Source organism: Ciconia boyciana, chromosome 5 (assembly GCF_034638445.1).
Source record: "Ciconia boyciana chromosome 5, ASM3463844v1, whole genome shotgun sequence".
NCBI lineage: Eukaryota > Metazoa > Chordata > Aves > Ciconiiformes > Ciconiidae > Ciconia > Ciconia boyciana.
Genome location: NC_132938.1, coordinates 33,349,779 through 33,493,957, shown reverse-complemented (window position 1 = coordinate 33,493,957; position 144,179 = coordinate 33,349,779). Strand labels below are relative to the sequence as shown.

Below are 144,179 nucleotides of genomic sequence, written 5' to 3'. Positions count from 1 at the left end.
CTATATATATTTTATATTAGTCTTATCATAACATGCAATTGAGTTCTGAAGAAAAGAACTGTGGGAAATTACCTCCTACCTGAAAACAATAATGTAACTATCCAGTGTGAACAGAATGTGGCAAAACCATAGCAAGCATGTCCTTGTAGGCAGGGCTCTGAAAGGTACGAGCTGCCTTTTTCGGCTGGCTGCATTGTTATGAGTTGACAATTGAGAAAACGGCCTCTGCTGCACAGCCTGACACTGAGAACTAGAGAAAGAACTAGAGAATAGATCCTCAGTAAGGATCTATTCTGCTCATAATAGGCTTAGAAAAGATGGGGTCAGGCTGCATAGTATGAACACAGGCTTTTAGGTGACCTTTTTTTTTCTCTTTTCCTGTTACCTAAGTCTATTTCTTAATATTATGCCAACCTGTCACATCCCATGTTACTAATGATACACTGACTTCGGAGGAATTGTCGTATGGGAGCACATCCAGAATGAGTCCAGGCTACCCAGAGAGGAAAGGTTACAGACTCCTTCATCAGCTCAGCAGCTCAGGATTAGCCACCTGAACCATCTTTGCAAAGAGTGGGCAGAGTCTGAGATGGGAGCAGGATGATTATACGATAGTGGATTGCTTGAAAACCTTACTAAATTCAGAAGTGACTGTTCTATCGCAGCACTTGATTTTTATTTGCTAGTATAATGGAAGTTCAACAATGATGGTAAAATCTCAACTGTATAATACTGTTTGGGGGTTTGTCCTGGTTTCAGCTGGGATAAAGTTAATTTTCTTCCTAGTAGCTGGTATAGTGCTGTGTTTTGTATTTTAGTATGAGAATAATGCTGATAACACACTGATGTTTTAGTTGTTGCTAAGTAATATTTACACTGGTCAAGGACTTTTCAGCTTCCCATGCTCTGCCAGCGAGGAGGTGCACAAGAGGCTGGGAAGGGGCACAGCCGGGACAGTTGATCCAAACTTGCCAAAGGCCCATTCCATACCATATGATGTCATGCTCAGTATAGAACCTGGGGGGAGTTGGCTGGGGGGCAGCGATCGCTGCTCAGGGACTGGCTGGGCATTGGTTGGCAGGTGTTGAGTGGTTGCATCACTTGTTTTTTTCCCTGGGTTTTGTTCCTCTCTTGCTCTCTTTTTGTTTTCCTTCTCATTACAATTTTTATTATTATTTTTATTATTATCATCATTATCATCATTATCATTATTATTGTTCCAATTATTAAACTGTTCTTATCTCAACCCACGAGTTTTCCTACTTTTGCTCTTTTGATTCTCTCCCCCATCCCACCGGGAAGGGAGGGTGAGCGAGCAGCTGTGTGGTACTTAATTGCCGACTGGGGCTAAACCACAAGAGGGTTTACAAGAAGTATCCGACGTGTTAGGCGGGTGACATGAAGCTAAGTATACATCAAGCAAATCCACAGTCCAAGCTGCAGTCCAAATCAGTGTTCTGGGAAATAAACTAGGGCTAAACATATAAATGATTTTCACTGTTGTTGCATGAACACAAATGTTGGCAGATATTTTTCTGAGATGACCTGAAGTTAAATTCAAGCACACTGCAAATAACCCCAAATAATTTCTGATGAGAAAATATGTTACTTGACCAAATATGAAACTTTCTATTCTGTTTTCTGCCCCTGTGTTTCAATTAAATCAAAAGGAATTGTGGAATAGAATACCTCTTGAAAGAAGAAATTAAAACATTTTTATTTGAAAATGGTAGCATCAAGCATTTTGAGGTTTTCATTATCCCCCAACCATTTTTTTTCAGCCAAAAACTGCTCTCAAATTTTATAAATGGTTTAAGCTGTTCTTCTAAAGGGGCTTTTTTTTTTTGCAAGCTTTGGCCAGTTATGTCAGGAAGCTGTATATTGCACACATATTAAATGAAGAAGAATGTCTGTAGTCCTCCTGCTGAATGAGAGAAAATGAAGCATGGACTTACCCTACATGTAGCCACTTTCAGACCTGAAAGTCAAGTGGCTATGTGTCCTTCAGCTCCACCTAGCAATCTCACTGCAGGCACCTATGGTCACAGAGATAATGGTGCCAACTCACAATATTTTCTTAGAGCACTAATCCCTGCAGTCACCAGGATCTCAACTGAACCTTCACCAAGAAGATAAATTTCCAGACATAATAATTGTAAGTAAGAGCTTGGAAATGTGACTCAAATGAAGCATAAAATTTCAGAAATTAAAAGTGATTCCACAGTCCCAGGAGTATTATGCAGAAACACTGTGCTTTTGAGGGGAAACAACCCAGAATTTTAAATGTGTGAGTCCAGCAATATTGCAGAAGGCAGTGCAGGCAAGGATGGTTGAATGTTGTAGGAAATGTGGACCAGGAGGTGAAGGCAAAAAATGTGGAATGCTGTAGTGACTTATAGAAACAGGGGAGAATGAGACCCTACAGGCATAAGCATGATGTGTTCTGGGGTATTTGTATATTTTGAGGAGCTCCAGAGAAAGTTTTGCAGAAAATCAGAAGAGTTTCTTTGTCATTGTGTTAGCAGGTGTTGTAGACATAAACTCTGTGAGAAGCAATATACACCAAAAGTCAGATTTTAAGTACAAATGTTGAGACGTCATTGTTTGGGGATGTACGTATGAGAGACACATGTTGTTATATATGGGAGGTAAGCCAACGTGTCTCAAGCCAAGCAACCCATGCCTGTGTCAGCAAAGAAAGCATACTGCTTTGGGATTTTTGGTTTTGTTATTTGTAGATTTTAATCTTTTTAACTGAGACATAGCAACAGCCAAATGCAAAGTATTCTTCTGCATCTGATGGAAAGGGATGAAATATGAAAGGAATGCTGCAGACAGTGGTTTTGAGCACCAGTTTTCTCTTTTGTAATTAATCCCAAAATTATGGTAGCAGAAAATGCAAGTGCTCTGTTGTATTCTGTCAGAACTGAGGTCACCAGATACCAGTAACCAAATGCTAATACATAATACAACATATAAAAAGATAAATTTGCCTTTTTCAATGAAAAGATTTGGTCTAAAACATTTTAAGGACTTGTAAAATCCAGCCTATAACACATAATATTTTGGAGTTGGGGAAGTCTATTTTCTCTTGTATTATTCTTCCGTCTTATCTACACAAAACTTCCCATAGGCTTCAGTCAGAAAACTTGTCCTAGTGGAGAATTTTATGTGAATTGCAACTAGTTTTGATTATTTTTAGCTTTTGTATCATATACTGATTCTCATTTGAGATTTTTCATTAAAGTTCCTAGATGAAATCAATACAAATCAAATTATATCAAACAAGTTGTTCGTTTCTTGAAAATGTATGCATGGTGTTCAACTTAAATAAAAATGAAGTCTGGCAATTGAAAGCATTACCATTTTAATTAAAATGACTCTGTTAACAGATTGAAAGGTTGAACCTCGAAAGGTTAGATGCTGTTTGCAAACTACCAATCTCCAAGTCAGTAAAGTAAGAATGATAAGAATAAGAAATGAGAATAAAGTAAAAATAGAAATCTACTCATACTATTATATAGTAATATCATGACATTTTTCAAATAGACATCTATTCCTAGCTCCTAAATGACATTAAGTTCAGGGAATTTCAAGCCACTTTAGAGGAGTTTAAGTTTTTAGGTCTTTTTTTTTTTTTCCTTCTTTTTTTTTCTTTTTAATAAACTGCTACTATGTAATTACAGCTTTTGTATAAAAACGGCTTTTGTGCTTACTGGAAACCTGAGAGTGCGTTGAAGTCTTACACATTCCTCATCCTTATTATTCTGGCTTCGGAATATCCTGAACTGAAGCAGTCAAGGTCATGATCATGCATTTGATGACACAGAGCACTATATGTTTCTTTCATCAGATGATGGTTTTGGGGCTTTGTTTTATTTATTTTGTAGGGTAGCTGTTGTGAAAAAGGACCTGAGGTTTACAGTTCACTTTATGAGTAATCCATAAGCTGTGTGACTTCTGTTTACTAAAAGTTTGCCCTACATGTTGTGAAATCATAATTTCTGGATGTTTGTTAGTTTTGATTAGGTCCTAGCACACAGTTTACATATAAAAGAATTCTTTTCTCTTTCACCCTTCAGCAAAACAGACTTAGGCAAAACAGTTAGCAACAGAAATCAAACACTTGGGAATTTTTCCATAACCTCTATTCCTCCTACTGTACAGTGTTTTGATTCTACTGCAGTGATGTCAAAATGTATAGTTTTTAATTTTAGGATTGCTGCATGAATGTGCTGTACATCACATGGATCCAGTCCCTTATAGGTTTGCCTGTTTGATAGTGCATGATTTTTGAAAGCTTCATAATTATTTAGGAAAATGATTTCTATGGACTTTTGGTACAAAAACCATGGAGCTTAAAATCGGTAAAGCACAGGAAAAAAATTACTTCATAATATTACTTCATAACATTAAAATAACTAGCAGTGATGGGAAGAGTGAAATCCAACTAGAGCCCCTTATCTTCCCTTACAGCTTCAACTCAGAACAACTTTACATATCTTAAAGTTACAGAAAAGAGTGCCAGACAGGAACTGTGTGCCCAGGTCAGACTGTTCTGTCTGGGGGGGCTTTTGTGAAAAAAACTCATAACTCTTACAACTGACTTATTGCAGTTACTGCAATTCATTGTTATTGCAGTCAGATCTCAGTTGTTTTCTTGTATGGGTTGGCTTGTTTCTAAACATAAAACTTTTTGTTTTAAAAAACCCCCAAAAATATTTTTCCTTTAGGATATGAAGAGTGCAGTGGTAAAAGGACAACATTGTGGGAAAGAGTCACTTCTGATCTAATGAATACAAAGGAGACATTTCTACCTCAGGAGGAGAATATGTGGTCATTATCAGTCACATAAAATATTTTAACTGTCCTCTGGAGCTATGACTTCTGGGCTCTCATAAATCAGAGGAGATACTGGTGGTCAAACAGATTTATTTATATTCCCTGAGTCAAAAGAACTGTTTTTCCACAATCATTTTCACCCTGCACTCATCATCTAGTCCTATTTTAAAATAACACTAAAAGTTATTTTTCATTGCTGGCTGATTTCCAGCAAAGGGAAACTGGTACCTGACTTCTATGCAGTGAAAAATGAGAGCTTCCTAGTTTACCACTAACCTGATCTCCCATGAAATTCTACCATTTACCAATCAGCAGGACTTAGAAACCTAAATGCCTTTGAGTGTGGGTGAGTGTATACCTTTCGTATATGTGCACAAGCGCTAACACCAAGAGCACTCCAGGAGATCCAGAAATTTAAGGCTGCCCTGCTAGGAATAACCTCTCCTCCCACTCTTCAAAGAGCTCTTACATCTGAAAGATAGCTGAGCCCCTACTAGTGTTTTCTTTCTGTAATAACTTCTTGCTGAGCCTTAGCTTTTTCTTGTTGCTTTCTTCACATTTCAATGAGATGTCAGGCTTTTGGGGAACCTGGAGATCAAAATGAGTTTTATGCACATAGTGCTAGGGCAAACAAAGAGTCAAACTACGGATGGCACAGGAATAAAAATAAAAGAAAAAATCAATCCCAGTGCCACAAAAAGCCCAGTCCAGACAAATAAAAGAAAGGGAAATACCAGTCCACAAGAAAATAGTTACCATGCCAGGGAAACTGAATGTGGTAAAAGCATCTGATTCTGACTTGAACAGGACTGTCTTCAGCTCCAATCTCTTTTCAGCTCCTAAAAATAAAGGTTGAAATAATTCTTTATCAGGTATCAAGAAAGACCTCAAAGAATTTTTTTTTTTTACCTTTAAGGATAGCAGTATTGGCCAGAATTATGTCTTCTTCCTTTCCTGGGGATGATTGGTGGTGGTATTATAGTGAAAAGTACAAAATCCTAAACCAAATGTGTGCTAGTTTGGGAAAGCAGGATTCTATTTTGTCAAATTCTGTTAAAAAGCTGGCTAGTTTGTTTCATTACAAGTATTCATCAGATTATATAGTTGGTTAGGAAACTGGTACCAGAAATTAAATTCTAGCATTCAGTTCAACAGAGGGCTTCATCATTTACTGTGAAAGAAGATGGCTATTTCAAATGCACTGTGAATAAAGCCAGCTTCTAGGAGATGTAACAGAAGTTCTGTATGCAAAAGAGAATAAAGCATATTAAAAAAGTAAGCTGTCTTTGTAACTGAGCCAGCCACCCAGAATCTGCCTTTTCCTCCAGTGACCCAGCCAATATTGCTGCTCAAAGAGGTGTGGTGGTCAACCTTTCCTCTGTAAGTGCAGTTTGGTTTCTCCTGATTCACCAAGCACAGGCAACCTAAAAAGCACAAACAGGATTGTAAGGACATTGTAAGGACTGATGACATGTGTTCCCCTGCACGAAACTGATATCAGGTTATCAGGTGTGCAGGGTCTCTGAAGGACAAAGAAACCAAGCGTTGGTGTGTTACCTTGTAGTGGCATAGCCATACCATAGCCTCACAAAAAGAACTGCTGCACATCAGACATCTATTGAGTCTCAGACCCTGGGGATGCTACAGGCTGCTTGGTCACTCAATTACTATGTAGTCTGGAACTTCTGTAAGAGCATTAGACACGTCTTCATCACAGTTAACAATAATAATAAGTAAAATCTAAGGCTATTTACCTGTGTGTGTATGTTCTGCACTAGTCAAAAGTAAAATTCTAGGAAGGGCAGAACTGAAGGTATTCCTTGAACGATACCTGGAACTGGAGTTTTTAATCTGTCCAGAAGCTTTAGCCACCAGCTAACAATTTCTCTTGAGGTGTAAAATTTGTCACTTTTAAGCATCCCAAGAAAAATACTTCACAAAATCTAAAGAGGAGGCTAGACAGGCAAACTGCATTTTGAAATACAGATAGTTTTGCAATACCAAGTCACTTCTAACAACCAAGTAGATGCATTAGGTATTGACAAACTATGTTTAGGTAGTGGATGGAATTCAATGTTTAACCAATGGAGGTTAATCAATATGATCTCAGTTGAATCCTTCTCATACTAAAATAAGCAGGCGTTTTACAATTGGCTTCAGTGGTTGTAGAAACCAACCCTTTCCCAGCATAAATAAAAAGCAGTAAGATAGTAAGAACCTGGATTATCTGAACTAGGAGAAATAATTTGTAGTTACTGTGGTATGTAGTATTTTACTCTCAAGTTTAATGGGTTTTTTTAAGAAATTGTGACTTCTAATCCTGTCCACTTACAGATTAATAGTCATCCCTTTTAACAAACACATTGAATTTGTCAGCTTTACAATTTAAAGAGATAGTATTACGCAGTATATAACTCTTTGCATCTATATATATGCACATATTTTTATGTACGAATTATCTACACATATGCAACACAGCTGAAAAAAAACCTCTACATCTTTTGAAGCTTACTTGTATATTTTGAATCTTCATTTCTCAGCTGACAAGTGAAAAAACTTATAATATGCAATCTTATGAAAAATACTCTTCTAAAACTTAAATGGAGACTCTCTGTGGAGCCAGGCTAAATTTTATGAAGAATTTAGCTACAGGGCAAATGTTTCCTATTTTCAATTTTTACAAGCCATCCCTCTCCTAGGATGCTCCCTAATACACTCATTTATAATCCAAGTGATCTGTCCTACTGGATGGTTTTACCTAAGCTATGTTTCTCATACCTGTGAGGTCAGAGAAGCCAATCTCAACAGTATTAAAGCTTGTCTAGAATTTTGAGCGACTCTTCTCAAGTTCACTGCAGCATGTCAAAAGCTCAAAAGACTCTTTCCAGCTTCCGTGGGAGTTGGTGGCTATACATGTAACTCCCCTCCTTTTCCCCACCTCTCCAAAAATTGTAAATTTGTAATGCTCTTTAAGCTCATATTTGGCCTTAGAATAATATAATTCTGGAATTATTTCAAAACATACGGTTATTACACACTCTACATATCCTAAATAATTTAATAAATAGCCAGCATATCACAGGGTAAAAGAAATAGGATATATTGAAGTGCATGGAGGGAGTGGTCAGTTGTGTGAGGGCCTTCAAATCCATATCCAGAGAGCATTATGCACCTGCTAAAATTAAGTCAGAAGAACACAAGTCATCTTTCTCTGCTGTACATTACTCCACCATTCCAAACATTGCATTCATAAAAAAAAAATTCTCCACGTTGACAAAACTTTCATTAAAGCGTGGGTTCGCTCCAAAACAGGTTCTTGGTTTGTGCTAAAAAGACCCCCACATCAGGAAACTGCTGTGTTTTGTACTAATGTATTAATAGAAATACAGTTTTCTGAGGTATGTTAGAATTGCTGAGACAGGTTGTGGAGGTGGTAAGAATACCAGATGGGGCCTCAGGAAATCAAAGCAACACTCCTAATTTCATGAAATAATCCCTCTGTGACCTTTAGCAAGTTATTTAGGATACATTTTGCAAAAGCTCATAAGGAATTCAGGTACCAAAATCCCACTCATTTTTAGTGAGAATTAGTGTGCTAAATGTACCCGAGTCACTCGCAGATGTGGGACACGGTCTCTGAAATTGCTTAGGAAAATAAGTCACTAGGGAATTAGGATGGCAAATTTTTTAAAGAACCTATTTGTAGAATAGTGTTGAATGATACTAACCTGTTTCACAGAGGTACAAGGAGAGCTTGAATGTTACAGTGGTTAACAGCTTAGAAAGATATATGGATATACATGCACAAAATTCGTGTTTTCTATGTGACCTAGACACATACTCTGCCTGGCTTCTCTTGATCAGGGTTAGAAAGCTCACCCTGCACAGCTGGAAATGCAGGAAGGTGATAGATCCCATCACTTCTGAAAATTATGGCCAGGTCATTTAAGTTACTTGAGAGAGTGCTGACTTCTTGGAAAATTAGGACTATTAATGCTTTGTTTCAGGTGACCCAGAGGTATCAGTGAGGAAAGTGAACAGCCTTTGCTTTGCTTTGTTTTCTTCAGAGAGCTCATTGTCTGGAAAAAAGCTGATTTTATAATTCACTTGATTATCCCGCTGATAATGAGGACAGGAAAGCGCTGAAGATTTCTCACGTAGGACTGTTCCTTGTGATTAGCTTTTAATTCTCCTAACCTAAAAGCAGCTCTCTCAGAGTCTAAGAGAAATCATAGTGTTTAATCATATGGGACTGGGAAGGAGAACACAGCCCTCGCTGGGTGACAGGAAAGGGTAGCACAGAAACATTCAGAGGCTGGTGATAAAGTAGGAGTTATTTTATCTTGCTTTTTTGCTCCTCTGAAGGAGCATAGATAAGTTCACTGCTACAAGAAATAGGAAATGCCCTCAGGCACTGCAGATCTCAAGAGTGCATGTGTGTCTCTCTCTGTCTCTCTCTCATACCACCGAATAGAGTAGTTCTTTACAAACCCTGCCCCAGACAAATAACTGAACTCATCCCGTAAAGCCAGGAGAGAAGTGAAACTGAACTAGTTTCCAGGATTAACTGTTGAGGAGGACTTTCACACACTGGTCCAGCAGCTAGGTATCGGAAGACTGTATCGTGTGTTCCTAAAGGTAACAGCTGGTATTTCTGATTCACAATCTGGACGAAAAACCAGGCAGAATACATCATTTTTCTTTCCCTCTTCTTCCTCTCCTCTCCAAAACCCCTACAAGTACATGCTCAATATTTCTAAAAGAGGCAAGCATTTTTTGGTCTAAACCAATAATCTAGAAAAGTAGGTGGCCCTTTGGAAATGTTAATTAGAGAAAAATTCTTTATCCTTTTGATGGTGAGTCAGCAAATAGGAGTAAACAGAGGCTAGCGAGGAAATCAGAGGAAAGCTGAGGCTGTGATCTTGTGTTTATATTTTGTTTTGACAATCTGTTCCCCTGCACATTTGCCCTCCTTTCAGGCTTCCTTCACTTTCCGCAGCCCGGGTGGTGCTCCTGGCCACGGACTTGTGTGCCAGAGCTAAGGGCACTCTCTCCAGGTGGACCTGAGCAGGCTCACCAAGGCATGACCTCTGAGAAAGAGAAATACCTTTACTGAGGGCATCTGGCAGAGTTTAGGTGTGAGCTACACATCCAGCTGTTCAGCACTATCCATCTGGCAGGGTTTTAGGGCTTATCCTGAAGCTGATTTTTAGACACCTAGGGAAAATTAGTCTCGGCACCTGATGTGCCTGGAATTTCCAAGCATCTCCAGGGTTAAACAGAGGCTGGTTTTGAGGAGTTTGACTGTGTTCTTGTATACAATCCTTTTGGATCTAATTTTGTATATGTAATTTATGTTTTTATGGGAACACAGGTGCTATTTGAGGCTTTGAATTCACAAATTAAAGTGCACCACAAGAGACATATATCCATGTAAATTGAAACTAATGAAGAGGTTCCTACAAAGCCTAGCAAAGCCAAGCTATGCAGCTTCATAGATCTCTGGAATAAAGGCATTCTATAAAAGTGAGTTAAATGTATTAATGCAGTAGTATGCTACTGTATTAAGTTAATGTACTGCAGCATGAAATGAACTTTATCCCTTTAGAAAAACAATTATTATTTAATGTAATGCAATTTCCTATGTGTTAGTACTGCAGAAACAAGGAACCATAGCCAAAATACTATTATCATCTCAGCAAGATAGCTTTACACATTCCTCTTATTTACTTACTCTGGCTTTTTTTTTCAGCCTTGGACTTGCTGAATGTAAACAAACCAATATGAATTTCAGACAGTCATTTCCCTAAAATCATCTGAAAGAATAGTACATTGCCCAAAAAATATGTAGATATGATTGTAGTGAATGACATTTCTAATGGTTACTTACTCTAAGAAAACTGAAAATCATCTGCTTTATAGTGTTTCTAATTTGCATTAGAATCCATTTTAAGCCAATTTCCATTATTTCAAAAGTAACTGAACATGAGGGGTACTACACCATTTATTTGGGGGATAATTCATGAACTTCTGTGTCTCTAAAATGAATATTCACTTTACCTCATTTGCAAGATGATTTGGTTTAATAAAGAAACATGACTGAAATCTACAGTTTCATTTATATGCTGATCTATAAATATGCTTATTTCTTGTACTCAGCTAAATGTGATACATAAAAGGAACATGACTAGAAAGCCACAAATCATTATCTCTTGCTAGTGCTCTATCAGAAAAAAAGTTTTCCATTTGTGTGTTGTGGTTTAGTTTGTATCCAAGATAATAAGCTATGTGATCTGTTATGATGATTGGCCAGACAAAATAAAAGATGTGTTTTCTCTGAACTGGTAGCAGCGGTTGAGCTGCAGATGTCACAGAGAGATGGAATATTGAATAGTTTTCCCTCTTTGAACATTACCTTTCCTATTTGGCATATATCATCCATTAGAAGCAAGCTTAGCAGGCTGTAGTGCCTAACCAGATTATTCTTGTGACTTTTTGAAACACTAACTGATGTAACAGATTTTGCAGTTTACTACACTATGCCACAAAATTTACTTTACAGGTTCATGACTGTATATGATTAAATGTTATGTTTTAAAAGATTAAAAAGCAACCAAATAATTAAAACTTTGCCTTTAAATGATGAAGTAAATGTGGTTAGAGGCCAAGATGAGCTAAGTGTTTTATTCAAGGGACCATAGTACATTATTACCTTCACTGAATTAACTATCTATCTTAAAAATCTTCTCTACTACCATCTCTCAGCCGACCTCTTTTCTAATGTATTTATCTTCACAGTAGTACTGCAAAATAGGAAAGTATTATGTCCTTTTTAGAGTTGCAGAACTACAGGACATACTTCTTAAGCGTAGGCAGTTAGCAGAGGTGTCTAAGTCAGGAGCCTAGATAAGTCAGGACAGTCAGGAGCCCACGCAGTTTCTAGAATCAATGTATACCTTGCTCACAAAAAATTCAAGTTACTCTCTGACCATGTCTTTCTCTTGCATCTCACTGCAATGAGTGTTTCCAAAGACAGAATCTGAGCACATCTGGAGAAAAGCAAGGAGAAGAAGAGAAATGGGTTGTTTATTTTTGAAAAGTGTTGATTAAATTATCTTCAGCACATTTCTGTAGGGGTTTGAGGTTTTTTTTCATGCTCTTCCATGATATAGATTATCAACGAAAAAACAATAACATAAGAATATTTGTCTGCTGCTGATGTTATGAATGGTAAGCCTGATAGGTGGATATGTGCAATGTGGCTATTAGCCTGAGCTGCACGGAATTAAATAATAGAGGTCATTTAGAGAAACTTGCAGGAATTTTATGAAAGAAATGGGGTGGTCCATGAGAGGGCTGTGGGAGGGGACTCTTTCACTATGACAAGGGTAGTCTACTGAAGGGACACCGGTTCCTTTAACAGGGAAGTTGGGCCATTTAGGGCCCACTTAGCCTGCAGTCAGCTGCACACATTCAATTATAAGACCTACTGGGAAAGAAACTGGTGATTATAAAAATCAGCAAGTGGCTCAGTTCTGACTGAGAGCTGCAGGGGGAAGATAGGATCCTGCAACAGGCCTGAAGCAGAGGGATTAAAGAGAAGACAGTGGGGAGCATATGTTTCTTCAATTTCCTTACCTGTGGTAGGCAGGGGAACTGTTTTGTTTTGATGTTTGCCTAAGTTTCATGCTGGAGAATAAATTGTATCCTGAAAACGAACAGAGTCCCTCCTGCTTTGGGGAAGGCTAAGCAGGTCATCTTTAATGAAATCCTCCACTGACACTATGATTTACCTGATAATATTACTTTAATGCCTCAAGTACTTCCAAGAAATATAAGAGATGCTTTTTTTGTCATTGTTTTCCTCTTTTCTTTTTTTAACATATATGTGTTAGTCCTTGTAATATCCCTCTGGGCCACATCCTGTCCTGCAAACTATCCTTTCATGCCACCTGTAGCATAATGGACCTGTCAGACTCTCCATATTACAAGTGCTGTGGGTTCTGGAGTAGCACAAAGTTGCTTATCTGTGCATTGACATCTCCATTGTCCCCACAGGAGAGTGAGATTTTAACTTTCTCAAAGAGACCCCTGGGAATCTTGCGCATTTGTATGATATAAAAAGATGCTTACCTTTTTGCCCCTTCTCCACTCACTTTGAGTTGTGCAAAGAGCAGCTACTTCCTACAGGCTTTCAAATATATTGCTGCTCAATGATTTTAACGTGCTTTTTCCAACAGGAAGAAACTATCAAGGACATTTCCCAAACTATTTCATTTCCAAGGTATTACTCATCTTCACTTTATGTTTTTAATAACTTTATAAATTAGTTTAATTCTAGAGAGCAGCAAAACCTGCTGCTCAGGAAGCAATTAGCACTTATTAGCATGCAGAACCGGGTATTATTTTGCTTAGTGTACTGTGTGTTATAATAAACAATAACAATGTGACATTCAAATTCCTCAAGTATGTTGACAAAAACATATTTAGTCAATGGGTCTGACAGTAAAAAACACTTTTTTGAAGAGCAGGCTATCCTGCTTATCACTGTTCGTATTCGCAAACATGAAAAATTACCAGACATTTTGAAATATAGAACCAGATAGCAGATTAAAAAATATGCCTTAGGAGTTTCTGTCCCTAGTCCTCAGCTTTGGTCTTCACAACACATCTTCCTCTCTAAAAGTCCACGTGTCCTCTTCCTCTCGGATAACTAAGTAAATGTAGAAGTCACTGCATGTAAACTAGGTGCATCTTGTTTACCAAGCATTATCTGGGCAGTATCAATTGTTTTCTGTATTAGTCACTAGTAGGAAAGTAGCTGAGGTACTACATTAATTTTGGAAAGAAGGACACTTCTATCATCTCAGTTAAGTCTTGAACAACTATATTTTTAGGTAGGTCAAAAAAGTAAGGCAATACTACTTTCTGGACAGAGAGAAAAAATGGCAACATACAAACATACAAAATGATATTATGAAGACAGAAAGCTGTCACTCTTGTTATTCAAAACATAATAAACATGAAAATCGTAAGATCAAAAACTGCCAGTTAATCCTTTATTTTGTCAAGTGAAGAGGGGGAATCACTGACCAAACCTTTATAAACTCAGGGTCCACACTTTACTTGAGAAAAGTAAATTTTCTGTCTAAATTTTGGGCATGATTCCTACAAACATCTATGCCTGTAAACACATTGTCCCCACATTAGGAAGGACATGAGTAGACTGAAAGGCCTTGAGAGGCTAGGATGATCAAGACATCTAACCTCCTGTATAAGAATGGTCATGGAACTTCCCTAAATTAACTACTATATGTCTTTTTGGGAAAAAATAGTGCTTTATTTTAAAATTGCCAGTGATGGTGATTGTTGCTTTTGGGCCTATGTTTTGTTCTCTGTCATTTAGTGGAGAGTAACAATAATTAGCAACTATTGAGAAAATCTGGAGCTTTGAGGTAATTCCAAGAGGTGGCTCAACGTTTGAAGGATTACCTTTAGGGACTATTTATTCATCAATCTTCATGTTAAAATATAGGAAATAGTATGATGGGAAAAGGCAGGATAAAACCTTTAAAAAGAAAACCAGTGGAATGTTAATGCTTAAAAATATGCTTTAGTTTTGAGTAGCAAATTTCACTCTGTGAAGTTTGCCAACTATTTATCAGTTAAGTTTCCCCACTGTGAAGATGCACTGAGTTACATTTGGAATGTCTTTAGTCTGTTGTCTATGTAATGAAAAAGCAACATTGGTTTCACCCTCACATAAGCTAAAATGAATGAACAGAGGTTTCTTTACTTTTAAAAAATTTTCCTTCCTCTTAAATCAAGATCAGACCAAATATGCAAAAATCCAAACCCACCAGTTTCTTATAAAAGACCTAATGAAATACTAACTACAGAGAAGGTCTGTTAAACAAATACTGTAATTATTTTCTGTGCATATGAGTACTTACCATTTGTCTTATCTCATCAGCTGAAATTTCCTTAACCATCTGTCCACAGGAAAAGCATCTTTAAGATTTTTCAAGGTCATGGGTAAGCATTAAGTGCTGTTACAGTTCATGTTTCATCAGCTCTCTGTTTGAGACCACTGAACACATGATGCTCAAACCCAAATTTTCTTATTTCTGCACAAATACTGATTTTGCTTCTGCCTCCACTCTCAAATACATAAAGGCAGTGGCAATCTGAAGTCACTGGGCATTGGATTTAGCATCAAGCTACAGCCATATGAAAGCATAGCAGCTAGCTAGTCCAGTGCTGGGCCAAAACTAAGCAACGTCATATCTGAGATGGAAAAGTTGCAAGGAGAAGAGGAAAGCCCCATATTGCTGATAGAGTTGTCAGTAGAGCAAGAAAATACTCTACTGAGCCATGAAGAAAGAAGGCTTCTGGCAACTCTGTATGTCGAAGTGCAATGAGGAGAACAGATGCAGATGTGGAGACCGGCCGGCAATGCTGACACATGGTGCCAGAGGCTTTCTCCCCTGTAAGAGGGAGCACAGAAAGAGGTCAAACTGTACTGTAACCATCATAGCTTTGCAGTGGGTGGTTTGAATCTGCTCCACAAAATAAGAATAAGAGAGGTTTCTGTGCAGTTGTTGCAGTGCCTTTTGAACACAGAGGCTTGGAGGAAACAATGAAACACTCTTCTGTGCAAAACCCTGTGCGAAATCTCAACCTTAATTTGGAAAAGCCTGAGCAACTTCAGTATCTGTAGATTCCCCCAGATAAATATTTGCAGTATGTTTGCAGTCCTGTAAAAATCCTGTTTGTTTTAAAAGGTGAAAGAGAAGATTTAGGAAGTGAAAATCAACAGGGAAATATAAGGAATTGTTTTGGAGAATCTGAATGACTTTGAGTAATGCAGATTTTGACCCATTTTGCTCATTTAACCAAGAGTAACTCAATGTAATTTTAATTTTATAGCAAACAAGAAAAGGGGGAATTAAAAATACTAAAACTAAACCACTGCAAATTACATCAAACCAGTTAAGGGTTAAACAACATAATTATAAAACCAAAATAATAATGTCTTGTAAGCCAGTTGGCTGCAACATTGCTGGCTTATTATTCTAAGCAAACTATAGCCAGTCATCACTTCATAATCCTAAACAGAAACTTGAAGGTAGTGGGTTTCAATGTAATTTCAGATTGTATTTATTTTTTAACAGTCTTCAGATTATATACATTAATCCATTTTATCTTACATTTGCAATGGGCTAATTGCATGCACTTATTGCATCTCAGCAGTAAATCTGAGTAAAATACTCGCAAGGAGTATTTCACTAAGTGATGGTACGTCAGTCATTTGCAGTCCTGTAAATATGCTCTTAGGCATCTCAGTAATAGCTGGCTATTGTATGTTGTGCAAATGCCCAGTATGCATTCATTTCAGAAAGGAGTTTAAGTAAAAATAGTTCTCTCTGTAATGCTTGAAGGAAAGAAAGCAGCCTTCTTTAGTTGTCATTGTGCTCAGATCCAATTCATGATGAATGAAAACAGAGTGAAATGGGGTGATGAGGATCAACAGCGGCTTCTAAAGTTTATCATTTTGTACTAATGGATGTTTGGGGGTAAAAGAAATGCAGTTTATGGTTACCTAGCATCTCCTCCTTTCCCTCAAGTGTGATCCAATCCCTGGTCTTAAAAGCCAGTTTTGTGATGACTTTTAAACTAAAGAAAAACAGTTACTGCCCCTTCTAAGGGTTAATATTCTATTTTATTAACGTTTCTACACATCCTTTTGTAGTTTTAATATACAGGGAGAAAGAAATCAGATAGATAAGGCACAGCAATGGATAAAAGATTATCAGTGGTCAGGAGAATGGATAGAAAGCAGAAGGTACTCATATAGATGAGAGCCGTAGCCAGTTAGCTGAAACTGATAGTGAAAGATTAATCCAGCTAAGGAAATTAGTTTCTGGTCAGTAAAAAGTAATTGAAATGCTATGCATTAATGCCAGCAGTCTCAGTGGCAAAACTGAGGAATAAGAATTGTTGGTGCAGGACCTGAGAAATAATATTCTTCAGGTAACAGAAGCATATTAGAACAACAGCCGTAGCAGGAACACAGGTATGAAAAGATATGCATTGTTCAGGACAGACAGAAATAAAGACATAAGGTGATTGTATCTTAAGGATATGAAAAACTTCAGGAAATAAGAAGATATGAGATGCATAAAGCACAATCTTTTGGAGTCAAAATCACGTGGGGAAGCATGATAAAAGATGAATTACAGGTAGGATACTAGGAGGTTTTGGGTCAGATATGGATAAGGATAGAGATCTTCATGGAGCTTCTAGAGGGAGAAATATTACTAACTGTTATACATCTATGAGAATCTTCAGAGCTACTGGAGGTAGACTGACAAATAAATGAAGCAAATATTCATAGGATCAGTTAATCCTGGAGACAGTAGTTGAGAGATTTCTTCATCAAAAAGTTAGAGTACAAAAGAGGAAATGCTATTTTAAACTTAGTTTTGGTAAGTACTTAAGATACAGCTGTTGTTAAAAATAACTAAAGTTGGAAGATTGTAAATTAAATGGTAAATAAGTAAGAATAACTAAGGTGCTTGATTTTGAAATGGCAGACTTAGAGAAAAAAAAATGAAACAAGTTGGGGAAGATCAAGCAAACTGCTGAGGGACAGAAGTGTGACAGAAGCCAAGAATTTATTTCAGTTGAAGGTGCTATAAATACTCAGGACCTACATCTCAGAAAAAGACAGAGAAATCCTTGGAGAAAAAATGAGCACTTTGAGATAGATATTCGAACTATATATAGCATCTGAAAGGAGTGGCAAAAAGGAGGGATGAACAGCAAAGAAAAGTATGTCAAACTACAAGTCAGGAAGTATACGGAAGTATTAAAACAAAGAAAGCTTGCTCTTGGGAACAGAAGATGGAGGTGACTAAACAATGATGATAAGTGAGAGAAGAGCTAGTGCATGGTTCCCAAACTGAATTAATATTTAGCTTCAGTGTTCAAATTACAAAGAGACTACTGGCCATGAAAGGAAAACCAAAATAGGCATATGAATTAATATGGAGACAGAGTTTACCCCGCAAAATGTACACTAGTTGAGAAGACTGGGTAATCCTAGCCCACAAAAGTTAGTACAAGATACTGGGGGTCTTTTAGCATAGTTTCTTTTTTTTTTTTTTTAATCTTTTGTCTGATTCATGATTAGACTAGACTATTCATTTGAGGGTAGTCACAGCCATAGAGAACAGCAAAGGTAGAGAGAACTCATATTAACAAAGAGGGGGAAATGTCCTGGGGATCTCCCATCATGCATCCCTTCACAAGGATTATGAAAGGCTTTAAAAAAGGCTTCAAGAAGAGTAAAACGGAACCTGGTCACAAATGAAAAACTGAATAAAATGCAGCCTAGTTTTAACAAACGAAGATCATGCCACACTAATTTAATAATTTACTTTGATTTTTCCATAAGTAAACTCATTTGACTTATAGGAAATAACTGATGATGGTGAAGAGAGAATGGAGAAATTGGAAGATGGATGAAGAACTCACAAAACCTGTTAAACACAACAATGAGAGTTTATTGTCTAAAAGATTATTAGTGGAGTTTCTATGAGATAAATTTGGGACTCAATGTTTTTAAATATTTTCATTAAGGATCCTAGCAGAAAAATGACAGGGTATGGATGAAATCAACTGATATTACAAAATCAGTAAATGCACTCAGCATGAAGAAGGAAAAATCAATCTCAGAAAAAAAAAGGTGCCCTTGGTTAGAGTAAAGAAAAGAAATAGGATATATTCACCTTTACAAACGGCAAGTTCTGCACTTGGAGACAGAACATACTTCAGCTTATATAGGAATTCACTCTCTGAAAGCAACTGAAGACAAATAGGAACTTGTATTGATAGAGAGATGTCCAGTAGACTTAGACTAAAATTGTATGAGTATATAGATCCTGAAAAGATTTCATGTCAAATATGATGCTCACTTCCAGTTGCTCAAACTGTCAGAGATGCAAAAATTGGCTACTAGGGGAACAGAAAGCATATTAAAAAGAACCCTAGAAAAGTTGGGGCTCAGCACAAAAGTTGGAAGTAGATATAATTTTCTGTTAAATGCTTCAAATGCATTAGCTGGTGAACACTTGTCTTACCAAGAATGCCAAAAATCCACAGAAATTCTCAGATTGTGTCTTGAGGCTGAATCATAGTGCCTATCTCAATTCAAGCAAGATGCTTGAGTCCCTTTCATGTTATTAATGGCTACTTTGCCAGCTTTTTGCTGACTTCATTGCAAACCAGCTCCCTCCATACTTAGTCTGAAGCAGAGGGTCCTACTATGCATTTGGCATTGCTATCTGGAGATGAACAGCCCCCTACATACCTTTGAGAAAATGGCCCTAGCTGTTTAAGTGAAGATTCATTCACAAGGTCTGTATTTGACCTTGTTCAAAACTTGGTTGTTATTTTCTACAAGCACAACTTTGGATTAAACCCTACGTATAAACTAAGTTTAAAATATGAATAATTAATGTTCATTCTTATAAAGACAGCTCCTCTCACTGATACACAGAAGATAAGGAAATGAATTCATATTTGAAGCTATGCATGCCAGTCCTCATATAACCCTGAAGAACATTTTCTGCTGGGAGCACAAAGTGTATGTGGCTGTTGCATTCTCACTGCCAAACCCCCTGCTGCTTCCACTTAAGTAGAAAAGTTTTAGCAGTTGCTCTGTGCTATGAAATTTACATTGTTTTTGCTACACAAGCTTTTCCTAGTTGGCAACTGTCTGATTGCTGTATTTGAGGAGATAGTGGGACAGTCACCAGCTAGTGAAACAACCCAGTAGCTGAATATTCTCACTGTTTGCACAAGATAACTATGAACAACAATTCAGTGTTTTTAAATACAGCAGCAAATAAAGCAAGCTGCAAAACCTGACTGTATCTTCCATTTCTTGTCATATGTAATAGTATGAAACTAATATTAATTGCACCATTGTGAAAAGTATTCCATGGAAATTAAAGGATTTCCTGATGCTTGTCAGGATTTCCACCTTATCACCCTGCCTGAAGAGCAGAAGTAGTTGGGATGAAGCTGGAAATTTTCTGGCTGTTTCAAGTGGCTTGGGTTTCTTGTTTGAAATATTTTGTTTTATAAATCAATAACGGAAAGCCATGGGGACAGGGACTGAAACTCTGGCACTGGTGAGAACATTATTCATCTTCCTTGGCTGGTTGTTCAGCCCACTGGCATACTATCTTACATGGAAAGCGATAGCCATGCCTAACAGGAATGGATGATAACTCATCTAAAAGCTATATCTATTGAGTCTGTATTATTATATTGCAGGTAAAGGGACTTTTGCAATTGACTCAAATAAAATGAAGATTTGGCTCTGAGTGAGATTACTTATGAGTGGAATTAGGTAATTTTTGGTTTTAAAGTTATATCAGAGATATAGTAAATACATCTTTTATTATTAAAGGCTGAAACTCATCCATGTGTATAAAGCCAGCACAAAGCTTTTATACTACTGTCTATAGTTTAGAGATTCCACTGTTGGAAAATACCATCTTATAATAATTTTAAAAGGTAGGCAGGTTGTTATAACCTTAATATCTTTGCTTCAAAGAGGGAATCAGCTCCCCCCCAAAAAAGAAGTCTTATCAACTCTAAAAAAAGAAGCTAGTGAGAAGCTTACACTTATCTGTCAGTATGTGAAAGAAAATGTGATTTATTTTTCTGAACATGCACTCTTATACACACAACTGACATGCATGTATATCTGTTTATTTAATTGTGTTCCTTTTCATCACCCTTACTTAATCTATTGCATGTAGAAATAAAGGTTAGGAGAGACAAAAGACTTTCAGAAGCACAGACACTCCCCACAACATATAGTAGAAGAAACCCTATATGTGCTGGTGACTCATTCTTGCCCACACTTCTGAAAATGTCCACCTTAGATTTCAAGCTCTTCAGAACAGAAACTTTTCTTTCCTAGTGTGTTCAGAAAACATTTGACACCATTATATATACCATTATAAAAACATCCATCATATACAGTTATTCCATGAATGTTGATTATTTCCTTCTGGCTGACCTGAAAAATTCTTCTAACTCCTTACACTTGTACTTTGAGTATCTGTCATCTTACATCTATTCATTTATATCTGACAAAGCTAAATATGCTCTGCTCTTTTAATCTTTCCTTTAGCACCTTCTTGTAGCCTTTTATGTTCCTCTCTGTGCTCTCTTACGTGTGTCAACATTAGTGATCACAGAAAAAGGGAAGACTTCAAGACAATCTAATAGATAGCTCTAAATCAGGAACTGGTTTGACAAAGTAACACAAGCTAACCTGCTCAGCCTGGTACACTGTGCCCAGTGAGGCAAATGGCAGAAATCATCTTAAGAGACAGCTAGACATTTTTATGGTGAGAGAAAATTGAAGGAGACAGTGACATATAAGAGGGTAAGGGGTAAGATAAGCTTAAGAGGGACAGACTCTTTGGGATAAGTTGGCTTTCCTTGTATAAGTAATTCTTATGCTTCTATGACACCTCGTACTTCAGCAGCTGATAATGCTCTATTTTACACTTCGGTAAAAAGTTTGCTAATAAAATAAAATTTGATTTTTTTTTAAAAGCAGCACGGAGTTGCTTCAGGAGTTCCGGGCAGGTTGAATGTGACACATCTGAGATTTAATATTTGAAAAACTAGCTTTTCTAGCCAGAGATACTGCAGATTTAATGTGCTTGATAAATCACTGTCATTGTTACAATGGGACTGACATAGCAGGTATAGTAATAGAAGCCCAAAGGAAACACAACATGTTGAAGATGAATGATATCAAACAATACCGTTAATAGAAAACATCTTGGACAGAAATGCCCTGAGCTCCTATGGTTCTTTATCACAACATCTTTTAAAATGTTGCACTGCTTCAACAGTAATTTTGAAATTGATGTGTAAGTGTATGAATATGCTGTAAGAATTCAGAAATGTAAGTGTATCTGATATAACATATATGGCATACATTATTGAATGTAACTTTGTTTTATTTACTCAAACCTATCCCAAAGTAAAATATGTGAAAATAAAGTGGTAAAGGTTGGTTAGTTCCAAGCCCTGTACACATTGGGATATCTCCACTATATCCTTCAAGTGCTAGGCACTACAATGTAGAGTACAAGCAAAAAATAGCAAGAATATTATGATACAGACTACAGAATAAATTTTCTGAAGCAGTTTCTCAGTTAAGCAATGTGACTGCATTTGTACATGGACAAAGTTTAGCTACCAAAAAAAAGAGGTGGAATTTATGGGAGGTATTTGCATCACTTTGAACAACTAACTAAAGTGTTTCTCATTTGAAAATTAGATTCTAAAACTAACATCTTATAAAATTTGTCCAGACATTGTCATTGATGTTTATAGTATAATATGAGAAGCCATCTTGAATCTACAAGTTATAAGTAACAGTTGTCTCTGTTTAGTTGGCATTGTACAGCACTTTAACATGCCATACACAGAAAAGCAAGGATGTAGTCACTGACAAAGAAGTAAAAATATGCAATTAAAAGTCCATCTTGGGGAGCGTGGTCTGCATTTCATTATTTTTTCTAATATACTCATTTAATTTATTTTGGAAAAAAAGATCATCATTTTCATACTCAGCAAGTTTGCTTCAGGGTGTGGCTGGATGTGTTATATATGCCTGTCCATGATTATTTGGTTATCTTTAGGAGCTAGGAATTTTTTAGGATAGTCTCTCACTGCTATTTCTGTCCCTGGAGTACATTGACCTTATGACAAATATAAATATTAGCAATAAATTGGATGGCAATAGTGTAGGATTCCAGTAGCATTCATCACATTGGTCTACATTTACTAAAGTATTTTTAAGTTAAATACAGTGCAACTTGGTGAGTTTGTGAAAAATAGGGCTCTAAGTGAGTGCGGTGGGTTGACTATGTCCAGCAACTAAGCACCCACAGAGCCACTCACTCACTTGCTGCCCCCAGCACGATGGGGGAAAGAATTGGAAGAGCAAAAGCAAGAAAAACTCATGGGTCAAGATAAAGACAGTTTAATAAGTGAAGGAAAGACACAAAAAAACCAAACAGTGATGCAAAGGCAATCACTCACTCCTCCCACAAGCAGACTGATGCCCAGTCAGCCTCTGGGCAATGGCCACCTCGGAAAGACTGCCCCACCAATTTTTATTATGAGCATGATGTTACACAGCATGGAATATCCCTTTGGTCAGTTCAGGTCAGCTGTCCTGGCTGTGTCCCCTCCCAAGCTCTTGCTCACCCCCAGACTCCTTGCGGGGGGCAGAGCGAAAAACAGAGAAAGCCTTGACACTGTGCAAGCACTGTTCAGCAATAACTAAAACATCGGTATGCTAGGAACACCATTTTAGTCACAAATCCAAAACACAGCACTATACAGGATGCTATAAAGAAAGTTAACTCTATCCCAGACACACCAAGTCCAGTATGGACTAAAACTTAATTTTAGTTTTCCCCTGCCAGGGAATTATCTGTTACAGGGTATGATCCTGCTGTCATTTGAGTAATTGCAAGTAGACCCCAGACCACAGTAAAAGTACAACTAGATATTCTGTTGTCTCTTGGAAGATGTAGCTACAATATTCAAGTTGCACCTGAGTAAATGCCTTTGAAGTCAAATAAAATATGGAAGTTATTTAAACTGGAATAGTGAAATTTACAGAAAGTGGCTGGTGCAGTCCTTATGTGTCTCTGAAATCCAAATTCAAGTCCAGGGATTTGGGACTTTTTGTCAAGATAATACTTCATTTTGGCCAATATATTCAAAACTAGATACAATTTTTTATCCTCCATCACACCTAAACCTCTGCAATACTAATCAATATTGAAACAATAATATTTGAGACTGGTATATAGTCATTCACTAGAGTATTTCAATAAACAAGAATATAAACTGTACTACTTCCAAAGGGCAGTAGTCAACACCAGTGCTTAATGTACCTACCTGGACTGAAAACAATCCAGGTGAAAACAAAAAAACAAATGAAACCTCTAGCACTATTATTTTCCCTATGTCATTTTCCATTCATCTTCTCTTCAGCAAAATCTAGACTATCATGAACAACAAGACTATAAAGTGAACACTGTTTATCCACACTTAAAACATGCTATTTTTTTTCTTGTGCATGACTTTATGTAGACACCATTCATGTTCAGCATTTATTGCCAATTTCAGATGTGCAAGTGGAAGTACCTGAGTCCTTCCCATCCAATTTTTTGTCTGCCTCCTTTCCTTCCAGCAGCTCTCTGGAGACTCTGAAGGTCCTTGTCAGGAGTGAATAGTCAGATGTTGTAACTGTATTAGCTACAAAAACTGTGGTTTCTGGCACAACCTGTGTCAGCTGAGCCATATGGATTAAATTTACTACCCCAAATGGATAAAAGATAAAAAAAACTCACTGTACAATTTTACAACTTTGTGAAGTTTCTGTAACAGCAAGAAAATGAAAGTTGTAGTGTTTTCCTTTCTTTAAATGATTCAGAGTGGAGTGAAAATTGCAGATCAGCTTCCTCGTTGGTGTAACTTCAGTGGAGGTAATTTCTTTTGCAAGATTATGTCCTTCTGTGGCATTCTACCATCATCCCCACCCCCCATTTTCCCTAGATGTATTAAATAGCAATATATCCTTTCACAGCCTATATACCATTTCTAAACTTAAGACAACACTGAACAAAGTAAATTAATAAAGAATACATATTCCATTCAAAATGTCAAGCATCATATTCTCTGGAGACAGAAGCAGTGTGGGTTTGGATCTAGTTGTCAATAACATGTAGCAGCTTAAAAAATTGATCATATAATTTTGCTAAGAAACAGCTCTCTGAATATGTTAGATTTATGACCGCTGAAAAACATATGAGCAATAAATCCTGCATCGGCTGCATAACTGCAGTAAGTAATGCCAAACTGGGAAACAACTTTACCTAACGGAAATGTAAACAAAAAATTTAATTGATCCCAGAGGATCCCTTATGTCATTAAATATGCAGCAGAGTTCGTATGCAACAAACTTCCTCCCAAACTGATAATAAGATTGGATCCACAGCAGAATTGCGTGCCCCAGTGCTAGGTATATATGTAATCAATCTGTTTGCACTGTCACAACTGATGCATTGGATCACTCACTTTCAGTATTCATCACCACAAATAAATCAGACTTAACTGAAGTTCATAGTTGGTTGTATTGACACTCATGTATTGACATCATCACAGTCATCTACCATATTTTTATATGATTAAAATTTATAACAGAATTTGAACATCACACTCTTTGCAAGATGTTGTTACATTTTATGTATGCAGCTAGAATAATTGGCACTGTCAGCTGGCACTTGTCAGAAAGGCCATGCTCTTAGTAATAGCATTCTTCTATTTTGGGAAACTTTCTGATTTTTTTTTTTCTTAGTCCAAGAGATATTTGTAGAATAGAAGATTAGAAGGACCATAAAGATTCTGAACCATCAGTATAGTATAGCTTATATAATTCATTGTAGTATCATATTTTCCTTTTCTAGGATAACTGCCAATTAGGAGGAACAGTGATCCCCTGTGAAACTTGCTGATCATCTTCATTATGTTCCTCTTCAAACAGGTAATGATCTTATTTTAAGATTAGGACCTGTATTTACTCATATAGGCTGTAACCATAGGTAGAAACAGCCATACAGCAGAAATGCTGACAGCTTTTGTTATAGCATGATAAGAAAGGAAGTCAGACATTACTTGTACATCAGAGCATACTGGCTCTTTTAGTTTAAATGGGAATTGCATATTGGTAGTCACTATAAATACTGCTGTGATCTGGATAAACATAAAATGAATCATGCAGTGCTACACATGGCTGCATATTTGCTCCAGATTTTATCACAAAAAGTATTCTTACTAGTCCCTGTATGCTATACTCATGATCAAGATTAGTTTCTCAAAAGAAAATGTAAATAAAGGCAGGGCTAGAAATATGGGGCTTACTAGAAAATGAAGTGAGAAAGATTGGTGATATATAGTGGAAAATGGTATTTCTGATGATGCATGCTTCTTTTTTCTGCCCCTAGGTTCATCCTGGAGAAAGGGCCTCTTTCTGGTGTGCTCGCAGGAGCAGCACTAACCCTGATCCCTGGTGTGACTCCAGGTGGAGCAGACTGGCTCCAGAGCAGCACCTCTCCCACTTGCAAAGTCCTGATGATCTGCAGTGTCTTGGATCCATCCTAGTTCTCAGGCTGGGCTCACCCCAAGCCTGCATCCTTGTACCCACAGGGGCCTGAACTCAGGGGAAGCAGGGAGACAGGAGCACTTATTTCTGTCTAGATGTAGACTATTGCTTCTGTGGGAGGCAGTAATCCCCGATTACTTCACAACAGAGTGGAAGTCACAGAGTTTTGCAAAGGCAATACAGCCTTTATGAAATGTGGTTTCTCCTTGTCTCTTGTGAACCCTCCAGCTCAGTGAGAACCAGGATGCCTTGACTGTCAAGGTGGCAGGTTCTCACTGGTATAAAAGAAGATGCTTTATGCCCATGCTGGACTTGAACACTTTGAGAGCTGGAAGACATCTCAGAAGACATGCTATTTCTCAATTGAAGCAGATCACAAAAGGAAACAGGAAACAAGCTCTAGGTAGAATTTTTTTTGGACGTCTGAACAGATCAAAGAGCTACATCCCAAGCAGCCTATAGGATATGATGGCAAGGATAGGTCAGGAACTGTAGAGTGTTATAGCAATATTGGAAGCTTAGTTCAATCAAATAAGAATTAGCGACTTTTCCCTGCTTGAGTCACATGCTGGCTCAATAATTAGTGCACATTATCTTGAGAAGTGATGAAATGATTATTCATGAAAGTGATTATTCTTGAGATTATTCTTGAGAATAATCATCCATGATTCATTATTCTTGAGAATAATCATTCATGAGAAGTGATTATTCTTGAGATTATTCTTGAGAAGTGATGAAATGATTAGTGCACATTATCTTGAGAAGTTATAGAACAGCTTTCTCTGTACTTCTCTTTTCTTCCCCTTTTTCAGAAGGTAAATTACCCTCTGCTTTTGTCCAATCTGGCTCATTGTTTGATTTCTCACTCCTCTCAGAGCTAACGCAGAGAATATTCATGAACATTCCCATCTTGCCCATAGGCATTAGTGTGAGGGTCTCTGCTCACCTTCTGTTGACTCTCAACTACATTGCTTCTCCCTAATGCCATTTACCTATGCAGAAACTGGTATGTTATTAACTTTAAAGGCATTTTTCCCATTCTCTCTTCTTTTCCTATGACAGAAAGCTCAGCTTTCCCCATACGCTTGGTGATTTCACTGTCCCTGAAGGTGGGAAGTTCTTCCTACTGCACATCTCCACCTTGTTTACTTCTGTCCAGCTGACTCCCTCCATCTTGCCCCCTGTATTGTATCAAAATGACTAAATGTATAATGAAAATCATCAGAGCATTAGTATCTTTTATATTTGCCATACAAAACCTACATTTAGTCATGACAGCTGTCTTGGGCTGGAATGGCGTTAGAAATGAGGTTTGGAAGCTCTGACCTATGGACTATACAACTGCCGAAACATTGGCACTGGTTTGGTTTGCTCTCCATTGCAAGTCCTTTTGATACCTGAGATGTTGTTAAAATCATAGCCATCATCTCCTGGGTCTCTTCTGTCTTAGGTCAGCACATTTACTTTTCATATTAAAAAATTATATTTCGTCTTTGGGTTAACTTTGCAATGGCATATACAGCACAGTTTATAGCAAAGCATAAAATATTTCTGTTCTATTTGACATCTTCTATGTCTGTGTATACCCAGACTCCAGCTATTCCTATTTACTCTTAAGTAGCAGAAGCTACCTCTGACACTGAGAACCAGAACTCTAGATTGCTGAAATTCAAATGGAAGTCTTTATCAGAACTGTTGCCAACACATTTTACTAGACACAATTTCAAACTGAAAAGCATTGAGCAGATTTTAAATTGTTGGATTGCAGTTATTTTTAAATCCATAGTTTTTATTAAAGGAGAAACATAAGCAAGCTGTTGTATTCTTTGCTTTAATGCCATCTTCTGTGTCACCACTACAAAGCACCTTATACTGGTGAGAAAGGTATATTTTTAAGTGACCCAAACAAGTCAACCATCAGTAAGCATGAAAACATTCAATGCTGAATAATATTTCTTAAACCAATCCTCCTCTCTTTTATTGTATATATATTTTGTTTATGTTCTTGTACTAATATGGAAGTTTATAGAAACGTATTTCTGAGGAGGTAAAAGTATACAAAAAATTCTTACCTCTCCTTCCCTTAATAAATGAAATGCGAACTGTATTTCAGTGTGTGAGAGAGAACAAAGATCAACTGTCCCCTGAAGGCATTTGGTGAGATAAGAAATAACCTTAAGGCAAAATTGTGACTTTTGCAACTATTGCTGTTTTGGAGATGTAGGGTAACAAAGTCCATTCCTTCAGTTTTAGCTGCCAGAGGCATTCTGCCCACAGAGGACAGAGCTTATGTTTCACATTTCTTGCCTTTCATGGATAATGCTAGAACTAAGAAATCTTTAACATATTAAAGGAAATTTCATACAAATCCCTGCAGCCTCAAAATTTTAAACATTTTTAAGTAGGAAAGAAATATTATCTTAATCACTTAAATGTTGAGACATAAGGCTATTTCCAAACTTGTTACAGAAAGGAGGATGCACTGTCCTGAAATTCCACTATACACACTGGGTAATGGGGAAAATGAGGTGGACCCAGTAGTACCATGAGCTTTGTACATCTAAAACTCCCATTAAAAAAAGAGAAAGCCTGACCAATCTAATCTTTGAGAAAAATATTAAAAACTACTGTGTAACTAGAGAAGTACTTCAAGGTTAGATCCCACAGCACTTTCAAAGACAGTCCCTGCTGTAAGGCAGTTATGATCCTGGAACATGACCAAATCTAGCACTGAATACAGTGCACATGGAAATTAAAATAGCTGAGATAAAAATTTGGGTTATTCCTATAGCATTTATCTCAAAGACAAAGAGTTGAACCATTTGCAATATAGAAAAAAAATTGGGACTGAAATAAAAATATGAAAATTTATAAAGTATAAAAGTTTGTTCTTAATCTGCTAGCAAAAGCATTCAAATACTTTAGCACTTTCAGCTGAGCCCAAGGTCATGGGGGAATTAATAGATGAGGATTATTCCTGGGGTTAAAAACATGGAATAAAATCATGTCTGGAAGACAACATGAACCATTACAAACGCCCTAGAAAAACTGCCTATGGATTTCTGAGACTATGCCACGTGTTGTCGAATGTGAGGAGGCATTGCGTTCCTTCTCTGCGTCACTGTGAGCACAGTGCAGTGGGAAGAAGGCCCAGTGTTTTCAGAGAATGTGTAATAAAAGAGCGTAACTCTATCTACAGTGTTTATTAGTCACTTGCCATTGGTTTCCTGCTTGAGAATCACAACACTGTAGTTCAGGTGTAGCCTGCTAACAACATTTCTCTTTTACTCATTCTTCCAAGGCTTAAAATAATCCCAAATGAGCTGAAGTGGGTCAATACATTCCCAAATATTCACTGAAGCAGGAAATGTAATCTCATGGAATCCTGATTGTCTGCTCAAGAGACTCCTAAAAAAGGTGGATGCTGTGCATACTTGTTTAGGCTTAAAGACACCTAGACAAATGAAATTTGCTTGCATCTCACTCATCAGGATTTGATCTTTGTTTTTATTGCTGGTGTATAGATGTGACAGTAACAGGAAGACACGGATAACCTATTTCTGCAGACACAGATAACCACTAGAACTAATATTCCAATAGCATTAGATTCATATAACATTACAGCCAAGGCATGAAGTTCTAATATTAGTTAGTTAAGTCACAGTCTAATGAATTTAACATACAGCAAACATCTTTTCAGGAAAACCAAACAAATTTAAAGTCTTCAAAGAATACTAGTTACCTGGTTCTTCTAGATGAGAATACCAACTGTGCTGCACTCTAAATTACTAGGAGTATTTGTTTAGGCAATTTCAAATACTGAGTTTAAGTATTTGCTGGACAAGAGCAGTAGCCCAAATTTCACTCAAACTGTTGTCTGCTAGCTAAGCTGAACAGCTTTTTAGTTTACACTGAAAAAGAATGTCAGCCTAACGAGCAAGAAAGGATATTGTTCAGTTAGTGTCCCATGAGACATGTAATCAAGAAATATGAGTTCTCTGTACTCTTTTCAAAGGCGCCTAAATTTGCATCATAGTTGTGTGCATATTTCTCTGTATGTATACATGATGCAAGTGCTTTTTTGATGAGTTGCCAAATGGGAGCAAATTGACTCATATAATCCCAATAGAGTTATTCCTCAACCCAGGAACACCACTAGGGATTAAAGAAGAGAAGTCTGTGTATGTGAAACTCTTGAATACCTTCAAGTGATGAGAGGCTGTTCAGCTACAGCTACAGCAGTCTCCATTTCTGCAGAGTCTATCTGTCTCCCTGTCTAATGGGTCCCCTGGATTTAAACAGAGATTCCTGGTTAAGCATCCCTCAAACAAGTTACAAGAGCAAGCAAAACTGCTTCTGATCATATTCTAGTGTTACCTCATCTATCTTTTAGTTATGTTTTCCATCTAGAATTGGTTTTTACAAGTATCTCAAGAGTCTCTTCCCTTCCCTTCCCTTCCCTTCCCTTCCCTTCCCTTCCCTTCCCTTCCCTTCCCTTCCCTTCCCTTCCCTTCCCTTCCCTTCCCTTCCCTTCCCTTCCCTTCCCTTCCCTTCCCTTCCCTTCCCTTCCCTTCCCTTCTCTGAATTTTGGACAGCATTAAAACACTTTTAAATCTCCAAAGGACACACCAAAAAAAATCATGCGATGCATTTTGTTGAATCCAGGACACATCATAATCATGTCTTAGTTCCTGCTTTCAAAAAGAAAATCAAACCCATAATTGGATAAAGATTCTGACAGTGTCAAAATTTTGACAGTTGGGGCACTATTTTTTCTCTGTTTGGTAATGTGAAGTGCTGCTTTCTCTGCACAGTGGTAAATTTAAAATTATCTCATTTGCTACAGGCTGTTTGAACTTTCATTTCTCACCTTTCCTGTCAATCAGAGAATGCAGAAAGGGAAATAACTTCTTGGTGATTGGACACATGGCGCTTTAATCATCTGTCAGCCGCTGTAAATCAGCAGAAAGAACAGCCAAAGACTTAGTTCAAAAACTATAACCAAAGTGTCTAAAACCAGTCAGGTTTCTCTGATTGTTGGATTAAATTGAAAAAAAAAAAGATTAAAATTGAAATTAAAGTACAGTGGGCATCCAAAGATGTTAAATACCTAAGGGAGAAGTTATAATGAGCCTACACTTAAAAGAATATGTATAACCCAATGGTTAATTAGACTTTGGAGAACATAATGTGCTGAGGAGTTTGGTTAAATGGAGAATAACATAAATTAATTTCTCTGCCTAGGCTTTTTGAACGTAGATACAATCAGTCCCATAAGCTGGATTCTTGCACTGGATATTCTCTCTGAGGCCATCCAAGGCTGGCCATTTCCTTCCTCCTACCACCAGTCTAGCACCAGAATTAAGAAAAACAGGTTGACAGAGATTAAACTGAAATAGAGTTTGAGTTAGGTGAGGCTTACTGTGTACTCACTGCTGTTAACTCCGTAAATATCTCTCTCTCTAATTTAAAATGTGGTCAGGAGACTAGGTGAAGGCGTGGTCGCTCGCCATGTCAGCTCGCTGCTGACATTTCCTGGGTTTTGTCATCTTGCTCGTTCCATCCGGGCTGCAATGCTCAGCCCGTGCTAACGAGAACAGGGTGAGTCAGGGAGCAGTTTTTCTCTATGGCCAAGCTATTGACAGTGGTAGGTTATTTCATTTTGGCAGCTCCTTCCCCACTTCTCAAGGCCTTTTTCTTCTCTCGCTTATCCAACATTTACTTTTCTTTCAGGTTCTATAAACGTTCGCTCATATTATTGTTTACATCGATTTTTGCGCTAAGTGTTTACAAAGTCAGATTTGTTGCCCTTTTCAGCCTGTAAAACATCAGTTCTCATGGTTAAAGGAATTCAAATAGTTTTCCTAAAGGAGCTATAATTTTTTAAAGTTTTCTATTCATGACAGAAAATGAATTTCAAGTCAAAATGCAGTTTAATGAATACTGACAATGCAATTAAAACTTTTCCTCTGATGGGTAAATCCCAAGGAATTTGATGAGAAACAAATAAAGGTAGTTATGAATTGCAGCTCCTTTTCCTTTGCAGAATAAAAAGAATGCAAATTAAGAGGCAGAGATAGTCATGAGCAAAACATCCCACTACATCATCATCAGAGAAACTTATCTTCATTCTTCAAGTACATTCATATCTTTTCCCCCATTGCTTTAATGGTCCTCCATGGATCAGTGGAAATATTAGAACTGATTTCTCCTCTTGAGGCATTGAAAGAAGTAGTAATAAGAAATAATTCTGATAATATCAGTGATCGACAAACCTCCAAAATATATGGAAGTATAGTTAAGATAAGGCTCAGTGCTCTCCTGTGTTGAAGATCCCAAGGCCCCTTACAAGTGATGCATGCAGGCATTACTCTGTCTGTCAAACAAGAGCAAAGACTTTCGGGATACAGCAGTTGTTTAACAAGACAATGTAACGATGCTATGGGATGCAGACAAAGTAAGGCAGATGCAGTTAGACTGGTGAGAATATTTTTGTGCTTAGAAAATAAACATCTGCAAAGTTGATGTTTACTTTTAAAAGTTCAAAATAGTTCATTGCATTACCCTTCCCCTTCTCAAAAAGTGATTTGTAGTCTAACCAATCTGTTATTTTTAAATGTCTAGAAAAGTGGAAGGGTGAGATGTGTGGCAGAACGTAAGGGAGGCTCATCATATTTGTACTATTTCAGAGCAATCAGGGTAGAAAATTCCAAAAAACCCTGGAGCTTTATTGCAAACATCTAGTCAGAAATATTTTCAAATATTTCAAAATAGGCTCACATACCTCATGCACTGATTTCTGTGGTACTCTGAGGAAAAGGGAGGAACATTACAGCAGTTTCCCCAGTAGCTGCATGCACTTATACACTGCATGTCATCATTCCTGACTGGGTGAGACCACAATAGCAACAGGTAAAAATAAATGTGAAACAAAACATGAGGACATATTGTAGGGGGAAAAAAAAAAATCAATGATCAACGATATTTCATTACGTTACTTGGGAAACAACACTTACCAAGGCAAAGTAGAGAAGTTGTCGTACAATGATCAGAGGGGGAAAAGATCAGAAAGCAAAGACTCCTGGTAACGGATCTCCAACACACCAATCTCTACCAAACATTTGTGCAGCTTATTACTTTAAGAACATACTGATAAGATAAAAAATGCAGACACTATTAAACATACTATCAGCATAAACAGAGTTTTTTAGAATCAGATTTTAGAATCAGAACCTTTAAACTATTCAGGTTTCCCTGTGAATTGATCAGTATTTTTGTTCAAAAGTAACATACAGAATGGGAGAAGGAAGAACATTCCCTACAGTAATATGCATTGTATAAATGTATAGCTTAATTAACCAAAAAAGTTATCAACAAGCATTTAAGGAAACATTTAAAGACACATAAATAATCAAAATCTGTTTACAGCTAATGTCCTTGAAATATTTACACAATTGATAATTCTCTTTTACAGTCAAATTTTGCAACTATGAATATTGCCCCAAAAGATTTATGTTTAATTGCAAATGGTGGATAATTTTATCAATTGTAGTACTTTTTTACAGATTATTAGACACAGCTTAGAAACAGCGCCACTGAATTAAATAGATTTGGTACCATTCTAACATATATTGATTAGACTCCAGCAATTTGTTATATTTAATAGGAACATTTTTCAGTTTATTTGTTTTATTTTATTATTTTATTTTATTTTATTTCACTTACTTAATTTCATTTATTTTCATTTCACATTACTTTTTTATTCTATTCTATTTTATTCTATTCTATTCTATTCTATTCTATTCTATTCTATTCTATTCTATTCTTTCTGTTTTGCTTTATTTTATTTTATTGATTCAACTGATCAATAGTTCCTGGTAGGCTCAGATTTTGGCATCTATAAGCTCACATTTTCCTTGGTCATATCACATCTTACGAATTACATGGGCAAACCACAACTGTGACTTGCATATTTCTCTAGGATAGACACTTTGTTAATTTTCTTTTTTTTTCTTGATGTTCATAGAAAGAATTCAAATTTTTTTATTCCTTTAGACATCTTCCGGGCCCACCTTTCTCCAACCTACAGAATCAATGCAGTTTGTAGGATGCAATATAAGAAATGTTGCAAGCTTTTTAGTATTATTTAATTAAGGTGAAATGCTTGGAGTTTAGTAAATAAGCACTTAAAATAACCATAGAGAATTTACTGTGCTTTCTGATTCACTGGAGAGCAAGCTCCCGTGTTCTGGGCAGAGGCACTTGGAGCTGCCTCCAGAGGCAGGAAACCCTGCAGGTAAGGAAGGGGAGAGCTTGGGGAACACATGGTCACTCCTCCAGCAGTCCTCCAGCCAGAGGAGGAGTAGGAGCTGTGCCCACAGCGAGTGTGTTCCACGTACCCTGCGTGGGGCTGTGCTCCTTCCTGCCCTTCACCCCTCCACATCTCAGCTGCGCCAAGAGTGGTGGCTGCTCTTTGATCACTGAGATGGGTCCAGATAATGGTGTCTACACCTGGGGAGGACAGGAAGCATTGGTGGGAAAGGGGAGTGGGTACCAAATGGAGTGGCTATCCAGATTTGTGCTAGATCCCTGCAGGACTCAGCGAGGGCTTTTGCAGGAGATAGGTGATGTCCACCTGGGTGGCCCTGCAGAGAGCAATGTAACTGCAGGATGTCATCTCCTCGTTCAGCCCCCTCAGCAAGTGAACTTGCATTATTTTTATTTTATTTTAATTTTTTATTATTATTATTTTTTTATTTTTATTCCCACAAATTTTCCAGTCCTTCTTTCCAATTAGAAAAGGATGCAAAAGCTTAACGTTTGGAGTTGCAAGGACAGTAACATTCCTTAACATTGTTAGTATTTTTTGTTAATCCTTTTCTCTGTTACTGTAAAGGGAGAAGAAGGAAATGGATTCAGCCACAGTGCTCTTCAAGAGTGTAACTACATCTCTCACCCTGGCAGCTAGCACCAGTACAACATACTTCATGAACAGTTACTTTGATGGACTTTGATGACAGTTGACAAGAGCAGTAATGGCAGGCAGTAAGTCCATCAAATGGATTCACATTGAAAAAGCTGCAGACCTTGTCAGAGGGTGACCTATGTGTGATGGTATGACCATTAATTTTCTCTTTTGTGATTTTTTTTTCCTTTTCATTAGCAAAGATTAGTCTTAATTAAACACTAGCTGTTAGATCAAAGGGAATTAGATCAAAGAAGGAAAAAAACTAATACATTAATGATAAAGTATTTGGCATAATACTTTCCCAACAAGCCTGTGATAAGTGTTTTCAAACCATACATTGGTAGCCAGAGCCTGAAAAATAGGAGCTTCCTGTTTATTTATAGCTAGACTCCTGCAGATTACCTTTTGTTTTTCAAGTCATAAAAATGTCACTTTCAGGACTGTCTCAGATAAAGGTATCCAATTATTGACAATCAACCTGGAAGTGCTGCCCAGCTTCAATAATAAGTACAAAATAGTTGTGCCTTTGCTACAAATAAGCATCTCCAGTTTAGGAGGCAAGTGAATTTGAAGATGATTAAGCAGAAATCTGCTCAAAGTTTTAGGAAGGATTTGACAAGAGAAGCAATTTTCCTTTGAGCTTGTGTTCAGCTTTGAATCTCACTAGAACAGAGCTTTCATTTTGCAGGCAGTCACTCAGTGCACACCTGAGCTTTAAAATTTAATGAATGCACCCTTTGCAGGAGACTCTGGCAATAGCTCAGATATATTAGTAAGTGCAATGATGTCAATCAAAAAAAGAAAAAGGAAGTGCAAGTGATGTCTTTCATTGTTATAATCATATTGATAGTTTCAAAGCTTCTGTGTTTTGAATTCCAGAACTGTTCCCTATTTTGAACAAAACAGAACCACAAAAAAACAAGAGCCAATAAGATATATCTATTATTTTCCTAATTACACTAATTATATTATATTAATTAATATGCATATTTTAGAGAAAGTGTTTCCAGTTTAAAATAGTCAATGCTAATTTTCATTTAGCTACTCTAAAAGGTCACCACAACTCACATATGTAACAATTTCAGCTAGTGTTGGGGTTCCAGTTAATATTTATACATTGCACCAATAGGATTTACAAATGTGCTATGGCAAGACTGGGGTTAACCTCATGAATAAAGCAGGGCTGAAGGAAATGGGCTCAGCTGCTGGGAATAAAAGAGCAGGAGGAGGCAGCTAAAGCTTTGCAGAGAGTAAGGCAGCCTCAGGGATGTGGAGAGTATTGATTTCATGAGCCATAGCGGTGTGTGACTGGTGTTGGGGAGAACTCTGTTAGGAAGCTGCCCTCTGTATTGGAGGGGCTTTTCTGGAGGGCAGAGGCTGTCCCAGGTACAGTTGTGGGATTTCAGCCCAGTGCTGGGACTGTGCTGGTGTGTTGCTTTGTGAAAATTATTGGTATCTGAACATGCAGGTAAACCTCACCTGTAACTTAACTTTCTCTATCAAAGCACTCATTTTATGTCCTGTTGACTCAGGACTTTTTGTGTTGTGCTAGGAACTGATAGGAAGAAATACATGTTTGCTTTGTGAGAATTGCTGTGTGTGACATGTGAAGCCATTTCAAGTGCTGTGTCTGAGATTCCTGATTTTCTTGAATTGATCAGAGATAGCTGAAATTGAGCTGTTCCTGTATTCTCCTTGAAGTTAGGATGCCAAAGACCTTGCAGTTTTTAGAGGCTGAGTTTTATTAAGGTACTCTGAATAAGAATGCAGAGCTGCTATGTAAAATGGAATAAAATATGAGTTATTTAACCTCAAGTTATCTTGCCCCTATATCCTTGTACAGTGGGTGACTTTTCTTTGTCTAGCTACATGGTCTCTTGTGTGCTCCTTGGACAGGATGGTCTCTACCATATCTGAGTTTTAGATGTGGATCTGGTCTCTTCTACTTCTTAAGAGTGTCTTAAACTCAGTCTATGCTGTAGATACTCCACTTGCTTAGTCTCTCCCCAGCCTGCTGTCTGACCCTGTGCTCTAAGAAGCCTGTTCCAGCAGAAGAGGCACAGCACTCTCGGGGAGCATGCCATGTCCTTTGCTCCTGGGGTTGTGTCTGACTGGGAGCAAAGCTGCCATTTTGCCTGTGCTCACCTTGAAACAAAATCGTAGGGGTATTTAGTAAATTCAGCAAACAAACTGTAACTTCCATCACAATATCCATGACAGCTATGTGCAGATGGAGGGAAAAACAGTATATAGGTGTATTGGTTCTTTTTTATTTTCATTTTGATCAATTTACTTTATTTATCCACATTCCAGATACCTTTACCATCTTCTTGAGCTCACATATGCTTGGAAATAATGGAAACTTGTAACTTGCATTTATAACTGGAAATGTTCCATGTTTCTCTGTTTCATGTTGCCTGTTCTCTTTTGCTTTTATAGTCCTAGCTTACTGTGTTGAAAGTAATAACTGAAATAATAGGTATAGGAGCCATAACTTGTAAATAGAAAGTTGCTTTTTAGTATGAGACTTCTCATCTTGATTTAATCTCGTATTGGAAATACTATGCACTCTTGTTCTTGCCATGTCATTTTTTATGAGGACTTTAAAGATGATACTGATAATCAGTGAAAATATGTGCCTGCTGGAAGCATGAGTGAAGATGAACTCAGCCCAGCAGTCTCCTAAACTGAGCAAATTGGTAACCAATCAATTATTCCTAAGTATGAAGACAACTACTTTGCATAAGAAAAGACTCACGTAAAATGTAATTGTTGCTTTTATAAGCTGGGATTATTCATTATTATGTATTTCATAAAGCTGTAATCCTAATTACATAGAAGGCTACATGTCAGATCCACAAGCCAAATTACTCTTATATCCTCTAGTCCTAAAATATTTACCCTAAGGACATGACTAATCGTATAGTATTGTCTTTTCTGTGAACAATAATCAGATTTGTTTTAAAATTAATGTTTTCTGGAGGCTAAATAGGATAAATATAGTACATGTTTTAGATAATTTAGAGCAATGAACTGCTAAAGGGATGAGACATTATAGGATCTAATTAATATTTTTCTGGATAATTCTTTCTGAATCCTCTTATGTTGGATGGGATCAAGAAAAGCTGACTGTGTACTAAGAAAAGTATGGTAATGCAAGAAAAAACATTAGTAACACTAAGAGATAGTTACTCTTGTTTAATGATTAACTGTACTTGAAGAAACACAATAACGTTGATAAATTTCCAGTGCTTTGGACTGTATTAGATTTAACAAGGGTATACTATGGTTTATACTTATGTACATTTGTACATATGGATATGAGGTGAAGAGATTTATCTTGAAGATTTACTATTGCTTTTTAAAAAATAAAACTAATCAGAAAACAGTAATACTGTATGTGTGAACATTACCTTTCATTCCAAGGTGCTTAAGAAGCATTATCTCTATGTAGAAGCTAACAAATTGCTCTCCAATTCCCAAAGTTACTCAGCAACTGATAAGTGATTAGTGTTTTCTGATTTGTGCCTTATGTACACACATCTAAATACCTTCCTTAATGGCTCTGAGTATGCATCTAATCCTCTTAAGCTCACAAAATAGTTGTACTTAAATGTGCTTGTATATGTACCTTTACAGGATTGTGGCTTAGAACATTTGTACCTCTCTGCATAATTTTTGGCATCTAGTTCTATAGTAGATGTGATAATTGGTGCTGAACTGAAAGGCCACAGCAACCAACAAGCTATTACCTGACGAAAAATACTGTCTATAAAAAGAATGAGGCATGCTTATTTGGGTTTTGATATAATTGCAGCCAAATTCCCATCAAAGATGAAAATAAGACTTTGTACTGCTGTTCCTTAGGTGTTTTCCAGGATTTCATTGTTGAGAGCAACCACTTATGTTGTGGTTCTTCTTGCCCTCAAATTACTTAATGGAACTGATTTGGTTTTGGAGATTGATTCTATATTTAATAATAAACCAGTGCTGAGTGCAGAAGACTATCTATCTGTTTTATTTACCTCAGCTAGTTCGTGTATGAGTCGTGACCCAGCATCCTGTGTCAGCTTTTGTAGCCTATGTGGCAAAATACTGAATTTGCAATATTTGTATTTAAGCCAGCTGAGAGGTGATGGCGGCATATATAGCAAACAATATGCTGGTAGCAATTTAGAAAGATAACTAAATTTTCTTCTTTGGTGAGCTGAATTAATTGTTTTAGAAACTTGCTTATCCTCTCCACTAGAGACCATCGGATACTCTTTGTTTTATGGCTATCTGGAAATGGAGAAACCTTCCCTTGGTGGAGGTAATAACTATCTTCGGTGTTGTTTTGTTAAGCTCAGATCACCTGTAGCATCCTCTCTGTACAGAGTATGGGCTGAATGAACTCTTCCCAGCCACTTCCTATAATCAGTATTATGCAAAAGCTTTATTTTGTGTTTTGTCTTCTAAAAATACTGCAGTTGGGTTCTTTGTGCAGGCTGTAGCACTAAGCACTGAATGCCAGCAGGTCCTTAAAAAAAAAAAAAGTGGCTTTCTGCTTTTAGTTATGCTATTTAGGAGTAGACTTTTCAGTTACTTACCTGAATACCATATACTGTTGACTGTAACTAACACATAAGTTTAAATAAAAGATTATCAGCAAATAACATATCTGAATGCAAATAATATTTATGGGAGAAATAATGAAAAAAATTCCATTATTTCTTTCCAATACAAACATTGGTTTGGGAAGTATGGCAAATGTAGACACCAGGAAAGCTTGCATGAATATACTTGTTAGTCAACTGCAACTAGCATGTGATAACTGAGAGCCTGGTATGTATCAAGAGTACATTTTGTAGCTGTAATTTATCTATAAATCCACTGACATAATAATATTATAAATCTACATATTGAGCAGTACACTTGCTTTTAGACTTCTGACACTCCTGGGAGTACTGCTGCTTGCTTTACCCCATCTGCAAATCGTGCTGAAAGCTAGTCTGTATCAAGGCATTCTATTATACATCTTCATTTATCTCTATTATCTTGCCCAGTTTTTTGTCTTTATTAATGCATGACACACTAGAGCACACTTCAGTGCTGATTTATATTAGTGTCACAAAAATTGCGACCTGCAAAAAGGAAATTCCCTCCCTCAAAAGGATGATAAATATCTACTTAAGCCTGTAATGACATTAAATGTTAATGTTTTCCTGAAATGAATCAGACAGAAGAGGTGTTTGAAGGAAGAGTAACCCAGAGAGCACGACCAATTGAAACCAGAGTCTCTTAATGCACTTCTTCAGGTATCCCTCAGTGTGAATGACACTTGAAAGTACTAAGCCACTTCAGAAAGAAAAGTGATTATACTTGCGCACTAATAGCAGTAGAGAGCCTCTTAAAGGAACAGTGAATTCTGAGGGTTTTTAGATATGCCTAAGGTTTGGCAAGAAAGGAAGCTGAAAGACCATGAAATGAGGGTTTTAAGCAGAAGACAGGTTTAACATGGGATACTGGTCACCTTGGCTTATTGAGCACTGGTTATATGTTATTCCCTTCTTATATTATGCACCGCTGTTGAAGAGCTCTTAGTGATCAAAATGTTTTTTCAGGTTTTCATGCAACTTAATTTCATAATAAACAGACACTCCAGAGGCATTCAAATGTCCCTGAATACATAGGGAAAGAGATGTAGGTTATTTGGGGTTGCTTTGTGGAAGCAATTTCTGGTGAGGGAGTTACAAGAAAAATAAATCTGAATGTTAATTAATAGCTCAATAGTTCCTGGGTTGTATCAGCTGTTTGGCCTGTTGATGATGATTAATATATCCCTGAAGAGCATGAGTTGTAGCATCTGTGTTTTGGTTGGGTTTTTTTTATGGATATCAACACTAGGATGTGAGTAACCATGACTTGTCTGTCAGAGGACACTGATGTCTTGAGCATCCCTGAGAGACCATGGAGATTTTGGATTTCTCCTAGCAGGAATCTCTGTGGGGACAGAGGTCTTGGGACCTATGACATTTGGATAATTATGTAGCTACTTAAGACTCATTTCCTTGACCTGTTAAGAATTGCCTCACCTGGTAGGTAACAGTCTGAAACATGAAAAATCCTGTATCTAAAGCTGTGGTGGGTAGATTTTTCAGTGTTGTCTGTCTGCCTTAATTATAAATGATAGTGACTTCATTTACTACATGATGCACTGGCATGAATGCTTTCACTATTTTTATTCTGTGAACTAAAATGTGGTCTTAGGATTTGCTGTGATGTGTGTGCCTGTGGCTTACTTTTTTTGTAGAACTGGTCTGGGGAAGGAGCTGTACACCCAGCAGGAAATCTTGTCTTCCTTTGAGGAAGTTCCCCTGAGACAGCTCTTACGTGAGAACTGGGCACTGCTGGGCTAAGGCTTTTGACAGATGTGATTACCAAAAGGGATGTAGGATGAATTTGTACCATTACTGTAGTCAATTTCTTAACTTGCAGCATTTTAAATGCCCATTAAAATTCCCTGAACTTATAAAAATTCCTAAATAACTGAGCTGTGAGGGTAAGTTTGACATCAACCTACAATGGCTTCAGGATAGAGGCAGCATTATAAAGCCAATGAACTGTGACTATATCCTGCTTTCACTGAATGAGAAGTGCTGGAGAAATGCTTATTCTGCTCTTTCTGTGTGTTCTCTGTATTCAAGTATTTGTCTCATGATATGTTAATTGAAGATCTTAGGTGCAAGTAACTGCAGTGTTTGCATGAGAAATACTGTTTGCAAACTTTATTTTTGCAAAGCTGTATCAGTTGTTCTGTTGTGCTTTCAGCCTGTTCTCCAGAAACAAATGGGCTGCTAACCGCAGGAAGGCCTCTCTTGGACCGATGGGACACCATACAGCAGAAGCTGATTTTTAGCTTTGTTTCCTCTTATGGTTTTATAATATGCAAACTGTGAAAAGGAAAAGGCCATTCTGCTTTGAAGGGCAGGGGTATCAGGTCAGCCAAGCCCTCTTCTGAGAGATGATCACCTTAGGAGGAGGCCAGCAGAGAAGCTAGCAAAGGTGAGAGGCTGCTTGGGTCAGGCAGCCATGGGAATTGCTGTATGTGAGGGCAGGGAACTTTGGCCTGGGGCTGGCCACCTCTGGGGTTAATGAAATTCTCTGAGAAGTCACAGCACAATCCAGTCGAGCTCTGTGGCTCTGGCTTAAAAGTGGCAAGTCAGAGATGCAAGAGGACAGCCTGGAGAAAACAGGGCATCTGAGCAGCAATTAGCTGATGAGGATTTTAAGTGCCATAGTAGTAGGGCCATCAACCTGCCATGACCCTATGCAAGAGGGAGATGGGGGAAAGAATTGGTTAAACACAGCTGAGGAGAGTGAGTAACTACAGAAAAGGAAGGGCTAAAGGCTGTTCTGCAGCAGGTACAATTATTCCTAGCTACAAATACCTTGATGAGGGAGGACTTTCTATGGACACAGATGGATGGCCAAATCCAGCCTCAGTACTGAGGTGATTTATTACTTGCCATCAGATGTGCTGGTGGCAGATAGCCCTCTCAAGAGCAAAAACTGGCTACAAGCTTCCTCTGATACTAACAATAACTTCCACTAGCTTTAACCAACTTCTTATATTTTCAGATAAGAAGTAAGCAGTTCTGTTTACCTTCGTTCTGCAAAATGACTCCATTGCTAGTGAAAATACATACTATTACAATACAAACTAAAACTGAATAGGACTCTAACAGCTGCTCTTTAAACATAATGTAAAGCTTCCTGTTCTCTATCCTTAAACCCAGAGAATGAAACTCCTGCACCAAGTGCTACCAGAGGGGAAACAAATTCTTATGGAAGTGTGTGTGTTACAGTCTAGATAAACTCATATTTTCCACTGTTTTTGCCTGAAGCACTCTTCAATAATGACTTACCTTGAGGCTTTTATTCTCTCTAGAGTAAGACTCCTAAAGCAAAAATGTAACTATTAGAAGATAAAACAAAGCTTTCCAACTTGGGAACTTCTGAGGCTTCTTCATTACTGTTTATACTTGTGAAGCATTTTTAAAATGCAAGGCAGAAAGGCTAAATACAAACCAGAGCAATATTCCCTATTTAATTCAAGTAGTTTTAGAGGGACCAACACACAGCCTAGTGTTATGGAAGTTACTAATCTCAAATAAAATGTACTGACCTGTGTTAATGCACAATATAAACCTCCCTTAAAGATATGGAAAGATGCTTCTTTAGGCATCATACACTTATTGTGATGCACAAAGAAAGAAATTTGGGGTTGCTTATTTGTGTTACCTATATCTTGCATAGTAGTATAGCTATCTGGGGTGAATGGAGGACATGGAATTTAGATTTTTTTAGCATAGGTAACATCAAATTAAAAACCATTCTGTGAAGGTTTGTTCCCCTGCAAATACCGGTTTTATAGGACAATGTCAGAGAAAGCAAAAGACTTGTTTGACCTAACCTTTCTTTATGGATGGTGTTGGGTTTGGTTTGCCACACAGCAGACAATGAGCTCTGAACTTGCATAGCTCTTAGTGTAGCACGTATCCATACTTCAGAGGAGAACATATAGTGCTCCTGTTCATACATGGACTGTGCATAGGTGAATGTCTACTCTTGGATTTGAGAGGTTCTAATAAGAAGTTGTCAGTGCTCCAAAATTTTTTCCTTAAGAACTCCTAATGAGGCATTCTTATGTATGTGTGCATGTGTCTGGGATAGATAGATATGGGGGTGAAATTCCTCTAGGATAGAAAATATAGGGGGGTAAAAAAAACCCCAAAGCCTCAACAAGTGTATAAAATCTTCAGTTCATATCGGGGCATGCAAGAATACATCTATATTACATTTTCATCACAGGCAAAAACTGTAGGTAATTTTTCTCTTGAATATAGTTATTCAGTACTACCAAACATAAAGAACAAAATCATACTCAGTTGTTCATGTATTACAAGGAATTGGAAGAATAACTACCAGAGTGTCTAACTTGGTCTAAAGACATCTTAAATCTTTTAAGGATGAGGTCCTGAGTTTGTGTATGACTGCTTGACCAGACACCTGCATCCACGTGGAGGTCTGTTCTAGATCCTTAACAGGACACTGAGTCTTGTTAATGTTACTTACATGACTGTGGAGAGAGTTTTATTTGGCTGTTCTGAAGAGTATCTGGAGTTGAAATTGATTGGAAAGAGAATGGTGACTTTTTTTTTTACACTTTCTTTGCAACTTCAATTACAAGGCTTTGCTGCTATAAATCTTTATGCTTTGATCCTCAAGTATGGATTTCTTGTTTTACAAGTTTGTAGGTGTCTACTGCTGCAAACATGCAAACTAGTGAAAAATGCCATCAAGCTTTTTAGTACCACACTCCTGCTCATTTAGAATCTGGGTATTTTTGAGATACTGCTTGCTTATCTCCACCTTCAGATTTATACATAATTTAATTTTCATCTAAATGGTTCCTTTAATGACAACACATGTTATTCCAATTACATCAACATCTAGTTAAAGTAACTAACAAAGAGCAACAAAACAAATGTGGAACGAGGTTGTCCCAAACATCAGTTGGATCTGTGTAAAAACTTTAAGGCCTGTGATATAGAAAAAGGGCATAAGGAAGAAGCTGCTGGTACATGAGGATGGAAGAAAATGGAGCTAATGCTTTTGAAAATGCTTGCTAAGATCTATAGAAAAATGTCTAAACCTGGGTGTGAGGAGGAAGCATATGTGCCAGGTAGCACGCAGCAGAGCAAGCATAAGAAATGGAGGACTCTGTATTGCCTGCTGCATGGAGACTTGTGGTTCTTATTGCCTGTGTTGTTTCTCACTGCTCCAGTTTGTTCTTTAAATCAAACTCCAACCTGTCCCTATACTACTGTGAACGCTATAGTTAGGGTGATAAATTCGTAGCACTGGAAGTGATAGCCTATGAAATACGACAGGAACTGGGTTATCAGCTCCTTATGAATGTAACAGGAGAGGAAGACTTACAACAAATAGCATTCACTCTAGCACTTCATAAAATGTTGTGCATTAGCATCAGAAGAGGATCCCAAGATTTTTGATGCATCACGTGATGAAAATGTCTTGAATTGGTTAATGACACATTTCTTTATATATTTAAAAATGTGGTTGTATGTGTTCTTGTCACTCAGCACTTGAGATCTAAATACATTACTCTGTATTTTTGTTCTGCTAGATTTTGTATTTTTTTTTTCCTATGGGGTTTGCCTGACCACACACCTTGGGACTGGGGTCTTTTGAAATGCTTCTTATCCTCCTGAGCTCTGCCAATACCCGTGTCTACCTCCTCCTTGATTGCTGCTGCCTTCCAGGCCTGCTTATTTGTGCTGTCAAGAGAACTAAAGTTGCAGTAGATCATACAGGCCTTCTTAATGTCACCTCTTTCCACCTTCACAGCTCTTAATGAGCTTACAAAATGCCTTAGGAGGTCAGACCGAAAGCCCATCTAGCTCACTGTTCTGGCTGATTGGAGATACTATTTAGAGAGAATGTGGTCCATTTCCCTCATACTCCCTCCAGCATCCAGAATTACTGTATTAAGGATGGTAAACAGTGCATGCTTGCCTCTCCTTTAGAGTTTGGAACTGTGACCATGAATTTTCTGACCATATTCTGAACCTGCTGATATTGTCTAGCTCCACAGCCTCCTGTGGCAGAGAATTTAAAGTAGTGATGCACTTCTTTTTACTTTATTTTAAATTGGCTGTGCATTGGTTCTAGTATTGTAGGATTTGGTGAATGTTTTGTATTCAGCTTATCTAATGTGTTTATAAACTTGTAAGCCACAATCATAGTCACTCCTCTGTTTTTTTTATTTTCCAGGTGAAGAGTTCCAGTCTTCCTACAGTCCCCCCTTATGAAGGGACACTATCTCCCTGATCAATTCTCAGTGCCTTTTCTGTACCTTGAACTGGCCTGTGCCTTTGAGATGTGTAGATCAGAACTACATGCATCACTCGCTCAACAGGAGTGCACAGAGATTTTGTGTAGTTGCAAAGTGTTGTCCTCTGTCTTGTTACCCATGCCCCTACTGATGACACCAAACATCTTTTCTTTAGCTGCCAGTGCACACTGACAATTCTGTTAAAATCTGTTCAGTTATAACTCTTCTGTCTCTTTCCTGAGTTTTAGCTGAATAAGGCATGATTTATTTTTCTCTAGATGCATTGATGCTCACCTACTAACTTTTTACCCATTCATTGAGTTTCTTGAAGTTCTTCTGGACTTTTCTCCCCATCAGCACAGCACCAGAAGAGCTTATCTGTAATGCAGGTTGCACTGCATATGCCCTTCTACAGGTCACTGATGAAGATGTATTCAGGTGGTCCCAGCACCAGTCTTCAGGGAAGGTCCCATTGCTGACTTTTCTGTTATGAGAAGTGACCATTAAGCCCTCTTCTTTGCTTGGTATCTTTTAATTGGTTTTCAAGTAATGAAAAAGACATTTCTCCCAATTCCAGATTAGGTTCTTAAAAACGTTTTGGCAAGGCTTTATTAATCCATGTGCTTTTCTGACACTATTTTAGCCCCCTCCAGGCTTTGTGAGCTTAAATTCTCCTTTATACAAGTCCTACACCTTCCTCTGCTGACTATGTTTACCCTTGCTCTCAGTAAACTTACCCTTTATTGCAGACTCGACCATCTTATCAGGAAATTGTTCATTGGTTTGTAGGTCAGTCTTTCCTCTAGACTCTCCTTTTTATAGACGGCAGCTGTGTTGGCAATCTGTCAGTCTGCTGATATAGAGGCAATCTGTAATGATAGGTGAAGGCACCTTGCTCAGCAGTTCTGCAACCTCACATCTGATTTCCTTCAGAGCTCTTTGATAAATGCCATTTGGTCCTGAGATCTTACCAGCATCTAGCTTATCTATCTATCTAAAGCAATTATGCAGAAGGTGCTAGACCATGTTGATCTAGATCTTCTGGCCTAGCTGCTACAGAGAATTTGGCTTCTCTGTCACAGTCTTTATCAGTGGCTGCCCCTTCTTAAACCTTTGTCATCAGCTATCTCACTAGCTCCCTACCTGGTCCCCTGCTTTTGATGTATTTAAAGAAAGAATTCTGTGCTACCATGTTACCACCTTGAGCATCATCTGCTGATTATTTTTTAGTTGACCTGTGATGTGCTGTGAGTTTTCCTGTTGTAACCAAATGGAACCAAAGTGATTGGTTTGTTCTTTTGTATCTAAGCAATATAGAGATAGGAGCGGGGTAGACAATACTTTAATGTTGTGTTTATACATCTATGGCTATGGATATGCTGCTATACCCAAAGACAATAGGACGAGGAGTAGAACGGACATGCTGCTATGCTCCCAGTACAGCCCCAGCCCATCTTGACAATGAGTCGAGGAGTAGTTAGAATAATTGGTTTGTGTTTAGAATAGGAATAAGAGTGGCAAATCATTGTTAGGGACCATGCACCATGAAGAAGGGAAGCAAGTTACATAAGCAAGATGATCTTGCGCATGCCTGTAAGAAGGGGTCAACTAAAGGACACACCTGTATGACCACCAAGGACCACCAGAGACCCCCATGGAAGTCCCTTGGAGTTCAAGGATGCATGCATAATGACCATGTAAATATGATAATTAGTTCTAGGAAATAGAATGAATATGCATGATCATGCTGGGAAACTTGATGCATATGTATGTAATCGGATAATATAAGTCTTGGTTGATGTAACCTACAGGATGCATGCTTGGTGGAGCGATCCCCTGTGCCATCTGGCAGAATAATTAAGAATGCCTGCTTCTTAATGCTACATTGGTGTTAAGGAGTTTGATTCCTGATTTCAGTGACACTGTTCCTCTTGCCAGCATTCAAAACACCAAACTCCTTCTGAGTAACTTTCCTATTGAGTCATGTAATTTTTATTTCTTTTTGAGTTGCAATACATGTTTTACCTGGGCTTCTAATATAGTATTTAACAGCCCCCAGGCTGGTTGTAGGCATCTTGATATTTGGACTGTTCCTTTTTGTTGTTTGTGGGTTTTTTGTTTGTTTTTATTAGCTGCTTTTATTTCTACATTGCTCCAACTTATTAGGTCAGATTTCACTTTGACTGTCCTCTCTTGCAACAGTATTAACCCGATTGTATTGTGGTTGCTGTTATAAAGTAGCGCTCTCAATACTTCTTATGCTTGAGTAGTACCCATGCACTATTCAAGCTGCTACTTTTGGTTTGGTTATTATTTGAGATCTACTAGTTGTTCCAGGACACAGTCACCTACCACTGCAATATTTTACACCTAATCATAAGCTGAAATACTTAATCTCATTAGGATGTGGTCTTGAGATCTCTCACTATTAGCCCCTGTCTGAAACTTGCAGTTTCTCCAGTCTCACTTCCTGATCGCTATTGTCATCTTGATCGGGGTCACTAGTATAGTTCTAATTCTTTTTTAGAATTAGATTTTTTTTTAATTAGGTCAGTACAGATTTCCAGCCATGGAGACCTATTGCAATGCTTCTTTTTTTGCTGTAAGATGTCCATGCTGTTGCACTCTATGTAGTCTTTCACATATGGTGCCACTTTGTCACCTGCATATCCTGCTGTGCCATTCTCAAGTCAGTAGCCCGGTGTCATGGTTTAACCCCAGCCAGCAACTAAGCACCACACAGCTGCTTGCTTACTTCCCCCCCGGTGGGATAGGGGAGAGAATTGCAAGAGTAAAAGTAGGAAATTCATGGGTTGAGATAAAGACAATTTAATAGGGAAAGCAAAAGCCACACACACACAAAGCAAAACAAGGAATTGATTAACTTCTTCCCAGTGGCAGGCAGGTGTTCAGCCATCTCCAGGAAGGCAGGGCTCCATCATGCGTAATGGTTACTTGGGAAGACAAAACACCATCGCTCTGACTGTCCCCCTCCTTCCTTCTTCTTCCCCCAGCTCCCTCCAAACTTCTTGTGCACACCTAGCCTACTCGCTGGTGGGGTGGTGTCAGAAGTAGAAAAGGCCTTGATGCTGTGTAAGCACTGCTCAGCACTAATGAAAACTTCTCTGTATTATCAACACTGTTTCCAGCAAAAATCCAAAATGTAGCCCCATAGTAGCTACTATGAAGAAAATTAGCTCTATCCCAGGCAAAACCAGCACACTTGGCAACTGTGTCCTACTGATTATTTTTTTTCCCTACCATATCTCTGAATGCCTGTTCTACCAGAGCTGTTGTTTGATACCACACATTCTAATTCCTCCATCCATTTCTCAAGCTTCTAGCACTGACATAACGCTCTTGCAAATTCTGCCCTAGGTTCACCACACTGGCATATGGCAGTCAGCTGGCATCGTGAGCAGTCTGATTTGCCTTCCCTACACAATGTGATGTTTCTTCCTAGCTAACAGCCAATGCACCTCTGAAAAGTGCATATCAACTCTGTGAACCTGGTGTTTTGAGTGTTAGTTTTTCCCCAGTTTCTAGTTTAAATGCTGATGTACAACCTTGCAGCATTTCCACACCAGCAGTCTCGCTCTGTTTTTGGGTTGATATAACCTGTTCTTCCTGTTTTTTCTTGTCCTAAAACACTTCCCATTTCTTAACATAACAGTGTTTTCTGGAGAAAGAACAGCTAGAGCATTAGATGAAGTGAGTTTTGTAAAGTCTAGTCAATCTTATGCTCGTATTTAGAGACATTCCTATATCATGAATAAAGAAGTTCCAAATTGATTTAATTCCTGGAATGCCAGTGAACTGGTACTTGGAAAAGTACCAGTAGAGAGGAAAAGAAGCAGCAGGACTGAGGTAGACTATCAGGTGATTCTTCTTGTTTGACCTTGAGCCACAGAGAATACACTATGTAGGCATATGCAGAGGTCTATGAGCAATTCATATAATATGAGATGTGAGCAGCTACAAAAATGGCATTTTTAAATGGCATTACAAATTCCTGTATAAGCTTTTCACAAAGCTGGGTGAACACAGAAAACTGGCAACTGCTGCAACTCCTGTTTCAATAGACTCGTGTGTTGCTTTATAAACATCATTCAGGATATACATTCCTTCTGCTGCTACTTAAGAAAAAAAGCATTTTGTGGATTATAAAATATTGTTGCCCCCCATCCTCCCATTTTGCCACCACAGGGTCAGCTTAAAAGGGTCTGAGTTCTGAGTGATCTAAGCCTTCTTGCCTTCAAGATTCCACAAACCATTCTGAATTGCATCCTTTGGCATGAGGGAGAGATGAACTGGCAATGTATGTACTCTGAATACTGCTGAGCCAGGAAAAGAAGAAATCCAGGATGAAAATACGTAGAATACAATTTTATATTAATGGCTCAACATGTCTGAGGTGATCAGAGACTATATATACATATACTGCTTCAAAGCAAAGTGGTGGCAAGGTGCATGTAGTCATTAAATTATAGTTTCCACCATGGTATTTCTCTTAAGAGTAGTTGAAGAACCAATGATCTATTGTTCAGTTCTAAAACATATCTCAAAACCTTGTGACAAACTTCAGGTGAAAAATCTTGGCAATACCCATTGGATTCATGTACTACAGTTAATGAGAAAGCCTTAAACAGAAGCCCATTATAATGAAATTTATTTAAATTCTGGAGCACACTATATTCATAACTTTTTAGCACTTCCCAGTGAGGTGTTTACTGTATGTTTCTATAAATTACACATTCATTGCATAAAACTGCATTCATTTCTCTATCAGCATACTATATAAATTATCACAGAAACAGATGAACCAACAAAAGATTCTTGAATACATGTAACATTGGTGGGCAGATAAGATCAGTAATAACTTAACTTCATGGTAAGCAGCTCTAAATGAATCCCTCTTGAATTCATTTAATTAAGAAGCTGAAAAGAAAGAAAACATGATTAAATGCTGAAAAATGCATATAAAACATAGCATCACAATTATTTGAACAGAATAAACAAAGACTTCAAAACATTCATTTGAAAAGTCATTTGACATTTGCGTAATAATCTCTTAAGTTTTTATATCCCATTTAGTAATTACTAAGCAAGCATGAAAGTTATCAAATAAAACTGGAGTGACTGAAACTTAAATTTGCCTATTTAAAAAAATTAAAAAGCAAAATGCACTTCAAACATCTGTTCTCTTTAATCAAGTTCTGCATCTGCTCTTACTACTTAAAGTGAGAACTACCTCTCCGAGGACATTTCATATTTATTTAAAACATTCTTCTTTTACTGTTGAAGTGGTCCCAGAGTGGGGAGGGTATAGAGGACTTGGCAAGGCTCTGTAGGGTTGCAGACTCTTAAATTCTTAATATTTTAATAAATGATGATGTTTCAGATGACATTGCTCTTTCTTTACCCCTGGAATGAAACTTTATATTTTTTAAAAAATAGACATGTATTGCCTGCCATACCTTTCTAAGTACTTTACCAAAGAACAGTTGCCTCATAAATTGGGAAATGAGAACACAGAGAGATAGACTTGACTTGTGCATGACTATAGACCGAGTTGACTGTACAAACACAACAGCAATGAACTACTGAATGGAAGGGTTTCTTCACTGCCTCTAGCTTCACGTGGAAGATCTTTCATCTCCTTATAGATATGCAGTGTGCTCTAGCATACACATGTTGTAGTAATTTGATCAGTTTTCCATTCATGGCATAATTAATTAATCATTACAAACCATAAATACAAGTGCCATAAGCTTAAAAGACTGTACCAGTATAAAGATGTACCCTGCTGCAAAAAGCTGACAAGCTCATTAGGCAAGACATACAAACCAAGGCAAAACAGATGGCAGCTGGCTGGGTGCTAGAGGGTGAAGTGATTATTGAAAGGGAAAAGCTAGCAAGAACAACTGCATGAAGAGGTGAATCGTAGGGTATCGAGTGGAGAAGAGAATGCTGAGCACACGGGACTAAAAAGATAACCCAGGCCCAGGATAGCTGTGTAAGGTGATGTATAGGAAAGAAAGAACTAAGAGGAGAAGAGAAGAGAAAGGAGGAATACTGGCAGTGAAAAAGTTTGGGGGGAAGAGTGGAAAGGGTTGAAGACTACAATAATCAGGCAGGTAGCGTTGATAGGCTCAGGATGGGTAAAAGACTGAATGATACAAATACGGCAGTGTCATTTTGGTTAAATATGCCACTACCATATCTATCATTCCTTACTTTCTGTCTGAAAGCAAACTTCATCTTTAGCAGCTAAGAGACATGATACAGAATATGGATAAGGTAAACACTGAAAGTTATATAGAAGTTATAAAACAAATTTAAGACGCTAGGTACACAAAGAAGGAACAAGCCTAAGATGGAAAACCACAAAAAGCCAAAACACCATAAAAAATCACAAACTTGAGAGTAGTCAAAAAGAAGGGGGCAGGGGGGGCGGGGTGGGCAGGGTTTCTGAAAAATCTACAATAACAAATTGGACAAGATCTGTTGGGATAGATCTGCAAAAAGAAAAAAGAAACCCATGTCCCCTTACGCAGAGCAGGGGAAAGCAGAACAGGAAAGGATGGCCAAACTGTGCCCTTCCAGACATTAACTAGCTGGAAATGGGTAGAATAGGTAGGAGTAAATGGTAACTGTAAGACTTAAAGGCAAGTCATAAAAGCAAAAAGAGGCATGCTTAATGGTGGCAATCACAGAAGGAAGGTCCTACTCATAGAAGAGCATGCAAACTGTTTGACATAGGAAGAAGCATGCCCTTCTTAAGAGATCTGCTATGGGGCCAGACACCTGGAATTCAGATCTCCCATTCTTTAAAGGACTAGAAACCGGCACTGAACACGGACACTTTGCATAGAGAGTAATGTGGAGGTCTGTGGATATTCATTAATTCAGTGTGCTGTTGGATGAACAGAGGAGACTGAGCTGTTTTGCCTTCCATTTCAATGGGCAGCTTCTTTCTGAAGAACACAGTGTCTAGCCACTTTAAGAGAAGTAGTATAGAAAATGCTAAATGTAAGATGCTTTGTTTTGACAGCTGTGTATTATTGTTTTCCTATCTTTTAAAATAATCCTGACTTCTGCCGTTTTGAAGAAAGTAACGTATTTTGCTGAGCACTATAGACCTGAACATGAATCTTGGTGTTTATCAGAAGTAGATTTACCAGTTCATAAACTTTAGTGAATCAATTTAATTATGCATGAAGTCAACATGGAACATCTGAACAGTTGTTACTAGTGATCACGTTTATTAATAAATTTAATTTTATATGTCTGCAAATACTATTTTATCTACTTATTAATATTTTACCAGTATATTTCCAAGAAATAACTATTCCATTTTATTCACTTGCTCAATATTATACAGGATTTCTTTACTGAAACTAATTTAATTACAATGAGGGTAGACATTTCTTATACGGTGTATATAATGAATGCGAGGAATTTTCAAGCTCTGGGGTGTCTTGCAATTTGTCTGCTCTTGTTGCATTGACTGTTTTTCTCTAAGCAATGAATGAATACTTCATGTCTGACTTAACATTTATGGTTTTTTGATGAAAATAAGGCATCTTTTATTTATCATGCTTTCTTGCTGTTTAGTTCATTTTCTCTGCTAGTCAGTACAGAATATCTATTTTTCCATTCCGCCAATACATAGTTCTGAAGGCTGATTATTTTTTATGGTTTAACTAAAAACTCTTCACATGACTCTTTTCAATAATACCCAAATACAATGGCTATAAAGGATAATCTGATAATGAAACACTCAACTGCAGGTACTAAAAAATTCTTTAAAAAGCTACCTAATGCAAGCTAGTTAATGAAAACTTATATGAAAACTTTGAATTTTCAGGTGTTCATATCATTAAAATTCAGATTAAAACAGCAGCAAATGATAAAATGTAGACTTGAAAGGACAATTGGAAGTGTTAACAATAGTGAAACTGTGCTAAAAGTTTCATCCAGAAAACAAAGTGGAAAAGACAACACAGGGCAGTTAGTTAATAAGTTTCAGCCAAAGCTAAAAAAAAACAATTGAGAAACATCAGTGAACAGTGGATAAGACTTTTGTCTCTCTGTCCTCTTGAAGAAACCAGTGTTACAAATGTTTACATTCCTAAAATTCCCAGTAATACACTACTGTGCTAGTGTACTGATGTCTTCTGTTTTGTTCTTACTGTCCTTTCCCCATTCTTTTTAATATTCTGTGTGCTTTTTGGGCTGAAACTGCCTAAAGTGAGGTTTCCAGAGAAGCCTTCAAGCTCTTTCCTGGCTAGCAAAGCTAACTCAGAGTTCATGCTTTTGCCTTGTAGTTAACAATAGTCTCTCTGTCATTCCCATGTGTATTAGCTGAGAGATAAAATTCTGTATTGATATAATGAAATTTTATTGCTCAATTGCTGAGTATCTGATACTTAATATATCACTTATTCACTTTAAATATTGGGGTGAGAAGGCTTCCAAAAAAGATTCTCTCGGATATATCAACACTCTTATTTTATCCAGAAAGCATTATAAAGGGGAAAATGTTCAACAGTGTAAAACAAAATTATTGCATTATCTTTCAACAGTTAATGACAGCAATTAAAATAAAAGTTTTAGCAAAATGAAAAATTTCATCTAGTTCCCATAAAAAAGGTGGATTAGTACAGGCATGAAAATGCCCTGCCATGGTAAAAATGGCTCTAGCAGAGAGATTTGTTACATGCTAGTTCATCCATCACAATGTGTTCGCTCAGTAAGTAACCTTCATAATGACCTCCGTTTTGCATCACCTCTCCCATTCCAATGCTTTATCGTATAAGGGTATTTTACCAGCATATTAATTAAACCGGTTTTGTCCCCAGCCCTACCCTTCAAGAAGAAAATTCTGTGGAAGGAAGAATAAAAAACTTAATTGGAAAGTGTCTGAAGTGGACGAAAAATATGTAAACAATATGTTAGTCTCCCTTCCTACATATATGCCCTCTGAAGAGCACACTTACAGACCTGAGGTCTTATCTAGCACTCTTCTGGACACTTTTCTGTTTGTCACAGAAATTAACAATGACAATGGCATTATCAGGGTCAAAGAAATAACAGCGTTCCCAGTACTTTTATTTATGCACATTAGAAGAGGAAATAACAGTCTTTCTCCAGTTTTTGACTCCTGCTTTATGTTTATCCACCTCTGTTTTGATTTATCTTCACTACATGGAGGTCACTGGAGAGAAAGAGGATGCACAGCAGGTTGTGTTACTGTTTCAGTTTTTATCGATGCATGCTGCTTCATAGAGGACTTATTTGGTTGTTCAGTGCCAGAGAACAGAAACAATTTGGTATATTTGACTTTTTTTTAAGTAGCACAGTGAAGTTGATGCTTGAGATTGTGCATATAGCATTAAAACAATTACAGTTTTCTTTAACTGTTGCTTTAGGCATGCCAACATAAACATTCTTTCTTTTTTCTGACAGATCATTAGTATGCGTTGTTGTTAGTATTGTTAAAGGCAAAGCTTTACTAGCCTGAGGACAATTTATCACATAAGGACTGTTAGTTTCAAGGTGAAATCTACAATCAGTGAAAATAAAAAGACAGACATATTCCACATCTTAAGATTTATCTACACTAGGATCAACTGATGGGACATAGAACTCCTTGGAAGATCCTAAGGAATTCAGACAAAAAGATGAATGTATATCAGCATATATGACTGAAGTTAAAATGCAGGATATTAAATTAAAGGGGGAAAGAGAAAACAACAGTTAATATACTTGGTCCTCCTTACTGTTTTGCATGTTCACTTCATTAAAATTCGTAAGAACTATGCACATAAACCAAAGAGGTTTCTCAAGAAACACTATGGCATTGTCATGAAGATGACATGGTTGAGAACACGGAAGTGTCAAAGAATCAATAGTATGTTTATTTAAAATAACATAACAGAAAATGGGGTCAGAGCTACCCAAGAGACCAACAGAAACCTGAAAGATTTAACACTGGAAAGGACCAGATAAGTAATTACACATTCGGGAAGCTAGCAAATGAAATTCGATAATAGCAAAGCAAAAGGATCAGTTCTAGTGATGGTTTCTAGTTATTCTGCATTGAGCGAGGATTTAAGATTGAATGATTAATTTATTCCCATGAAAATATGAAGAATCTAGGACAGTCCAAGTAAGCCTGTAAGATCTTGCTTAATTCTGCAGGAGCAGTAACATTATAAAAAAAAACCAAAAAAACCTGCATAACACTTAGCCAGCTATTAAGTGTTTCTCATGTTCTTATACATTCACAGGGTTCATTCTTTTATGAATTTACTTGATGGGTGTTACTGATTAGTAAGTTGCGATATTGAATCTACTTAGCTCCTTAAGACAGAATTTGGTTTATGGATCTAATAATTCCTTCATAGTAACAACATGATGCAGCACTATCTCATTTTAACAGGATTGTGATGAAGCATTTTTTTCAGCACTATCCTGGATTTCTCTTATTTCTTTCTTCAGCAGCTTTAACATACTAACAGGTGAACTTTTTTTCCACATGCATTGCATATCAAATTAAATTTCTTGGATCTAAACTTTTAATAGAAATCAGAAGTTCTCTTTCTCTTTTTCTTCCTCTCCCTGCCCCCACCCTCGGTTCTTGATGTCCTTTACTCTCAGCTTGGATACTAACAGAGGAGTACGAAATCTATGTAGGGCTCCAACTTCTGCTAGGCATTCCAAAGAAAAGATGTCTGATATTTCGCTAAATACAGGTTCAAGTGTGCATATGTGTGTGTGGGGGAAGGGAAATCTGTCCCACCCAAAATTTACGGCAAACAGATTAGCCCTACATTACTTAAATTAAGATTCTTAAAGCTTACAGTAGAGTCAGATATGTAGTAGACCTGAGCAATTAGGTCTGCAATAACATCAATGGTATTGTGCAGGCATGCCAACCGACAGAGCCTAGTCGTGTTAACAAGGCACTGTTCAACCTCAGACATCCTAGGTATCATACAGCAGTCAAAAAACCCTAGTGCAAACATTCACAAAAGCCATGCAAGGTCTGGAAATTGGCACAGTCATATAAGCATGTTGTTAATAGGTGATAAGAACATTCCTAAGATGAAAGGACTAAAAATGAAACTAGTGCAGCTGTCAGGGTTTCTTTAGTAGCTGTTAAATTGCATGGCAATGAACGCAACAACAATTCCTTTTTTCATTTTAGTAAACTTGTTATGAAAAGATGCAAGTGAGCTCAGACCATGGGTTGACATTCTTTGGCAGTGCTTCTTAAGTGAGCTTACGAGCTGCAGATCAAGCTTATAATTCCTTCGTCTTTTAAGTTTAAGTCTTAAGCACTTAATGGGAAGTAAGAATACCTCACACTTAGGAAAACTGGTCTTTCACCCCAAGTCAGTCAAGCTAGAAGGTAGTCTCCAGAGATGATGCTGAGAGGCTGTACAGACTATCCCAGACAGCAAACTACCAACTCCATACTGATGAAATCTTGCAGTATTATACTATTGGGCCCTTTACAGACCTCTTCCCTTAGTGGGAAGGAATGAGCAAAAAAGCAGGAGCAGACCTTCTGTGCATACTGCCAAGTTTCCTTATCTTGATTATGATGTTATTGAACGCTAAAACTAATCTGAGGTGATCTAAACTAAATGTCAATCTCCATAAAGAGACCAAGCTCAGTAAACAAGAAAATAGTTCTAAGGTCTCGCAGCAAAAACTAATACAAAAATTTTATGTATTAGCTCAAACGTTAGATCTAATTTGGCTTCGCAAGGCTGAATCCTTACTAGTGGAACATAACACAGAATATAAAGCTGGCTGCTACACTAATCACAAGACCTGGTCATAGAGTCAACACTAAGAAGTATCTGAGAAAAACTGTAGAAGTATTCCTTATATGATTCATTAACAGTGTCTGTAAAAACAACAGAACTGTTAACATTAACAGATACAGTTCTTTTGTTCTCTGCTTACTTCAAAATAGAACTTTCTGAATCTGTTGTACTAATGTTTCCCTTATGTATATATTTGTAAATGTATTAGTTGATATTTCATCATGCCAGATCTTTCAGCAAAATGTTACTGTATCTACATTGCAACACGTCATCCACTTACTCTTCCATATATGGTAATAGTACTGTAGACCAATATTCTGTGAAGGATTAGTCTACTAGTTTATAGAAATCAATTTCACTGGAAATAAGGAAAATCTCATCTTTTTAACCACATTGTGACCAACTTGAGGGGGGAAAACAGCACTCATACATACTATCTGTATTGTAAAGCCTAGCATAGCATGTTAAGGCTATGTCAACTGTATACATATATATGTTTTTATATATATATCTCTACAGGAAAAAAGTTAAAAAGGAGCAAAGACTGAAGCAAAAGGAAGAACAGCATAGTTTCAAATAGGATCAAAAGTCAATGGACAAAATTGCTAATCTTGGAGAGTAAGAACAACAGGAAAAGGACTCTTCTTTAAAAATATTTAGCCATCCTACAAAACAAAGCTTTGGCAGAGAAAAATCAACAAGTCTCTGTTTTGTTCCACAAACTTGATGACTTGGGAAATGTCACTGTATTGGTTTTACCTCGGTAGCCTGGTACATCTGTACTAGAGCACTGAAGACATTGCTTAATTGCACCTTTCCCTTTCCTCTAGCTAGGCTTTTTCATGCACATCTGAAAATGGTACCAAGATCAAAAGAAAATGATATGGGCCATCTGTTCCTGGCAGGCTACTAAAAAATATATATAGCAGATCAGCAAGAAGATGTGAATCAGAAGTCTAGACTACCTCTGTAGGTGACTTCCCAGCTGAAAGCATCCACCTACAAAAGGCAAGAACTGTCTTTCCTTCATTATTTTTCCACTTTTTCTGCTTGTCAGACAAATTATAACTGCTTAATTGATAGCTCTACATATAATTATGAGAGGCCATAACCCTTTTGTTCCTCTCTGGTGTGGCTGACAGAAGAGGGTACTTTTAGTTATAAATCATAGCTTAGCACTGTACATTAGTTTGGTGTTTCTGTGCCTTGTCTTATGTACATCTTAGTTATAAAGATACACAAATAAATATCTAATAAAGATTTATAAACTGAAGCACATGTTTTCTTTTGCATTTTTCATGGGGCACTGTGTATGCCACATGTCTGTGCTCAAACCCATTTAACTGGTCTGCATTAACACTCATGTTAACAACATTAGCTTTCCAGCCCTTTTTGGTTTGCTTGAATTAATCACCATTCTTCCTGCTTCTTCCAGCTCCCACAGACTTCAGTCATAAAAATTAAAGATTGTTTACCTGAAAGCTATTCTTAAACTTATACAAAGCTATTAAAATCTAGAAGATGAGAATTTAATGACGGATTACCTGTATGGGTAGCCATGGTATTTGGAGCGGAATATTGATAACAGGAAGCTGAAGAAAAAGACCACCAGACCCAGGCCTACCAGGCATATTACTGGAAAGAAAATAACTTTGTTTATTAGCACATAAAAGATTTAAAACTGGAATCTCTACAAAGAATATTATTTATGTCAATCATTTACAGAGAATTTTGACACAGTTAAATACAAAAATGTTACTGCCTTGACTATTGATGCCCACTATCTTCTGACAGGATTTCAAACACATACAGAAATAATATTTATGGTTATTAAGAAAAAATAACTTGTCAGTGTGAATGTATTTTCAAGAAAAAAGAGCAGCAATTTGCAACTCAAACGTATGTGGATGCAAACACCTACTGCTGATAATGGATTTAATAACCCTGGAAATTATACATATCAAGCAATGTAATTTCAGGTATTTGCTTGTTCTTTTTGGAAAACAAATTACATTTGGAAAAATATCCTTTGACTAACAGAATCATGTTCTCTCTAGTCAGCCATCTAAGGCTGAAGTAACAGCAAAGGCAGTTTAGTAACTACTTTATCTAGTTCGTAGTGGATAAAACATTTCAGTGTAGTAAGTTCCAAGGCTGGTAGCCAAATTACTTTTTACTCTTAACTTGATAGCAATATAAATCTTTGGGTTTTGAAGATAAATAACAATGACACAGACCTTCTGACAGCATCCAGATGCAATCGCTTTGAGCCTTTCCAGGCAAAGAATGAATTAGCAAAGTAAATGCTTAAATTAACAAATAAAATTTGTAACACCAGTTGGCACCTGTGTAGTAATAGCATAAAACCTTTTTGATCATGATAGCTTGCTCAACTGCATGTAAATAAAGAAAAAAAAAGGCAACGTTACAAGCCGATGCATACAATTGAGATGCAGCTCATCTACATTAGATAATGTTTTGGTTCTAGTGAACTACTTTGATTTTAAAAGCTTCTCTTCTTATACTATTCCTACTTTAGCCAAACCTTTGCTATTTAATTGCAACATTCACGCTTCAAAAGTGTGCTGGCTTTGAGTGAAGGACAAGCAACCATGAAGCTGGGGAAACTGACAACAACACATTTTTTTTTATTAAAACTAACCATGTGGAAACTGACACATATCAATTGAAATATAAATTTTCTGCAGTTATTTTGAGAAAACTAGCCATGTACAAATTTTATAAACACACTTCATTATAAAGAAATCACTAGTCACAAATATGATTTCAAAGCATTGATGAATAAATTGCAAAGCATGAGCGATGCAAGGCAGGTACACGGAAAGCATTAACATAATGGCCACAAGCAGAAGAGAGCCTGAATTTGTACTGCAGCTCACTGTTATTTCTCTGTGTCCATGTTCACAGACCCAGATCTCAATCGTGATCTAAGATCACATTCCAATTAAACTCATATCACTGTCTCTTTTGACATCAGTATTAAAGCTAGATACTATAAAAGATATTCAGAATTAAATTATACATCTGCAGCTCATTGAAGGAGACCCTCAAGTCACTAGAGATCTCTAGCCAACATTCAACCAGCTATTATGAAGAATTATAGAATGCTTTCATAGAAAACAGTTGGCCAGCCTTATCTGCATTACTGTGCATTACACAGAAGAAGCTAAAAAGATGATCTAGAAAGAAAGGGGAAGCAGTGTAGGAAGTCTGGTATCTTTCAAAGGTCTTCAGTGCCTTATTTCAAAGGTCTTCAGTGCCTTATATGAGAAAAAGAATAAATGGCAGGGGATATGAAAAAAACATTACAAAAGGTACAAAGGCAGATGGGCATATTTGTTTCAACCTGTGTTGTACTCAGTAAAAGTTTGTTTGACATAACAGTTAGGAAGTTTAAATCTGCATAAAATACTTCCATACTGTATGTTTATGTAATTCATTGCCAAAAAATTTTCCAAATATTCTGAATGACAATAACATTCAGAAAAACATAAAACTTGCACTTCAGGCTGAGAATCTTCAGACGTTACAGATTAGGATATGTTCTGTACTACATTTACTGTTGGGCTTTCACTTTCCTCTGGAAACATGATACTGGCAAAGTGTACCAAATAAAAGAATTTTCACACTCCTTTGGATGTTGTCATCTTAAACATCTTAAATGCCTAAATTAATCTTGAAAATGATGTTTTGAAATTCTTGTTCTTTATCTTGCTGACTTTCAATATAATTCAAGAGCTAAAAAGCATGTATACAATGCAGTACTACATAGTGGAGATACTGTGTCAAGCTGTAGCTTGGCTGAGTATGCTTAAAACGTTTTTTTACTGTTAAAAATTCATGTGAATGCAGTTTTATCAATAGAATTTTTATAGTCTCCTCTTCTCCACCCCACAAAAGGTAAAAATTGGTTTAAGGTAGAGACCTTCTGCAAACTTAATCAGATAATCATTTGTAATTTCTCAATGTCTTCTAATTGTCTAAACATCGTCTTAGTTGTACAAAATAACTTACTTCTCCTTTTTCCAACATCCCCTTTGGAGGTAGCAGCTTCATTCAGGAGTACCATTCCCATGGTGATAGCAGCATCTGTATCGCCATTGTCAAGGAAAACAGCAGATGTGTGGATACCTCAGAAACCACACAGGTACATCTATGAACTAAAGCTTTCAAGTTCATAAAATGAAAGAAAGTATTTATATATAAAACTGCATATCACAATCTGTACTGTACCAATACACTCACCCGTGGTAAAAATCTGTAGTAAGATTTTCCTTTGTGCATTCTACATAAAAAAGGAAAGAAGGTTCAAAAAGCTTTGAAGGACAAGTCATCAAGTAGGACACACAAATTTTGGACAGTTATGGAAGTAGTTATTCCCCAATATCTTACAATATTCTGTATATTGGAAGTAACGGATTTAAAAAAATGAAAACTAAAAGAACCAGAAATCATTCAGTGTTATTGTACACAATCATTGGTTATTTGATGCAAACTGAAGCAGTTGGACTGCTTTATCTTCCTCTGCTTTTAGATAAGACATTAGCTCCCTCTTTAGTGTCATATTGCTTAATAGTTCAGCAGAGAAACATCTCAGAGGCAAAGTCCTCAGTCACTTTCAGTGTTTTATTGTCTCATTATAACTGTTACAAATGTGAACAAGTACATAATGATAAAACAATTTAACTAATTTAGCAAGATCTTAAACCATTCACTTAATTGTTTATTTGAAACTGTATAAACAAAAAGGAACGGTTACTACTGTGCATAACATCTGTTCTGAAGAGGAGGCATGCCTGAATGCCGTACTGAAGCAGGAGTGCATCATGGGAGCTGTATCTCACAATTTCTGGAAATACGAATTACACCAGAGTTAACCGATTCTTGAATAAGGTTGGATTTTTAAGCATTACTTACCCCAGGGCTAGGTAGCATAATGACTACAAACTTTAAGAATGAGAAGATGTTTCTATTTACGCACATAGATAATGCACGGGAGATACTTCAAACATGCTACATCCATAAACAATATCTGCATTCTGTAACATTATACTTGCACTAATCCTATCAATATTCATGTTAGGAATGTTCAATATTAGACCAAAATGCTCAAAGACATCTGAAATTTCAGTTACACAATTTCAGTTAAGCTGAGCCTGAGCAAAAGCATTTAGAAATGTCAGTGCCAACATCATCATACTTCATCAGAGATTATATCCTGGCTTTGGCTCAGGGTTAATTTTCTTCCTAGTAGCTGGTATAGTGCTGTGTTTTGGATTTAGCATGAGAATAATGTTGATAACACACTGATGTTTCAGTTGTTGCTAAGCAGCGCTTACACTAAGTCAAGGACTTTTCAGCTTCCCATATTCGGCCAGCGAGGAGGTACACAAGAAGCTGGGAGGGGGCACAGCCAGGACAGCTGACCCAAACTGGCCAAAGGGCTATTCCGTACCATATGATGTCATGCTCAGTATAGAAACTGAGGGGAGTTGGCCGGGGGCAGCGATCGCTGCTTGGGGACTGGCTGGGCATCGTTGGCAGGTGGTGAGCGGTTGCATCACTTGTTTTTTTTACCCTGTTTTTTTTCTCTCTCTCTCTCACTGTTTTCCTTCTCATTACAATTTATTATTATTATACTTTATTTCAATTATTAAACTGTTCTAATCTTAACCCACGAGTTTTACTTTTGCTCTTCAGATTCTCTCCCCCATCCCATGGGGTGGGGAGGGTGAGCGAGCGGCTGTGTGGTGCTTAGTTGCCGGCTGGGGTTAAACCACGACAACCTGATTCAGGTTTGAGACTTACAAATTTCATATATATAGAATGAGAAAAGTCTAATGAAGAATAACGGGATTAACAAAAGCAAACACTGATTGTGAAAGGAGGCAGATGCCCCTCTCACCCAACAGGCAACGTCAAGGAAATGTAAGTTTTAACATCCTGTTTGATACAGACATCTACCTACAGTCCTAAATTAGACACTTATTAGAAAGACACTAGTGGCCCAAATTACTTTCTCACACATGCACACAAGGTATAATGCATAGGGTCACTCTTATGAATAAATGGCTGTATTCAAGTTTTCCAGAAGCTTATTACTGGCTTTGACAAAATAATTTTTTAAAAAGTTGCAAAATATTGGGGAAAAAAACAAACCTGGAATCTATGAGACTGCAAATTGGAAGGGAAGGCAAAAATTACTTTCTAAAAATTTTGCCTGTTAAGATTCAGATTCCTGAGCATAAGAGACTGGAAATCTCCTGTGCTACTGCTATCCTTCAAGTAGGAAAAAGCAGTGGAAAATGTCAAGAGAATCATTCAGTTCTCTGCTTTTAAAGTTACAAAAGCATAAAAATAAATTAATTGAGGAAGCTGCAACAAGAAGAGCTGAGAAAAAACATTCCACATATATTTCTACCCTATTAAGAATTAAGTCTCTAATGTAGCATTATCTAATAACAACTTTATTTTACCAATCCCTCACTTAGATTTATAGTAGTGTTATTGTTCTTAGTTTAACTGAGTCATGGGAAAAAAACGGCCCCAAGATGTGAGAGTAACTCACCAGAGCCTCTCAGGGAAGTGCTACTTTTTGCAAAGGTTTCGGACTGCTTTGTAAATGGAATTTATCTGCTTCATTATCTCATGCGATATTGCACATAATGTGGTCCTTTGCTATTTCCCTTACCTGGTTGCTTCTGAGAAACAAACAAACCAACTACACACTAAAAAGCCATTTGGCAGACAACCATTCTGTAACTGAGTTCCCATTTTCTTACCCGACCGTGAGTTTTAATTCACTTTTCTTACCATCAGGAACAACAGTCTGACAAAAGTAACTCTTTGCTCTGCAACTGAGACTTTTAGATCTGCAACCAGCGGAACTGTGCTGATTTTTTTCCCTCTCGAGTCTCACATCATTACCTCTAAAACTTCCCTCACATTGTCACTATTTTTGCTTCAGTTGTTGCTTTCTAACTTTAGTCATTGTTGAGCTTTCAGCCTCACTGGTTGCCTTTTAGCTTTCAATGACATCAGCTTCATAACTTCACAGTCTAACACTGAGCATGTTACTTGCCTCAGCTCTGTGATGTTGAAGTAAAAATTCAATCTAACTGAGTCGTGATTTCAATGCAATCATTAACTTTTTACCAGAGAATACTTAGCTTAAGTTATTATTTTTTGCTCCTGTTTCTAACATTGTTTGTTATGTCTTTACATTATTTTGATATTCTACAAAAGAAAGCAACAGTCCTAGCTCTGAAAATAATCTTTTACAGTATCATATTTTTCTAGCAGTGCAGAATTTTGGCAAGTGGTTACTTGGACAGTTTTCCATCTGCAAAAAATCAGATGGCATCAAAAGATGTACTTATATTCTAGTTCCTCTTTATCTCCCTCACTATACATTACGAAACTGTTCTGAAAAGATGAGGGGAATGTGGCACTCAGATAAACGTTTGTGGCTAAACTCAGATAAATAAATGTGGCTAGCAAATGTTTTAAATTCAGATGTTCATGTTTTCTGATAAATGTATCCCTCTGTAGCAATTTTTTTTCCTGTGTAAATCCAGTTATATGTCTTCTCAAATTTGGAATGATATCACTTTTACATATTAAACTTCTGCTCCTTTTCCCAGCTGGTACATGCTTTTCATATAAATTGACAACATATATTATTTGGTTAGTGCTTTTGAAAAGGTTCTGAATGTTGTGATACCTGAAGAAGAATAGTTTTAAATTAGGGTGAAAAACACAGTGGTCTTCAAAATTCGTAAGATTATTCATAAAATGATCAGCAGGAACAGAGCATAATATTTAGCCCTGCAAAAATCAAGATGCCTCATTGGAAGTATTAAAAAAACCACAACACCAAACCCAAACCAAACCAAAACAGATTGGATCAATAAACTCCAGAATGACAGATACCCTACAAAAGGAAAGTAATTACTAGTAAATTCTGGGTACTTTTTATTAGCATATTTTAATAGAAAATTTAATCACTGTTAATTCCAGCCAGAAGGCCCAAAAGGAAGAAAACCTGATAGTTCATAAGTTTGTTAATGTGATATATAATTTATATCATTACTTCACAAATTTAGTCCTAATTAGTAGTGAGTGGGGAATAAAAGAAGGAGGGAAAATAGGTTGACTAACACTTGGTTACTTTTGTGAAAAAAGTTTGGTGGTCTCATTCATATTCTGCTGGATTTCTGACAAGACTACAAAATCTGGCATTAGCATTATACACATAAAGAAACAAATACCTTTAGCTGCAGATCATGCAGTTGCTTAATAACACATGAGCAAGAAAAACTAGGGAACAAAATATTCATTCACTCGAGTCTGTGCTCAGTTTACTGTTAACTGAAATGGGGACAGATTAGCACACAAACGTTAAAAACTTCTGGTTCACTTTATCATACATGGAACAAAGAAAAGCACATACATTTTGTGAACTATTAAAATGATCAACAGGAAATTCTACAGTGTTTTTTCTTCTCTTTTTTCTTTTCTTAGATTTTTTTTTTGGCTAGGGGGTGATGATTAGAACATGAGAAATTCTTTGCTGGTCCCTTATGAGGGATGCAGATTTTGCTAACTGAGATATTTGTCTTAACTTTTTCCTACTAATACTTAAACCTCTAAAATACCTGCTAAATTTCAGAAATACCGACCATATTACAGGTTCTTTGTCTGAACCATTTCAGGTTGGATTTAACTTTCAACTTATATTTGAAAAATCCAAGCGTAACATGCATTCCAGTCATCTTATTTAGGAAATATTCTTCAGCTATGTGCAGTTCTTGAAAACAAGGTATTAGCCACTTTTCCTAGCTTGAGGATCTGATTTTTTTTTATCGTAGGTTGAAGAAACTAATCAAGACAAAAAGTATGGTTCTGCAATGGAACAGGTCTCATGGTTTCTTTCAAGACATTGTTGCTTCAGTTTAGGAAACAATGAGCAATGATTCTAATATTCCACTTATGCTATTCAATGTGCAATCAATTCTCAATTAGACCCAGTGGTTGATTCACCAGGCCTCGACGGCTGAGGAAGGAGGCATGTTTAAGATATCAATCACTGTATGTCTCGTCTCAGTGAAGAAGGATGACTCCTAACTCAGAAGTTGAAAACCTGGAGCATAGTCTGAAAATTATTTATTCCAATATGAATTTAATTTAAGCATGAATTGTACACTATCAAGATGTACTTCAGTATTTTTCAATGGCCTGAAATCTAGTTGTACTGATACTCACAATACCCCTGAACATTTTTTCAGCTTAAAACCTTCTGGGTTCAGCTACATCAAATAGTTTTTCAAGAATCTTAGGAATTATTACATGAGTCTTGGCACTGGAGTTCCCCTCAACGCCTTGAAATATGAAATACAAAACAGCGAAGTAGCTGGAAGTTTGTGTTTCAACCATTTAAATGCCAACCAAACTACACCACTTTCCTTTTTGATGCTTTTTCATCATTTTAACAGAGCAGAGAATCAATTGGATACTCATACAGGATCTCCTATAGTGAAAAAGTTTCTTTATTATTCATTCGATTACTTTCAGCTTCAATTTATGAGACTGTCTAATCCACAGACAATCTGATGGAACTGTCCCTCTTGTGATGCTCTTAGACACTTGAGAATGGAAAGGCCATATAAAAACTTCAGAAGAAGAGAAAGACTCTGGAATCCATTTTAATTCAACTGCAACAATGTAGCATAAAGATACCTGAGTAAGTTTGTGCTAAATCACTAATCAAACATTCAGGAGTTTTCAGCCTTATTTACATCCTAATTATTCATATTGGTGTCTTCTTTTAGGATCGCCTAAACCTAACTCTGGGGAGATGATTTTTACATTTATTATTTATGACCTTTTTGGTTTTGTAAATTACATCTGATGGAGTTTCAGGGTTAGTCCTGTCCATCTCGCAAATTCTTATAGTGTGGTTTTCCACTGTACAAAATAAATATTTTTTTCTAACCTTATTTACATTTTCTAATTTGTCTCTACAAATTTTCTTGCCTAGAGACACACAAATCAGCAGGTCGACCAGCAGGTCGAGGGGGGTGATTCTGCCCCTCTACTCTGCTCTTGTGAGACCCTACCTGGAGTACTGCGTTCAGCTCTGGGGCCCCCAACATAAGAAGGACATGGACCTGATGGAGCGAGTCCAGAGGAGGACCACAAAGATGATCAGAGAGCTGGAGCACCTCTCCTATGAAGACAGGCTGAGAGAGTTGGGCTTGTTCAGCCTGGAGAAGAGAAGGCTCTGGGGAGACCTTATAGCAGCCTTCCACTACCTGAAGGGGGCCTACAAGAAAGCTGGAGAGGGACTTTTTACAAGGGCAGGTAGTGATAGGACAAGGGTAATGGCTTTAAACTGAAAGAGGGTAGATTTAGATTAGATATAAGGAAGAAATTCTTCACTATGAGGGTGATGAGGCACTGGAACAGGTTGCCCAGAGGAGCTGTGGATGCCCCCTCCCTGGAAGTGTTCAAGGCCAGGTCAGATGGGGCTTTGAGCAACCTGGTCTAGTGGAAGGTGTCCCTGCCCATGGCAGAGGGGTTGGAACTAGATGATCTTTAAGGTCCCTTCCAACCCAACCTATTCTATGATTCTAAATCACAGAAGTATACACATCTCCAGAGCAGGTAGATGTATAACAGTACTTTAGTTTCCTTAACGTTAAGCAGAGATTAAAATAATTGAATGTATTTTTCTTAATAGCTTCATTTCTTAACTTTTAAACACAGATACATTGCCTAAAACAAACTACATTTGAGCTCTTTATAAGTATTTATGACGCTATATAATTTTCTCTCACTATTCTAACACTTTATTCCAAACATCTACCTTATTTTCAAGCACTTTATTTCAAACACTAGACTTGTTTTAGTATGTTGTCTCATCTGTTTGTTAGTAGACACTTGATCCTTCCACATGCACATACACTATCTCTCTTGCTTTCTCTAAGCACCTATAAATCTTTTTAAGAACATCACACATTCTTTTTCTACATCATAAATCATCATCAATATGACTCTAGGCTGGCATTATACTTTCCTTCATTGTTAAAGACCTGTGCAGTATCTTAATAGACACAGTTTATTCTTAGCTGAATGCACTTGAGGACTATTCAATTTAGTAAAAGCTATCTGTGGATTCAAAAGTTAAAACGTTTAACTTTGGACTATGTTTCTGCATCTTTTAGCCACTCAAACAAATATGTTTCTTAACAATTAAAATAACCATAAAAATTATTAATTGATGCCTAAAGAAACCCTTAAAAATGCTGTTGTCTTCAGCCTGCAGTCAGTGAATGCCTCTTGGTCTGTGGACAGTGAGGTATTTGCAAAGGGCAAATAAAAATGGGGCCATTGCCAGAGCAGCTGACAGCTAAATTTGCTTCACAGGGATCTGCACTTCCACTGGAAAATTTTAGAGCCAGAAATTGAAAATGGTGGAAAAAATCACTGAACTACAGAGTTGGTAATTTCATACAGAGGACACATGCCATATTTGAAGGTAATTCACCAAATCCAGTATCATTCAATCAGCTGATGAAAGAGAATTATGTTGTATGTTGCATTGACAAATGCCCAGCCGTAAATTTAAGGTCTCTGCGTATCTCTCTGGCATCTAAGAGACTTAAGTATCTTTCTTAAAAGGTCATATTATGAATTATTTTAACATCAGGCAGTAGGAGAATGAGGTAATGGAGGGAAATTTCTTTATTTTTCTAGCTATCATTTCTTTATGCTTCATGACAGTTAGGAGGAGTCAGGCAGCCTCCAGAAGAGCCAGAAGAGCCTACAAGGTTAATGGATAGTATTGGTGGATAACGCAAGTAAAGAATAGAAAACGTGCAGTATGTTTTGCTGCTTTGGATGTTAATTTCCATTGTTAATTAAGAAGCATGCTTAAATATGCTATAATTTTGTGCTTTTAGTTCTATCTTTTTCCACTGTGGTGTTCTTTCCTTTTTTCTTATCCTTAAGATCAAGCATACAAAAACCTTATCTCACTGCTTTAGTTGTCATCATAATTCACTTTTACATAATCTCAGGGGAACAGAATTTGATTCCATTATGCACGACTGATAGTCTTACTACCAAGAGCTAAATGAGTATTGTTCTACTGACTTTGACTCAAAATTTCAGGTTCTTATGCTCAGTGACTTTGCACGAGCCCTACTGACACACAGAAAGACATCTCCCATTTAAATTCATTATGTGGTTAAGTTTCCTTACACCAAAGAGGCACTTAATACACTTCATTTAAATTCACTCTGTAGGACAGGAAATGTCTTTCATAATAGGTGTAATTTTAATGCTACAGAAAAGATTTGTCGTCTTCTTTGTAACCAATCAAATTTATTTTTCCATCTCAATCAACATCTCATATCCACCTACACAGCTGTCACATTAAACTCTGCCTTGGGAATTCAAATTAACAAACTGAAAAGACATTTCCATTTTTACTTAGGTACATGTGTTTTATCAGCATCAAAATTAACTAAGTTTAATAGTAATAATAAGAAAAATTATCAGGTTAATAGTAACTGTTAATCCCTATAATAATGGTTTAGATTTATTTCCAGTACAACAAATAATTTGCTTAATAACTGAAACTCTTTTGATAATGAAAATATTTACTGTAACTTTTAAACTTACTCATATAAAAAAGATTCACTGTTACTGCAAAAGGAAAAAAAAATATGACACATTACATTGAAATCAGTTTTATTTCTCCAGGGAGTGACATAAAAACTTGATGAAAATGGACATTCATTAGAAGTACTAATTAGTGTCTACCAAAGGGAGAAATGAAAGAATTTAAGAAATATTTCAACTTCAACACAGCCTATCCAACCTCATTATTCCTTATCTTTCTTGCTGTATCTTCACACCCAGAGCCATATTTATAGCTCAACACTGCATACTCCAATGGCTGTTCAGTTTACAACAGTCAACATACTCTATCTGTATTCAACTATAATTAATTACAACAGTAATACTGATTGTGTAGTTTACTTCACATTGTTCTTCTTAGAAAATGACAGCTCTTAATTCCACAGTTATATCTATTCTGCCTCTATGTCTTCTTAGTAACTCTATCCTCCCCAACTCTAGCAACTGTACTTCAATATCCTTGTCTTTAGTTCCTCTTCTTTGTCTCTCCAAGAATGTCGACCTACCCTGCACTTTTTTTTTGGTAATAAATACCTTATCATTTCTGCTGAATCTTATTGTTTATGACCCCATTTCTGTCAGGATAGGGTTGCAAGAATAGACACCAGCAGCCTGGAACATCTTCTGCATGAGGAAAGAGTAGAATTTTTCAACTTTGAAAGAAGAAAAGAAAGAGAAATTTATATTGCTAATTCTATAAAGCCCCCAGTAGAAGGAAAAAGAAAAAAAAAAAAGAAAAAAGAGAAAGGACTATTTCCCATGACTTATTAAATCAAGTCACACAATAGAGTTATCGTGCAAATTTTAGGCTAAAAAAACATCCTAAAGGAGTAATTTCTGCATACTACATGAAGTTAACACTGAAAATGTATTGCTATAGAATGTTGTGCCATAATTAATTCAAAAAAGGATTAAAAAGAAATAAGAGTGTATTCATTGGTGGCTAGGAGCTATAATATTCTGAATGCAAGATCTGGCTCAAAAATCCCTAAATCATTCATTATGGCTGGATGTTTTGTTTTGCACAAGCCTTCTCTAACTATCTTCTTAACAGTCATTGCTGCACTTATACACATAGATGTAAACTGTGATGATAACTTAAGAAGATGCTAAACTTTATTGTTAAATCATAATGTGTTTAGATATATGCTCTTTTTATTTGGTAGAATTAGATATCTAGCCAGCAAATAGAGTGTCTTACCAGGATTACTCATGTGAACAAAGTTATTCATCTGTAAATTATGCAGTCCTAGGGTCCTCAGAGATATTCAAACTCATCAAAAGCAAAAACCTTGCATTACAGGCTACACAATGTCTAGCATGTTGATAGCTCCACATAAGTTACCACTTCCATATCCATTTAACAAAAAAAGATTTCTGTTTAAATAAAATCTATTCCATGCTCTTATTTTAAATAATTTTTGTTTGTACTGTCTGCCATATTTATTCTACAGCATTTATATGTCCATTTCAGTGACGACTTTTTGATAACTTTTCTACTTCACAGGAAAGTCCCATAACCCCCCAAATTATTATGTGTGCAAATTACATCCAGTTGCTTGAAGCAGTGATCATCAGGCTGATGTGGGGATAAATACCGTTATATATTACATAAAACTTCCTTCTCAGTTGCAAATGATAACAAGGTTCTGTTGCTCCTGGGAAGGAAATCAAAGTTGGTCAATTTCAAAGAAAACTGAAAGCAAATATTTAAAAGATCAGCATATTTTTATGGATGATTACATGCAACCTCAAATTAAATTATACCTAACTGTTATTCAGTATTACTTTTTCTCTGGAAATAAATATTAAAGCACTCACTCTATGCAAAAAAAAAAAAATAATTACCTGCCAATCTATGGCTAGGAATGAGCTGAAAGTAGCATGAATAAAAGCAAACCTTGCCTTTTGTTTTCTTCCTAAGCAATAAAAAAGCTAAAACATAATGGATCACATTATTCTATGCCATAGAATGTTCTGTTCTTTTTTGAATGAAAACATCACTGAAGACTCCACTAATTCTACAAGACTGGCAAAAAATCCAAAGGGAAGCCAAAACCTTGTGACAGACAAGATTGTTATACACAACAGCAGGAGCCATGAATTGCAGCTTGGGAGGTTCAGACTGGATATTAGGAACAACTTCACTTCTGTAACTGCCCAGAGAGATTATGCAATCCCCATCCCTGGAGTTTTTAAACACTTGCACTAGACAAAGACATGGAAGACCAGATCCAGTGTTGGTAATAAACCTGCTTTAAGAGGAAGACGGGAGTATGTGATCTTCAAAGGTCCCTTTCAACCAACATTTATATGATTTCCATGATTATTTCTTGAAGTTAACTCACCAAGACAAGAGAAAGGGGAGCCAAATAACAACAAAACTGAGTAACAGTCATGTTGTCAGCATAACAGAAACCCCTCAAAATTTCAGAGTAGTAATAGCCTGAAAGTCACAGAAGTGTATAATATAACAAGCACCATCATGTCCAAACACGTTCTTTCACTGTTCTCTGCTAGGTGCTCACCCACAATTTTATTAGCTCAGGCACACTTTTGGATATCAGCTCTATGTATTTACTCCATACCGGAGACAACAGCCTGTTCCTGAGTGCCATATGAGTGACTGCACAGGCATCAGTGTGTGTGCAGCAAAGCTTATCAACTCTGGATCAGCTTGAGCATGGGCAACCAGGGACTTTGTATTGCATTCCCACTAATGGGAAAATTGCATTGGGATGCCAAGCCAACTCTGTGGATTTGGTTTAGGTAGATGAGATCTCTGTCTTGGCAGGGTAGAGCTAAACTGTTCTGGACTAAAATGCTCCTTGAACAAGCAGAAAGGCAGTGATGCCATGCTGTGCTGGAGTTTGACTGGAGTCGCCTCTGTAGTCAGCCAGTTCGGTGTCTCCACATGCTCTGGATGACACAACCATTTCACCTCAACCAATGCAGTCTAGAACTAGCTTGGGCAAGTCAGTCTGAAAGATCTATAAATCCTCACTTCATAACGTAAAAAGAATATCAGAATTACGAGGGCTACTTCTTACATAAAGTTCTGTTTCTCAGTGTATTGGGTTTGCATGGAAAGGTTTTGGTAGTGGGGGGCTACAGGGGTGGCTTCTGTGAGAAGCTGCTAGAAGCTTTGCCTATGTCTGACAGAGCCAATGCCAGCTGGCTCCAAGATGGATCCGCCACTGGCCAAGGCCGAGCCAATTAGCAATGGTGGTAGCGCCTCTGGGATAACATATTTAAGAAGAGGGAGAAAAATTGTGTAACACTAGCAGCAGTCAGAAGAGAGAGGAGTGAGAATATGTGAGGGAAACAACTCTGCAGACCCCAAGGCCAGTGAAGAAGGAGGGGGAGGAGGTGCTCCAAGTGCTGGAGCAGAGATTCCCCTGCAGCCCATGGTGAAGACCATGGTGAGGCAGGCTGTCCCCCTGCAGCCCACGGAGGTCCACGGTTCAGCAGATATCCACCTGCAGCCTGTGGAGGACCCCACACCAGAGCAGGTGGATGCGCCCAAAGGAGGCTGTGACCCCATGGAAACCCATGCTGGAGCAGGCTCCTGGCAGGACCTGTGGAGAGAGGAGCCCATGCTGGAGCAGGTTTGCTGGCAGGACTTGTGATCCTATGTGGGGGACCCACTCTGGAGCAGACTGTACCTGAAGGACTGCACCCCGTGGAAGGGACCCACGTTGGAGCAGTTCGTGAAGAACTGCAGCCCGTGGGAAGGACTCACGTCGGAGAAGTTCATGGAGAACTGTCTCCCGTGGAAGGGACCCCACGCTGGAGCAGGGGAAGAGTGTGAGGAGTCCTCCCCCTGAGGAGGAAGGAGTGGCAGAGACAACGTGTGATGAACTGACCGCAACCCCCATTCCCCGTCCCCCTGTGCCATTGCAGGGGAGGAGGCAGAGAAATTGGGAGTGAAGTTGAGAAGGGAGGGGTGGGAGGGAAGGTGTTTTAAGATTCAGTTTTTATTTCTCATTATTATCCTACTCCAATTTTGATTGGTAATAAATTAAATTAATTTCCCCAAGTCAAGTCTGTTTTGCCCCGACGGTAATTGATGAGCAATCTCTCCCTGTCCCTATCTCGCCCCACGAGCCTTTCGTTATATTTTCTCTCCCCTGTCCAGCTGAGGAGGGGAGTGGTAGAGCGGCTTTGGTGGGCACCTGGCCTCCAGCCAGGGTCGACCCACCACACTCAGATTTTAAAAGCCTACTCAAATTTTTATTCACTGTTCTGCAGCCTGGAATTCAACAAGGTCTATGTTGAAATATGGTGATTTTCTTCTTCTATTTCTAAAAGGAAACTTCACCCGTGGTATAAGATACTGTGGACTCAGTAAGATGGCCCCCATCAGCCACCTCCAAGGAGCCTCAGAATTAATCAGAACCCCGTTTGGGACTTTGGAAATGAAAGAATGCCTCCTTGTTCTGAGGAGCTTGCTTAGTGTGAGTTTTTAAAGTCTTCAGAAAGTGTTAAATCTAACTCATTTCAGCTAGTCTGACCTGCTGCTAAATGCAATACCAGTATTTTGGCTGTTAGAAAACATATCATAGAAATAAAATTAAGTACAAAAATAATCAAAGTGCTTTTTTTTTTTTCAGAATTGTTTTACTGATGTAACATTGTACATGCTGTATTATTACAGTGACTTCTGTTGTGTTACTACGGAGATGTAGTAACCATCTGTTAGGACTAAAACTACTTGTTTAAAATATAAAAATTTGGGGCATAGACCTAGTGTGTAATCAGTAACATTGTACAGATTTTACTGAATTTAATTTTGCTTTATAATGTAACTGGAACTGAATATTTGACATCTTCACAAGTTCTTCTTACCCATGTCCTAATTATATAGCTACAGCTCTGGAAAAAACACCAGATCTTTATATGGAAATAATCTAGCAGGCTGGGTAGAAATACTATCTAAAAGCAAGTATAGAAATGCAATAGAAGTTCATATTTTCTCATCACAGGTATTAAAAATTCACTTTATAGAGAAACACATTGCATTTCAACATCTAGCAAGAAGTGACAACCTTGTCCTTGTTCTTACTACTACAAAGGGAAAAGAAGCAACCAAATGAAGCATGTACACTACCAGCATAGTAATGTCTTGTTTTAAAATTCAATGCATCTTTTAAACTTTAAAGGATAAAGTGAATGTACTACTGTTTATCAATCTGGCATACTTTTTTCCTAATTCCCACATTTTCTATCAACATTTCCTGAATAAACAAATAATGAAGAAGCAATGAAGCAGCTAATATTTACTACCAACATTGAAAGGATAAAGAAATTTTAATTCTTTCATGCATAACTGTTAAAATCTGTCAAGATTTCGTGTCACTTAGGAAATTTGTATGTGACCAAAAACTCAGGTCAACAGTATTGAGCCATGAAATGAAACCTTAGAGAATTCTTTTTGCAAGTGGCAATGGACAACCTTACTGAAAGGATTCTTTCAGCCAGCTGCTTTAATGCCAACTTCCCGGTTTAAACACAGTCTCTGCCAACAAAAAGATATCACTTTCATGCCCAAGTCAGACAAACAAAATATGTCATGAACAAAAGTTTTGTTTATTTTTAATCTTAGCTGGTTTCTGGGTTTACTTTTCCCATTCTCAAGCAGACAACAGGATTTGTTTTAGATAACAGATTTGTTTAAATTGTGGCAGTTTGGGAAAAACAAAAAACATTAAAAAATAAATTGTGGCTATACAAAAGAAAGCGTGAAGATGACACTAATAAGATGTGTACTATCTCTTATAGAAGAAACTTTTTATCTGAAACTTAATAGCTGTCTCTGTGTACTTTAAAAAAAATGTAGCAATTAAATTAATAATCACTGAGTTTTGACTTAGCAGTTTTCAGGTAAAGCTATTTATCTTTAACTCTCTCTTCCCAAGAAAAGGAGCCCAATTTAGAACTAATGAACAAATAAATGTGCTTCCAAAACTTTAACAAATACAATGTGATTTTGACACAACATTAATTAGGGTATGATGTAAAACCTAGAGAATTTACAGAATCACTGAATGGTTGAGATTGGAAGGGACCTCTTGAGATGATCTAATCCAACCTCTTTGCTCAAGCAACCTGCTAGAGCAGGTTTCCCAGAACTGTGTCCAGTCGGGTTTTGAATATCTTCACAGATGGAGACTCTACAGCCCCTCTGGGCAACCTGCTCCAGAGTTTGACCACCTTCACAGTAAGAAGTGTCTTCTTGTCTTCAGATTGAATTTCCTGTTTTTCAATTTGGGCCCACTGCCTCTTGTCCTGTCAGATGGCACTACTAAGAAAGTCTGTCTCCTTCATTTCCTCCATCAGATATCTATACACGTTGATAAGATCCCCGCGAGAGCCTTCTCTTCTCCAGGTTAAAGAGTCTCAGCTCTTTCAGCCTTTCCTCACAGGAGAGATGCTCCGGTCCCTTAAATCATCTTTGTGGCCTTTTGCTGGACTTGCTCAAGTAACTCTGCATCTTTCCTGTACTGGGGGACCCAGAACTGGACACAGTATTCCAGTTCAATTGCGAATATTGCATTTACTCTGCAAAATATGAGCATAACTTTGAAATTAAATTTGTGATGACTATTTATGGAGCAAATAAGGTTTCACTGGTAGCAAAATTGATGCCAGGCAAAGGAATGTAATGAAGCAAAAAGATGTAATGACAGTGTTCTCTTTGGATATTAAATGCCAAAGATGAAGGTAGAAAGGGAAGCCAGAGGAAGGGCAGGATCTAAGCTAACATAACTTCAGGGGGAGAAGAAGAGAGTAGCTACAATCATCAAACTCTGATATCTGGCTATTACTTCAAATTGGGAAATGTTATTTTCTTCCTCTTGTTCTCTCCTTAGAAGAAGGTATTTGTGATGGAACGACTGTATTTTAATAGTGGTTAATGGTGGCTAGAGTTTTCACTCAATGAACAAAGCTGATTAGAAGCAGGGTTTAAAGAAACCAGACAGTGTATGAGTTTTTCTTACAGATTATTAAGACATATTCACAAAAAAAAAAAAAATTTGCTCTGACTCAGTAAGAATGAAACAGTAAAAGCAGGTCTCAGAGTCTTTCTGGAGGAGAGAATGTCAGAACAAATGGGATTGGGTTATTTGTTTCAAGAAGTAGTAGTAAACTGTTAAGATTAGGTGGGAAAAAGAAAACAAAACCAAAGACTACTGGAGGGCAAATCATCTTTATGTATGTTTAGTAAATTTCAGTTTGCTCTCCTTGTCAGTTAAAAGAAATAAAATAATTTTTAACATTGAATTTTTAAATTTTATAATAAAGAGTGAAAAAGAGAAGAAAATTAGTTTCTGCTACTGAAAAGATAACACTGAAAGGAAAAACATTAAGATTAGTAACCAGGCATAAGAGTAACAAAGGAAATAACAAGGTACATATTAGTGAAAAGTAATGTCAGCTTTACTTGGCAGTAAATAGCAACAACATTGAATATTTATTTAAACATATAGTAAGTAAGCCAAAATACAATACCTGCTCAAAAGTTCAATGATATTCACTTTCAGAGCAATTTTACTTAACAGCACACTGTGCCTCAGCTTGCTTTTTTTCTATTCATCACCAGTTTGAAGGATACTCAGCAGAAGAATAATATGTGATTCTGCAACAAACTGAGCCTGACTGCTTCCATGTATGTAACTCTGTAAAATAAAAATGAAATACAATCCTCTTTAAAACAAAGAACTCCAATGAAAATGGCAGAATTGGATATGTGAGAATCAAAATAAAACCTGTTTTGCAGAAAAATACAGACAGCAACAGCTACAAGTTAACAGCACAGTTTATGTATGTATGTTTAGTAAAAAGGAGTGTTAAAAATAGCATATTTAGGCAAAGCACATATATACAGTGAATGTAATGTTTCATACATGAGTGCATTATGCTGGACTCTTTCACACTACTTGCTAGTGTGGAATAAAGAACATGCATTTATTTGCTCAGGAGACACAATTTTTTAGAAGGGAGGTGATGAAATCAACAACATGCCTCAGCACGGTTTTTACAAAAGTGAAAACTGAACCTTGCCTTTAAAAAAATCATTCTACTTTAGTCTTACTCAGATTGAGTGAAGTTTCTTCATACAAAGTCTATTCCATCTTTCTCCAAGAATGTACAATTGTGTCCATAAAAAACCCTAATTCATAAAATACCTTGTTTATATGGGATTGTAGTAAAAGCAATCACAAATGTTAATCATAAATGCAAACCTAACAGTCTACTCCCCCCCGATAATTAATGCTAATGGGCTCATTTTGTACATTTATTATTAAGAACATATAGCATATTATTCAGAAGTTGTTAGTGTTTATTGTTAACTAGCTATGGTAGCAAAAAAGGAAGCAAAAATTTGAAGGACTGCAAACATGCATAAAATGAGGGAGATTCTCTCTCTTCCTCTATTACATCAATTACAAACATGGAGTATAGCTTGTCATAATATTCTACATGAAATTAAATATATTCATGTTCTCAAAGTATTATTTATACACATTCTTCTTAGGCATAGATACAATTTTGACGCCAATTAAATAGAAAGAAAAATGCTCACTCTTATTAAGGTAAAGAAAAAGAAAACTTTTTGCCCTCCTTATAGATTCAGAGTTTTGTTAGTTTGTTTATTTTTTAACTCATACGCTTTGCTTTCATTCATTTTACTCTGAATAATTCTGCCTGAATACCATGCTTGTCAAGATTCAGAACAATTCAGATTTGAAATACTCTGATGCTTCAGCATACAAAAAAAAGCCTTCATCCACACTGGTTAAATTCTGGCTGATGCACTGTCAGAACATGTAGTTCATAAGATATGATAAAAGTTTTTGCTCAGTATATGGTTATCTATTGTTTTCAAAATTCAATTATATTATGCTCATTCAAATAACCAATTCAAAGCTAAACCAGGCAAGAACTTCATGGATCTAAAGATTCCATCTCTCAAAGAAGATATCCTTTTTCTTTAACAAGATAAAAATCATTGATCTCAAAAGAATATCTCAACATCTCATTGCAGTATGATATGATGACGAGCCAATCTGTATTTCTTGATTTTTTTGCAGGGCCTCTTATAAATCTCACTAGGGCTATACACACACACACACACACACATATTAAGCAAAGGAAGGAAATAGGAATATTTCACTTTAACAAAAACTGATGATGAAGTTAAAATGCTTAATAGGTTGTGTACTCTGACTCAGTTGTGACCGCAGTCCTGCAAATAGTGACACTCTGTCATTATTTCTCATGCAGCTAAGGCAAAAAATATATATATATATACTTGTAGGCATACATATACACTTGCAGGATCTGGATTCAAGTGTGCCTAACGAATGGTAAGCGTCTATTTCTTCTCACAATCATAGCACCAAGTTAAAGTCTAAAGCTTACAATGATTACAATATATACTGTATTTGTTAATACAATGTGAACTGAAATAAAAAGCAGGCCTTTCATCAGAAAAGTGTAACAGGGTCTAGTAGCACTATTTAGTTATTAAATATCTATATGCATATATACATAATCCCTACTAGTCTTTCTCTATACACATGCTAAATTGTATAAAAATGCAGATTAGGATCTAAAGAAATCCAGTCTACGTTAAAGAGACAACATTATTATAACAAATTAATAAAACTGGTTGTCACATGACTCCTAAGACTATAAATGCCTTCTGTATTTGTAAAACATCTAGATGAGAGATATCATTTTTATTGACATGCTTTATACTTTGTTAAAGTAAATTATTTTCTCTTTATGGTAGCAATTTAATTCACCATAACACCATTGAAGGAACAGAATCCAAAATATGTACATAAACCATACGCATGCAGAGAAATTATTCCTTTCCTCAAAATAGTTTACTGACATTAAATTGTTTAGTTTTCATCCTAATAGGGAGGAAAAGTCTCACCTCCAAAAAAAGTAAATTTTATGCTACTGCTTCCGATGACATAAATCTGTCCCACACTGGGGAGGAATCACATTTTAGGTGCTAGTCATCATCACCCAGCATAGTTACTGTTTAAAAATATCATTAAAGTTTGTGTGACTTCTGGTTTCACTTGGGAATATCAAGTAACTACAAAGAATTGTGTTAATGAAACAGGACAGTTTCATAACTGTCTAGCTGTCAAATCCATACATTAATGATGTTTTTAAAAATGCCAGCCAATATGCTCTCAACTCTGAAAATTTCAAGCATGACTTTTCATTAGTTATTCATACTTGCAAAATTGACTGAAAAATTTTTTCTCAATCTGAGGATGATTAGAGTTTGCAACAGCTAAACCCAGCTGGCAATGCTGTACATGTAGACTACTTACAATGCAAAGCTGAAAAACACAAAGAAAAGACTAAAAGCTATAAAACCTAATTAGACTGTTAATATTTTAAAAATCATATTCTGATTAAAATAACTTAAGTCTTGTCTACCTGAGAAGGCAAGTTTTTACGTTACAGCAGCAGTATGGTGATTTGATCTAATTTATTAGGAGGGTTGGTATCACAATGATATAACAAGGATACAGCTATTGGAAAGACATTTTCAATCAGAAATCTTTGCTTGCCTGTTTGTTAAATTCCCAAAGTAATTAGTCTTATTGCATGATGTAAAATATGTATATTTGTCTCAGGATTTTTTCATTTGAAGCTTTTCCAGGAGCTGTTTGAGAAGCTTTCAAGGTACGGAATGCATCACCAGACTAGTCTCTCAAAAGATTAAGTCCTTAAGAAGACAAAATCATGAAAACAAAGGTATTCTCATTATTACTATTAATTAGATGACAGATAGAGTCCTAGCTACCACCTGATACTCAGTATAAAGAAAAAAACATAGACTAGATACAGTTTATTTGCAAATGCTGAAACTTGAACCAACCAAAATCAAACAAACCACAACCTGAAACAAACAAAACCTACCTAGAAGACCTGAATCAGAGACTATAATTTGAAAAGTAGCTGATGAAGATGAATTTCTGGCTAAACATCTTGTAGGGATTAATGTTGTAACTGTATTTCCTTAAATGTGAGTTGCTAAAGGCATAGCTTTGCTTGCAAGGAAGTGGAAATTCTTTGATTTAGTTCTGGAAACATGACGTGTATATCAAAAAGCTAGTAAGAGACAATCATTAACTACTGCTCTGTCCCCAGAGAGGGGACAGAAATGGATAAAAGCAAAGTGAGTAGCCAGCTTAAAGTTAAAAAAAAAATAAAAATCTTCATCTTTATTTGAGAGGGCAAGAGATTTCAGGTTAACTTAGAGAGAGAATGAGCTAGTTGAAAGCCGTTTAGTTAAAATGTTAAATAAGGCAGATGTTTACTGTCCAGTATTGTCCTTAAAAAAAAAAAAATAATTTTAACTGCTAACTTCTTTGTTTTATTACAAATGTCCTTAGGTAGATTATTCTTTCAAGTTACCTAGTAATAAATCTAACTGTGTGTGATCAATAGGCTCCTAAAATTGCTTCCCCCAGACATTGTTCTCCAAATACTCAAAACGGCAGCATGTTATATCTCCTTCATAGCTGTGGGCCACAGCAATGGTAGTGAAGAAATGAAGACAGTGAGAGACTGTTCCAGTGATGAAGGATAACCAAAATAATTTGCATTTGACAACATAATGTGAATCACCTGAGTTTATGACAGTACCTCTCCCCATTTCTAATGAGGAATGGATCATAACCACTTCACGAAGGAACTACAGGGTGTGTTTTTTCCGTAATGAACTTTCAGACCTACATTCTAAACAACAGACAATAATCAGAGTAGAAGTTTTCAGACAGAAGACCAGTACTTAATGCAAAAATGATGGCAAACAGCTTTTCTTGACAAGAGAATAGTGAGAACTGTGTGGCATTTGTCCTTGTGTTTTTCCCTACAGGCATATGATGACACTGTGAGGCCACTCGAAGCATAGATTATATTTGTATGGATACATATTTATGCAAATATACCCACACACACCAGTTGTGTACACTGCAATGGCCATTGACTCATCAAATTTTGAAATTCATGGCCATCTGTGGCTTATACTTACCTAAAATAGAATATATTTAAAGACAGTATTTTTTTGAGGAATTTTGACAAATTAGCTTTTCAACAGTTCGCGAACAGTTTTCTCTATAATTTTTTGTGGTTCCACAGCAGCTTTTAATTGGGCGAAGTTCTTGAAATTACATCCATACAACCAAAATAAAGGATCTGGTCACACGTGAGGTTTCTTTATTTTCATACTTCTTTACCTCTATAAGAAGATTGCTGAATCACCTACATGCAAGGCACATATTCTCATGAAATTTTATTTGAGGCTACAAACTATTAAGGGACTGAGAAGTAAGATTTCTGGTTTTGCTATCTTTTCTACTTTTTGACATTGAATCCATTTAATATTTGGAAGCTCTGTGAAGTCTATCCGGCTGTAAATGCTCTAGGCAAATGCTTTAAATAAATTCATGAATAAACTCAGTATTTCCTTTTCATTTTAGAGGCATCAAGAGGGAGTATCATGTGAGATGCAAAGCTAAGGCCATCAGAAGAGATACGGCCATAGTTTGAGCAGGAGAGCTGTACAACCACACAATTACCGCAGCCACACAATGAATGCAACAGCAAATTCCACGCTGGTAGGACTAATAAGGGAACCAAAGCATGAGTGACTTGACACTTTGAGCAATGGGTCCTTTTCCAATGCTAGCATTCTCCTATCTCAGGTCTGATTCCACAGAAGCAATCTGAATTGCTAACTGAAATAATCATGTCCCCAGATCAGGCCATTTTCTTTGGCAGTGACAAACAGTTGTTCAATGCATGCAAATTTCTACAGAGCTGTGTTAAATATTTATCTACTATTTGTAAACTCATTAAATATTTAGTGTTATTGAACCGCAGATGGCGCATATATATAATCCCTCACTAGGATAGTCAAGGATAACAACAATGTAATATATTTTTAAATTTCCCTAAATACAGCATATGCTTGTTATTTCCCTTCAAGAGTGATAGTTGTCATGGTTCAGTAAAATACTTAAGTGTAATCTGTGCTCTTTCCTTCCTTTCTGTTAATGCAATGTAAATAAAACAGAAACAAAGTAATTGGAAAGAAGGCCTCTGTGAGTTATATGTTAATTCTTAAGGCAATACAATTAACTTGTGAAGTACCCAAGATCAAAATTGAAGCATGACTACAGGTTTTCCAGTACTCTTTCCTAAAATAAACATCATGATGTTTATTTTTTCATGAGTACGTGAATGATGGATGCTGGGGTAGAGGGACCGGATTAAACTGAGTTGGGTTTAGTAATAGCATACCATACAAAGCTACTTCATGAAGTACTACCATTTTGGTTAGCTAAGAAATAACTTGTCCTGAGTTTACAAGACATGACACACATCTAATAAAGTGTACTGGAAACCAACCAAAAGCAGACAATTTTGATAGTAATTATCCTTCTTAATGATAAGCTGAATTTGGATTGCATGTTGAAGAAACCTCTAGACGGAGACTACCCCGTGGAGGAGACAACAGGCCAAATTCAAGCTAATATACATGGAAAAAGGTAAAGCAACACACTAGTTGACTGCCCCCAAAGAGAGAGAGTTACGAATTCCACACCAATAGGATAAACACTATAAATTTGTCTTCCTTTACTACATTAACATTCAGGGTGAAATTCATCAGAGAGAGGAACATTATGGAAGGCCATGGATTGATTAATTACGATTAAGCCTTCAGAATGGCCTATTTCAATTAAAGTCCATCAATTTTGCCAAGAACATATATTAGCTATAAGAATTGTAGCTTTTCTCTTTTTCTCTTAATTCTCTCTTTTCTCTAATTTTCTCTTAATTCTCTTTTTTCTCTTAATTTTCTCTTTTCATTCTTTTCTCTTAATTTAGAGGGAAAAATGAACTCCACAATATTCTTTATCACATCAGATTTTTATATGTTTTCAAATTAATGTCCAGGAGTAGCATGACTTTAATCAGTATTTAAGTGTTTAAAAAACAAAAGTTCTAAAACATTCTCTCACAATACCATTTATACACCTTACCATTGCAAGTGTGAATGCAGAAAAAGGTTAAACATGTTATGGAGAAAAAATAGTTCATTCAGTACAGCAAACACTGAGACCAAACACCAAGGCATATTAATTTAACGTTTTATTGTGTGTTTTCATGATCATATGCATATTTCTCCAGACAAGTTTTTTTCCATGTTAACTATGTAACACTTCAAAAGCAGCACCCTGCCCAGCAAGATTAAGAATAAAATCTTATGCAGCTCAAAAAACGCTAGCTTTCAGACTCTTGACTCTTTTACGCCTGTTTAAATATTATGTTTTCTAAAGAACAGCTTAGTTTGACATAGCTTCACTTGAAACAATGCCCTCAAAATATGTTTATTTGGTTACTACATAGTATTATCTGTTCAGTTCATACAGGCAGATCAGTGTTTTAACTTGCTTAAGAACCCAATAGGGGACTTCATATGAAGTTATTAGCCTAGGCAGGTCTGTGAAAATCTGAAAATAGAAACGTAATGTAATTCCCTGTTTTCTTTCCATCATAGAAGATACTATTATCTGCTGGGGATAGTACTTGACAGTAGCCTATTTTCCCTGTAGCAGCCAGCCCTCAAAAGCCCTTATCATGATCAATGATGTGAAAAACATGAGATGATGCTGTTTTGGGCCGAAGTTGTTCACATGTGTGAGAATGGCTACCAACTTAGAACATCTGTTAGCGTATGGACGTGATTTGCCAAAATAATTTTTAAACCTTTTTTTAGACAGGGGATGTAATGTGGGTATGAGTTTATTTTAAAGAACTTAACACTGAAATTGAGTAATTTATATTTATGTATACTTAATATATATTAATATATGAAGTAACATCTCAAAAACTAAAGAAATACAAAATGTCTTTACTTCAGTTCATTTACTAAACAGTTAAGAAACCTCTGACTATTCTAATGATATATTAATTTCCAACAGTTAGGATAATGTGCAAGTATTTAATAGGGCAATTTCCTCTATTGTAGATATTCTTTTATTGTAGATACCCAGTTATAAAAGGGCATATCTGCAAATGATGCTTAACTGCTTCAAAATTTAACATAGTATTAAACATGAAATAAATCTAAACTCACTTACTGTTAACAGAAATCCTGAATTAATGAATTTGTGTTTCTGGCAAAATGAAGACCATCTATGACTATAGTAAGAAATGTGCAGACAGCTATTTGAGCCAGTTTTTTTCAGGGATCTTCATTTTATTTAACAATGAAACAGGAACATTTTAGTTTAGCACTAACCCACTTGAAATAAAGACTTTATTTTAGACAGTTGTTAGCTCTGTAAACATCTCCAACTAAAATATAAGCCAACAGAATGCCACTCCGGTGAAAATTTAATTCATTATATTCGTAGCAAGCAATTGCTCTAAGCAATGTCTCTACATGAAATCCAATCCAGCTCAGTTACAGGCCAAGACCAGGACAGCTAAGAAAACAGCTAAGAGGAATAGACAGCTAAGAGGAATAGACAGAATTACTAAAGGTGGTGACTATTCACTTTTAGTGATTTTGTTCAGCTCAAGCACTTCACTGTAAAAGTAGTAGGATAATCTAGAAAATCAACATTGGACCCCACAAATAAAATTCCATGTATTTACACCTGTCTCAGCATCTGTGGTGTAAGAGTTAGTGCAGGTGTTCAGGCTCCCACTGACTAAACACGACCATAAAAACATATCAGCCACTTTTGATGGGAAACTTAATACCTAAGGATAAATTTTATCCTATTTAAGAAATATTTAATGTTGAATTTTTAAAAAATTTATATAATACAGAAACACATGACAGTCTCATACAGACTCCTTGATTCACTCATATATTAATTCAATGAATATGAGTTACATCTTCCATGAGCTCACTGCTGTGTTCACAGTTGCCCCAAACCAAAACAGAGTCCAGAGACAGCAGCTAGTGTTCACAGGACTGGCTGGCTGAAACAGGCTGTGCTGGCTGCCTTCCACAAAGTCCATCTGGCAACCGAGCACAGAATATGATCTGGGTTCCCAGTCCTCGAGCAAAAGTGGAGAAATGCTGCCTACTTTTGCAGACTAGCTGGCTCGAAATGGTAGTTGATATAATTTAAAATAGTATACAAATCCTAGTTTATGCTGCTGCTTTGGTTGTCCCTAGACAGTTTTTATAGCTATACTGCATTATTTAGGGTGTCTAGAAATGCTATTAAAGCTATTAGTTAGTAGAGGTGATCTCACAAATCCAGAAACTGCGATCACTCTGCTCGGCTATACAGAGGCTTTGATACAACTGGCTGAATAAGAATTTATTCTGAGGGACTCCTCCCACATTTATTAATTACTAAATAATAAGAAGATAGAAGATACAGCAATCCTTCGATGAATCATTATTTTGTGGGTTTCAGAAAAAAAACAGAATTTAACCTCTCATTAGGAATAAAACATTGCTACCCTTATAGCACTTAATTCCCAAGTTACCTAATAGATTGACATGCAACAAACATCTTCCCTCTTAATGGGCATTATTCCACACAGTACCCACGTGAGATAGTTTAACAGAGATGAAGGTACAATTTCCAGGATCTCTGAAAGAGCATTCTGGTAGTTTCGGGAATTTTACATGACACAGCTTAGCCTAGCTGCCTAAGGAAAGGAAATTTTTGCAGCTGTGATGCTTTGATTAACAACGTGACAACTTTTTAATGAACTTAAGAAAGAGGACAAAAAAAATCTCAGAGAAAACTGACATTCCTACACATTTCATTACAGCCAAACAACCAAACCAGATTCTAGTGAAAGAAAAGCTGCAATTAAAGTTCAACTGTTAATAATTGTTTTGGAGTATGGACTGCATGCTTAATGGAAGCCAAGCTACGTTACTACTTCTAAGTAGGAAACAAAAGAGATTTTGACATGTTTTTCAAGAAGTGCATTCCCCTAAAATCACAAACACAAAAATTATTAATAAGAACTGTTTTCTGAACTCTAAAATATCCCTGCACTTTTTGTCCTCATTCTGACTCTAAGCATAATATGGAATATATCTCATTAGTCATTTAGCTTTTTTTTTCTTTTTTAAAAAAATAAGAGTCAAAGGTAAAATATTCACCTAGATGCTGCCACATACCTATAATTACTTTCGATATAGGGATTAGGCAGCACTGATGACACAAGTCCAGACAATCAGATAAGACCATGGTTAAATAACTTTACCTTTTCCCTCGGCAAGTTGTAGGGTGGGAACTCTTCTTCCCCACCCCATCTCCTGAATCCTTTCATCCAAGACAGTGTGGAAGCGTGATGATCTTCACACCATTAGTGTGCTGACAAAGACTGGTCATGGTGTAACACAGGAAAGACAGCTACTGTATAGTAGACTCAAAGAAAGTTTTCCTTCTAGATTATAGAGATGGAAAAGCTGAAATAGCCATCCAGCCGAGCTCATTTTGTTGCTGTTATTTAAATTATGGTTTAGAACCTAAGGCTAGTGAAGTGTCATATGATTGTAAATATCCAGAAAATATTTATACCTTTAAGTTTCCCATTTTTTTTCTGGGTCTGTAGTAACATTTTGTTTTGACAGAGAAATTACAGCCATTTTGGATACAGCCTTCATCATAATAACCTATACCTTTGGGTAATATTTATGAACTCAGAGATGTTTTTAATTTCTTAGTCGTGACCTATGATATTTTCTCTTTTGAAATTTCAAAGTGTTCTTTCAATTGGTTTTCAAACTGTGAGGCAAAAAAGGTAGTTTGACCTGAATGCTAGTGCTGGAAGCAGAAGTGAAGAGAAGCTTTGCTTATGACACTCCAAAACAGACTTTGCTGAATTCAAACAGCTGTGAAACACAAACAAAAAAGTTTACTTTGTAGCAGAAGCAAGGGGAGGTGTAAATCCCAAATTACCCCAAAGCCGGAATCCAATTAACAAAAATAGAAGAATGTGAGTATAATCCTATGTTTTATGTAGTTACCTATTCCAAGCAAATTGGATGCTTCACCTAATTCTGCCACACAGAGTTCAGAGATTATATTAAGTTATTTGAACTACAGGTTTCACAGATGACTGCTAACTGCAAGTTCCATAGTAGGTTAAGTCATTTTTTGGATTTGCAATAGCAGAGAAACTTGTCGAGTATAGGGGAAATATTTGTATATTTGGAATGCTGCCTTTTAAATGCTAATTAACTAGGAAGGTGAGACATACTAGGCAGGCATGACCAGACATGCAAAACTGAGCATGAAAAATTAAGTCTATATGATTCAGTAGTTGGACACATGCCAGAGAGGAAAACCATGATAATCTTCCTTGCCAAAGTAATTTTTAGTACCATCTGAAGCACAGCCTGTACATCAATTTATAAACCTTAACATTTACTTTAGAAAGAGGTATCCGAGTGAACACTGTATAATCTAACAGATTCATGAATTGAAAAGTTTATCTCTTGAGTACAACTGTGGGTCTCTGATCCCCTTTCAAATTACACTTTTTAGTAAACACTGGATTATTCTTGAGAGGAAGACTGACAGCTAATTGACAAAACACGAACACAACAGAATGGAGCTACAGCTGCCATTAAGGGAGAAGTAATATTCGTAGTAATGTATTTGCTTTCAGCTATTTGTATTTCAGGATTTTTTTATAGTAACAAAAAGAAAATGATATTTGTGTGAAAAATATAACTGTTTCAAATACTCTGAATTTTTATAAACACTGTTTTATAACCAATTTTTTACTACATGTCCTATAGCACATACAGTCACATATATACATGCATGTCCTTGGATTTTATATCCTCTGGGATTTTGTCATTATGTGACAGTAAACCAGAATAAAACCTTAAAAATGAATATTCTTTATTAAAAACAATTTTATGTACTAAACTATGCAAGTACATGAAGTATCAACGTTTAAGTCAGTAAAGAGGGGGAAGTATATTTTCACTACAGCAAGAGTTTTATTATTCTGTTCAGATTTAGGTATAACTTATCATCTGATGTTGTTGTAATAAGATATTTCAATGATCTACAGCTCTAAATACTGACATTTTAAGTTCATTACATACTATCGTTGCACAGCATTACATATTAACATTACTCTTGGGATAAAGAGAACATCTCATCAAATTTTTAAGAAAACAGAATTAATGCTGGCACACATTACTTGAGGGAAACTTATTTACACTCCTCCTTTAATTCTTCTTTTTCCAAAACCATTTTTTTTAATTTAATCTCTCTTTTCTTCTCCTCATTCCTCTACAAGCTAACAGTAACTTCCATTACGATGGAAAACTCAAATCTACACCCAAATTTTCTCAATGGAAAAGAGGTATATGCTTGTTAACCTTCTTCCCAGCACTGTTTTTAATCTTTATAACAATATTCTAGAATAAGCCTGTATTTTTCAGAATTGTACAGCTGAGTTATTAAAAAAAAATTGGTTTGTGTTGCCAAGAGCAAATTTTTCCATGGTGTGTTAGGTCTAGTTAGCACATTGGAAGAAGTACTGCTGACATGACGTAGAAACTGAGCAAAATGAAGCCTTTAGCAGGACAAATTGAGAACAAAGGAATCACTCCATGTTTAGAATATAAAATTTGAAAGTAGATACACTTGACAAATAGGAATTTATTTCACAATAACAAATGCTTTGAATTCATGATTTATGAAGGCAGCTATGGGAGTCACTTATTTAAATTCATTGTTTAACACACTGGCAGATGCTTCCTAATTATTAGAATATGAGAGTGAGAACATTTTTTTCAATGGATGTGCTATGCCATTAAACATCTTGTACGTCAGCAACTATCAAATTTGTGACGATGTATTTTATGAAGTTCTGTTTATGATGGCAAGCATTAACTTAATATACCATAAAAGCCAGTCACTAAAAATTTTATGTTGTGACACAAAACCTCAGACCTATTTGCTGTGCTATCCTTAGCAAGTATTCCAGCCTGCAATGAATACAAATCAAATACTGCTGTAAGATAAGTTTCATTTCAAGTTCTTTCCATCAGCTGTCTCTGAAAAAAACCACTCAAATAGTCAAGAACTGAAAAGTTCCAGGACTGCAAAAAACAACACAAGTCTTACAGACTTTCAGAATGACCATTACATTCAAGCTTATATAGAAATACTTAAAATTCTAGCTTTACTAAAGAAGTCATTAAAATTAACACCTAGAAGAGGAAAAATCAATACAACATTGAATGCCCATGTATTTGGGACAAGAAAACCTGGGAATTATTTGAGGCCAAATGAAAAATTCTCTATAGGATGCAGTAAGTGCTTGTTCATGTGAGACTTTCACACTTGTACGACAGTATGCAAGGAAGTTAAAAGAATATTACAAGTACTGAATTGTGAAACTGTAGTATGTTTTTAGCTCAGAAAGGAGAGAATAAGCTGAGTCATATTCTACAAATATCAGAAATCAGAGTTGTTCAAAGCTCAGTTATTGTGCCTAAATTAATAAAATAACAAAGTTGTACTTTCATGACACATTTAGTGTTTCGAAATTAAAAAAAACAATAAACAGGCCACTGTGGACAAATAAGCTTTTAGGTCAAAGGCAAAGGCCATATAATGAATTTCATTAACAAACTGGACTGAAATACAAAGTAAATATCTGAAAGAACAGATACAATACCTCATGATAAACAATTTTCCTTTCCTTGTGGTAAGGAACAGAGAAGAACTTTCCTTTAGTAGACCATGGCTTTGCAGAAATGAGAGCAATTTGCAAATAAGAACTATTAATTTGGAAAAGTGGTTGAAAAGCAAAAACCTTAGATGGTTTACATTTTAGAATTGTATTTAGTATTAATTTACCCAGAAAAAGGCACAATACTGACGTCAACACCAAATTTTATGTAATAGCATTCATATGTTCAATGTAAAAGCACTATGATGCCTGAAAGACATAGATGAGAACATAGTAAGAAGAAAAGGGGAAAAGAAAGATCAACATCTTGTCTGAGAAGGGCACCCGTGAACAGGCAAAAACGACAGGACAAAGCTAAATAAAAAAAAGAAAAATCCAGAAGTTAAATTGCTCATGTGAATTTTTGAAAAGCTGATATACCATGAAGGAGGTGGCAACAAAATGAGTAAATCCAGTGAGATGTTTAAGAGTTTGAGGGCTCTTATGATTCAACTGCAAATTACTGTGGGGGGGGGAGGAAGAGAGACAAAGAGAGACATGGATTGGAATGTAAATAACTCTGTAAGAAACAATACAAAGAAGAATCACACTACATGATACTGATTAAGCAGGTGAAAGAATATCAAATATAAAATAAAGCACATACAAAACTATTCTCCCAATTAAAGCAAGAACAGAAAAAGTTCCAGGTCTGAAAAATGTTTCTGTGGATGTCCACAGGCTGAATGGCAGTGAAAAGATGCTTTCAGCCTGTGCAGCCTAGATATCTGGAGAAAACTGACATGCCTCCCAAGACCAGCAGCAAGTGAAAAGAATTTACAAATTACAGAATGTTCTTTTGGTGCTTTATATTTAGTGCTTTATCTTGAAGGTGGTTCTGAAAAGAATTTATGAAACAATAAACCCAGAAATATTAATTGAACAGCAAGAATGAAAAAAAACTGAGGAGGCCAAAAAGCAAGCCTCAGGACCATAAAACAACCAACCAAACAAACAAAAAACCCAACAAACCAAAAAGCATTATACAAGAATTAAAACATCCTTTGTACCTCACTAGGGGCATTTCATTTGGTGACACTTAGCAGTGGTCAACATGGGATTTCTATATACTATATTGAACCATAGCATTACATTGAATACTCTGCTGCAAAGTTGCAATAAACATTGCAGATATAAAAACATCAGAGTGATCTGCTGTCTAGGAACATGCAAAACAAAGTTAGTACTATTATCTTATCTGTGAAATGCTGTAACATAAGTGGAAAAGGAAAGTCTAGGAGGCTTTAAGAGACAACAATTTTCTCAGCAATTGTAAGGATGCATACATTGCGTGGGTTACTTCATCATATGAGGAACTGCAAGAATAAGCCAATAGTTCTCATGCACAAGGAAGAAAACTTTTACATCTTAAGACAAAAATAACCACCAAGGCAAAAATAGAGTAAGAGTTGAAGATTCTAGATGAAGGGGAAAAATTGAACAAGTTAAGGACCGTATGTTGCCTAGCAAATTAAAATGAATGAATTGTTCAAATTCAAATTAATACACAAGAACAGCTTGACAAAGTGATCAAAGATCTGGAAGCACTGTCAGACAGATCTGTGTTCAAGCAGATTTTTAAATATGTTCTAGTTATGAACCATTGTGTCATTTTTCAGGTGGCTTAAGTAGCTACAAATTTAGCATTCAGATACTTAAATGTATCAGAGTACCAGATGACTGAATTCTTTGAGAACATTCAGAAGTTTCATCAACTTTGAGGTCACTAAATATTATTTTCCTCTTTTCTTGGCATCTGGAAAGATCCAAACTTCTAGACTTTTAAAATATATACATTACAGTTGAACTACTATAGTTTAATTTTTTGTTAAAACTGTATTTTTCCCAAATGTTTGTTCCAAGCCAAAAACTTTTGTACTCTGCTGTGGTGCCCATAGCAGCTAACTGAAATTAATAAGAAATAAAAAATCTAGTATAGGAAACCTATTGCATATATGGTGAACCTAAGACATGGTTCTCTAGCAAAGTGGCAGAAAAGAGCATGGACTTCTGGACTTACAAAGTTAGCATAAAGTAAGGATGCAAAACACAGCCTTCACATATGTGATGGCAAAGAATTGTTTGCTTACTCATTGAGTTCCTTAAGTTTAGTCCCATTGTACATAAACTTGGACATTGTACGTAAATACAGAGCATTTTATAAATATTTTTCATTGACACTTTCGTCACAACAGAATTTCAAGACAGCATGCCAAATCTAATTAAAAATTAAGACTTTTACAACACATATGCTATTTTCTTAATAGTTTCAGAGTACTTGCAGCCCACTGAAACTAAGCAAAAACTCCAAGTTTGCATTTTAGATGTGTGCTGGAGTGAAACTTAGTCACTAGCTGAGCCTGAATCAGAGTCTGACAGGCAGAACACTGCCACAATCTGCTGTATTTCTCCGAATGTAATTAATTCACTAATTTACTGTTGACCGAGACAAGCAAGTTCTAGTGTGGTCTTTCTTGTTTTCTCTAAATGAATTACAACATAACTCCAGTCAACAATTCTAAGAAACTTCAGTGGTTTTGTCAGTTTTCAAAACTCATCTATACAGGCAGGTTTGTCTTTAATTTAACAACATGAACATGTAATCTGAAGACTATTTCTACACATATCCCACCACTTAGTACAAAGGGTTGTTCCCAGTGTCACAGGAGCAGTTGTTGGCTTCGTAATGAATTTTGCCCCCTTTCACCTCTCTGGACTTTCAAGATTCCTTTGAGTTCTTATGGACTAATTAGGCAATTCTTTTAACACAACAGGTGATTTCTCAAAGCATCTTTCATTAGAGGGAAAAAAAAAGAAAAAAGAAAAAAGAAAGGAGTTTTCATCACACACCTATCTCTTTAGTTTACACATGATATGAAGCTCTATTTACAAAACCTCACAGTGACTTTGACCTAAGCAGATTTGCAGTCCCATGATATTCGTAGAAGAGCGCAGACGTTTCTTCTCTGTACCTAAAATTATTTGGGTGAAATGCTGATTCAAAATAAGTCAATAAGCATTTTGCTATTGATTTCAGCAGAGTCAGTATTTCATTCTGATGGTTTATTGGTGATAGAATTTCAGGACATCAATATTTAGAAAGATATATAGTATACAATAAGCCACATAATTGCATAGAATAAACTATAAAGTAAAACCATTTACTCTATATTAAAGAATTTCAATCTAACATATTTATTTCTACATAAGATTTATCTGCAGAAGACTAAACTGGCTGCCACAAGAAAAATGCAAACTTTCAATAAAAAAGAAAGGGTTCTGCAAATAACCTTGGGCAAGAGATTCAGCAGGTGAACTGTCACCCACATGTTTTTGGAGGTTAGAAATGCCCCTCTCCCAAGTTCCTTCTAAACTGACCTGGAGAGTGAATTATTTAGTGAACCAAAATATGGCTAACACTAAGCGCCTGAATGAGAAAAAACAGCTAGGGGACACTTCATGACATCCTCACAGTAATGCTCCACATCCAGCCTAGTATCCCTTATTAGCATTTGAAGGTTCTCTGGGGTGAGCTCTTTTCTCTGCCCCTTATCAGAATACATTTTCATATTTTTTTCTCGTCGGGAGGCAACTACTCCTTGCTTATTCCAAAAGGCAACAAACAGATGAAGCACTGACTTTCACTGCAATGTCTATCTCAAGAAGGAACTGTGATGGCTAGAAGCTACTGTATCTAATGTATGTATGTGCTCACTTTTCTCAAAGGTTATGAAGGGAAGAGGATTTGATCACGTATCAAGACGAGAACAGACAGTCACACTACTCTAAGTACTACCTCTACTACTTCTCAACTTCTCCTAGTAGGAGGTAAGTTTCTCCCAATTCAATCTAAGCATCTTACATGTCCTAAAACTCCTTCAAGTAATAGGGAATGCAGCATCTGCCTTGATAAAGTACTCCAAAATGTAAGTTATTTTCAGCACCAGGAAGTACATTTTTATCTCTTTGCCTAAGCAGTTTAAAAGCCCCCTACCAGTGAACATCTTTTCTGTTTTTAGGTATCTGTCTCCAGTGATCCATATTCCCTCAAAAGCTAATCTGAACAGCTGGCATGCCGTGTGACTGCATGTATTAGTAGGACTACATATCGCTCCCTACCAGTCCACATCTCCTTTTCCCTTCCTCTTTAAATCTGGCTAATTTCAAAGGATGTGAATTAGTATATACACCATGTGAACAATGCGGGTATTCCAGTGTGACACAGAAGGCTCTAGCACGGCCGCACAGAAGACTCTTCAACCTTGCAATGTAACGTTAAAAATCCACTAGTTTCTTTTTAATGACCAACTATTGAAAATCTTTATTCTTGTGACAATACTTCCAGTATTTTCACATCTCTTGGAGTACACACATTTGAATCATTTGCAGTCAAATTTTATTCTATTATTTTATTAAATGCTGTGAACAAAGGAATAACAACTTTGCACTTGATAGTCTTTTCACATACTCAAAGATAAACACTATTAATGACACTACAGTTTAATGGTTAGTGAGGTTATGATCTAGAATGGTCCCTTTAAATATCTCCCTGAGACACTGCCTCCCAAGACATACTCCTGGTTTTTAGGCAGACTACCTTGAAACTACCATCTTGAATGCCTTCAAGAGGCTATAAATTTGTACAGTAGCTTTTTGAAAGCTGTAAACTTTTAATATCTGCTATAACCTGCAGCAAAGAGTTCCACAGCTGTGTAACATGTAGAAACATTTTATTTGAAAATGTCACCTTCAGATTTAATTTGAATAAATTGAAAATTATTCCCTTCATGCTTCTCTCCATGTCAGACATTATTTAATGCACCTCACTCAAACTGGCCTGTTATCATTCCTTCTACAGAAGCACTTCCATACTTTAGCTCACCCTGTTATGTCCTGAGCTTTTCCCAGGCTGTATTCAAGCTGTACATGAAACACAGAATTTATAGCATTGAAAGTATTTTTCTCTCCTAATTATTCTAAACATTGTTTGCTTTTGTCCAATGAGTTGTTTTGATTATGCTAATCTAATCAAAAGACCTTACTCTTGAATAGAAATAGTCTGCTGAGAGCCAATCATTTTACAGGCATTTTACTTTTATAGGGAAAATGTATAATCTGCTTTTTCATTCACATCACTTTACAGTTATTTCTAACAGAGCAATAAAATGGCAGATAACACTTGCGCAGTTCTTCTGCACAGAACTCCACCTATACTTCTTCACAGCTGGTCCTTCTCTTTATCCTTCCAAATAACTTAAGACCAACAGCAAACTGTCAAGCTCTTGGAAAAGGATGAACAGTAAACAGCAAAGGTCATAACAAACCCCTGTGAGACAGCACTGATTTCCTTTCACCTTAAAAAGTGATAATTTAGACCTGTCAGTTCCTTATTCATTCATGAGAATAAATTATTAGACCTCATTCTGTAATTTCTTCAAACCTATTTGATGGCAAAACTTCCATCAGTTCAACTGGACTGTCAGCAGTAGCTCTTTCATTCCTGTTGATGCCTTCAAGGAACTTGAGTAGATACCTGAGGCAAGACTTCCTTCTATTGCCACGTTGCTCTCCCCACTGTGCCATATTTAATCATGTATCTATTAGTTTGCCCAATACAGAAATCATACTTACTGGTTTTCAGTTCCCAAGATGTCAAGAGCCTTGATGAAAAAAACTGTTCAGTTCACACAGTTTTATCCAAATCAGGGATTCCAGAAGCACAGTTTCCCCTGCTCATATACATCTCCCCCACTGTGCTCTCACGTTATATATATCCATGAAGGTCCCTACAATCCACTAATGCACACACCAGTAAAAGCATCCCACATGCCCAATGTGCGAGTCCCTACTTACTGCATCCTACTAGCTAGACACAGTCTATGCCCAGCATCTGAGGGAAAGGCTGCTCTGTGAGGCCCAGGCAGTCTCATATTGCCACTGTGGTCATTTCCAGCAGTGAGAAAGCTATTTGCTACTGCTGCTCTGTTCCCCCTCCAAGGTCCTTCCCCTTTGGTACAAATTCTCCTTTTTCCTTTACACTTATTTTCAAACTGATTCCTTCTTTTATTTCAAAAGTGTCTTTGTAATTCCCTGGTTACTGTTTAATTCATCTGATGGTTGCTACCCTCTTTAACAAAGCATTACGGCAAACACCTTCTTAGTTTTGGTATTCCATTCACACACATATTCCTATCTTAACAGCTGTTACCTAGAGCATTTTGTTCAGTATGGGCCTTGCAAGCACCCCAACACCTTCTTTAAAAACTGATATCATATTAACCACATTCCCAGTCCTCCAGTACCAGCACTACCTCTCATTTTATTTGAAACTCTTAATGACATAGAACATTAGTGTCTAGATTACTAGGAAACATTGGTCTCCCAAAAGTCTTCCTTATTGATCTGTCCCTATTAAAAACCTTTTAAGTAGCGAACAAGTTTTTAATCCATTAAATGTGTGCCTTGTCCATTCCATATAATGTAACTTAAAGAAGTATAATGCAATACTTAAAGTCTTGCAACAAGCTTTACCAGGACTCACCACACCTCTTGGCAACATACAGCTGTGGTATCTTAAATTTCCTCATCCTTTGTCTCCCCCTTTTAAAGCTTGCCTTTCAGTGTGAATTAAACAATATTCCATTCTTGGCTTGAAAGTCAATTAAATATAAATGAAGTACTCACTACATATCTCTGATGCATTGCATATGTTCTTCAAACTGCTTCCAAAGACGACACAGTATCTTTAAGATTTAAAGATTTTATTTATATTTTATTAAGGAAAACTTACATCCTATGAACTGCAATTGGTAGCACAAAAGCTTTTTAGTGAACACAGGACAGACTCAAGAACGTTTTTCCCCTCTTACACAACTTCCCTTTAGCTTTTACTAGTTTTCAAGAAGGCCCAGGCCCATCAAAAACAAGAAGTGGTTGTATAGAGCTCACTTCCTAAGAAAACAAGCTGACTGGAATTTGTCACCGTTTTTGTTGTAGATCTTTGTTAAAGAAAGATCTGAAAAAGGCATGTCATCTTTTTACCCAAGAGTAACTACATACTGCACTGCCTATGGCTATGAGAACATTCCTTGTGTTGTTTCCACATAAACAAAAAACCCCCAAAACCCAATCCCACCAAACAAACCCAGCCCTAGAACTAAGTTGACAGAACACTGAACTTTTAGACTCTTATCAGCTTTCCAGAACATGAGAAAAAAAAATAATACTAGTAAACCAAAAGCTTTAGACCTCGTAGAGCTCAGGTGTAACTTTCATTCTTTATTAAAATATGTACTTCAATAATGTTTTTCATTTTCTTTCAATAATATCTTCATATATGTGGTAAACAGTTGCATATATCTGAATGTTGACTATTTCCATATTTTCAAAATGTATAGAAGCTCAGAATCAGCATTAAGCAGGAAGTTGGTGGAGTGTGTAAAGAGAACCAAAGAAAAACTAAATACACTGATACAAAGTTATTCTGGACAAGAATTATAGTAATGAAGAAGTAATGTGTCAGCAGCAACACTATAAAGATTAATAATGACTAAAGGACTGAAATAAAGGCACACTGAACACCCCCCCCCCAAATATTACAATTTACGATGCAAAAGTAATGGATAGAGCGCCAATAACAGCCATAAAGCCACAAAAATATTGTAAAACATATCCTTATATAAGGATACATAAATATACTTGCACACACTTACCTTTGCACATGCATGTGAAAGTTTTTATAGCTTTATATCATTAACCATTCTAAGAAATGCTTCACTTCAGCTATAAGGTGGATTTTTTTCATGCTCTATCCACTCCCTCCACTCAGTTATATATTTCTTGAACGAGGGATAAAGAATGTGCATTCAAAATGTTGTTACAAGCTAGTAGAAAAGTATCTTTAAAATCCACAAACAACTCTGGAAATTAAAAAATATAAATATCTAGACAATAATCATAAGACATAAATACTTTATAGGAAGTTTTCAGGTAACTTCAGCTTAACTCTATTGTCATAGTCACAGATTAATGATAAAAAATAAATTCCTATTCTTCTGGCCTGCTCTGTGCCAGCTTCAGATAATCCTTGAATAGAGGTGACCAGTTTTGTACAACATCACTGACTTAATACCGGTGTTTGACTTAATATCAGTATTGACACAATGTCCTGGTTTCAGACTGTTGTGGTTTAACCCAGCAGACAGCTAAACACCACACAGCCCTTCGCTCGCTCCCCCCTGTTCCAGCGGGGTAGGGGAGAGAATCGGGGGAAAAAAAAGTAAAATTTGTGGGTTGAGATAAAGACAATTTAACATGAAAGAAAGGGAAGGGAAAATAATAATAATAATGATGATAAAAGAATATATAAAGTAAGTGATACACAATGCAATTGCTCACCAACCGCCGACCAACACCCAGCCAGTCCCCAAGCAGCAATTGCTGCCCCCCAGCAAATTCCCCCCAGTTTCTATACTGAGCATGACGTCATATGGTATGGAATAGCCCTTTGGCCAGTTTGGGTCACCTGTCCTGGCTGTGTCCCCTCACAGCTTCTCACTAGCAGGGCGTGAGAAGCAGAAAAGTCCTTGGCTAGTGTAAGCACTACTTAGCAACAACTGCAACATCAGTGTGTTATCAACATTATTCTCATACTAAATCCAAAACACAGCACTATACCAGCTACTAGGAAGAAAAAAAAAGTTAACTCCATCCCAGCCGAAACCAGGACATACAAGCTTTTTATTTTTATGTTAAATGTAAAAATGTCACAGAGAGCCAAAGCATTCATATTTAACAAGACAATCTACAACCAAGAATGAAGAAGGCTATTTTTTCCCCATGTTGAATGATATATGACTTATTTTGCAATGTTTGCTATAAAATACTTGCTAGTGCCATTCTTTAATCTATGGCATCAAACTCCACATCCCACTTTCAGAAAACACTGATTAGAATCACTGAAAAAGAATGATGCTATGCTTCTGGAGGGAGGTCATCGCAAATATTTCAGTATGTTTCAGTCTCATCCTAATAGTAATTCAAGATTCATGACAGAGGTTCCTTGATTTTTATTTACTATGTCTTTCAAAACAGGTAAACTAAGCTGGTTAACAAAAAGCTAAGAGCAACTTCAAATATGGATGCCAATTGTTTAGTAAAGACAATTTTATTTTTAAAAGTTAGCCTGTGATATCATAAGTAAAAATATTACCAGTAAACCTATGCTTTTGTTGGAGTGTTTGGAATAAAGTTCCTTTACCTCCCTATGTATCTGGAACTTTGGAGACAGTCTTTAGCATACATTTAGGAAAAAAAAAATTACCTTCTACAGCAGAAAAGCTGAACTGAACCACTATAATCTGAATTACTCCCGAGTAGATGACAGTCTTTGGACACTTTCTCAAACAAGACTGTACATTATCTTACACAAATGAAATAATAGGAAGAAAAGTTGGATAATAAGTAAAATATTTTTCATGAGTCTTGCTTCTGCATTTTCATTTGTTTCAATTGTTTCTTTACTCCCTTTTTGCATTTTGGATCCTTTTAGAACTACAAAAACTACTAGGGTTCAACCTGCTAAGGTATGCAGAGAAATATGAAAGTATATATTTGAAAAGAATACTGGTTTACGTATTGGATTTTAACTTCTTTTCTATTTTTATCTTTTTAGTTCAATGAATTACTCCATCAGCAACAGGAAAATTGAGAAAGAATGCACTTAACCACTGCTTCAACCATTTTTGCTTTCCTGAAGACAGGTAGATTGGCAGGAGAAAAGATAAGGCAACTAAGAACAAAGTGGAAATGAGACAAAATTTAGTCCTCGTTCTGTAAGATTAATACTATAGCCTGACCTTTCATGTATTATAAAATATACATCATCAGCTGTATAGCTTGCTAAAATCAGTAATACACTGACACAGACGTTTTCCACTGGCAGAGTTCTTAACACAACATCTAAAGTTGATCTAAAGGCCATCATATGAATTCATTTGGAGTCTTACTGTCAAAAACAATGTGTTTGTTATCAGCCTCTTGAGTGATGTGACCAGGGAAACACAGCCAACTTTATAAGATATGGGATACTGTTAATACCAAATGAAGATCTATATTCACTAATAATTAGTTCCAACAATCACAAAATATGGACTATTTTTTATGATACTAACAAACAAGGGTCTAGCTTTCAGCAGAGCCACAATTTTGCATACATAGAATTCTCCAGACACTCAGCATATTTGATGATTATTGGATTTTAATTGCCATGATGACATATTAGATATTAAAAGCTATTTTCATACATCTGAAATATTTGAGATTGCTGGTGAAACCCTAAGCCCTGATACACTTATCCATCTTTATTTGCTAACCTGTGCATTAGAAGATCAGGGATGAGAATTTCACTCAAGTAAAACACAAATATTACTTCAGAATATCTAAATGCAGTAATGATTCATAAGACTACCTATATCTGGTAGTGGAGATCACACATAATTCTTGTATAAATGATCTTGAATAATTGAGTTAATTGACATATTGCTAACAATGACCTACAAGTCAATGCAAAAGAAAAGAAATCCTTTTTAGCTCTACAGTCCACTAGCAGCGGTTAAGCCCTTGATTAATTTCAGTGTGAATATTAACAAATTTGAAGTGGGACACATGTAAAAGTTTAGCACAATTGTATTATCATGCAAAATTTGCACAATGCTTTTGAATGCATTGAGATTTTGTGCATTAGCTCGCCCATAGAAAAAAATTACAATATGTAAGAAATAAAAGTACCAAGCCCATGAACAGCAGTTTAAACCAATTCACGCAGTCAGCAGTTAAAACACAGGGCTTGAATGCCTTATCAAAAAAAGCATAAAAATTCATACTACAGGGATCATAAATAGCTTGTAATGGTATTGTATATTATACAGTGTGCTAGCTTTTCTTCTGTATGTTTATATTCCAGTGCTAAACTTTGAAGTTCTAACTGGCTGACAATTCAACACACACCCCAGAAAGAAACGCATATTTAATGTCAATTTCCTAAAATGGAGGTTAGAAATGTGTTTGAAAAATTACTTTTTTCCCCAGAAAATGCTCATAAAAATCTCTGAAAGAGACCAGAGTGGAATTTCATTCTGTATCAGGACTGACACAAACATTCAGAATTTAGTTTAAAAGTCTGACATATTTATCATTAAACTAGTATCTAAACTGTATTAAAAACTGCGTTTCAGTACATGTAATGAGAAATTGGCTACACTATAAAAACACTGATAATAGTGTTATCTCTTCTGTTCCAGCGAATATAACCTCAAAGAGGAAGCTTCCTCTATTGACAATTCAAAGCCTTCTTGAGTATTCACATTATGACTCTGACACTTGCATGACTGATAAGAGACAAAGTCAGAAAAAGTTTGAAGGTTACTCTTTTGTCTCCCCTGAAACTGGTATTTTTAATACCGTCTAACAACCCTTTTCTGGCAAACTCTGTTGAGAAATGTACTATTTTTGGGTAGATATTAAAATGCAACTTCTGTATGTTTGAAAGTATTCTATTCCCTTTTTCTTATCTTGCCAAAGTAAAATAAAATCATCAGCAATAATACAACTGACCTTTAAAATGAAAAGAGAAAACATTACAATTAGGAAACATATCTATACACAGCAAGGTATTTGCTAGTTCTGTTAAAAGATTGAGCTTTTTTCATTGTTTATGTCTAGGATCTAAATATCAACTTGAATATGTATTTTTACTAAAATTTCAAGAGAGTTGTAGAGAATTACAAAAATATTAAAGGACTGAATATTGTGTTTGAAAGCCATAAATAAGAGGATATAAAAATATTTCTATAGTATGACCTGTTAAATACAGGAAAATTATATTCATAGCATATTAAGAAAGGAAATTATCCTCATTGCATATTAAAAATAAATATATGACAAAAGGTGCCAGGATTCACCCACGGTAATACTTAAAAATATGACAGAAAATCCACATAGAAAAGTTTGTTATGTACAAAGGACACAACGTATTTTAAAATTCTTATTGTCACACATTAATAGCATTTAGGTATTAAGTTGCTTTTCTCAGTTGAGAAAATGTTGATTTGATAATTAAACAAAAATTATATCAACCTTATCTCTAGAAGACCTAAAGTAAGTCAAAGATGTAAAATTGAAGAATTCATTAAAATTTGTGAATTTGAGTTAGCTATTAATTACATACAGTCCCCCCCATAACATATTCTTTAAAATCTCTTCTCAACACCGAAATCGTTTTACAAATTTGGAATGAAAAAAGCAGTTTACCCTTTGGTAGTCATATTTTCTAAACATTCATTCAAAGAGGTGTTTTTACAGTCAATACAAAATTACAAGATTGAAGACAAAAAAATCTTCAACTTAAGTAGACTCGTCAGAAAATATATTTTCTCATCTGACATAAAGCCTTAAAAGTATAAAAGCAAAACAGGCAGCAAAGCATTTAAGTCAAGATTCTGAGGAGCCTACTGAGGTTTGGTCTTTCCAAGAAAAAAAGAAAAGACCAGCAGAGCTACTAAGATAAAAGCAGACATGACCCAAAGCTCTATCTAGCTTTTGTTCATATATACATATATTAGCAGGAGATAGATATACATTAATTAGATGATCAATTACCAGCATATATCCAGTAAAACTTAAGACACACCTTCTCCTAGGAACAGGGATATCAGATACAAATCTGCGATTGAAATGCCTTCATGGAAGCAGAGCCTCCTGCTCAACATCACCCTTTGTATCAGAACAAATTTCAGAATTTGACTGGAAGAATATCAGCATTACTGATGCAAAGATGCTTTTGTTGAGCTGCTGAGGACTCAAAGGCTATGATTATGTTGGTGAGTAGTGCATATTAATTCTCCAAAGCCAATATCCACACTATACACATCTTGAGTGGTTCTACTTCACACTAGTTCCTCTTTGGTCTAATGTACTGAACAAACCAGTAGCGGCTGGGAGTATCCTGGCTGAACTCCTGGAGCTCACCTTCTGGCTTCACTTCATCCAAAAGTATCATAGTCTGTGTACCCTGTGTAATGTGAACCGAAGTATAGAAGGTGAGAATGAAGGTGACATGGGCTTCAAAAGAGCACCCCTTATCTGAACTAAGCACTGGTGCGGGTGAACTCACAGAAAAATGGAAATGAAAAGATAAGCTGAGCTTCAGCAGAACATTTCAGGCTTTGGAGGAGGAGAACAAGGTCAAGAGATAACTCAGACCCCACTCATGGAGAAAGATATTACAAAGTTGAAGAACTGAAAAGAACTCCTCGTGGTAGATTGGAGACTAATTTTCTAAATAGAATTGAAACAGATACTACTAACAGCAGACCTCAATGATCGCTATGTGACACCTAGCAGATTCTATCCTAAGTTACCCACTGGTTCAACAAGAAGCAATAATATTTTAAGTGCATTTTTCATAGAAAAAAGGGCACTACAAAGACACAGGAAGTATAAAATAATTTCAGATAAAATGACCTGAGTTGATTCAGTAAATTCAACTGAAAGATTAATAGTAACACATTTAAAACTTTCAATTTAAGATTTTTACATTTCAAAAGAGTTCAACTGAAATGAAAAATTAATGAGGGAAGTCATCTGCACTAGAAAAAATTGGTGAATTGAATGATTCAGAGACTAACAGTTTAAGTTTCTTAAGCCATCTTGAATCTGTATTCCCACACATCTTAAAAATAAATAAATAAATAAATTAGTGACCTTTCAGGGAAGGATTCCAGACCTCACTGATTAATAATCCCAAATGGAATACAACGAACAACCAGAACTTAGAAAGAATGGAAAGAGACTGACTAGCAAATACATTCCCCTCTTAAAAGGTCAAGAAGCTTAGCAATAAAATGAAAGTTGTCAGGATGTAAGCTGAGGTGGCCCCCCAGATGAAATGAAAACAGCTCAATAGTTCAGCCATTAAAACAGAGAACAAGCAAGGAAGTTGATACGCAGTAAAGGGTGGTAATGACCCAATTTCAGAATTCTGTTTTCAGCGATGCTTATGATGAATAAAAGGGTTACAAGGGTTCAAAGCTGACAGAATGCTTCTATACCACATAAAAAGTTGGAGGAAAACTCAAAAAGCAGAATTCCAAAACTAGTACATAAATCTTAAAGCCTAGTAGCAATTTTATTTTTTATGTATGTATTCTAGCCAAGTCTATCTGAGCATGTTAGTGTAAAACTATAGAACAGCATACACAGAGACTAAACACATGCTGGAAGGAAGGAAATTAGATTTCAAGAACATGAAAAGCTCCTGAATAAATTTTGAAATGAAGAACAATTAAACATATGAAGGAACATGAAAAATGAGATTAAATGCAGCACACTTATTCCAAAGAGATAGATACCAGATTCATCAGGCACAAAGTCTTTCTTAAGGTAATTAATCCTCTTGACAAAGAAAATGTGCTACTATTTATCTGGACTTTGGCAATTCATTCTGTTACATGTAAAGCTGGAGAAAAATGGGTTTGGAACAAACACTATAAGCAGGTTGAATAACTGGCTCAATGGGAGAAAGAATAGGCTGTTTAAAAACACATAAAGGAACTCTAGATCTTGGGACTAATTTATTAAGTTCCAAGTTGATGACTTGAGTGCAAAAATAGGTACTAATGAATTCAGCTGATGCCAGAAAGGAACAGAGGAAAAAAACCCCACCACTACATTACATGAAAGTTATATGCTTCAAAAGCCAGAAGGATTTCCACAAATTATGTTCTTATTATCTGAAAAGAACTCAGCTAGGAAAAAAAAAAGCATCCACTATGTAAGTATGGGCTGAATAAGATTCCTTAATATGATCTGCCTATTCAAAAATTAAGTCAAAATCAAGGTACAAAGTATTGCATCTGCAATCCACCCAACAATTAAAAGAAGTTTTATTTGAATACAAAAGGTGGTACAACAGTACTGTAAAACAAGTCTGGGAGAAAAATCTTAATTAAAGTAAAAGATTTTGATAAGATGCAGTTGCCCATGACTGAACAATGTACAAGGGCTCTCCCACTACTGTGTACTCCTGCACTATGAATTAAGCATTAAAGTTACTTGCTGGATCAGAGCTATATGAAACAGTGTAGATGGTCAAATGCAAAAAAAAAAAGGGGGGGAGGGCTAAGGAGAAGGAAAAACCTCAAACCAGTATTATGCATTTGGACTGAACTTGTTAACTTGGTATTATTCTTATGTTAATAACCCAACCTTACAGTATTCTTTAACTCTCAAAGGGCATAAGTTCCACAGAAAAGAGGCTCATTTTAAAGACATTAAATATATCAACAGCAGACATGTACTGGTCACCTGTACCAGTAAAATCCAGGATTCTGCTGGAATTTGTTTGGTTTTATTTTTTTCCAGTTGTCTTTTTCTTTTTCAAATTGCTGTTCTGTGTTTACTATTTCAGTTGTGCTGTCTATTTTCAGGATTCATTCTACCCTGTACTATATCTGCTATCTTTTTTGGAAGGTATGTTCTTCAATTTATACAGAAAATAATCCTCTGAGTAACAGTGGTTTGAATGTCTCTATAATCTGTTTCTTCTAGATTTTTTTCCTCAGCTTTAAAGAGGCTTGTTTGGAGGGGTTTCAATTGTTTGTTCTTCAGTAAATGAAGCTTTCCAATATTTTAATAGCGTTAGGGAAACAGGAAATTAAACAGGAGAAAAAAGCCAGAAGAAATACAAATTAAAGTCTGTGTACTATTTTTACTTTTCCAGTTACTCAAGGTTTGCAAAGTATTTGTAGGCCTGAATTTAATATAGTGTTTTTAAGGGATGAGAGGAATATAGTGGAAAGACTACAGTAGCAAACACACTATGGTCCCTCTGTGAGCACTACCTAAAGTGGCATATACATTTACATCATGTCCTCGTGGTTCTGTATTTTCCAGAGATAATTAATAATAATGCAAGTGATCAATTATTGGGATATTAAATGACTAACAGCATGAATTTAATTCAATTTGGTTCTTAAATCGATTCTTAAAATCCATTTTTAAACTGTGCAGCTGATCCAATGCTTGCATTATTTCCACTTATTGTAGCATACTTCTAGTTAAATGCACATTCAAAAGATGAAGTAGCTAACATTGACAAAACTCTCTCCAATTCTTTACAGTGCCACACAAAAGGGCTGTAAGTACTACTATGCCCAAATATTTCTGCACATTTCCAGAGCTCAATTTTAAAGTTTTGTTTTTATACACAAAGCATTTTAATGGCAGTATACCTACTTGTGTTCTAAAGACAAACTATGTCTTTTTCCCCCCATTTCCAGCATTAATATATCTTAAATGACAGCACTGGACAAGATTAGATAGTGTTTATTCATTCATTATACCATTCATTGAAGCGTTCTCCGTTTATAGGAAAACAAAACAACAATAATTGAAAAAAAACAGTTTTCAGTTTAGTTCTATGACTCTGGTATTTAGCCACAGAGAAGACTCTGGAACAATTCCTTCTTGTATCTGACAGGATTACTCAGTCTGATTAATATGAACTACAGAATTATGGATGTGCAAAAGGCACATGAACATTTTTTTGTTTGGAATTTTTTTAGAACAGTGATTATTAAAAAAAAAATCAAAAACATAGACCAAATTCTTTCATTCCATTGACCCATATTAGAAGTGTGAAGGGCTGGTAAATGCAGACAACTTCTCTCTTTTAAATGATAATGCTATTTTCTCTTCATGTAGAGCATTCTGCTATGCTAAGTGACCTCAGGACCTGTGAAAATGAAGGAGGTTATTTCATGTTTTTGTTTATTGCTCAAAACCTAGATTTGCAAGACCTTCAGTAAAGAACTCTCTTTAATTTGTACTGTACCTAAAGTTAAAGTTCTCCAGCCTTTAACAGCTTTCATAGAAATATTAATGATAGACTTTTAAGGGGAACAGTGAAAAATGCCTCCTCTTTTCAGTACAAATATGTAAAAGAGAACTACAATATATTTCTAATAAATGTGAAAGTTTAATTCTGTAAGTACTGAATACTAAGAAAATGTGATATACATTAAATCTGCTCCTCAACCCACTTCTGGGCATCATATTAGCTTGATGCAAGATGCCTTTAAAACATTTAAAGAGCAGATCAATCTCAGTTGTGTTATGCAGAAGTAAACTCTCCTAAGAAGGGCTCTAGACCAACTTTTCTGACCAATACATGTGGCTGTTCTGCAATGGCTTTTTAAGTGGCAGACAGGAGCGTGCTTGTCTAAATGGTATGCAAAATGAAAATAATTCCTTGTTCTAAAGCTTCTATAAAGCCCACTCCTTTTGTGAACTTGTTTCTCAATAATGTGGACACAAAGAGAGTTTGAATCCTGACAAGCAATCAGGATATAAGTTAAATTCTCTCCTCCTTATCCTCCAAGGAAGATTGATGAGCAGTTGGAAAACAGTAATTCCCTTTCAAACATTTTTGGTGATTTTTTTGATAAATATAGCTTACCACTTACATAGCCACAGCAAAACAATTGACATAGCAATGTCTGCTTCTACATATAGGCATTGATAATGTAACAGCCATGTAAGCTATCCTTGTGAGCAAAATCTAATTGAACAAATATAAAATAATTAAATAAATTGAACTTCTTACCAGGATCCTAAATTATAAGACTACAGTTCACATATTAGAGTATGTTCTAGTGAATCCCAATAGTTTAGGTTGAATCTGTCCTTTGGACATAACAGAACAGCAGAAAGTTTTAATATTAATAACACATGTTGTATGGCATTTCAGACTATATAAGCATTATAGATTCAGAGAGTGTATTCTTCTAACAATTTTGAAATAGCTTTTATATTTTCAAGATATATTGCAGTGTTGAGAGGAGTGTTGAGAAGATGAAAGTATATACATACAAAATTTGCTTAGACAAAGTCCTGAGCAACTTGACCAGCTTTGAGCAAGCAGCTGGACTAGATGATCTTCAGAGGTACTTTCCAATCAAAATTATTTTATTAGAGAAGGCTCTTACCTTTCAACATCAATAAGTAAAGTCCAGGAAGACAGAAAAACTAGACTCCTACCTGGCACTCAAGCTGGGTTTAAGAAAATGACTCTTGTTCTAGTAGTAACAGAACAACATGAACGGGTTTTCCCTTGTGTTACTCTGTTTTTCTGTCTTTAAAAAAGTATATTTTTCTGTATTGAGTTATCATTCTATCTTCAGATACTTCATAACTTGCATAACAAGACAGAGGTGTCTCTGACTTCTGACATAAAAAGAGTTGTTTTGTACAAAGCAGTTCTTCTTTCAAATGAAACTAAATTGCTTCTAGGAGCCCATCTACACTTAGCAAAAGGTGGGTGGGGCGGAGGAGGAATGTTTGCTACTTGAAAGTGGTATCAGTCAATTAAAATTGGATATCTGTTGTTACAATCAGCAATTAAAATCTAGCGCTTTTTAAATTTTATTGGATTTTATCATGACAGACTACTTGCTGCCTGATTACTTGCCTAAAATCCAGTTTTACTTGATGGGAACGTGTTCCACCTTTACTCAGCCAAAACTACAGTACTTGCAATACAACGGTACTATCTGAACTTTTACAGCATCTATGCTTCAAGAATTGACCATTTTAAGAATGTAGAGGTTCTAATGCCTCATCTGAGCAATCCTTCTGTCATGACCATTTTCCTACCTCCTTTTCTCCCCACAATAAAAAAGGGTACAAAATATTGTGTAAGGTTTCCCTTTTCTAATATCAAGGTAGAAATGTGTGTTATACAGAAAGTTATTGAAATGCCAGCTACAATCATCCTTGCAATCTCAAAAATTAGGACAGATGTCTTATACAGGTTAATAGTTTTCCCAACACTAGTTTAGATATGATGTTGCCCATTTGTTAATGTGCTGGTCTGTTGACAGAATTAAGATGGTTTTATACTAGTTCTATATCTTACACTGCCAATTGTTAATTTTTTTTACTAAATCAAGATAGAAGTTTAAAATAAAGGTCTGAGAAACCCTTTACTAGTTGCAGCTTCTGAGTAGACTCACTGCTTTGATGACCACAGGAAAGCCGTTTCATTAAATACACTCATAACGTAAATAATCTAGTTCTCATTTCTATCAAGCTTATTAACATAAATAATTGGCTATTCCAATAAAATATTAAGAAGTATTTTCAATAGCACTATGGTTGTGATTGTCGATAGATGCACCAAAATATTGCTGTGGTACTACTGACACCAATCTGGATATCTTATGTTAGACACTGATATAATAACCTGTATGAACTTTTTTTTATCCAAAAGCAAGACAATTATATAATAATATATCACCCAGCAAAGTGACTTTTTTATACATGGAAACTGCTATCAAGCAATCTGGCCACTTTCAGAAAAGTTGGGCATTACAAATATCATGTTGGCGAATTGTACTTCGAACATGCTTCCAGATAGATTGAAGACAAAAAGACAATGTATTTACTGTGACGTACTGAGCTTGAAAGGGAGAGTCATTCTTTAAAGCTGTTCCAAGAAAGTTCCATTTATTTTAATTAGATTCATATGAAAAAGTCATGTCAGAAAACACAGAAGAATATACTTTAATAAATGATACTTTGTCCTGCTTAGCAGTAGAGGACTAATGTGAATTAAGAATCTCGATATTCTAAGCATAAAATTCTTACACAGGGTACCTTCCTTTGCATTGACAAATGCAAAAATGAATAATAGCAGTCAAACATATTTTTCATTTAACTTCAGAAACATACAGATTACCAGATACCCATATCAGCTAGACCATTTTAAAAAGTGCTATTTTTTTTTAGAGACTGTTCCTGAATAAAGATCAGTGGTTATAAAACTGTGAAAGGTAAGTAGGGGAAAAAAAAAAGGCTGAATAAACTCCACAATTGAACAAATATTTATATTTGATCTGATATTGCAAGATGTTCTATCTAAAAGACCTGTTAAACAGATATAAATTGCTTTCTAAGGATGTAATTTGTGTTATGCTTAAGCAATTTTAACAAGCTTTTAAAATATAAGACATGTAAAAGAAAAATCCAGTTAATAAAGTGGCAAATACCACCATTATCCATTTCGCAAAGCATCAGCTTATGTAGGAAAACCATCTAATATCTGACGATAAAAATACCGTATTTCCCTCTTCACACAAAAACTTTTCCAACTTCTAATAATTGCTTCTCAGAGAAGGAAAGAAAATTATGAGCTTTGAAAATCATCTTAATTCAGTATTTTAGATCAAGCTTGTCCTTAGCCCTGTTCTCATTTACAGCAACCTTTCAACCATTTTAAAGATGCCATCTTGAGCATACTGCACAATAAAAATTGTAGAATTTGTACCCAAATAAAAAAAATACTAATCCCTGGATAGACATAAATAAATGCTTTCTTAGCCATTGCTGTTATTTGATTAAAAGCTGATAAAAATCTAATGAGAATTCTTTGCTATTAGGTCAATTAAACAGCAACAGAACTACCTCTGCAGGAGGCTCAAAAATATCTAATTGCTTTCTCCAGCTTTCTACTTGTCTCACCACCAGCTCTATACAGATCAAGCTCTGCATAAAAATCAGAACTCTCCCAAGACTGTTTATATACAGACACCAATGGAATGTTTAGTTTTCACTCTCAACTCCGGTAAAATAGGTACAGATTTTAGTGTCACACAGTCAGTAACGGCCTAATCCTAACAAAATTATTAGGCAAAAGATGAAGAACTCCAAAAATACAACAGAGATAAAGAACATGTCAAGATAGAAGACTAGGACCAGTTTTGTCAACCTAAACCAGAACTAAAATATCAAACAACGGTACCATGTGATTCAGCTTTCTAAATAAAAATTGATACTGCTTTCATGTGGACCCAAAAACTGAAATTAGCTGATGGCAATGGGGAATAAAGGAAGTAATTGCAATAACCTCAATAAGAGAGCACATCAACTTCACAGAATAGACCCACGCAATTACAAAAACATGGTTTAAAACCTTCATTCAAAAAATACAATCATAGCAATAAAGTAATTTAGGTAATCAAGCAAAGAATCGTAAATGCAGTGCACAAGCCAAACATTTTAAGAACTGGTAATGTTACTTTTACAAAATAGTGGCACTAGTAAGTAGCGTCGTTTAAGCAAAGCAAACAAATGTCTTTTCATCTTTTGAAAAAACAGGAATTTAAGCAAGAGAAATGAAGTGTCATCTAAAATTATGACAAGAACAAAGCAAATAATAGGAGATATCTGAGGCAAGGAACAGTTTATGAAGACAATATGATCACTTCCAGAGTCTGGTGGTATGTCAGGCTGTACAGCTAGTACAGCACTGAACCACTAACTCCTATGAAATAAGAAAAGCTAAGAATTAGTAAATTTGAATGTAACAATAAAACAATTAAGCTTGGTGAGCTATTCTATGCCTCCTCTTAAAAAGAGAATTTTACACTGTAAGACTGTTAACAATGTTTCAGAGTATTACATTGCAAGTAATTGTTGTACAAAATTAGCATGGAAATTTGGAACTGGTACTAAATCCTAGACATTGAAAGAAAGTGATGAGTTAAATTTCATCCAGATGTAAAGACAGCAGTTGCTAACTTAATGCAGAACAGTGTTACAGTGAATTATCATGGTTGAATAAATCTCACAGAAGTGTTAGATAAGCACTTTTATGAGTTCAAATTCACAGGAACATAGATAAGTGCTAGAAAAATGAAACAGGAAAATGTTCAATAATGTTATTTGAAAAAAAATGCAATGTAAAGTAGGTAAAGTTTCACAGAATACTTACTAAGCCTCTAACACTGGTAAAAAAAAGAGCTTTAAGTTACAACTATAGTGGTCAGTGATACTTTAAATAAATCAGGAACTTGGTGATCCTGTATCTATACTTTTTTAATTCTTAGAATCAGACTGGTTTTACTTACTGACACAGACATAACTTCAAGGAGGTGAAAGTACTGACACACATTAACAAGGAGAGACAGGTGAATCAGAGGCACAAAATAACTTACCTGAAGTCATATAATGGAGCAAAACCAGAAAAGAAGGTATGTGTGTTGACTAATAGAGTAAGTTAGTAACTAGAACTTAAAACCATCTCTACCATTATTTTCATTATTTAGTTGTGTATGTTAACACTCCCAAACTGGTAGTTTTTCAGATACTCAGATAGGATAGGATAGGAGTTCATACTCTGAAAACTGAGACAAGATGGCACAAATTCAGGAACAATTAAAGGGATATTTTAAAATTACTTAATGTAGTCTACACTCCAGAAACAGGTCTTTAAGAAGGGCAATGTGTATAAAACTGGATATGGTAAAAACTAATTTGTCACAAACAGTGGTTTTTCTGTGCCGTATTTCTCCTTTCTGTCACTCTATAGGAAAGCATCATAAATTTGATATGCAAGGCAGTAATGAAAAACTCCAAATTTTTATAAACAGTGTTTTACGAAGATTATTTATTACAATATCAGTTCTACTTCTGCATAACAAAGTTGACAGATAGAATTATGTCATTTTATGACATCCATATGCTGCTACATTCCTGATACAAAGCAAATCGGTAATCAAATTCAAACCATAATTTTTTTGCTACTCCAGTTAAGCTATGACAGAAAAGGAGCTTCAAATAAATTTTTTCTTTAAGACATAAGCCAGTCTCTTTTAACCAGTGATGGTCAAAGCTGAAAATAGCTTGACAGGCCACTAGTCATGAAAAAGCTTCCTGACCACTAAGTTCACTGCAAGTTTTGTAGATTCCATCCCAACAACTTGCTTGAAAAGTGATAAATAACAGAGTGGCAGAAACTAGCCAAGGTCCTCTTTACCTTCCCAGTAGGCAAAGAGAGTTTCTCCTTCTGAACTCTGATGAACATTTGCTAATTTGTGAGCAGGAAGGAGCAAGTAAGAGAATTCCTTCAAAGACAGCAGTAGCAGGATATAACAGTAATTTTGGCAGTAATTAATTAGTGGTAACTTCTTAGTAAAGCTGATAAAGAATTTAAATTGAAGGAGTAAAGAGATATAGGAAAAAGCATTCCATAAAGTTCAGTGGAAGAGTTACAGGCATGATGGAAAAAAGCACATGAAAAATATAAAGCACATGAAAATATTGGCCATCTCCTTTCCTAACTAAAATGGTCAAGAAAGAGGAAGATAAGAGGTTACAAACCTCAAAGGTTTGTGTAAATGGAGCCTGAAAAGAAGAAAAAAAACCCAAACTTGCTTTTCACCTTGTGAAGGAGCATGTTTCTACAAAAAGACACAATATCCATTTATCTTCGGACAGCAGAAATTGTGTGGTATGGAATATTTTGTAACACATTCACTACAGCTGGGAGCCCGAAAGAGAGAATTTTGAAAAACATGGTCACTCATTTCATTGCTTATATCAAAGATGGTGGAACTTTCTAACCATCTGAAATTCCAAACCAGACTCTGCTTGCAACTGGAAACTTAAGACTCTGGTACACTGTCATACAGTGCTATGGAACTGCAATTACTTGCTATTGTAGACTCACTGTAAGGGAGTGACTATCTATATAATATTTCCCCTCAAAATAAAATTAAAAGAAGCAACTCACCACTTGTCCATTCTGAGGATTTTTATGTGCATACGGGGGTCCACGGATGTGATTCCACATCTGACCAGATGTCATAGCAAATACAACACACTAGAAAAAATAGAAAAACAATATACTAATTTATTTACCCAGAAGAATTGAATAGAAAACCATTATCTGCTGGTGATGTTTGTTTTAGATACCTAATTGTTTACCTAACCAGATACAGTATCTATCTCTAGTTCATTTTTAGAATAGGGTTTTCAGACGTGCTGCTCTCATAAAATTCGTAATGACTTCTGTTAGAAAATGAGTTAGCTCAAGACAGAGATTTTCAGAATCTCATTTGAAATAATCCTGTCTTTATGTGCACTTGGAATTGCCCCATTTACACATCTATATGGCAAAAAGCACTTATAGCAGTAGAAGGCATTCATTTCAAATACTCTGCAAACTAGTGTTCGAGATTTATAAAACCTTTCATGAAGTTATTTCTGCCTCTAATCTAATACAAATATTTAGCTTAACTGTTTTCTTTCAGGTGTATGGAATGATATATAAAACCATAACAAAAAAAATCCAATTATCAAAAAAATGTCTGTCCCATTTTATGAAATTCTCATTGTATGTCCTATGTGACTATGATTCATTTTAGCTATGACAAATAACAGTGGTTGAGTTGGTAGAAAACTGAAATTCCCTATGGAAAGAAGTGTGGAGTTAGGTTAGGAATGTATGAAAACTAAAAAAGGACATTAATTCTTGCAGAAGGTCATACTGCAGAATCTACACAACAAACATCATAATAATAGCAAGAGTCATTATGACTAAAGACGAAAATACAGTATCTTTTGATTACCAAATGAGAAAAACAAATGGGAAACTTGGATCATCTAAATATGTCTTTTGACTTATCAGTACAGATAATCCCTACAAAAACTCCAAGATAATCTAAGTACAGTTTTTACATATATGCTCATTTTTACTGTACATCAATATTCCTACCAGCATAGTATAGTCACAGTGATTTAAGCAGACGGATAATGAATGTAAAATTTTATACCATGATGGTTAACTAAACCAGGGTTTACTACAACCCTTTAAAAGGTTTTCTTTAAAGAATGTTTAGTAACACATTTGTGAAATAAATGTAAGCTAGTGTAGCTCTGTATCCCCATAAATTCAGCATTGTCACCTCTAGCAATATGATTTGAACAAACTTTGGAAGGCCTTAGGACTGAATCTTGTCAAGCTTTATCCAAATCTGTCCCAGCTTTCCTGGATTTTTTTTTTTTTTTTTTTTTACTTATTTAGCTGAAACAGCAATATTTCCAAAGACCAGGTGGCTATGCCTAGTTAACATTACTTTTGCTTATCTTTGTATGGTGTAATTTTCTTTTTAATTCTAGTTAGGATTAAATAATTATGACCAACATAATGAGGTAGTGTAGGCATGGGATGATAGCAGAGACAACAAAAATGGAAACACAGGATGCAGTGTACCAGAATGGAATGATAAGAAAGGGGGCACAGGATTACACTGGAGACCCCAAGCCTATAAATATTACACCAATAGTGAATTAAAGAAACACAGACGTGGGAGCTGGTCAAAACCAGTTTTAGGGGTAACGAAGAGAACAAAGGACAAGCATCCAACATATGTAAGACAATCCCCATTTACCCAGTAAATTTTGATGTAAAAGGTAGTTGCAGATGAGTGAAGGAAGGACAAAGTGTAAAAGTAGCCCCAAGTGGACCCTAAAGCAAGGAGGAATAAAGCAGCAGCATCATACTTCTCCCAGCAAAGAGCCTGGAACACTGACAACTCACCATAGCATCCCCTAAACTGAAGCCAATAAATGATCTCAAGATCCAAAGAGAAACAGTGGAAGAGTAACCATGACATCAGAGAAAGGGAAAGATACTAGGAAGTGTGTGCATAACAATTTTAATTGTGTTGTTATTATTAAGACTTTTTGCCCTTGTAACAGAAATAAAAAGAAAATAATGAAAAAAATACATTTTCATATCCAGTTTAATAATAATTCTTTGTGGTAGTGTTAAGATTTCAATTACACTAAGAACAGATTCTTTGCATTAAATCTAAGGTGTGTTTCATTTTGCCCTTACCAGGATTTGGAATGTAACAGTATAGCAATTAATATGGCAGATGAAAGCATACTGGTAGTGATTATTGGCAAATGGATTATGTTTTAATTAATAATATGCAAAGAAATGAAGAGCATATATGCTTCCATTACTGGAAAAGGGTAACAGATAGTTATTTCTATACCTTGCAGGTTGTTTTAGCAGAGAAATTTATACTGCAATTTTGGTGAGGAATCACGCAGGAGATAGCTTATGTGAAAGTACAAAAGTGTAGAAACTGAAAATGTGGGTAACAAAAGTGAGGTGAAAGAGATATTTTGAAAGGCCAAAAGTTAGCTGAAAAGTAAAACATCGAAAGAGAACAGATGCATAGAGTGCACAAACTGTGGTGCTCTGAAAGTGAGTTTTCTATGAAAAGTCATTTTACTCATTCTTAAATCACTGTATTTAATTTACATTCTCTAAGGCCAAATCTGCTTCCATGTGGAAAGATTAAAAAACCCACCCCACTTTATATACAGTCATATAATTTATAATGGATAAATCTCTCAAATTACTGAAGATCTTTAATGCTTGCCAATATGAATACACTGTCTCACAACACGGTAACATCTAACAAAAAAATATCTAGGAGACACAATAGTGGGGGAGAGACAAATTCCAAGTATTAATATTATTGAAAAGGAAAGAGTTAACAATATAGTTGTTTACGCTGAAGGCATCTTTCATATTCTTCCCGTTCAGACTGTTAGTGACCTAATTTAGTACATCACATCCTGGATCTGCCATGATTTCCTTCCATCATGCATCTCTTTACTGTGTATTTCAAAATGACCTTTTCAGGAGCCAAAACACATTCTCCAGTTTCTCCCTTGTCCTCTTCCACTCTTCATCTATTTTAAGTATCCTAAGAATGAGCATTTCCATCATATCCCTTAAGCAAACATTTGGTATGCTACAGATAGCACTTGGCATTCAAGCTCATTTTGCTGTGTTCTATATTCTCCTATTATGATCATCCAGGTTAAAAAAAAAACACAAAACAACAAAAACCAAAAAACCCCAACATTAGAAACTACAGACTTCTACTGTTTGTAAAATACACTTGAAATACAAACCATTATTTGTAGAACAGATGCATACACCTATGATACATGATACATCACACTGATACACAATGCTTACCATTCCAAACCCCATAGTTTCCATAGGATCCCATGCTTTGGGATCCAAGATTTCCAAAACACCTAGTTCACTCTCCATTACTGTGAGTTGGTTATCCCAGGATAAAACTTTGCCAAATTTATTCCTACGAATGAGCAACTTGTAACATGTGATTAATGACTTCATAGTTACATTACGGGTTTATATTCTATTTATTTCAATGGAACAATCCATATGCAGAGAAATGGCCCCTTTCTGCAGTTTTCTTGGATCTTGTCAAAGTACAAAGGATGAAAACTGGAGAAGAGGAGAAGATTCAAGCTGAGGCACTTTTCTCTGAGCGCTTCGAAAGATTTTCAACTCCACTTATCCAGAGTAGAGTCTGTACTTCAGCAGTTCTGCAGAGAAGAGCACCATGAGAAGATTTCACCCCCTTACCAAGGACACCCCTTTCATTCACCTCTCCCTTCTTTCTCCTTGTCAGACTCCAAGAAGAACACTTTAACTGCTGCATGCCACCTGAATTATCAGGGGAGTTCAGGGTTTAAGTATTTTAAGAGCTTCCAGATTTAGGTAGCATATTCTGCATCCAAATGATAAAAGCAAACAGAGTAGATCTACACTATTGACTGGTGCAGTACAGAACAATGATTTGCTACAACACATCATGGTTCCAGGACCAAATTTCCTATGCACATTCAGTGGGAATGAAATTCACCCCTACTACCAGTCCCAGGTGAGTACACTGTATGTGTAGACAGGACTGCTCAAGGACCTTGTTAACAAATTGCAAGTGTTGCTTTCTTGATGGCTTCACAGTGCACGGCTTCAGCCTTAGTTTCGCTAAGAGGGAAACTGCTTTGAGCTCACCCGTGGTGCACTTGTGTCTGTACCGCAAGGCTCCTAAGAACAGATGCAAGGTAAATAAGCACCAAGACTCCCACCAGAACACTGAATTGCTAGCAAGACAACTTTACAGGTACATGGGCAGAATTTCACAACTGCTCTTGGTCTTGCAAGCTTTGTCAAGTGGTTTGGGTTTAATACATCACTTTCTCAAAGACGTAAGTTTTTTTTTAACACTATCTGCCAGTTTTTTAAAATTACTAGAGGCTTAAAAAGCCATTTGGTATGCATTTTGAAGTGAAACTTCCTACTAGTAGGTACTATACAAAGCAGATCACTAGATTTCTCTCTGCAAGTTTAGACCTCAGAACATGGAAAATACTTTGTAACATAAGAAAAATGATGAAATTCTGGATTCATTTATGAATATAGTTAAACTGAAGCATGGTTTCAGAAAAAGGGGAGACACAGACAGCCAGTTCTGTACTTAATTTCTACACTGTTCTGTATATGTAAGTTTTAGTCGTTTCACAATTAATGTTTTAAAGAAATGTAATCCTTTCTATCCAGTTTAACTTTGTTTTTGTACTCAATGAAGTCTACCAAGCTGCAAGATCTATACTCAATTTTTAAATAACAATCCATCACTTATTAGAATCTCCAATAAGAGATATACAATTCAAGGACAGGGAGTACAAAACAAAAGCAAAGAGAATGGGTTTCTATATCTTTAAAAGGTACTGTGCATCTCTAAAACCTCTAACTATAGGAAGAAAAGGAAATTAATAACCTGCATTTATTGCTGTTCTTTTGAGATGCTTATCTACTCACGTAGAAGAGCCTGACTTTTTCTAGCTGTACCTTTGAATAAAACACATTACTTTTTTATCCTCATTCCCAGAAGGGGGTAAAGAAGCCACTAGTAGCCATGATACCCTTCAAGCTCTTTTAGAGCAATAACTGATGATGAATGTACTGTACAGTATAGGTCCTGTGGAGTGTATCAGCACAGAACACATTCCTCATAACCATTAACTGTTACGACAACAGTAAACACATGCTTTGTCTCCTCATTCAAGTTACTTGACATATTTTGCCCAAGAGTCAAGTCCTATGGCTGCAACAGCTGCCTTCAAAACTGAGTGCAGACTTTGCCTTCCCAGATTCCACAGGTATACAGGCAAATCTGAAATATACACATAAAATTAAACTGAAAATTACATGCAGAAAACCACAGTGGCAGCCTGGCAAAGAAATGCTTTAAAAAGCCCCCTAGTAGCCCACATTCTAGCCAACTGAAGAAATAAACTCTCAGCACCAGTACTGCTGTCTAAAATGTAGCAATTCCTTATCTAAAATGTTAGAAATTTGCTCAGTTTATATCATCTGGACTTTTATTCTCTCTGCTTATGAAATGAAGAGTCTTGACAAGAATCTGAATTACTTCTTGTAATCAGTATAAAAGGACAGGACCCTGCAAATATCTAAGGACTGAAGCCCTTCCTCATCTTTGTGCTAGCATGTCAAAGGGAAGAATATCCATAGATGAACAGTAGGATTTGAATTAAAGTCTAAAATAATCTAGGGGATAAATTTTGGATATGATCTCAAAAGACATCTTTTGCAATATTATGTACTGTGACTCAGTCATCATGGTTTGCCATTCTAAAAGTCTTCTGGGTAATGTTGCAAGTAAAAATGCCTAAGGCATACAAGATACTAGCAGAATCTGCAGTGCTTCAACAAGGGGATGAAACCACTAATATAATTGCTGTTGCGCAATCTAATGTTGAGGACAAAACCAATTCAACAGTCTTGTGTGAATTGGCATTGGAACCAACGTGTGAGATGAAAGCTCTGGTCTTGCTTCTGAAAGTCTATCAAAACCATTAGATGGATCACTAAAAATTGCATTCCTAAATATTCTCCTAAAATCGTGCTGGAAATATTACCTATGAGACAACTTTTTGATATCAATGGAGATATCAAATAAAAATTCAGTCAACATTTCTGGGATCCTCTGTTCTCCTGCTAGTATAAACAGCAGAGGCACTTTACGCTGAGAATTTTTTTCTAATTTTTAGGAACAGATCATTCAATCAGGCAGAGAGGCGCTGTCCATTTTTCATTTCAATAAAAAGTATCCAACATTTGGGAGCATAAAAGCTCTTCAAAATAAACTAAGAAGCTCTGAAAAATAAGGAAAAGAAAACAAGAGACTTGTCTGTTTGCAATGACACAGTTTTCAGTTACTGAATTCGAGGATATCTATGAAAGAGTTTCAGTTGAAATTAAAAATGTTGTTTTCCATATGGTTAATGAATGCTGGCTACCTAGCAGTACAACACTGCCCCAAAAACAATCAAAACCCAAAACTACAGCTTTTAGAAAAAAGCTCCTGTGCTTTCTCAGTTCTGCAACATCCATAAAAGGAACTGCCAATAAGGAATAGAGTAATTGCCAATACTCCTGCAAAAACATGGGCTTCCTGTAGTTTTTATGCATCTTGCCAGGCTTTCCCTGTTTAATTTGTTTTTTAAAGTTCAAAAAGGAAAAAATATTCATGAAGAATATAATTCCTTAAAATTAATTATTTATTAGTTATTTATACATCTCATAAAAACATTTTATTAGGCATCAGTCACTCCCCTTAACTAGACATCATCTTCTCCATTTTTCCTTTTAGTGAGCTTTTATGAAAAAAGAAGCTCTAAGTTTTACCGGTAGAAAAAAGCACCATGTAAGAGAATCATAACTACACAATACTTTAGAATGAATATATTAATAACTGCCCATTTTCTTCTATGGATCTTGACATATTCTAGTCATTTTACAGAACTAAGGTCATCTGTGCATAAGCCTGAAATCTGGAGTCCCTGCTGATTCCACCAAAAAGAATTATAACATTAACTTGTACGTCCGTGTAGATCTGAAGAAAACCAAAAGGACTTCTGGTAACTGCATGATCTTTGCTAAAAAATAATTTTGCAGTATGTGGCTTTGACAACATTGTGAAGGCAAAAGAACAGTAATGATTAAAAAAGGGAAGCATCGGCTTAATGCCATGATTAATTGCTATATAATTTCAGATATAACACCTTTTTCTAAAACATCTTCTAAGTGCTATTAATTTTTAAAGTAAACAGAATTTTACAGGAAATAGTATTAGCAACAACAAAAAATGGCATTAATGCCATTTGAATTCCTTTTAACTCTTTTATTGCTTGTCAAACAATCAGCAGGATGACAATTACTAAATGGCATTAATACAATTTCTTTAAATGTTTGATCACATTTGGACATTGACCCGGTCCACAGGGATTCAGCTGAATGTGACTAAGTTTTCTACACTGTAATTTACAGTTATGTTGAGATGTAAGATGTCCAGCTGCTGCTAAGGAGAACAGCAAATATTTTAAGAAAGAATTGATGTGTTCATTTTCTTACTTTAATTAGGAAGTTAATTATGTCTTTAACTATTTATTGAATGCAGACTGTAATAGAATGATTCTTGATTTGAAGAACTGATTTTTAACCTCTGCAAGACAAAAACCACAATTCCCCAAAACACTGAAACATTAAACTTCTGATCTGAAACCCTGAGGTATGAAATTGGAATAAAATTGCTGTCTCCAGAGATACAGTGCATGGCTAAACAAAGAAAATACCACTGATTACATATCTTTATTTGATTTTTGACACAAATATCTATTTTGGTGTGCTAATTATTGTTTTACTCAGGTGATGTCTAAAGATATTTAATTAGGAGGCCAAAAAAAGTTAGACTGATACATATAAAATTTGAGCCTTCTGGTGGTAGCGTATCTTTAAAAAGTATTATCATTAAAACATACTGGTAGTCTAGAAAAATATGGAACTAAAGATGACAGACTTAGTTTGGAAGAGAATTGTCAAAACTCTGTGCTAGAGCTCAGGATACTCCAAATGACATCCTGGAACAAAGACGACATTCCGCCCCTGGCTTTCTAGATCAAAAGGAAACATCATTCTACTTGAAATCTAGTCCTGTAGGTGGTTTGTTTGAAATCTTGTTCTTTATTCCTTCCTCAATGTAGAGGATAGATTAATAAACTGCTTAAAGAACGTATGCCATGTACACTAGTAGGAAATGCTATGATAGCACATGAGAGAGAACAGCATTATCAGTAGCCATTATTCAAGAGTAATGCCAAATATTAAGGAACTCTGAACAAAGAGCTTGCTTTAAGATCTAGTTAATCATTTAGATATAAAAATGAATTAGAGCCCAGCAGGTACTAGGTAACTTTATCTTTGAACTGATGTAATAAAAGCTGCCACTGGGCCCATCAGCTGAAAGTGTCACAAAAGAAGGTATCTTCTCATATTGTTGAATCAGAGCAGAACAGCAAATGATCAATATAATGTGGCTTTGAAAAGGCAAAAAGCAATTATAGGATATACCAGTAACCTACTTCTAGCGGAGCTAAAATACACAGAATCATAGAATAGCCCAGGTAGGAAGGGACCTCCAAAGACCATCTGGTCCAAGCTTTCATGGGACAGGGAGCCTAGATGAGAAATAAAATATGAATGCTGCTGCACAAGTAAACTCACAATTCCATCTACAATCCTAGCCACGTGCTTTCAAGAAAGGTTAATTCATATTGATGCAAGTTGAGAAAAAGTCTTTAAAATGATGATGTGAATAAACAACCATTTACATGGAAAAAGAAGAAAAGCTTGGCTTATGTTGTACAAATACACGGACGAATTTTTAAAAAGTACTGTTCTCAATTAATATATTGCTAATACAGAAGGAAGGAGCTCTATTAAGCTGTAAAACGTTGGATTGGATTTGATAACCCTAGACACTATTCTAGTGTTGATAACCACGCTCCTGACTCCATGTCCCTGAAAATTAAGCCTTAGATGCTGCTTCTCAGATTTTTCCTCTTCTGTCAGTCACAATGATAGCAGAGTAATGAGTACTTATTGATACACCTTAACTCTCATCTACCATCCTTGCATGCTATTTCCTATCTAAACTGAGACAGCTGACTATGTGGCACAGTCCACATTTTTCATCAGTCTACTCAGTTATTTGAAAACTATGATATAAATAAACACACTGCAATACACTATTGAGCATGTTAAACCTTAATTCATTATTTCTGGCCTTGATGGTTTAGCTGGCTAATATTTCAAAAAGACCATTAGCTAGTTTTAGAATTTCCTCAGAATTAACCCTATAAGATTGTCCTATTCTCACAGAATCACAGAATCATATAGGTTGGAAAAGACCTTTAAGATCATCGAGTCCAACCATTAACCTAGCACTGCCAAGTCCACCACTATACCATGTCCCTAAGCACCTCATCCAAATGTTTTTTTAAATACCTCCAGGGATGGCGACTCAACCACTTCCCTGGGCAGCCCGTTCCAATGCTTGACAACCCTTTCAGTGAAGTAAAATTTCCTAATATCCAGTCTAAACCTCCCCTGGCGCAACTTGAGGCCATTTCCTCTCGTCCTATCACTTGTTACCGGGGAGAAGAGACTGACCTCCACCTCTCTACAACCTCCTTTCAGGTAGTTGTAGAGAGCAGTAAGGTCTCCCCTCAGCCTCCTTTTTGGGTTAACAGCGGAATGTTAAGGTCAGTCCTACTGAAACAAGTTTTGGAAAGAATTCCACCTTTTTCTTTGTTTCTTAGTTCTTTTATCATTTTCTTACAAACACATAAAAAGCCTTTGTTACTTTTCTTAACCTTTCATTACTCTAAAGGAATACAGTCTGACATTAATATCCACACTAAACCAATCATAACATTACTGCTTTTACAACAAAGGGAAAGTTGAATGATAGCAGTGAACATTAATAACACTTTTTATTAGAAATATTTTCTTGTTAAAGTTCAAACAAAAATCTGCAGCTAACTATCAGAGAACTTCCTCATTTTCAGGGAATCACTCATAGTAACTGATACTCAGTGCTTATGAGAATTAGCCCCAAAATCTAGATTATGAATCTTTGTCTGAGAGTACCATTCTGAACAATGTATTAATGCAATGGTTTTTAATTTACTGTGCAAGTAACAAAGACACGTATGCTAAGATAAGAAACTAATAAAAAGCATATTAGTAAGGAAAATCTGCATACCAGAGCTGCCATGGCCCAGCCAGTTTTGTTGTAGATGAACTCTAAGTTATTTCTTCGCAGGTATAACAAGCCACCAACAAGAGATACTAGAAGAGCCAGTGCAATTGTACCAGAATAGTTAGGAGGCCTGAACACTCTAATCTGGAAAAGATAAATGCAAATACAGATCGCAAATAAATGCATACATACAGATCACTTTCCATATAAACAAACAGGGAGCATCTCAAATCTGGTTTCAGTGTCAGAAAGACTAACCCCTAAAGGTATACGTAAATAAGAAAAATTGTACTTCCCTTTAATAAACACATAATATGAAAAAAGTTTTAAGCATCATTTTGAACTGTTCAACTCCAAAACATTATTTCTTCAACAGATTTGCAGGCTGTGTCTAAATTAGGAGCAGCTACCTTTGAATCTATCTGTTTTGTATATAGTTCTGCAAAGCACATTTTACTTATTACCAACTTATTATCACAATATCACTGCTTGTTTTCATCCAGAGACTACATAAAATTTAACAACACAAGACTGGAATATAATCTGCAAACTGCAGAGGTTACCACAAGTACCACAACTATATTTCTTTTTTTTTTAATGTGTTCTAGAACCTACACTTGAGGGAAAAAAGTATTAAGGAAAGACGGAATTTATCATCAGCCTGTCTCGGACTACGAAGATACATTTGGCTTCAACTTTTAAAATTTTCGAAAGACTTACATGAACATCTGTTCTGTCAGCTATCCATTTAGCTAGCTGCTCAGCTGCAAATCCGATTCTCTGCAGGTCAAATGTGTCAGCCCTCTTGGGTTTACCTTTTGGAGGAAAATGCATGAAAGTCGGAGCAGAGTTCATATTCAGCTACAAAACCAGGAAAAATAGCAGAAAAATAATCAGTAACTCCATTCTCAAAAATGTTTACTTTCTATGTATAAGACAACACAAGTCTAATTAGCGTGAAAAATATTATTTGCTTCCATGTTACTCTTTTTTATACATGTTCATGTATAGTCCTGCAAAAAGAGTGCTCAGAATATTCCTTCCCATAGATTCTTTGGGATGTTTAATCATTCAGAGTATTTCACCCACAAGCTTTTCTGAGTAAGAGTATGTTATACTTCAAAGTTCTCACACACTGTAAGAACTGTCCTGTAATTAGTAAAACAGAGACCCCACACCCATCCAATCTATTAAAGTATATTAGGTTATAATTCTATGGGAGGAAAAAAGTATTCAAATAGCTTGACATTGTTTCTCTTGCCTAGCTCTCACAAATCCAAAGTTACCTAGACTAAACTATTCATCTAGCCTTCCACTGGCTTCAAGATGGACTAGTGACTGGTCTTTTTTGAATCCAGAAAGACCTAGATAACTAGCTTAGACTACATAACTTGCCCTAGAAATTAAATGACTCTTCATCTATGTGTTGATGTCAGTGGAACTATTCACAGTATATCAAAAAAACTCAAAGGTGATAAACAAACAAATTCACATTTACATTTGTCACTTTAAATTTTGACTTCAACTTTGCAAGGTGGTATAGGACAACATAATTTTACCCTATAAAATTCCTCCATATTCAGTCCATCTCAGAAATGGTGCAACAAAACACTTGAAAAAAATGAAAATTAACAAACAAAATCGGGGTAATACTTAAAGATGATGCAACATGGAGATCTTTAAATAACAAATGCAGTGTAAACTTGTTTGTTTCATTCCTGCAAAATGAGTTTTATCACATTACCAAAGCATAGTATTTAATCAAGTACAGAACTGAATTTATCAATAGAAATTATCAGCTATGAAAATATTTCCATCTAAGCAAAAAATAGCTCTCTTCTTTAGTGAACTGATTTGGAAATAAAAAATATTCTGAGAAAGGCTAAAACAAATGTGAAATAGTTTAATAAAATATTTTATAAGATACAGAAACCTTCTCACATTGTATAGAGTTTGGGGGCGGTTGGTCTGTAACTGCTTTGTCATTTCTCTATAAACAGAGTAAAAGCTGAAAAATTAAAGTCACATTACTTTTAGGGGTTTTTTGCTATAGCATCAGTATTACATGACTCGTTTGCACACATAAACATGAGGTCAGAACTACATTCCCTCCAAATCCACCTTAAAATAGTCATTAGTATCACTTATTCTTAACACTGTATTTCTCACAGACAAAAACTTACATATTTATCTAATTTGGTCTAATTTTTACATGACTAAATGCATACCACCTGAAATAAACTGAATCTGTGCCCTTTTGCATGAGGAATAAGATGGACTGGACTATTCTAATTATATATTGTTTGGCTTAAAGCAAGATCAAACAACGTACTCTGTATTATTGTAACAATGTAGGGTAATGTAAGATGATTTTAAAGCTTATTTGAACTAAAGTTTTTAAAGCAAAATCTTAAGCCATTAATAAGCATTCTTTACACAATACATTCTAAGATCTCAATTGGAAGCAAAAATACTTATTAAACACAGTAATTAAACTTTTTAAATTATTAAGTATTTTAAAAATAAATATTGAACTTTTCCCCTGAATATTTTAAATCATACCCTTCACCAAAAGGTGGTTAGAAATACAGAGAACTTCAAAACTTGCCACTTCTCTTAATCTGCATTTTGAGCTTCAATTAACGGATAAATATCAGAGAAAAGCATGCCAGTATTCAGCATTAATTTTCAAGGGACGCGATTTGCCTTGACTGCTCAATTTAAAAGGGGGCCTTAGACTGTCCTCCAACAACTGATTTTTCACTCTTCATAGCCAATATATAAAATCTAAACCAGTCTCTTCTCTTTTCCCTGAAGAGCTTCCAGACTAATACAAATATTACTGGAGTTGAAGAACATTGTATTACATAAAAGCAATTAAAAGTCTCTTTTAGTTAAGAGCTTTTTCCCTCCCTAAAGATAAAATAAAGGAAATCTTCAAATGCAAACATTAGTTGTATTGCACTTATTTTTAAGACATTACATTAACAATTGGTTGAAAAAAATTTTCATACTATAATGTATAAACAAACATTACAAACTACACTTGGAAAAAACTGGAAGTGGCTAGTGGTATAATCTGGTATAATCGCTAACATCATAGAAACTGCAGTGCCTGGTGTTTTTAACCAGGAAGAATTTGTATACAAAACAGAGGTACACACCTACACACAGAAAGTAATTTGTCTTGTATCATTTGGCAAATTAACATGTAGTTCTAAAAATTAAGAATGTTTTACAGTATCTGACATTTACCTGTTGAAAGACATCTGCCCCTTCATCATAATCCACTATTGTGAAAAACAGTTTGTTTGAAAAAGCAGATGAATAGCGCCATGAATTAGCCAGCACTTGATATTCTTCATTAGCTTGCCTGTTAAGGAAAAGAAACAAACATACATCCATGTGGCATCCACTGGCAAAAAAGATTCTACAATCAGCTGCAGTGGTTAGATGAATTACACTTGCAGTATCATTCTCAACACCCATACTATTAATTAAAAAAAAGTTTCACCTAGTTACGCACCTTTTTGCTTCAAACTTGCCTTCTCCAAAATTAGAAATGTGTTGAGTCAAACTATACCAGACATCCCAAGATGATGTTAACAAAAAGTAGTCTTCCATATTTAAAAGTCTCAGAAAACAGGAGTGGCCTGAGTGGCAAGCGTCACTCAAATCTGCTAACAGATCCATGCAGATGCTCACGTGGCCCTTGAGTACAATATCAGGATTTACTTGCCAAAGACAGCTGCACATATGAAATTCTGAAACTAGTGGAAAAATAACACAGAACTGTGACAGTAGTAATCTTCCTAAAATAGCAGAGCCATAGAAAGAGCCATAGAAACTGCTAAGCACTGGGGAAATGATACTAACTAAATGAACAGTAGGCTTGTAAGTAGCATAATACACTCAAGATTATTGCTATAAAACTTGTTTTAGAAGTTATAAAGGATAATTTTGCACAACGTATAGGGTTAAATAATGTTTTCTATCATCACTAGAAAGTCATACTGCTACTACTCAAATTTATCAGAAAGCCTCCTCTTGGCTTTACTCATGGCTCTATATGCAGGTGAGGTTTTTTTGGTTGGTTGGGCTTTGTTTGTTCATTTTGAAAGAAAAAAAGCCAAACAAATTAAAACAAACTAAAACAAACAACTTTGCCGTGTCCACACTGAGAGGAAAGGAAAAAAAGTAATTCCAGGAGAAGAATTCTGGGATCCTTACCAGCAGAGACGTTCTCTAAACACACAGAACCATAAAACCACAGGTTCTTCCACAGGACAAATCCATATCAATGAATAATTCGGGGGGAAAAAAAAACCAAACAACAAACAAACCAACCACAAACCAACCTGAAAGGATCCTTGCAGTACTTTTGGCTTTACACAGGTTCCTTTGCTAATTATTTCCATATTACTAATTAATCATATCTGCTGTAGAGTCCAAATCAAGGTTCTACCACTTGGCAACTTATCTTTGCATGTGGTAAGATGCAGAAATAGTATAAACAAACGTATTCTGCAGCTTTTCTTAAAACAGTGTTTCTATAAAACCAGTTCCATGTGTTTGATGGTGCAGAACACTGTTTATTTAAAAGCTGTAGATGCAAAAATCTGTTTCTCTTGTTGCAAGAGAAACTCTGCACTAAACACACTTAATACATATTGTATTTTGAGAGAGCAAAGAAGGGGAAGAGGATGACAGGATCACAGATGTCATAAGACCCTCCCCATTTCCTCATATCTGAGATCAGCCTTAGGCATGAAATATATTACATACAATTCCAGCAGGGTTGTGTTGTACCAAGGAATATATTGTACACAAAAAAATCTATCATAAAAAAAAAGAAGTTAAAATGAAATTTTACGATCTCTTACCCCCCAAAGAATAAATCTTATGAGGCACAACAAAACTCAACTTTCACTCTTATTACCTGATTGAGTAAAATTTGCTACTTAACACACTTGCTCAACAGGCAAAGTTTGAAACGATTAAAAAAAAAGTGATTTAGGCATTAGATTGGTTATTTCTAGAAACAGATACTAACATTAAGCAGACTAACATGTTCACTGTCATCCTGAAGAGGGCAGTCAGACAACATCAAAGGAATGCTGTAAAATCTTAAATAATATCTGTAGGGCACTGTTCTGTTAAACCTGCTATATCAAAGCTGGACCATTTTTACTATAAGAACAAGATAAAAATCACTTCATCTTGATGTCATCATTATTCTCAGTCTACCTTTCACTTGTGATGAAACAGTATTTCCAGGAAATTCAGATACTCCAGTTATGCCCCGACTAATTGAGAGAAGACTCTTCCTGTTGATCTCCATGTATTTTGCATCTTTGAACTATTTTGAATGAATATAATAGGTAGAAAGTACACTTCAGAAAGTATCATTTTTCAAAAGGCTGTCTTAGATTTTCTATAACAGATTCAAAGCACAATTTCATCCTCACACTAAAGATAGCAAAGCATTCTGTAATACATCCTCATAGCAGCTCTTGAGGGGTATGGGAGAAGTGAGAGTGAAACAAGGAGGGGCAGGAATACAAAGTTACAGGATTACTACATACAGAACTGAAGAACATCCTACAGTCCACTATATAATTTCCAATGGATACAATACTGATACAATTACATTAACAACTTTTTGTAGCATTGGTTACTCCTTTTCAGATACAGTAATAGTAAAAAGCATAAGCACTTGGCTGAAAAAAAAAAATCAGCGTCCAATTAACATCAGGCAATATCAACTCTGTCACTTCTTATCTACCTATCTCTATCATTAGTTATATCAATTCTATCAGATTGCTTCTATGAAGTAATGTTAATTACATTAAATTATTATAGTAATTATATGAAATACTATAAAGGCATAGGGCAGAACTACACTTGGTATGAACTCATAAGAATAATAATGTTAGCACTGCTCTTGTTAGTTTGACAGGATTTTGTGATAGATGGAGAAGATTTAAATGTTATTGCTGCCACAGTCACCTCTTAAGAATTTCATCATAACAGCAACACAGGAACTAGCAACAACAGTAATATTAATCAGCTACTATAAAATAGGGGCCAGATCAAAAGGGAATGCTACTATTAGATTTACCTAGAAAATTCAACATATTGAAAAGTAAGATGCTAAGCAAATGCTCTACAAAAATTTCTTCCATTATGCAAGAGATGCTCATGAAATATTAAAAGTTTTATTTAAAACGATTAATTATGTGGGTGTCTATGGCAGATAATCAGATTTGTATAGCTTGAGCTGTATTAAATAAGATTAATTTTATTCTATTAGTCCAACATTATAGTAAGGAAAACACAAATAGAATATTAGGAAAAGAATAAAAGAAACTGTGGAATTATTTGCCAAAGAAAGCAGTAAAGCATTATTTTTTGGCACACTATGGATTGTACAAAACACAAATGTACAATTGGCAAAGCATGCACTACCAGGTCACCTACCCATTCTTATCCATCTGTTTAAAGTACACTGTGATCAATGCTGCAATTTATCTCCACAACAACTTTTGTTTTTTATTTGGAATGGTTTTCCCAAAATGAAGAGAAGAAGGGGCTAAGTGCGTATTTTGACTTCTTCTCAGTATCAAGAAGATAATAAATTCAGAATGCTTATTGTCTTTTATTTTTGTTTAGTGTGACTCATAATATCACACTGAAAAGCACTGAAGAGTCTACAAATGTGTCCAGAAAATTCACCACACGCGACAAAATGAAGATAGTATGGACACCACTTGAAAACTACACTCTTTAAGCATCTAGATATCTATAACAGGAGAAAGCAAGCTAAAATCCATGCTATTCTATTTACAGCATCCCATGAAATTTCCAATATTCTGCAGATGAAAAGAAGCTACGAGACCATATTTTGTAGAAGTTGCAAAGTAAAAAAAAACAAAAAAAACCCAGTTGTGACCAGAGGAAGAATAAGGAGTCTCTTATGATCCAAGTATAAAACTACTGCCCTGTTGAACAGGACTCATCAATACTTCTATCAAGATCCTGAAGTGCGCTGGAAAAGCAATTGCAGAACTTTCAACAGCTCCTTCCACATTTCCTGTTCCTTCTTTGAACAACAGTTCAAAAGATAATTACCTCTCAGTAAGTTAAGAGACCTGTCAATGATTTTCTCACTACCTGCTCTTGATCAACCAGCAAAAAACTGAAGGGCAGAGGATCCTGTTTCTTCTTTCTGATGACACCTCCTTGACTGTCAGAATTCTTTTTGCTGTTGACCTACTCTTTGATCGGCTACTTGAAAACAGTTTTCTGAGATATCTGCTTGAACAGGGAAACCAACAGAATTCCTCTCTTTTCTAGATTAAAAACCTCCTCTTGGAGGTCTCATTGATAGGGTAGATGTTAATAAAATTATGCAGTCTCTTCTGTCATATATTTTGTCATTTCCTTCTACACATTGTGAGTCAACAGCAGGAGGCAGCTACAGTCAGAGCCCTTTATGAAACACAGACCACATTAAGCTCAAAACTTAAAAATACACAAACTATACATTGAATTATAACTTACCTTTTATACAATCCTGTAAGAAATACAGCAGGAATAGCTTAAGCAGTTGACTTTGAGCTCATTCTGCAGCAGGCTTTCTGCAGTAACTACAAGCTTGTTCCAATAGATGCCATTAATACTTTCTGACAGAATTCAGCCTTGGCACTCAAATGAAACAAAAGTAGTCTTTAGAAAACATGTGCCACACCTGCAAAATTGACCCATCTCCCTCACATCCTACCTATATATTTTACATATATACTTTATATGTATACATACACACACATATGTATTTATAGACACACATATGACTTCAGCTAATGGGAGTAATCAGTGCTCACTTCAATATAATGAAACTTCCGATGCTTTAAAAATGCAATAGTCTGGTCAACATGGAGGTGAAGAAAATTACTGGCTACACAAACACCTCTGCATTACCAGCCGTTTCTAGCTGCTTCTTCATAAATACTGTCTTTGCAAAACTGTGTTTTCCAAAAATCTGGAAGCAGGTTTGTTACTTCCCCAGTAAAATACTATTAAACATCATCTAGGACTGAAACAACACAATTTTCATTTTATGCAGTTTATAAGGTTTGTCTCCACAAGTGGTCACCTGCCATTACTAAAGTCTTCCTCTGTTGCATTTCCCCATTATTCTCCTGATCATTTATGATGCTAATTCTAGGTTTTAATCTTGATTTGCAATGATTCAAACAGGCTCAGTTACATCCTTAAAAGAAACATTTGGGAATTCACAGGCATAAACAAGCATAGTAGAAAGTATGCAAAACAAAATCCATTTGTTTCACGTAGCTTGAAATTCACAGAGAGATGTACATGTCTAATTTACATGTTTTAACCATTATCACATAACAAACTAGTGGCACAGGTCATGGTATTGACCACTGAAACTCAGTATCTTTAGCCTCTGACACTGCTCTGATCTTTTCAAGGAACACTACTCTAAGGAAAAAAAAAGAAACAAAATATGTGTATTTTTGTTGATGGGCTTCAGCTGTTGGGCAAAAAAACCTCAAGTGATCAGTTTCATTTCTCTGACCCAGATATCTCTTTCTAAATGAAAATACCCCAGCAATTAATTTGAAAAATGAACCAGACAAAAATGTGAACTGTTTGGCAACAAAGACATCTCTGATATGCACCTGTATGCAAAGCAAAGATGGTTGCTTCTGCCAGCAACATGAGATAAACACAGTTTAGAAAGTAAAATAAAAGACCTCATATAATTTGCTTATGGAGTGATTAGATGGTACAGCAACACACAAAAAAGAATGAGTTAATGATAACAATGAAAGATGCAGAGGAACAGTCAAGCACAGTGATGGTTTCAGCAGGCTAGATCTAAAGCCCACGTGCAGCTGAAAATCAAAGCATTAATACTCAATCAAGTGGAGCGGGTGTGTCGTTGAAGTCTGGTTGGTAAAATGGTGCTGATCCCTTTGGGAAAATGTAGGGATAATAAAATGGGGAAACAGATTGCAAGAGGCAAGAAGACAAAGAGCAGAGAAGCTGGAAGAGAATTTTCACCCAAAAATGCATTCAAGTCAGGCTAGTAGTTACCGTTTGCCTGGATGCAATACAAAGTACAGGCTGAGAAACAGTTTCGTCATCTCTGTGAAGATGCTGTGGTCAGAGTGACCATTCTTTTGTTCTCCTTCTTACACACATAAGTAATTTTTTTCAGTAGCACGACTGATGTGGGTAACAGAGAGAAACTATCCAGTTGAGTGAATACCTAAGCACAAAGGAAAAAGGGAAGCTGGTCTTATATCCTGAGGAGTCACTGCTTAGAGTTAGATTATTTCTGACTGTTCCTCCAAACTGATTCATCATCACAGTGCAAAGGGCCCTTTAGTATCTGCTTCCAATGTGCTGTTGCAGAGTATGTACACCAAGAATAGTAATAACACGTAAAGTCAATTAAGACTAACCAAGTTTAATTTCCTGGGACCAAAACTGTTTAATCAAACATGTTTCCAAACATGCATGGAAAAAACCCCACATCTTCAACTGTTAGAAACACATCCCACCCCCATCAATGACTTCACATTCGAGAGCACATAGGATACCTAATCTGTTATGGTTAATTCATCTCTCAATACCAGCTATGTCAAATTGAGCCTAAACAATGGTGTCAACAGGAAAAATGACATTCATGCTACCACTTACACAGTTGTGAAGGCATCAGATGGCCTTCAATAGTTTTTTGGACCAGAAAATTGAAACTTGCTTGTCCACAAAGCTAGATGGAAATGCTGTACTCCAAATTCTGCTTTAGGATAAAGACAGAATTTCCTTGAAGAACACTCTAGAGGCATGACTAGAGCACTACTAACATGTATACAGAGCTGCTGGTTTACAGAAGCCTTCATGTGTTAGGAGTGGATTGATTCAGACAGCCTACAGATATATTTTCCAGTCCACAGTTTGTGAAAATATTTCATTAAGATGAATACAGAACCATTCTCTGTCTCAAAGATGACAAACTGGTAGTTGTCTTTTAGAAACACCTATAAATCAACCTAATTTGTTCTGGGCACAGAATAAATTCCAATAAGTAATGCAGACATATGATTTCTAACTTTTAAAAGTATATATTGAAAAGGGGTAATCCAAAAAATTAGAAGCGAATCAAGCAAAATTAAGTAAAGGCAAAGCATTAAATACAAAAATATGACGTATACCAGGAACAAACAAGCCTAGCATTGGCTGAACAGGTACATTTCAAAAAATTGGCAAACAAAGCATTCAAAAAAATTTTCTAATTGATCCTTCAAGATGATACATAAGATTATGTATTCATCTCCTGCAATGATAAAGAAACCCTTCTCATTCCACTGGAAAAAAAGATCTTATGTTAAGTAACTTTTGCTAGAGAATACCTACAAAACACACAATATGCTTTGGTTTTACTGAAAAAAGATCAGCTCCTTTGACTGAAAGGATATTTTTTACATACAAAAGTTTCACCCAGATATCTGGAGACCCAGGGACTTCTTTGTCGCATTTTAAGAATAAGTTGGTATTATTTCCATACACTTTCACAAATCATTAACTGCTAAGTGATTTACATGACTGATGTTACAATGTCCTCCTTGCTGTGCACAGAAAAGCCTTGGATTTTCTGAGACAAATTTGGTCAGCTTTCCACATGCAGGTCCTTGCTATATGGATAGGTAAGACTTTTTTAAAATGTTTAAATATCATGCCTCCAAGCATTTTAAGACTTGGCTAAGATCACCTCAACCAAGTTTTATCCAAAATTTGGAATTTCTCTGTTGTTAAAAAGGATGGGAGAGTGGGGAATTCTTCCTGCATACCTTCTAGACAACATCCAAACTACAGCTCTTTTCAGCAATGGTCACGCACAATAATCCTTAGTCTGCTACAGAACTTGGATCACCAAACTGACTTTGCATTCACTTTGATGAGTGCCAAAAGTGACACTAACTTTCTGAATGCAAGAAACTACCTCTCCATCTTTGGTGCACAATCATTCAAAACACCTGCTAGAAAAGTCATACTGATTTTCCTGTAAGCAGGGGCTCATTTTAACAACAACCATTCTAAATATAATCAAATGCAAAATCAGATACACAAAGAATATAGTTTATTTTAAGAAGATAGGATACACATGATTTCTTCTGGCCTCACATGTGCAAATCTGCAATGGCTGCTTTCACTGCTCTTCTCCAGAAGAGGACTACATTTCCTACCATTGCTCCCCATCCTGTTATTTATCTTTTTTTGTATAATGCTGTGTTTTTCATGCTTAGCATTTGATGTAGCACTATGCAACAGCAGCACACAAACATCTTTTTTTCCCTTTTGAAAATACTGCGCCCCTGTTCTTTATAAACTAGAAAAGATAAAATACTGAAATGTCAAATCTAGCCACCAAAGGGAAAAGACAAAAATAACTTTTTTTTTTTTTAGATAATCCTGTGGTGCATAAACTAACCAGGCTCAATTTTTAGGGGAAAAAAAGGTACTAATTCTTGTGACAAAGTTATTCAAAGTCAAAGATTTCAGTCTAGGTGCTTTTTTGTATTTGAAGTATGACATTGATTTTTTTGTATGCAGTTGTTCTGAAATATTTTGATGAGTAACAGTTAACTTAAATCTTGGACAAAAGCATCCTCACAGATTAAGTTAAAAATCTATTTTTCCTTTAGGCAAAGTGGCTAGTTAATAGCTAACAATAAAGTAATGCATGCATTTCAGTTTTGTATATCCTTTCAGTGCTCCTGTCCATTAATTAGCCATTGATTTGAAAATGTCAATTTTCCTGATAATGGTTTTATGTGCAGTATGATCAACCTCATTAAATTCCTTTTATTTCACATGAAAAAATGGATTGCAACTTCACATTTATTTAAACAAACCCAACTGAAAGCAGTATGTTGATTTTTTCCTTCATTTTATGTTTAAAGATTTTCAGTCGCTTCTGTACATAAATGGCTAGCCTGGCATATTACAGGATGAAGTTTATAAGCTCTTTTTCAGTACAGTAAACAATACACAGTTGTAAGCAAAATTAACTTCCATAAACAATATACAGTTGTAAGCAAAATTAACTTCCTTAATAATTGCAATATTTATGTTGTTTTCACATGCCCTACAAAAGAGCTGCACATAACACAGGGAAAGAATTTGCTATGGCCATTATGACGACGAATACACTGACCCTTATAAAGCTGAACTTAGTGCATCTCCTGTAGCTTTATCTACTGGGTAGGAAAATAAAGAATTATTTAAAACAATATGGTAAACTTTCAACTCCTATTTCATCTCCTAAAGTTGAACTCTGGCAACACAAAGAAGAAATAACAGCAACCAAGTGCTGGAAGCTTTAAAGAAAAAATTCCTTTGACTTAAGAACGTTGGAAAGCTTCTGTACCTAATCCTTCACCTTCACAGTTCAGATGTGGAGGGTGAACTCATGGAAATGCAATTTATATACTCTCCCCCAAAACTGACCAACTGACTTCAGTGACAAAAAACTAATCTATAAAAAAAGAATCCAAGAAAAACCATATATGACTACAGGTACACAAGTTAAAGTTCCTATTGTAAATGTTGCATTCCAACACCTAAGAAACCTAACAAGCTGCTACATTTACCAACTTTGTGTATTGTTTAAAGTGCACCTACTTAAAATGAAGAAATAATATTTCTTCATATACAGCTTATATATTTCATAGTTCTAAAGAGTATTTTGCTGCCTATTTAAATACTGTTTAGAACTCCCTGCACAATAATACCATCTATTGCTAAACACAATAATTTCTAATGCATATTTTGGCTGAAGAAGGTTTTATTAGCTCAGTTTCTGATTTAGTAAGGTAATTAAGTGCATGACTACCTTTCAGTCCCTTGTCCCTATTTCAGTGTCTATCATTAGTCATTTTTAGATTAACTTATTGAACTAGGAACTTGCAGAGAAAGATCTTGAACTTAAAAGAATACCAGGGCCACTCTAATACGTATTCTAAGAGGAGCCACCAGAAAATATCAAAGTGCAGTGCCAGACAGTATTCCACAATAAGCATGTCCTCATGGAAAAAGGTGCTTGCATGCAAGAACTGTCCAAAGCTGTGAAATCACAGGGTAACTCGCATCTGCATCAGAGCCTGGGACATCTCTTAACTGAAGAAATCAGCGAAGTGTCATATTATTAAATGGTAATGAATCACTTCTGTCACAAAACATCTTTGGAAAGATCATGGTTGACTGATAATAAAGCAAAGCATATTTCTTAAAGAGAAAGTCTTCCTCAGTTGTGTACATTTTATTCAACTGTAATTTAATAAAACCCAAAACTAGGAAGACTTCTAAAATTTTTCATACAGATTAAAAGGCAGTTGAAAGGATGCTGTAAAAAGCATGAGCCTGTTAAATAGTAAGCATCTATCCCATGCAAAGAACAATTCTACTCAGTATATTGCACATTGATTAAAATGTTCACTTCAAAACTGTGGTGAGGAAGATGAAAAAGATCACTAAGGTATAAATTACCTGCAAACAGAGCACTGCCGCTGTGGCTGGAGAGCAGTGAACATCACTATCACAGAGTAGTTACGAGGTGGAGCCTTCACAAATCTTCGGAATTTGTCTCCGTTCATACGGATGACCGAGCGCCTTGAGCTCCACTCCATCAGCTGTTCCACCTTCTCAGCCAAAAGATTCTGTAATTGAGGACAAGGATGAGGAATATTTAAGCTTAAACTTCAAGCACTTGTACCTATATTCTGCCTTTGCATCCTCAGAGCTCCTATGGACTTGGGGTACCTCTATATAGCTTATAGCACAATTTAGTCTTCTATGTAGACAAGATGATTTTGAGTATTTTAAAAAATAACTCAATGTGGTCTTAAACAGAAAGGATGCATAAAGTGAAATCAAACAGGTTGCTACCAAAGGCAAAGGAGTAGAGTAAGGCTGACTGTCTAAATACAAGATACCAGTACAGCAATCATTTAACTTTCATTAAAAATTGGAAGCTTTAGAAAATGCAGCTTTATGTTATATTTATTCTATTTAGTAAAAGTCACAGCAGGATATTACCAGTCACTCAAATATTAAGATGAAAGAAAAATGTAGCTACAAAGCGAGAAAAATAGTTATTACGTTCAGAATTTCCTTATGAATATGTATCGTATTGAATTTAAATTAATATAAGTTTTATATTTTGCTACAGACAGGAATGCTCTGTCTTATAAACCCAACTAGGCACATTCCGTTATGAGATCAACGTTTTTAGTTGCTTTCAAGATTGAGATCCCCAAAATATTTTGTCTGAACTATAAGTGTATAAGGAAAAAAAATTTGCTTGCGTGTGGCTTTTCTTCTGCATGAAAGCATTCCATCACATGAACGATTTAAAAGCAGGCTATGAGACATATTAGAAGACGGCCCTCAAGTTAAATACATTCATCTAAGCATTCCTATGAAAATCTATTTAGACCTTTTTTTTAATCAAGTAAGCCTGATGTCACACGTGCTCAGCAGAGACTTTTTAGTCTCCTAAGCTACCTAGTTTCAGTGAGGTTGCACTGACCATGCTCTAAGTGGATTACTACACCTACAGCGTGTCAGGATCAATGAAACAATCCATCTTGTTTTAAGTCTTCAGTTCCCTGCTCAAGGACACTGTGGAAGCCACCTATACCAAATAAGAGCTAAAAGAAGAGTGGAGAAGACTGGAATATTACGACTTGCACAGAAGCTGAGTGCTGAGAGAAGGTGGGAAGGACAGAGAGGGGGACAGACAGAAACAGAGACAGAAAGGGAAGAAGCAGCACCAAACAAAAAAGAAACAAAGTTCAGAAAACTGGAAGGTGTGACACCTCTGATAAAATATGCATGAGTCAGCGAAAGGGTATACACACTGATGAGGGTCTGCTGTGGAAGGGAAGAACAAACTAGCTTAACAAAACATATTGAAATGGGGATGTTTTGAGAAAAGAGAACATGAAGACCAGCAAGACAAGGATAAAACTCAAATACTGTGCAGAAACAACTGAGCAAGGAGACAAGGTGGCTTTTCTATGAATTTAAAAAAAAAACAGAATGAAAAAGAACAATTAGCTCATCTAGTAACATTTTGACATATCAGTAAGGCATATCAATAAGAGTAGAGACATATCAATAAGAGATCGATATATGAGGGGAAGGAAAGAGTGAACTACAACGATAAAGGAAAATTGCATTTTGCCTGCCAGATCTTCCATCTTAAAATTAGCAGAAGATGCCTCTTGGAGTTCCTTATAAGGTGCAGCTCATCATCAGAAGTTTTGAGCCCAAAAGCAGCTTTGATCAGCATAAATCATGAACAGTTTTGAGACAGACAAATTTATTTGACCCTATAAAGCCTTTAAAAAAAATTTTAGGTTTTCATTCCTATTCTCAGAATTTAGCTGCAGTTTGTAATCACAAATGTGAAGGAGAGATTACAACTGTTTATCACGAGAATACCAATGAATCAATTAATACTACAATTTTTCTTCTGCTAAAAGACATATGTTTTTGGTAGTTTTGCTTCAAAAAGATATTATGTAAGTTCTTTTATTTAAAAAGAATCATAAAGCAAATTACATAAAAATGAAGCCTAATCATTTGTAAGATTTCTTTGGATTAGCAGTGCCTGGATTAAATCTTTCTGTTAATTTCAAAAGATTCACTAGTTTTGCATGAGGCACTCCAGTTGGTAATGTGCAATAAAACATAAGGAGCTAAAAAGGATGTGTATTCATATTTCCAAAGGTTTAAATAACTGAAGCAAAAAGATAAACCAAAGAGAACTAATAAAAAGACACAACTTTTAAATTAACACAGGAAGGATGCATAATATCCTACTTGGTACAGAAAACCAAAGCCTTTTCAGAATAGGCCTTATTCAGAGAAAAAAAATAGAAACCCATGAAGTATTAAGAGTATTAGAGTAAAAGCATGATCTTGACAGAAAAAACAAGGGAGAAAAACCCCAGCTTTATTACTGCTATATAATTTGTTTCTACAAAATCATCAGTGATATCAGAAGAGTCTTACTCGGGGAAGTCCCATACAAAGTTTTACTTGGAAGCTTGTTGCCAATAAACAATTGCCTTGTTTCCTTCACATTCAGTCATGTACAACGTCACCTTCACACAGCTCTTGTGCAATACTGTGAAGTTCATCATAATGTTCTCAACCACTTCTATCTTTTGTTTTTTTCCAAGGCACTAGGTAAAAAGCTAGTAACTAAACTAACCTAATATGTTTACTACACTAGGTAATCAAGCTAGTACTTCAGGAGTATAAAGTCACTAGGTACAATTTTATTACTTGCTTCACTGGATTCTGAAGAAATCTACTTTTTTCAAATAGAAAGTTTTCATTGAATAGATTGCAGATAATCACGTACATCATGAAACATTCTGCTATAGGCCAGATTTCTCTTAGGTAATGGACTGCACTTAGATATTCTATCACGTTTTAGTCCACTTTATTCCAGAAAGTCTCCTTTCACAGAATAATTGATAGAAGAGACCTTGGGACTGCCAGCTCTAGAATTCACAAGGAAGTCTGTGGAACGTCCTGTATTTTACGGCTTTCTGTTTGTAACACTTCATAGCTAGATAAAGGTCTGATATTGTTTTGTCATTTATAAAACATTTGCACAATATATGCTGCTGAGTAAGTTATCAACCTTTTCCTCATCTCATTTAATAATGAAATCCAAGAAATAAATCTAGTGTTAAACGAGTTTCTATTTTAGCTGTGCATTTTACATTAAAGTTGAGTACCTGCATTCAGAAAATATGGCACATTTCAACATTACAACTATCTACTTTTGCTTTGGATCAAAAAGGTACCCACTTTTCAGATGCTACACTCAGAAAATTAACCAGTCTGTTAAAAGGGGAAAAAAAATTGTATATTTTAAACAAATGCTCAAGCTAGCAGACTGGCCTTATGGATTTCATAACCCAGAAAGTAATTTTGACATTTTTATAAGAAAATTAAAAGTTTGTAAGATAAAAGTATATAAAAAACAGATTGTTGAATAAAGGTGTGAGTATGAGCTCTACCTCCAGTCAAAAATTTTCTCCTGTGTAAAAGAACAGTGTTGAAAAGTGAAGAAAAATTGGCAAAAAAACATTTAGAAACAAAAGGCAGAATTTTCACAATTACCCTAATGGTATAGTAACAAAAATAATAATCTATTAATACCCAGGAAAGCACTGTTAGCAAAGACAATGATCTATCCCAAATTATTCTTGCCATGAAGGTACTGAAACTGAACATGTCCTCCAGTATTTTCCTTTACCAGTTACCATCCAACTATACAAACCATACATAAAACTGTCACCAAAGTGAACCTTCATTAGGATTCTAGACATTTGCAAAAATTGTATTAACTCACCTCTTTCCACCCCCTGGGGAAACTTTTCTGCCAGAGAAAATCTGGAAATAGGAGAGGATGGCTCAATCAGACCCACTAGACAAAACCCATCTTGTGATGACTGAGACACATGAACAATTGTTCCTCATGTCCACAAAATGAGAGAGACTATCTCATTTTTGCTCTAGACTGCTAATTTTCTGCTCCTTTCCACAGTCTACACAGGTAAAGGCCTTACATTTGTTTAAACCCATTTATTTACAGAATTCCTCTGAGCATTTACGAGCTTTATGCTGGTAACTCAAGGGGACTGTTTTAGTTGAAACACTAGGGGGGAAAAAAAAACAACCCACAAGCATAAATCTGAGAAGGGAAATTCTTCCTTTACAAAGAAAATTGCAGTTTTGTTGGTGCAAATAACTACAAAAGGGTCAACAGATAACAGTCTACTGATAAAAGCACAGAGAACATTTAAATCAATGGGTGAAAAGGCAGCCATGTATCATTTGTTTATTTTCATTAGCTCATGCCCCAAGCAGAATAAAAGAACATGTATGATCTATGTGTGGAAACAACATTTATGCTAATAACTGTAAAACAAACAGTACTATAATATTACTTGCTGTTCCTACACTATTTTGTAACAAGTGAAAATATATAGCATGACAGCATTTTTTCAAAACTAAACAACCCTTAAAAACGTAACTGAGAAAAATCGAGAATCCAGGAATTTTCTGATGCAACAAGGAAAACCGTTCTTTATTTTGGACAGGCATTTCTCCATAAAGAGATCACCTATGAAAATTATTTGTGTTGCTGGAGTAGGGACAGAGTCATTGGTGTTTTGGCCTCAATCCCATTAAGCAGATGAGCAGTCCCCACTGAAATAAGCTGCTTGGGACAGCAATTCTAAATAATTCTGCTTTTGTCTCTATGGCTAGCAACAGATTTTTCCATTTGCAGTTGCCCATATCATTGAATCAAGAACAAAGCAAAAGAATAAAGTTAAAGTTCATCTATTATAGATCTCAGTTTCCAGTGATGTGATGAAACAACTATGCCACCTGTCAAAAACATAGGCAAACTGTGACAAGTTATGAAACAGAAGATGCTGGCAGGCCCAGCTTCTGGCATCTGCACCTGAAGCAATTCCCTGTTAGGGATTGCTTCCCAGTGATCCCCCATATCTCCTCTCTGCTTCTTAACCCAACAGAGCTTGGCATCTACAAGCCTTCCCTTTCGTACTCTGTGACTAACAGATTAGCTACTCAAAACACAGCTTTATTTATTCACTCTCCCAAGACACAGTGCCTACATGACAAAGCGTAAACAACAACCACCACCCTGCATACAGACATTTTGCCTCACTTGACTGTTAATCTTCCGTGGCCAGATTTTCTAAATTTATTTTGGCCCAAATAAAACCATATGTCTCGGGGGGACTAAAAACAACAAAAAAATCACCCAGATTTTCCTAAATGCTGCTTGCTCTGTCTGTCCAATGGAATCCAC

The 144,179-nt window shown here is 36.1% G+C and overlaps 1 protein-coding gene across 1 annotated transcript; it reads right to left on the bottom strand.

Moving 5' to 3' along the window:
* Window positions 1–50,856: 50,856 nt before the first annotated feature.
* TUSC3 (tumor suppressor candidate 3) lies at window positions 50,857–138,969 on the bottom strand. Its single transcript, XM_072861904.1, has 9 exons — window positions 138,800–138,969; window positions 128,474–128,591; window positions 125,939–126,079; window positions 125,222–125,362; window positions 114,985–115,074; window positions 78,178–78,241; window positions 61,872–61,946; window positions 59,381–59,471; window positions 50,857–50,931 (listed from the first exon to the last, which is right to left on the bottom strand). The coding sequence occupies exons 1-9, from the start codon at window positions 138,937–138,939 to the stop codon at window positions 50,916–50,918; spliced, it is 876 nt and encodes a 291-aa protein (XP_072718005.1). The 5' UTR covers window positions 138,940–138,969; the 3' UTR covers window positions 50,857–50,915.
* Window positions 138,970–144,179: the final 5,210 nt, after the last annotated feature.

What these genes read in the sequence shown, in the direction of transcription:
- TUSC3 (XM_072861904.1), bottom strand. Translation starts at nt 138,939, where the DNA reads ATGGAGTGGAGCTCAAGGCGCTCGGTCATCCGTATGAACGGAGACAAA. An exon ending in CGGCAGTGCTCTGTTTGCAG is followed by an intron (nt 128,592 to 138,799) that starts GTAATTTATACC and finishes TTTCCTTAACAG; the next exon opens with GCAAGCTAATGAAGAATATC. An exon ending in ATCCTCAGAATGGACAAGTG is followed by an intron (nt 78,242 to 114,984) that starts GTGAGTTGCTTC and finishes TTTATTTTACAG; the next exon opens with AGTTACATACATGGAAGCAG.